Source organism: Phoenix dactylifera, unplaced genomic scaffold, assembly GCF_009389715.1.
Source record: "Phoenix dactylifera cultivar Barhee BC4 unplaced genomic scaffold, palm_55x_up_171113_PBpolish2nd_filt_p 000311F, whole genome shotgun sequence".
Taxonomy (NCBI): domain Eukaryota; kingdom Viridiplantae; phylum Streptophyta; class Magnoliopsida; order Arecales; family Arecaceae; genus Phoenix; species Phoenix dactylifera.
In genome coordinates, this window is record NW_024067782.1 from 20,044 (window position 1) to 164,222 (window position 144,179).

General features: G+C 39.2%; 9 protein-coding genes and 1 long non-coding RNA gene across 17 annotated transcripts; 5 read left to right on the forward strand and 5 right to left on the reverse strand.

Moving 5' to 3' along the window:
- Positions 1-1,442: 1,442 nt before the first annotated feature.
- On the reverse strand, positions 1,443-4,576 carry LOC120105562 (probable E3 ubiquitin-protein ligase BAH1-like 1). 2 transcript variants are annotated; one of them, XM_039118132.1, is made up of 7 exons: positions 3,990-4,576; positions 2,984-3,228; positions 2,811-2,856; positions 2,602-2,711; positions 2,098-2,235; positions 1,906-1,964; positions 1,443-1,830 (listed from the first exon to the last, which is right to left on the reverse strand). In XM_039118132.1, the coding sequence occupies exons 1-7, from the start codon at positions 4,213-4,215 to the stop codon at positions 1,725-1,727; spliced, it is 930 nt and encodes a 309-aa protein (XP_038974060.1). In that variant the 5' UTR covers positions 4,216-4,576; the 3' UTR covers positions 1,443-1,724. The 2 variants fall into 2 exon arrangements, with proteins under 2 accessions (XP_038974060.1, XP_038974059.1); XM_039118131.1 differs by having other exon boundaries at positions 2,602-2,856.
- An 11,269-nt stretch (positions 4,577-15,845) lies between these two features.
- On the reverse strand, positions 15,846-20,484 carry LOC120103743 (translationally-controlled tumor protein homolog). 4 transcript variants are annotated; one of them, XM_039118136.1, is made up of 5 exons: positions 20,328-20,484; positions 17,552-17,625; positions 17,179-17,274; positions 16,881-17,038; positions 15,846-16,292 (listed from the first exon to the last, which is right to left on the reverse strand). In XM_039118136.1, exons 1-5 carry the CDS (start codon positions 20,353-20,355, stop codon positions 16,175-16,177), a joined length of 474 nt encoding a protein of 157 aa, XP_038974064.1. In that variant the 5' UTR covers positions 20,356-20,484; the 3' UTR covers positions 15,846-16,174. The 4 variants fall into 4 exon arrangements, with proteins under 4 accessions (XP_038974064.1, XP_038974063.1, XP_038974062.1 ...); XM_039118135.1 differs by having other exon boundaries at positions 17,146-17,274; XM_039118134.1 differs by having other exon boundaries at positions 17,179-17,294; positions 17,509-17,625.
- Positions 20,485-35,013: 14,529 nt separating this feature from the next.
- LOC103719725 (auxilin-related protein 2-like) lies at positions 35,014-53,059 on the forward strand. The gene is made up of 8 exons (XM_008809102.3): positions 35,014-35,850; positions 39,279-40,794; positions 40,872-41,010; positions 41,120-41,217; positions 41,352-41,417; positions 41,588-41,677; positions 49,754-49,930; positions 52,696-53,059. Exons 1-8 carry the CDS (start codon positions 35,183-35,185, stop codon positions 52,732-52,734), a joined length of 2,793 nt encoding a protein of 930 aa, XP_008807324.2. The 5' UTR covers positions 35,014-35,182; the 3' UTR covers positions 52,735-53,059.
- LOC113463571 lies at positions 43,416-48,960 on the reverse strand. The gene is made up of 2 exons (XM_039118137.1): positions 43,569-48,960; positions 43,416-43,533 (listed from the first exon to the last, which is right to left on the reverse strand). Exon 1 carries the CDS (start codon positions 48,735-48,737, stop codon positions 47,274-47,276), a length of 1,464 nt encoding a protein of 487 aa, XP_038974065.1. The 5' UTR covers positions 48,738-48,960; the 3' UTR covers positions 43,416-43,533; positions 43,569-47,273.
- A 1,352-nt stretch (positions 53,060-54,411) lies between the features above and the next one.
- LOC120105563 (E3 ubiquitin-protein ligase RFI2-like) lies at positions 54,412-75,324 on the forward strand. 2 transcript variants are annotated; one of them, XM_039118139.1, is made up of 7 exons: positions 54,412-54,790; positions 69,631-69,800; positions 71,500-71,558; positions 73,349-73,377; positions 73,467-73,869; positions 74,425-74,657; positions 74,758-75,317. In XM_039118139.1, exons 1-7 carry the CDS (start codon positions 54,649-54,651, stop codon positions 74,838-74,840), a joined length of 1,119 nt encoding a protein of 372 aa, XP_038974067.1. In that variant the 5' UTR covers positions 54,412-54,648; the 3' UTR covers positions 74,841-75,317. The 2 variants fall into 2 exon arrangements, with proteins under 2 accessions (XP_038974067.1, XP_038974066.1); XM_039118138.1 differs by having other exon boundaries at positions 74,425-75,324.
- A 7,308-nt stretch (positions 75,325-82,632) lies between these two features.
- LOC103719722 (serine/arginine-rich splicing factor SR30-like) lies at positions 82,633-99,178 on the reverse strand. Of its 3 annotated transcripts, XM_008809096.3 has the most exons (15): positions 99,032-99,178; positions 98,282-98,373; positions 95,229-95,294; positions 94,931-95,005; positions 94,748-94,844; positions 94,601-94,647; positions 94,455-94,512; positions 88,972-89,021; positions 88,803-88,859; positions 88,601-88,716; positions 88,419-88,523; positions 83,381-83,414; positions 83,223-83,303; positions 83,056-83,127; positions 82,633-82,953 (listed from the first exon to the last, which is right to left on the reverse strand). In XM_008809096.3, the coding sequence occupies exons 2-14, from the start codon at positions 98,366-98,368 to the stop codon at positions 83,086-83,088; spliced, it is 915 nt and encodes a 304-aa protein (XP_008807318.1). In that variant the 5' UTR covers positions 98,369-98,373; positions 99,032-99,178; the 3' UTR covers positions 82,633-82,953; positions 83,056-83,085. The 3 variants fall into 3 exon arrangements, 1 of the variants encoding a protein (XP_008807318.1); XR_005507931.1 differs by having other exon boundaries at positions 82,633-83,127; positions 83,381-84,082; XR_005507932.1 differs by lacking the exons at positions 82,633-82,953; positions 83,056-83,127 and adding an exon at positions 83,751-84,082 and having other exon boundaries at positions 83,217-83,303.
- A 4,860-nt stretch (positions 99,179-104,038) lies between these two features.
- LOC113463570 lies at positions 104,039-111,805 on the forward strand. The gene is made up of 2 exons (XR_005507933.1): positions 104,039-107,104; positions 107,633-111,805. It is a non-coding gene; the product is annotated as an uncharacterized LOC113463570 (long non-coding RNA).
- Positions 111,806-112,554: 749 nt separating this feature from the next.
- Positions 112,555-118,822, reverse strand: LOC103719723 (NADH dehydrogenase [ubiquinone] iron-sulfur protein 5-B). The gene is made up of 2 exons (XM_008809099.3): positions 118,598-118,822; positions 112,555-113,003 (listed from the first exon to the last, which is right to left on the reverse strand). Exons 1-2 carry the CDS (start codon positions 118,745-118,747, stop codon positions 112,896-112,898), a joined length of 258 nt encoding a protein of 85 aa, XP_008807321.1. The 5' UTR covers positions 118,748-118,822; the 3' UTR covers positions 112,555-112,895.
- Positions 118,823-121,752: 2,930 nt separating this feature from the next.
- On the forward strand, positions 121,753-128,516 carry LOC103719721. The gene is made up of 3 exons (XM_008809095.3): positions 121,753-121,924; positions 122,058-122,148; positions 128,059-128,516. The coding sequence occupies exons 1-3, from the start codon at positions 121,855-121,857 to the stop codon at positions 128,186-128,188; spliced, it is 291 nt and encodes a 96-aa protein (XP_008807317.1). The 5' UTR covers positions 121,753-121,854; the 3' UTR covers positions 128,189-128,516.
- Positions 128,517-131,478: 2,962 nt separating this feature from the next.
- On the forward strand, positions 131,479-133,867 carry LOC103719720 (60S ribosomal protein L22-2-like). The gene is made up of 2 exons (XM_008809094.3): positions 131,479-131,849; positions 133,492-133,867. The coding sequence occupies exons 1-2, from the start codon at positions 131,611-131,613 to the stop codon at positions 133,634-133,636; spliced, it is 384 nt and encodes a 127-aa protein (XP_008807316.1). The 5' UTR covers positions 131,479-131,610; the 3' UTR covers positions 133,637-133,867.
- The last annotated feature ends 10,312 nt before the right edge of the window (positions 133,868-144,179 follow it).

Below are 144,179 nucleotides of genomic sequence, written 5' to 3' on the forward strand. Positions count from 1 at the left end.
ATGCTTTGGGAGTCCAATCAAAGCTTCCTCAATAAAAGGAGGTTGCAGATCCCTGTTAGCTCTTGTCCTTTCACCATAATATGATCCCAAATGATAGAGTAATAAACCTTTATTCACTGGAAACTTATTAGTCTTACTGCACCTTCATTATTATTTTCCACTCGAATCATTCTTTTTGTTCTGTCTTATGGATTCAATGAGCTGCTGTAGTCTCTCCCAGATAAAAATGTAATGTAGAACATTTCAGAATAGTTCCTTCTTGTAGTCTTCTATGACTCACATTTCATGATCTGTTCCCATCTTTTTCTCAAAAAGAAGAAGAAGAAGAAGAAGAAGAAGAAGTATGCATGAAATAAAAGCTGTGGACAGCAAAGCATTCATTTCATTAAATTTAGAAGGGCTAGTAATGGTTTAAGTACATGCCATACCACCATCTTTGCAGAACCTGTCTCTTGGGTGTTTCTATTTACTCAAAAGAACTGTTTCTGGTAGCCTTTGATCTCATTCATCAACACCTTTATTGATCACTTATTAATCTTTATGTGATAGAGATTCTAGGGAGGATTTTCAGCTATCATAAGATCAAATATATGAAAAATTTTCCTTCCTCTCCTAATTCCTTTTAGGTTTTATTCTCTTTCAGGAATGGCCTAATGATCAATTAACTTTGTGATAGAGGCTGCAGGGAAGATTTTGGATCATCATATGATCAAAATATTTTTTCTTATTATAATAGTTTTTATTTAAGAAGGGGAGACTTTGAATGAGGAAATGTCTCTAATTGAGAACTCTTAGATTTTAATTTGTTCAAATCTTTTTTTCTTTTTAATTTAAGGAATCCTTTTTTTTCCTTCTCATTTTACTTAAGTTTTAAAAAAGAGGGGGAACAAGACCCAACAAGCCACACAAAATTCATTATGTTTTAGTTTCCTAAAAGGTGAACACAATAATCCTGACATTTTTTTTATATAATTCTTCTCAGAAAAACAAATTTTCACAATTTTATCCCAAAAAATGGGGATTCATGGATTGGATAGCAAAGTTTACACCAAGATCCAGGCATGCATCTGTCCTGTTGGGCAGTTTAGTTCAAAGAAAATTTTGGACTCCAGTTCATTTCCAAGAGATCTTAATCATAGATTAGTTGGTGAGGCACGCCAATAGAACCACTAACACACATCAATCAAGTACTTAGTGCAGAAAGGTTTCAACAATAAATTATCAGGCTAGTGAGTCACAGTTTGAATGCAAAGCATGAAAACCAATGTAAATGATGTTCAGTAATAGATCAAGTTGGGGGCAAGTTATATAGCATGATAGTTTGCAAATTGGCAACAAAGAATGATTGTTTAAAATATTATGACCACCTGTTCATTGTTTATGAATGATTCAATGAAAGAGTATCTAACGCAAACCTGAAATGAATGCGAAACATACCAAAATACACCACAACAAAGAGATTGTTTCCATTTCCAGTTCAGAGAAGCAATTTGGAGTTTACAAATATGCAATTTGCAACCTCTATAAAGAAGAAGGATTGGCATATTTCGCACCTCTGAAAGAACTTCAAATACTCATGGAATCATGGGATGCCACCTGGTAATTATGCAATTCAATATGACAATTCCTTCATTCACAACAAAGTGCATAGCATGACATGTCACAACATACAGAAGAGCAAGAGCTCAAGTAGAATGAAATACAAACATCGAGCTGACTTCCACTCAGACTCCCATGAATGCCCGGCACTGGGACTCCCAATGCTCCTTGGCCTGCCGAACGCGCTCCACTCTTTCAGTTTGAAGCCTCTGCGCCCAGTAGCCGGGGCAGCTGTGAAAAAACCAATTAGCAGCAGTTCTTCTAACTAAGAAAATCTAATGCAATGCAGAGTAAATAGAAATATACCTACGGCTTAACAAAATTTTCAGCTCATCCAAGTGCACTGCACCCTCATATACTCCTTCCTGGAATGACATGTCAAGATTACATTGCGTCTTAAAGGAAAAATATCATTTTGTTACAGCAACTGTAAAATGATATTATGGGAAGTGAACATAGATAAGCACAACAGGAGGTTGTGGGGTTGAGAGAGAGTACCCTCCGACACAATGGGCATTTTGCTTTTGAATCTGCACTCTTTAGCCCATCGACTATGGTAACAGATGCAGCAGAGCAGCAACACATATAGCAGAAGATGTGGCCACATGTAAGAGAAACAGGATCAAACACAGTTTCCTAGAGCATGCCAATTGAAACAGCAATTAGAAGGAGAACTGACTTCCAAAACATCTGATATATTCACTTCCCAAGAATAACTTTAGAAGCAAGTCGAGAAGTTTTAGCTCTACCTAAAATTCTAGGCCGAGTAGTGTTACTAAAAAGCAACCAAGCTTGCAACCATACTCTAGATACCAATTACAATATACTTGGACAAAAAACCATGAGTGAGCCAAGGGGGCTTGGCAGCAATTTTCAATAAAATTACTTTGTGTTTGGAGCACTGGATATGAAATTCTAGGAATTGAAAACTCTTTTTTTTGCTTGCAACTAGAATTGAAAATTCTGTAACCAAAAAAAAAAAGACTAGAAATGTAAACTCACCAAGCAAATAGAACAAGTCAGGTCAATGTCAAGATTCACTGAATCGAAAAGGCCACAAGAAAGCATGGGTTTGCCATTTTCAAATGTGAGAGAGAAATCACCAAACAGCCCTGGCATCACGTTCTCGTCAGGTTTATTTTCTTTCAAGTTAATGTAAAATGCCATTAGCTCGCAGAGCCATGGAGACTGAAGGATATCAATATGCATACTTCGAGCATTTGATCTAAAAGTCCGACCTTGCTTAGAGTCATGGATCTGTACCAGAAAATTCCATGATATCAGATGTTAGACGTTATTGCATCAAGCCATAATTGTTGACCATTTGAGATTGAACCCATTAAACATTAGCCAAGAAGTGAGATCATAGAGTCAAGTTGTATACCTTATCATATTTCTTCAAAATTTTTCTCATGGCGATGGAGTTAATGATAGCATAGGAAACAAGATCTTTGCCCTCTTGTATTAATGCTTCATGATTACTACTCACCTTGCTTCCAAGCCATATAACAAACTTCCGAAAGCCTGATGCTAAATGCAACTCAAGCAATTGCTGAGCTCGTTGATTAAAACAACCAACAACTTCTGACATCTCCTCAAGAAGGGAGGGGAAGAAAGTCCCATCGCATACTACAATTGACTCATCAAAAGAAGTCAACAAAAACACTAGAAATAGGGCATTATTTTATGAACCAATGCATTGACTAAAATCAATTTGTATATAGATAACAGAACTAAGTAAATTATATTAGAGAAAAAGAACTCAAGATAAGATGAAGAAGAAGAATTCGAGATTTTTACTCTAATTAAGAAAAGGGGAAAGGAAGAATAAAGAGGTCAGCTTTCCATTCCAAAGGCTCATAAAAAGACCTAGAACACAACAAACCATCCCAGTAACTTACAAAGAAATGCATAATTTTCCAACGGTTTTCGTGTTTAATTCCCAGATGCAGCATACCTGGGCATGTGAATGTATCATAAGAAAAACAAGAAAAAAAGGAGGCAATTTTCTGTATCAAAAAAAAAAAAAAAAACAAGCATACCTGGGTGATCAATGGTAAGAATATCATGTACACTTTATAGCACAAACTGTTAAAATTTACACTTGTAATCCCAAAAAAGGTGAAAAATAAGCCAAATGAGGCAACTTTCTTAATTCCAGCAGGAAAAGCTAAAAAGCCTAGAAGAAAACTCAAAGCAAAGCAAACAATCCATGCGCCGAGAAACGGATAAAAAGAGTTTTTAGCTGGTGGTGTGAAGTTCCAAAAGGAAAAAAAAAAAAGGGAACAATATAAAGAAAGGAGACAGCTTTTTCTTCATCCATTCACCTATAAACAGATAATTTTTTTTTTTTCAGGTAGTGGCATGCGATTCGATTCCCACTTGCATACCTGTGCAATGGTCAGGGCATTGATGAAGCGAAGAATTCTCACCCCCGAACCAAACTGGCTTCTCATTCTCTTCTTCTCCTCCTTCCTTCTTTTGGTGCTGGTATTGAGAACGGAATTCCCTTGGGCACCTCTTCAGTATCTTCTTAAACCTCTTCAATCCAACTTTTTTCAGCCCATTCTTCTCCCTCCCCCTCATATACTCCTCATACTCCTTAGTAAACTTCATCTCCAATTCTCCACCCACAAGAGAAGATCAAATCCAGACAAGCACAAATAAAAATCTAACCAAACCGAAGAATTTATAACAAACATGAAGGTAATTTCGAGAAGAGGAGGAAGAGAGCTTTGTTGATACCGTCGGCAACATAGAAACGAAATCTATGAGAGAATATACTCCTAATCCTGCTTTTTAGCAGACGAATCTCTCCAAATTCGATTTTTTCTTGAATATTCCATTGGGTTGACAGTGATTCTAACACCCTCAGGGGAAGAAAGAGGATGGGAGCCGGGAGATGAATCCGAGATCCCGGAGCAGAGCCTCTCAGGGCATATCACCATTAATTTATTTGAGAGCTCGAGTAGAAACCAATGGAGAGCAGGCCCATTTGCCACTTTGAAAAGCATTAATTTCCGCACCCAGTCATCATTCTGACATAGGTCCCACCTTCGCTTACCATGCAATCTGATTAATAAAGTGGTAAATATAGTGCTGGTTTGAGTTCTTTTTTTTTTTCCCCGTTAGGCTCTGCTTAGTTATTTAGAAAGCTTGAAAAAGTAATTTTATTTCTAATAAAAACAAAGAAGGATAACAGAGAAAATGAGGATTCTTATTGCTTGATTGTATCAAAAAACTGAAGGAAGAGATCTCAGAGAGAATTTTATTGTTTATTTTTAAATTTTTCAGATCTTCATAGAAAAATGTTATCATTATACTTCTTTTAATTCTGCTTTTTAGCAAGGAAAATCTTAGACCGGTAGGTATGTATATACATACTTATATACATACACATGTATTTTTTTTGGTAAACTGGATTCATCAAATCATTCTGGAATAAATATATATGCATAGATATAGACACATCATTTTTCTCTTTAATTTTTTTCATTTTTAGACAATCTGAAACTTTTTTCATTTCTAAACATTGAAAAAAGGTGATTTTTATTTAACAAACTTTTTTCTTTCTTAACTTTCTTAAGTATAATTATCTTACAAATGTATTAGGAGTAGAGATGTGCAGAGTTCAGACTGGTTAAATTTCTGGACCAACAAGTTTGCGTTATCAAATAACAAACAAAATATACCTTCCACTCGTTATTTCGATTAAGTTTAATGCGAGTCATCCATCTTTTATTCACTCTATATGAAGGTCTATACTCTAAGTGGATGAGGAAAAACTGAATGGTAAATAGGTGGCTCTAAATAGGAGCCAGGTTAAAGAAGAAACCTCTCTTTAACTTAGAGGGTCAGTTTGTCCCATGCTCAGCAATATTCTGAAAATTATGGAAAGCTATGCTAGTCTCAGAATCCATTGTATATTATAGAGATCTTTATCAGATTCTTGAACAGGATTATTATCCCAGCCAAGATCTCAACTTATATCAGCATCAAGCCACCCCAACACAATATATATAAATCTTGATCTTATTATCTTGACTGATATAAACTGATAATGTCACGCCCCCGCTTCTGCGGAGCACGTGAGGCACCCAGTGCCCACGTGGGGGCCACATGAGGGGGGACTGCAGGGCTCCCCTGCCAGATATTGTCTGGTTCTGGGGCTTCATGCAAGCATCCTTCACCTCTCCCCGGTTTTGTTTTCCACCCAAAACGCGTCTGCAGGATTAGGAGACACCCGCCTCATATGCCCAGGCTCTGGAACGAGTCTTTCCGATGTGGGACTATTGGGCCTCACACCCTTCCCACCATCAGACAAGAGCCGTCCTCGGCTCTGATACCAAATGTCACGCCCCCGCCTTTGCGAAGCACGTGAGGCACCCAGTGCCCACGTGGGGGCCACATGAGGAGGGACCGCGGGGCTCCCCTGCCAGATATTGTCTGGTTCTGGGGCTTCATGCAAGCATCCTTCACCCCTCCCCGGTTTTGTTTTCCACCCAAAACGCGTCTGCAGGATTAGGAGACACCCGCCTCATATGCCCAGGCTCTGGAATGAGTCTTTCCGATGTGGGACTATTGGGCCTCACACCCTTCCCACCATCAGACAAGAGCCGTCCTCGGCTCTGATACCAAATGTCATGCCCCCGCCTGTGCGAAGCACGTGAGGCACCCAGTGCCCACGTGGGGGCCACATGAGGGGGGACCACGGGGCTCCCCTGGGGTGAAGGACGCTTGCGTGAAGCCTCAGAACCGGACAATATCTGGCAGGGGAGCCCCGTGTTCCCCCCTCACGTGGCCTTCACGTGGGCACTCGGTGCCTCACGTGCCTCGTAGAGGCGGGGGCGTGACATTTGGTATCAGAGCCGAGGACGGCTCTTGTCTGATGGTGGGAAGGGTGTGAGGCCCAATAGTCCCACATCGGAAAGACTCGTTCCAGAGCCTGGGCATATGAGGCGGGTGTCTCCTAATCCTGCAGACGCGTTTTGGGTGGAAAACAAAACCGGGGAGGAGTGAAGGATGCTTGCATGAAGCCCCAGAACCGGACAATATCTGGCAGGGGAGCCCCGTGGTCCCCCCTCATGTGGCCCCCACGTGGGCACTGGGTGCCTCACGTGCTTCGCAAAGGCGGGGGCGTGACATTTGGTATCAGAGCCGAGGACGGCTCTTGTCTGTGGTGGGAAGGGTGTGAGGCCCAATAGTCCCACATCGGAAAGACTCGTTCCAAAGCCTGGGCATATGAGGCGGGTGTCTCCTAATCCTGCAGACGCGTTTTGGGTGGAAAATAAAACCGGGGAGGGGTGAAGGACGCTTGCGTGAAGCCCCGGAACCGGACAATATCTGGCAGGGGAGCCCCGTGGTCCCCCATCATGTGGCCCCCACGTGGGCACTGGGTGCCTCACGTGCTTCGCAAAGGCGGGGGCGTGACAGATAAAATGTGAGATAGCAGCTGCTACAACATATTCATATTGATTAATATTTATTCACTTACTTAAATAAACATTTATAACTAAGTAATATTAAAAACAATGTTTAAAAATAATTTTTAGTTCATCTTATCTGTTGAGATTTCAATATTGCAATCTGGTAGAGATCTTGGAAGATCTCAGTTCATTCCAAATTTTTCCAACATGCCATCGAGATAAACCAAGATGTTGGTTTATCTTAGTCTTGGTCGCTTACCGAGATAACTGATAATTCTAGATTTGAAAATCTTTCAACCCTAAAGTTTCGCTTCACAGTAGATCAAAACTACATTTGCCTGATGAGAACATGTTCGAAGGCTTCAACAAATTTGAGAATGGGGGAATATGAACTGAAAAGGTCCCTTACAAACATAACATACAACCTAGAGTGGCTTGTTTTGTATCATCATCAACGTCTCGAGGCTCATATGTCAGTGAAATTAGGTGACAATGAATGTTCTCAGAGATCAATGGGTTATCTTTCTTAGAACAAGGGACTGGTGCATCAGCTAAGCTGGTTAATAAGACAACATATACAGGTGTGCCCTTTCTTTTACCGACAGAGGTTGGCACCACAACTCTCATGTATCAAGAAGGTTGGGAATTGAAATCCTTACAGATATAAGTGGATAAGCTTTGCTCAAAACCAGGGTCCTCAAATCCCCCATGGTTTAAGTACCAACCAGAGTTCTTAAACAATGATGTACTTGTACAAAAGCCTACCTTTTAGATAAGTAGGATAGCCTAATTGCAAATCATCATTTGTATATCTGTCAAAGGGCACAGCCACATTGTTTATCAATGGATGTGGACTCATTCAATTGTTTTCTCTTCCACCGCAGGTTAAATGTCAAGAAGGGCCCTGTTCTTTCTTTCTGAATCTGTAATGCACACAACCATACGAAGGAATCTTTCTTTAATCAACATGTACAGATTGATTGCTGCTATCCAACAAATAGTTCAAGAAAAATGCTTTGGTGTGCTCATCATGTGCACATGAAAAATTCTCTAGAACTAATAAAACCACAATGGCAACATACTACGCAACTATATCCCATTTATTGCACCAGTTTATAGAGTTAAACAAATGGCATCCTACCACATGTTAGAGAAAACTTCTCGACTGCACATAGTGAGAGCAGCATGACATTAGCCATGGTATGTTCTATTGTCTATGATTCAAATCCATACCTATTTTAACTACAAAAGATAATCCTACTGATGAGAAAAGGAAAGAAAGAAAGAAAAGGAAGACAAGAATGACACCTCAGAACACTTGTTATTGACTTGGTCCTTGTAGGCTTTGTCTAGGCATTCATAAATTGATAATTACAAACAAGAACTTCCACAAAATGGCTAATATACAATATTATACTAGTGGAGAAATAGCCCCTTCATTATTTTAAAAGTCCTATCTAACTGTACTCTTAGGATTTAACCTCTTCATTATTTGTAGACAGACCTACCTTATGGTCCTTTTCATGCTGTCAATGACAAGCCATTTGACATTTTGATGGGAGGAATTTTTCCTGTTGAAACAATTTTCTATGTGCCCAAAATTTGGTGGGTAGTTCCTGATGGCTTCTTTCTTCTTCCTTTTTTTTTTTTTTTTGCTTTCCTCATGATGGGAGAGGTATAATCTTTAACTCTCCACTCTTGTTTGCCGGCCAACTCCCATCATGTCATCAATTACCAATCCACAACATTTGCCGGCTCTGTGACCTATTGTAAGAATGAGGAGAGAATTAAACTATGCTTCAGTATTTAGCCTGCTTATAATAGTGTAATGATGTACTCTTGTTTTGTGCTACATGCTGTGGAATTTGAGGCCACTGTAAAAACTAGACCTACTCAAATTTCAAAACCAGGAGGCAAACTGAGTCACATCCAATGGCATTGTGCTTTCACTTTCCAATGCAGTTCCTGTTGTGCATGCACCCAAATAGAAATGCGGATGAGGAAAGTTTTTCCCTTTTGACAATTGTTAGACATTTCTCAAGTTCAATGAATCACATGGAAAAACTGCTAGTGCTAGACAAGTCATCACAATTATTATCTTTCAAATGAGGCCATCATATGATGTCAGGCTTTCTTGCTCTGTTGGGATCCTAGTAAGGAAATTTCTTGATTTAATTTCAAAGAAATTTATCTTTTTTTTAAAAAAAAGAAGCATTCATCTGGCAAAATTACTCGAATCGGAATTAGATATTAACTATTTTTCATTAAATATGTTTTCTGAGAGAATGAGCTGAGATCTGAAAGGGTTGATAAGAAAAAGAAAGATATATCATGCATCCTCTCAAAAGAGAGATCTCGTAGGATTTGTTTAAATATAAGTAAAAATATGATTTTTCCAAAAAATGTTATCATTCTATCTGTTCCTATTATAATTTGAAATCGATATGACTGAAGGTGTTTGCACCGTAGTTTTAAGCAATATTACACGTTCAAGTCGTTGTGGCATCAATATTCTGCAAGTATATATATTCAGAAAGTGACTTGGTATCTTCCACCATCTTAATAAAATGGAGTTCGTTTATGTTTTTAATGAGTCTGTAGGAGTCAAGCCATGCACATTATACTCCTGAAAGGATGGTCTTTGGGATTAAGACTTAAACGAAAAGGCATATGATAGCAAGAACAAGGACATGCTCATGAGAGCTATCCTACCAGCTTTGTGTTGGGAAAAACTTAAATGCGCACACGGCCAAATCTCGGGCTGCATACGCGTTTGAGAAAATGGAAACGCCCAACGGGCGTTACACATTTTTGGTATTGAGCCAGCACCCGCGTGCGCTTAATTACCGCGTGAAGAACGCGGACGCGGATGCGGAATGCGCCTGCATGTCCGCAAAAGACCATTTTGCCCCTATAATAACCCCTATAAATACCCCTCTATTTCAACCTATTAAAACACGAAAAATTACAGAAAAATAGTAGAAAAACTCTGAAGAAATTCTTCCTCCTCTTAGCCACTTTTGATTTTTATTTTTATATATTTATTCAGTTTATTTTATTCTTTTTATTCCGCTTTTTGCTGGATCTGCAAGTCCGATCGGGCTCGTTTTGACTTCTTCCGAGACGTGCCGAAAAAGAAGTTGTAGGGTCGTCGTATCTCAAAGGAGAATTGCCGGGAGACCCGTACGTGGGGGCAAATACTTCTTTGGGACAACGTCTACGCGCTTCGACCTGCCTTCAATCAGGCTACTTTCTTCTACTTTTATTTTTAATTTAATATTAGTAGATTTGTAGGATTTGAAATTGTATGATATAAATTTATTAAATGCATAGATTTATTTTGTGCTAGAGTAGATTTATTTTGCATTAAAATAGAATTATTTGGATGCCGAATAATATACATGTATATTATTCTTTTTAAGATTTTTTATTAATTGAATTTATAGATTTATTTGTTTATTTAGATGATATATTGCTAACAATCCAAAGAAGTATTTAATTATTTTTTGTTAGTAATATATAATTCATTAAATTCTTTATTGCAATTGTGGCATATTAGATTTTAATTGCAATAATCATTTTTGCTAGTACATAATTAATAATAAATTATTCTGAAAAGGTAATAATTTGTTTAACCTCCAAGAGGTTTATTATATCTCTATTTGGACTCCTCAAGGAGTAATTTTCAGATCCCATTCAAACGGAAAATTTGAAAATTGGTTAATACGTAATAATTAACTTATTGAATTGACTTATTAGATCTCAATCAATTATTCTAATAAAGGAATAAATCTTATAATTCATTGAATTGACTTATTAGATCTCAATCAATTATTCTAATAAAGAAATAAATCTTTTAATTCATTGAATTGATATTTTAGATCTTAATTATAATAATTGATTTGCTACAAAATTAGTGATCAATTATTCTAATAAGAAAATAAATCAATTCTAATATATATAATTCATTGAATTGATAAATTAGATTTCAATTACAATAATTATTTTGCTAGCATTAAATTTAGTAATCAATTGTTACTAATTCGGAAAAGTCAAACGGAAAATTCAAAAGTTAGTTAATCCATAATAACAAATTTAAGTTTGCACTTAGATTATTCTAAAAATTGAATTTGTGTGATTTTTAGTGACTATATCTACTAACTAATAGTATCTAAGAAAAGCTTGTCAAAAAGGCATACGTGCCTAAGAAAGGCTGGTACTTAAGTGAGCCTAGTGCTCCACCACCGATCTAGAGCTGATCTGGCTATTAGTTTTTTAGATATATCAATTAGACATCCAAAGTTCAATATAAATATTAGTGTAATCTTTTGACATAGATTTTTTGCCTTCATTCAGGTTTCTGTCTCTATTCTGTAACCCTGATCCTATGGCCTCAAACACTAGTGACCACCTTAGTGCCAAACCTGAAAAATTTGATGGTCATAACTTTAGGAGGTGGCAGAACCAAATGCGGTTATGGCTTACCATATTAGGATTAATCTTAGCCATAGGTGAAAGCATTACTGAAGTTGATAACGGGTCCAACCCAACTACTTCACGATATGCTCAACCTCCTCCAACACTGAACCTTTTTGCCTCCACTAACACACCCTCTAGAACACCTGATGAGATAGACTATCATTGTATTCATAGAATCTTAGGTGTCCTTTCTGAGAGGCTGTATGATATCTATTACACAGCCAAGAGTGCCAAAAAACTCTGGGACACCCTAGAAAGCAAATATAGTCTAAATGATGCTAGGGTGAAGATGTTCAAGGCCTCTGACTTCAACGACTTTAGGATGGTGGACTCAAAGCCCATGAATGACCAAATCCATGATTTTGAAATTCTGATCCACCAGCTTAGGGCTAATGGAACCAATTTGGTTGAACCATTCCAAGTAGCCTGTCTGATAGATAAACTACCTAACTCCTGGTCTGATTTTACTAAGACTCTGAGCCATACCTAAAGAGGTCTGACCTTCATCCAAGTTTTGAACTTCTTGCTTGTAAGCTCAGGAGTACCAGAAAATTTGTGGAGGGAAACTCTAGTTTCAACCTGTTATATCCTCAATAGGATTTCCTCTAAAAATAATGATCTAACCCCATATGAAGATTAGAAACATAGAAAACCTAATCTTAGCTATTTGAAAGTGTGGGGGTGCCTGGCAAAAGTAAAAATACCTTATTTTAAGAGAGAAACTAGGGCCTAAAATAGTGGATGCTATATTCATAGGATATGCAGCCGATAGAAATACCAATGTAAAAATGAACAGGCACTTAAAAGTGCATCATAAATCATTAAGATATAAATTGAAAAATAATGTTATTGCCTTGAATTTTGTAAAATCAGAAAACAACTTGGCTGATCAGCTTACAAAAAGCTTGTCTAGAACAGTAGTTCTAGAGTCGTCGAGGGGGATAGGGCTTAGCCCATAAAAATAGATCACCACGGTGGGAACCCAACCTGAAAAGGTTTAATGGGTAGAAACAAACCAGAGTGTGACTAAGAGGAGCACTATTTCATGTTTTCTTCATCCCTATGGCGCTAGTGCTCATAAAAGCAAGCAGTAGGATAAGTTCGTTTGTATAACTCTTAATAAGTCCGAGACCCAAGAGGCAGGAGCTTCTTTGCTAGCTTCCTTATTAGGACTCACCTATATGTGCAGTCGTGAAGCCACGATTATAGAAAATGGGCGATTCCCTAAAAAGCACATTATAGATACCTGCGCATGGCCATAATAGCGCAACCTGCTTAGAACCCAGATCGGGCTATATTATGTATGCTGTTGATTTAATTTGAGCCATGGACCGAGGTTTAAGGTTAAGACCACCTTGGCTCCACATATGTAATCAATTGTCACTAAGTGAAGGTTCAAACCGAAAGGTACCTACACTTATTACATAATATAAGATATCCAGCATTTTATTTTGATTTTAAAATTATTTAAGTTTTTATGGGGGATTGTTGGGAAAAACTTAAATGCGCACGCGGCCAAATCTCGGGCCGCGTGCGCGTTTGAGAAAATGGAAACGCCCAACGGGCGTTACGCATTTTTGGTATTGAGCCAACGCCTGCATGCGCTTAATTACCGTGTGAAGAACATGGACGCGGACGCGGAATGCGCCTGCGTGTCCGCAAAAGACTATTTTGCCCCTATAATAACCCCTATAAATACCCCTCTATTTCAGCCTATTAAAACACGAAAAATTACAGAAAAATAGTAGAAAACTCTGAAGAAATTCTTCCTCCTTTTAGCCACTTTTGATTTTTATTTTTATATATTTATTCAGATTATTTTATTCTTTTCATTCCGCTCTTTGCTGGATCTGCAAGTCCGATCGGTTCGCTTTGACTTCTTCCGAGACGTGCCGAAGAAGAAGTTGTAGAGTCGTCGTATCTCAGAGGAGGATTGTCAGGAGACCCGTACGTGAGGACAAATACTTCTTTGGGACAGCGTCTACGCGCTTCAACCTGCCTTCAATCAGGCTACTTTCTTCTACTTTTATTTTTAATTTAATATTAGTAGATTTGTAGGATTTGAAATTCTATGATATAAATTTATTAAATGCATAGATTTATTTTGTGCTAGAGTAGATTTATTTTGTATTAAAATAGAATTATTTGGATGCCGAATAATATATATGTATATTATTCTCTTTAAGATTTTCCATTAATTGAATTTATAGATTTATTTGTTGATTTAGATGATATATTGCTAACACTTTGTACATGAGAGAAAAGCTGGCCAGCTACCGGGTTGAGCTTGGAGATGGTTCAGCATGGCCTTGTTGAAATCTATCGACTTGCCTAAAGTAATAGTTCGGTCTTTCCTTTCTTTCAACTCTCCAAGAAATCATCTTCAGAAGTTTTTCTTAAAAACATCGGTGCTGATTTAAAAGTTCAATTCGATGGTTTTATGCCTGATGTAAACAAATATTGATAACATCCAAGTGGAACAAGCACGAAGCATGGCTTATGGTACACCACACTGCAATCATCTACAAGTTAGGTACAAGAATCCCCAGGTTAAGAAGGTGATCTTTGAGCATAGAGACATGCTACTACAAGTGACTAAAAGTATACCTTACAAGAATGAGGTGATGAAAGGTGAGAGGAGAACACTCTGTCTCAACCCACGGATTATGGTAAACCATTGACCTTGTTGCATTATTCTATCCGTATTGAACACCATGACTTTGTCTTTCTATGTGGACCCTGGATTTAGATGAGGGATTTGGACTTTAGACAGCCTGTACTTGTCAAGGCTGCATTTTTTTGGTTTTGCCTCTGTTAAGATTTGTGTTGAACCTGTTTTACTGTGATAGTTCAATTTCTTTTGCTCTAAATGTTAAATCTTAATTTACACGCCGCAATGTAAAAATTTTTGACTTTTTGTTGTGCGATACATGTTTGGATTTGCATTTGTTGGACCAGTTCCCCACTACTGGTAAGTTTCCTTAGATGGTGATATTTGCATAGATTTTTTACATTCCAGAGTGGTTTATATTGTATCTTTGTGGCTTGAATGGGGAATTTTTCTGATAGAAGTTGTCACTGAAATTCCTAAGCTGAATGCAGCTTTGTTTTTTTTTTTCACAATTTCTCAGCCTATTAATTTTTCAGGAACTGTTTTCTGGTTTCTGCATAATTTTTTGGAATAATAATAATAATAAATAACATGTTTTGGAATATACTAGCAATGACAGGACCTATTCTTTTCAATTCTTCAATGTTTTTTTATGTATTGGTTAGAATAAATATAAGCAAATTCTCCTAATTACCAAATGTCTGCTACTAATAAGCAAATCATAATGCGGACTCCTTGATGGAAAGCCTTCACCCTCCAATTTTCAATTAATTAATCCAATAATTTGATGATGTTTCCATGCAAGTCGAGAAGCAAATGTATATTACAAAACTGAGTATGCATCAGCTCAAGCTGGTCGGAAAGCATGAAGCTAAGATTTGCCGTCTTGATATTGGTGTACCGATGCTACTCTATTATTATATCAGTGCGCTCGGTATGGGCACCGCAATATTGGTACAATCTATATACTACGTAGCAATACCGTATAAGTATGGTATAGTATGGCGTACTATAAGTGAAGTGAGGTTAAGAAGCACACCCTTCACCATGCACCTCTGATCCCATCATAAAAATAAAAACAAAAAGTTTGTTAGCTGAATATGAGCTATATTTTCTTGTAAGGTTCTTTCTTAAGTTTCCTTCTTTGAATATAAGTTTTACACGGCTAAAACTAGTTCTAACAAAAATAATCTAGTTAATATATGTGAAGTCGCAACATATATACACATCCCCATGAAAAAGAATTAAAAAATATTTACCACCTCTATGCTTGATTTATTATTATTTTTTTGAAAAAAATATACAGACAATGAGTGGATAAAGATATTCTTTTCTCTCTTTTTATTGAACGTTTTAAGAAGATTGAGAATAGAGAAGATGTTCACTAGGAATTTAATGTTTATATAAAGCTATAAAAAAATTTGTAGTTCTTATAACATTTTCTATTACTCACATTGTATAATTTTTTATCAACCTCTTTGAATTTTGAAGTAAAGCCTACCCCCTTTCCTTGCACCATGAAAATCCATCATCTCTGGAAAGCCAGATTTTAAGCAACATCTAACAAACGTAGCACCTGTATTGATCTTACATTGCAAAGAGAACTGCAAACTTATCCAAACTCCTTCAGTCTTCTTTTAAATATCTCCATATATTTTAGGTAGCATTTACCATGATAGCTAGTTTTCATTTTGTTTAAAAAAAAAATTGAAACTACCAAAAACTTGTTGTTTGATGGTGAAAATGATGATTGTTTGATGGCTAAGCGGTGGCCAACAATGGTGGCGGGCGGCGATGATGGCCAACAGCAGGTGCTTGCCAGTGGCAATGGCTGCCAGCGACAGTTTATTCCTCAATAACCCAGTACTTAATATCTCATTACAAACTCATTAAAACACACTTAAGCAAAGCTCGAACAAGTATTTACTTAACTGGTTAAATTAAAAGACAAAAAAGAACAATTAACCCAGCGTAACATAATAGGACTTCTAGCAGAAAGATAAAGGCAGTACTATTTGACTGAACTACAGCATCCCCTTTGCGAGCGGCATCATCATCCTTAGCACTTGACCTCCTTCAATCCATAAGCAAAGTACAGAAATGTTGGATCAGTGGCACCCTCCTTGTAGTATGCAAAGACCATGCTGCTATCATCATGCATGCTCTCGCCCACGAAACTGCCAAAGAACATCAGATTGTTTGAGTCTCAAAAGTTTGAAAACGAATAAATCTTGCATCCAACAGTTTGGCAGGATAAAATCCTAGAAGAGAAATGGTTTTGCCTTTCACAACTGAAAAGATCAAAGTTAACAAAAGCATGAGACATGCCTTCAGGCTGGTCCTTCATTTACCAGGAGGTCAGTACCTCGCCCTTAAAAAGGCTAGCATGTTTAATGATTTAGATGACTGTTTATAGCATACTCATTACAGAAATATGCATGCATAAATTTCTAATTGCAGCAAACATAGCTCGTTCCATACATCTGATAAAAATTCACATGCTCATGGCTTTGAAGATTCAAAGTGTGCTAGGGACTTGGCCGTGAGATGTACAAGAGGGGTCTAGGCAATTGATAAATCTTATGGAAATATATAAAAAGAGGCACAAAGTTTTGGGTTTGTAATTACTGTTCTCTATTTTGTCCATTTAAGCCAGAAAAGTAGTTGTCTTCACCATAGGATTTGGCAACATTGTCATCCATACAAGAGATGATATAGAATTACAAACTACATCAAACATAGATAAATGGAAACTTGAGACTTACAATTGTAGGTCACTGAGCTTCGAGAGTAAGTACTTGGTAGCTCCCTCAATGTGCTTCTTGAAGAGCTCTTGCTTCTCGGCATCCAGCTTGGGTGTCAATTGCTTGATATAACGCTTCATAAAGGTCACAAATTGCTTCTTGTCGAAGGCAGGTTGTTCCTGTTAATAATTGATATTACAAGGTAAACCAAAAACCCTTCTTTAGAGCTTTGACCTATAGATTCCAGAATAAAGCTAAATGAATGATATTGACCAAAGGCAATAACCTGAAGGCGGAAGGTGTCGACAATATCAACCACCTTCTCAGCCCGATCATCAAGCCCTTCATCTTCTTCACCACCTTCAGCAGAAGGGTTTGCGCCAATGTCTACATTTACAGCTCCTTTAACAACCCACTGTTCATCAATCAATAATACTATATATTTAAGCTTGTAGGGATATTTCATATCCCACCAATAACAGTATCGAAGTTCAGAATTTCATCCAGCTATCGAATACCAAAAGTTCATAATCAAACAATCTAGGCATGACATGCTTATCCAAATGTATCACAAAAGTGCAAAAAAACCTACAGAAGAAGAACAGAGGCTATTCCACAAACAAACAAGAATGTGTATAAATGGACATACAGACACTTAAAAGGGGTAATTGAGAGGAGCTGGAAAAATTGACCTTCCCCTCAACTTCCCACAGCATTCCATTTTCGATTTCTTTGTAGGGGAATGAGTCTGAGAGGAGCTCGTCACCTAAAAAAAAAACATTAAATTGATCAATTATTTGTTGGCATCAAATCATTAAAAATATCAGTTCAGGAAAGCATATGTTAAGTGCTAATATCATGGACATGGTAAAGAATAAAAGCCATGTAATTGATAAATGCAATGTTTAAAGGACTGCATCAATAAAGAATCAACAGAGAGAGTCAAAATTTGGACCTACTATCATAATTTTTTTTAAATAATAACATAGTTGACAGCATACATGGACCTCAACATCAGTACCAATGCCAATTGCAAGCCCAGATGAAAAAAGTAGAAAGGTCGACATTTGGTTGACAGGCAGTCATAAAAAGCATGTCAAACTATGAAATTGATCCAAATTGGATATATTCATAAATGCTAGGTTGCAATGAACAACTTATTGATATCCCAAAATAGTTGGTAGAAGGCTTAATAAATATGGTTATGGGACAGCAAATCAAGAACTTGTTCATCCTTTAAACATGCTGAAGAGCCAAATGGGCAGATCTGAACTCCAAGTCAAGTTTTCTTACTCATATAATCGAAACCAAACTTACACTAAGAACTTGTGCAGAAAAGGTGTGTCATGGACATTGAATACTGACAAAAAAGAAATAGATTTCTACCGTCTGCATTCTTTATACAGATTACTAGTTCAAGAGAGAAGAACATATAAACAAACAAGGTTCACACGACCGATACACGAGACAATGTTCAACCACTACACCATTCTGACACATCTTCTCCTTCAAAGACAAAGACAATGCAATAAATGTATACCAGGAAGTCCTAATGGTTTCTTTAGAACAAAGTAAACTTATAGCTGACAAGGGAAACGATTGCAGAGTGACTAAATTAAACTGGATCATATATATAAAGATAAAATATCCTCATGACTCATTAGAGCATTTACATCCACCTGTAATCCTGTACAAAAAACAGAGATGAATTTTTGCATTTTAAATTCCAGTTAATCGCATGGTTGTTAAAAGCATCACATTATAATGCAAAATGGATCAGGTTCAAGATAGCTTATCCCACCTACTTAAAGGCCTAAGTAGTGCTACATCAGAGCCAAGACAGCCAAAATATAAAATATCTACCTTCATTCATATTTCTGGTTTTCTCTGCTAACATGCTATCCTTTAATAGGCATTTACATCCACCTGTAATCCTGTCCAAGTCGACTCACTAACAAACCCTGTAACGCTGACTAGAAACACAAGCTCAACCATTTTTGTCACCTTCTCTAACATAATGTTCAGCCATCTCATCGATGCCTGCTTCTCCAAAACACACAATGGCTTTATCTTAGATGACCTTCATGTTTCAAACCTATACTGACTATAGTCAAAGATTGCTTGCAATGCCATATAATTGACTAGATTTTCTTTGCTAGGGATATTATCAGTCACCACCAAAGATTGTAAATTCTTTTAATCACTTTACAGGCAAAACTTGCCCACATATGATGCCATCTGCACTTCCATGCTAATATTCTGATTAAATATAAAATCTAAAATTATTTTACATGTTGAGGCTCGCTTTTACGTACTCAAGTCCTTGAATTTCAGATTTATATATAACACATAATTTGGGTGATTGAACACATAGAAAAACAATTTATGGCCTTGACGTAATCCAATTTTCAACCACTCTAGAAGCCCAAGTTTGCATGAGGCCACCTGATCAGGTTTTGTTACCGTCTATTTTAAGTATAAAGCATCAGGTTGTGGCACAATTTTATATTTTCCTAACACCATTTTCCAGCCCAAAACACATGAAGGTGTCTAAGCGCAGCAGTGGATACAAGGGCTCATAATCATTCAGATATCAGGCACAAGAATGCCATGCATGCTTCAAGAGCAAGGCAAGGAGGGGAAAAAGGAATAATAACATATCCGCTTTAGACCCCAAGAATTCTTACTCTATTTTGAGAATCACAACTGTGAACAAACACGATCTCACATAGTTCACTTCCTAAGAATTAGCCAAGTGATGGTGCAGCACTAACCCTACGCAGTCTAGTCTAATTCAGACCTGTCTTAATCATTTTAATAATACATTTCTCTGTGGACCTGTATCTTATACATGCTGACACCCGTCCCTAGTTCTGTGCACCGACCAATAATTCTTTTTCAAGGGCTTAATGCCTTTTATCTATTTAATTATTATCATATTCAATTGAAAACAATGATCTTATGAATCATGCAAATGCACAATAATGATTTTATGCACACAAACCCGTTCTCAACAACAAAAGATGAAATCAAATTAAATAACAAACTAAAATTATCAATCCCAAGAAAGCAAGACACGGGAAACATCGCACCAATAACAAGCAACATAAAGTCACGAACTATCTCACTAGGTTATTTTCAGGAATAAATCAAATAAATATAATCATAAAATCATAATCTTCAACTCTCCATTAACTCCAATACTTCATCTCAGAAGGTGAATTCCATGACAATTACCACCAACCAAACAAAAAAAAGTAAAAAATTCCAACAATCGCAGCTTAAAAACCACAGAAATTAATCAAACGAGACAACTAAACAGCAGAATTGCACATCACCCGACCAATAACTACAAAAAAAAGGGGAAAAAACTAACTCTCGTGCTCTGCCTCCAAGATCCGAACTTTCCTAAGCAATCCAAAACCAAAATTTGAGCGGAAAGACAATATAAGAAGATGGCTGCTATACCTGTGAGCAGATCCTGGTAGACGATCATGGTTCCTTCCTCCCCAAAAAGATTCGAGCGACAAATCCTAACCCCGGAGCAGCGAACGAGAAGCGGAGACAGAGGCGAGAGCGACACGGGCTATTTATAGGCGAGGATCGGGCATCCTTGGCGGTGTAGGATTTCCCCGGCTAATGATAGCCGGAATTGAATTAGATTCCGTTTCGAACTAATATTGAATATTCACCGTCCGATTGGTGTTTTTACGGTTATTCACCAGATGGACGGCTGTCCGTGGTTTCCGTGGAGACGAGGTCTTCTGGGTCCAGGAGTAATAGCGGACCGGTATGATAACTCGGGGCGGAGTTTTAGCGGAGGCGAGCAGGTATTACGTGAAAGATCCGACGGTTGCAATGTCTAAATGTTTCAAACAAGAATCTTCGGATTTTAGATCTCGTGTTCCGCGTGAACAAATTTATAATCTTGTATTGTTGGATCTTGGAGGGTAGACTTGGATTTGGAGCAAGACTAGACTATAGTACAATCTTACTTGATGTGTTGGTTACTGAGTTTGAGTCCGAGTTTGGGTTAGACCAGGTTTAGTTGAATTGGAATGAGTTTTTCATAATTCTAGCCAAGTTAGCATTGTGATCTTATGGTTTTGGATTTCCACTGATCCAATAAATCCAAGGCTTGATCAAGTGATTTGTTCAAATCAATCTTGCTATTAGGTTGTCTCAAAGTATATGTCAAGGCTCGATTGGTAAATGAACCAAGCTTGAATAATGATTGGGTTGATAAATAAATTGAAACTTGGGTTAAACTTGTTGATATCTTCATTTAAGCGGCTCATGAGTGGAGCTTGATCAAAGTTTGGACATGTTGGACCGGAACGGTCCAAAATAATATAGGATATTGTCTTACAATTTTATGCTAGAATCGGCTAAACTTGGGATTGGACATGTGTGGTTTAATATTCAAAGTAAATGGTGCAGGACCAGTTCCGGAAGGTATACTTCAGTGGGATTTAAATCTGAAACAGAAGAAGAGGGAGAAGAGAAGGGAGAAGAGGAGGAGAAGGAGAAGAGAAGAAGAAAGGAGGAGAATATGTGGGGGAAATTTCTTAAACTTTCATTAAACCCTAATCATGAAAATAGTTCCCTATATATAGGGCCAAAATACACAATTTGCATAAATCCCCTTACACAGAAATAAATCCTAATAAACCCACAAATACCACAAATAAGCCCTAAAATGCAAACAAGCCCAAAAATAAAAATAAAATAAATATGCAAATAAATGAGTCTGGCTCAATCCGGAGGCTCAGGATCATCTGGATGAAGGGCTCTGATGTCCCCATCAACTCCTCCCGGGTGAGAAAAACTCGACCCCGTCGAGTACAAGTCTGGCCGGCTGTCGTACTGCTCCAGAAGATCGGGGTCAAGGCGCTGCAACTGTGCTCTGGAAATCCACGTCACATCAGACTTTGGTCGACCTTTCCACCGAACAAGGTAACGTTGGTAACCACCATTCCTGGTTGAAATAACCTGCTCATCCAATATATGTTCTATTTGTTCTCTGTGTGCATGAGATTTGGGAGGTGGTGGCTCAACAGCAGGTAAGAGGTCAGGGTGTCCAACATGGATAGGTATATCAATAAAGGGGTCAGAAGGCATGAATATTAACTTTTTGTATGGGACTAAATCTTCAATATTAAATGTCGCACTAATCCCATAGTCATCAGGAAGATCCACAACATATGCATTCGAACTGGTTTTCTTTAAGATTTTGAACGGTTCTGCACTACAAGTTTGTAATTTCTTAAACGTATTTGAAGAAAATCGTTCAAGCCTAATTCTTATCATGAAGTAATCTTTTTCACTTAACTCTTTATAACGTCTGTGTAAATCAGCAAGGGATTTATATTTTAAGTTATTAAAGTGACTAAAATTGCTGATTTCTTGATGCAATGAATGTGGATGTGATGCAATTGATTGTGCAGACTCAAAGACTCTATACTGATGAGATATGAAAAACAGGTCTATGGGTTGCCTAGGTTTGTAATCATGCACCACTTCAAACGGATTTATGCCTATGGACTTATGAACCGAACTATTATATGCAAACTCAACTGTCGGTAATATTAAATCCCAGGGCCTAGCATATGCATTTGGGTTGAGCCTATGATATGAAAGGTTGGGCAGAAATACTCCGGGAACTAGATCAATTGCATGTTGGATATCACGCATCGGAGAAAGTGCATCCAGAATATCATCAGGGACTACATCATTAAACTCCTCTAGAAGGGAAACTACTATAGGGGAATGTTCAAGATTGGACTCCACATGGGTATCTTTAGCTATAAGTGCCAATTCAGGTGACTGGCTCTCAATATCTGTCACTACCTCTTCCACAGTAGTGATGTGAAGTGGCTTGGTTGTACTTAGATCAATAGTCTCCCTTTGGGAATCATTTTGAATAAAATCTAATTCTATAGGTTTGTCTTCAAAGTCTTCTTCATAGTCTTCTATATTTGGTTCATAGACTTCTTCGACATATTCGACCTCTTGGCTCCTAGCTTCTGGTTCAGTAATCAGGTAGGTCCTAATGGAACATTGGGATGCTATATGGTCGAATTGTTGACATCTTGAGCATTAGGTTTGGTGCCCAAGAAAATGGGGAAGGATTACAGGTGGTGCAACCAAACCGATTTTAGGTTGGGCTGCAACAGGGGTTGGCGGTGTAGGGGTCCTAGAATTTTGCATGAGCTCATGGATCTCTTGTGTGAATTCCTTGTATCCAGCCCGCATGGCAACAATCCGTTCCTTGATAGACCTCAAAATGTCGGAATTCATGGTAGCTACAGGGGTTTTAGGTTGACTGAAATAGTACTCCATATCACTACAGGTTGGCATGCAATGATGACACTGGGTGATGATGTGAAATGCAGTGTCACTAATGAAACCCTAATAACTATAATGTAGGACCAAATTTGATGCAGGACAACCTACTAATGCAATCTATTATGATTTCAGAAATCAGCAAGTCTGCACAATAATAACTTAAAATTTAAATGTTGCTGATTTTTACTTCGGTTATTCAGAATTAAGGATTAAGATTATTCAATTTAAGAAGTTAGATTGCAATCAAGTAGTACAGTTGTTCTGATCCTAAATCAATCTGATCGAAGAATGTTGAGAAGCATACAGTTGTTAGGGTGTGCTAATTTAATATCTAGATTTTAAAAGGGCAAATAGGATGGGTTTGAAAGTAGGGGTTCTACGTTCTGAATTTTGACAACAATATAAATTTTCAAGTATATGGCTATCATGCAAGAGAACTAGAACATAATTAAATGAACAAGCCCAAGAAAGTAGAAACCTTATTATCTGCCGTGACGTAGGCGACCAGGATGTGTGCTTGTGGGCTGGGCGACGATCGGTGCGCGGTTGTAGCTGATGGACCTTTTCAATTGGCTTCTATTGATCTGATCACAGCACCTTGGCTAGTTTGCTGGGCTTGTAAAATGGAGGAGAGTGGACCTGCTGAGTTCGTGAGATGGGATCAGGCCTCAGTAGTGAGGGCCTGCTGGCTTGGGCCTGTGAGGAGGCAGTGGGTGGCCCGGCCCAAAAGGGGCCTGTCTGGGGTCGATGGAGAGGTGCTCGGGTGAGTTGCAATGGGCGAAGAAGAAAGGGATGAGGGGAAAGGGAGGGCGGCAAGCTGTGGGTGAGGAAGTGGTGGTGAGTGGTGGAGGGGTGCGGCAGCGGTGCAAAAGATGGGGAGAGGAACACGGCGGGGCAGTCGGACTATGAGGAGGAGAGGGCGGCGGAAGGAGGGTGGCGTGCGGCCTGTGGAGTCGGCCGGTGGTGAGGAAAATGGGAGGGGATGTACGATGAGGCCGTCGGCGTCAGCTCGGGCCCCGGCGGGATGGTGGCGTCGGCTCGGGCCCCGGCGGGATGGTGGCGTCGGCTCGGGCACCGGCGGCTCGGGCGGTGGACGACGGAGGAGAAGGAGGGGCTCGGAGGCGACGGCGCTCAGCGACGGGGAAGCACCGGGAGGGAGCGGCGGCACCTCGGCGGTTCGGCGAAGACGGAGGCGGAGGAGCCACGACGACGGCAGCGGCGGCGGGGCGACGACAACAGCGGCGGGCAGACGATCGGGGAAGATGAACAGGTACCCCTTTTTTTTTCTTTTTTTTCTTTTTTTTCTCTTTTTCGTTTTCTCTTTTTTTTTCTTTTTTTTTTTTTTGGCACGCACGTGCGGTCACGTGCGGAGCTGTTTTTGGGGACCCGGGTTACCGGATTCGGGTTAACGGGTTTTGTGACTTACCCGTTAATCCTTTCTTCAACTTCCCGATGGTTTCGGGAGAGGGCTCCGATCTTCACGGCGATGGCGGTGGCCGGGGCTCTAGGATCTACGGCGATGGGCGGTGGCCGATCACGGGATCCGGCCGGTGGCGCCTTTTTGTGGCGCGATGCAGCGGCGGTGAAGCGTGGGAGTGGTGGCCGCAGGCTTGGCGGCTGGCGGGACGGGGTGGAGGTCGCGGCTGCGGCGGCGGAGCTTGCGGTGGCAAGATGCGGCTGACCACGGCAGCCACGGGCGGCGTCAACAGGCACGGGAACCCGAGCGGCGACGTTTCCGTGGGGAAATGGCTCCTCCGACGGCAGGCTCGGGCCTTCACTGGGCAGCGGCGGCGGCGAGAACGTCCGACGGTGGCTCGGCGCTGCTGGCGGCGACTGGTGGCGGCGGTGGGCGCGGGTGTGACGACGGGTGGGGTGGACCTGGCAACGGGATCTTCCCCTGTTCCTTGTGTGAGAACCGAGAGAGGGAAGAAAGGATTTCTTTTTCTCTCTTTTTTTTTTTTTTTTTGGCTCTCGGTTCGGAAGAAGTAGCCGGGAGAGAGAAGCTAGACCTCAAGGCTTTGGCAGATAACCTAGGTCGTGGCTTTGGCAGCAGGGGCAAAGCCGACGGCTCTGATACCAAGTTGGTGCAGGACCAGTTCCGGAAGGTATACTTCAGTGGGATTTAAATCTGAAACAAAAGAAGAGGGAGAAGAGAAGGGAGAAGAGGAGGAGAAGGAGAAGAGAAGAAGAAAGGAGGAGAATACGTTGGGGAAATTTCTTAAACTTTCATTAAACCCTAATCATGAAAATAGTTCCCTATATATAGGGCCAAAATACACAATTTGCATAAATCCCCCAGAAATAAATCCTAATAAACCCACAAATACCACAAATAAGCCCTAAAATGGAAACAAGCCCAAAAATAAAAATAAAATAAATATGCAAATAAATGAGTCTGGCTCAATCCGGAGGCTCAGGATCATCTGGATGAAGGGCTCTGATGTCCCCATCAGTAAATTAATATTAGGAATAAATTACATTCACATCTAATAATTTGAAAAATCTATAATTACCCTTCTCGAGGTTTATTTTTATTCATCATTTTCACCCATAACTTAACATGATATCGGTCAAAGCACTAACCTAAAATAGGACTCAAACACCATATCAAAAAAAAATAAAAATAAAAATAAACAAAATAACCTTAAGTAACATAACAACCATCCAAGGACAAAAAAAAAATGTATGCATCCTTCTCTCCATCCAAAGACAATTTTGACTTTTCACATGAGGTAAACAATTTCACTAATATTATTAATTTAATTGGATGTAAGTATGGGTTTTACGAACTATTGGATGTAAGTATAATAAATATAAAACTTAAAAAAATTATAATTTACTCTAATATTTAATTAAACCAAGATTAATCTTCAAATGGAAAGTAAAGTAGCCTATGGTTGATATTATATATTTGGGTGGAACGGAGAGAAGCGGTCAAAGGATGCCACGGCCTGAAAGAAAATTATATCTCCTCTTCAAAAGTTGTATGGGTGGAGAAGAACAAACTGGAGGCTATGGGCAAAATCAAAACATTGTGTGGCGGAAGTTCCCTACTTGATCTGCATGGTTTTTTAGAGACGGATAAAAAATGGCTGTGAGTGGACTCCAATGTCTCTGTGATCCTGGATTGTAGAGGAATCAAGCTAGATCTGAATGTTTAGTATCTCAAACCTAGCGAGGAACTATCTTCTTGTCTAGGATGTTGATTCAACCCAATTTGTGCACACAATATATTGTTAGCAATATAATATCTAAATAAACAAATGAATCTAAAATTACAATTAATAAAAAAATTTTATAGAGAATTACATATATATATATATATATATATATATATATATATATATATATATATTATTCGACATCAAAATAATTCTATTTTAACACAAAAGAAATCTATTCTAGCACAAAATAAATCTATTCATTTAATAAAATTTAATCACAAAATTGCAAGTCCTACAGATCTACTAATATTAAATTAAAAATATAAATTAGAGAAAATAGCCTAATGAAGGCAGGTCGAAGCACGTGACGTTGTCCCAAAGAAATGTTTGCCCCTATGTACGGGTCTTTTGATAATCCTTCTTTAAGATACGATGACCCTACAACTTTTTCTTCGGTACGTCTCGAAAGAAGTCAAAACGAACCTGATCGGACTTGCAGATCCAGCGAAGAACAAAATAAATAAAATATAATATAATATAAAAGAGCAAAAATAAACATCATAAGTGGCTAAGAAAAGGAAGAACTTTTCTGTAAAATTTTTTCAGTATTTTTTTCTATTTTTTTCGTGTCCCGAATAGGATGAAATCAAGGGGTATTTATAGAAGTTTTAAGTAGAGGCAATTTGGTCTTTTAGCGGATCCGTCCGCGCCTTCCGTGGATTTCGCAAACGCCCCCTTTTATTCCCAAAGCGAACGTCCCAACGAACGTTTCGCGATTAGCCCACATCATTCCCAGCAAAATGCCCAATGGGTTTTCCAATTTCAAACGCGCACGCGGCCAAGTCTCGGGTCGCGTGCACATTTAAATTTTTTCATCAATCCTCTGCAAAAATTTAAATAATTTTAAAATCAAAATAAAATACTGAATATCTTATATTATGTAATAGGTGTAGGTATCTTTCGATTTAAACCTTCACTTAGTAACAATTGACTGCATCTATGGAGCCAAGGTGGTCTTAACCTTTAACCTCGGTCCATGGCTTAGAATAAATTAACATTACACATAATATAGCTCGATTTGGATTCTAAACGGGTTGCGCTAATATGGCCATACGCAGGTATCTATCATATGCTTTTTAGGAAATCGCTCATTTTTCATAATTGCGGCCTCACGACTGCACATATAGGTGAGTCCTAATAAGAAAATTAGAAAGGAAGCTCCTGCCTCTTGAGTCTCTAATTCATTAAGAGTTATAAAAACAAACTCATCCTACCACTTGCTTTTATGAGCACTACTGCCATAGGAATGAGAAAAAACATAAAACAGTGCTCCTTTTAGTCACACTCCGATTTGTTTCTACCCATTGAACCTTTTAAGGTTGGGTTCCCACCGTGGTGATCTATCTTTATAGGCTAAGCCCAATCCCCTCGACGACTCTATAACTACTGTTCTAGATAAACCTTTTGTAAGCTGATCAGCCAAATAATTTTTTAGATTTTACAAAATTCAAAGCAATAACATTATTTTTCAATTTATATCTTAATTTATGACGCACTTTTAAGTATCTGTTCATTTTTACATGGGCATTTTCTTAGTTGCACTTATGTATTGCAGATTTACAATCATAATGTAAGGAGATAGGTGGTAAAGGTGACTCATCTATAGGAAGGTCTATAGGTAGATCTTTAAGCCACTCAGCCTCAGTGCTAGTGGTGTCTAAAGCTATCAGTTCAGACTCCATGGTACTCCTAGATATCAAGGTTTGTTTGGTGGATTTTCAAGACACAACAGTACCTCCTAGGATAAAGACATATCCTGTGGTAGATTTAACATCTAAGGTATCACTGATCTAGTTGGCATCACTATAGCAGGAAACCCACTAAAGTGCAAGCAATAGGACTTGGTACCCTTAAGATACCTATGGATCCTCTCTAATACTGTCCAGTGATCTTTATTTGGATTAACAGTATATCTACTAAGTCTATTTACAGCATATAATATATCTGACCTGGTGTAGTTTGCTAGGAATCCTAGTGAGCCTATAATTTGAGCATATAGGCTTTGAAAGATAGGAATTCCTAAGTTCTTCTTAAAGTGTGTAGAAGGATCAAAGGGATCAGTAAAGACAGGCTGACAATCAGAATAATTAAATTTATTGAGTATCTTGTCAACATAATTACTTTGGGATAACTCAATTCTATTTGCACTTCTAATTATTTTGGTATTTAAAATTAAGTCAGCTTGTCCCAAGTCTTTCATATCAAACTTATGACTTAAGAATTGTTTTACTTCATCAACTATCTAAAGATCTGTCCCAAAGATCAGTACATCATCTACATAGAGATACAAGATCACAAATTTGTATCCAACTCTCTTATGATATATACATTCGTCTGTGCTATTGATTTCAAATTCAAATGTTATTATGGTTTCATTAAATTTTAAGTGTCATTGCTTGGGTGCTTGTTTAAGACCATAAAGAGATCTACTAGTCTGCAAACTTTATTTTCTTGGCTTGGGATTACAAATTTCTCTGACTGGTCCATATAGATTTCTTCATTTAAGTCTCCATTTAGAAAAGATGTCTTGATATCCATCTGATGAATCCTTATAAACAGATTTAAAAGGCTTCTTAGGGAGTTTGGCTTCTACACAAATTTGACATTTCTAATGGTTCTTAAGATCACTTTTTGGTATTAGATTTAGGTTCATAAGTTGCTTAATTGAATTATAATTTACATGACCTAATCTATCATGCCAAATAGAAGGAGGTTCTATATTCATAATTAAAAGATTTTCATTCATTGAATGAGCTATTACATTCAACTTAAACAATTCTTCACCTAGAAACCCTTTTTCTACAAACATTACACCATAAGAAATTACAACTTTATTGTACTCAAAAATAAGACGATAGCCTTGCTGGATAAGCAAGGAACGACTATTGAGGTTTCTCCTAACAATTGGAACATATTGGACGCCGTGTAGGGACAGAACTTTTTCAGAGGCGAGCTTTAAGTTCACTCGTCCCACTCATAGCATACGCACCTCCGAGCTGTTTGCCATGATCACAGCTCCTCCACTTAAGACCTGATAAGAAGAAAATCAGGAGCGATCCGAACAAATATGAGTACCAGCTCCGGTATCAATCCACCAATCAAGTGCTTGTAAAGTCATGTTAACTTCAGGAGTGAAGGAAACAAACTTGAAAGCTGTCTCAAAAGAGCCAGTGCCAGAAGTCACCATGTTGACTTGAGCACTGATTGTGTGTGGACCATTTTTCTTGGATTGAAGAGGTGCAGTCTTCTTATAGAAGCACCGGGGAGATAAATGGTTGGTCCGACCACACACATAACAGAAACGGACACGATCATCCTCTTTCTTCTTCTTCTGCTCCTGTGATTGGATAGGTTTTCCATTATGGTGGTTAGGGTTTCTAGGGTTGTAAGGTTTCTTTTTGTAATGCTTATTTTTGAAGGGTCGGTTTTGATTTTTTCTAGGTGGGACCTCTATATTATAAGCATTATTCTTGTGTCTAGTAGAGGTTTTACTCTTGAGCCTATGCTGCTCTTCTATTCTAATGGAGTTCAAAACTTGGGTTAGGTGAGACCTCCTTGGGTATGGCTCAGAGTCTTAGCAAAATCAGACTAGAAATTAGGTAGTTTATCTATCAGACAGGCTACCTGAAATGATTCATCCAAATTGGTTCCATTAGCACTAAGCTGGCAGATCAGGATTTCAAAATCATAGATTTGGTCATTCATAAGCTTTGAGTCCACCACCCTAAAGTTATTGAAGTCGGAGGCCTTGAACCTCTTCACCCCAGCATCGTCAAGACCATATTTGCTTTCTAGGATTTTCCGGAGTTCTTTGGTACTCTTGGCTGTGTAATAGATATCATACAGCCTCTCAGAAAGGACACCTAGAATTTTATGGATGCAATAATAGTCTATCTCATCAGGTGTCCTAGAGGGTGTGCTGGTGGAGGCAGAAGGTTCAGTGTTGGAGAAGGTTGAGTTCCAGTTTGAGTTTTGGCGAGTAGCATATCGTGAAGTAGTTGGGTTGGACCCATTATCAACTTCAATGGTGCTCTCACGTATGGCTGAGATTAACCCTAATGTGGTAAGCCAGAACCGCATTTGGTTCTGCCATCTCCTAAAGTTATGGCCAACAAATTTTTCAGATTTGGCACTAAGGTGGTCACTAGTATTTGAGGCCATAGGTTCAACATTATAGAGAAATGACAGAAACCTGAATAAAGGCAAAAAGTCTATGTCAAAAGATTGCATTAAAATTTGTATTGAATTTTGAATGTCTAGTTGATATATCCAAAAAATAATAGCCAAATCAGCTCCAGATCGGTGGTAGAGCACTAGACTCACTTAAGTATCAGCCTTTCTTAGGCACGTATGCCTTTTTGACAAGCTTTTCTTTGACACTATTAGTTAGTGGATATAATCACTAGAAATCACACAAATTCAATTTTTACAAAAGTCTAAGTGCAAACTTAAATTTGTTGTTACGAATTAACCAATTTTCAAAATTTTCATTTGAATTTTTCGAATTAGTAATAATTGATTACTAATTTTGTGCCAGCAAATCAAATATTATAATTGAGATCTAAAATGTCAATTCAATAAATTATAAGATTTATTATCTTATTAGAATAATTGATTACTAATTTTATTCTAGCAAATCATTATTGTAATTGAGATCTAAAATGTCAATTCAATGAATTATAAGATTTATTACCTTATTAGAATAATTGATTCTAATTTTGTGCTAGCAAATCAATTATTGTAATTGAGATTTAAAATGTCAATTCAATGAATTATAAGATTTATTACCTTATTAGAATAATCGATTAAGATCTAATAAGTCAATTCAATGAATTAATTATTATGTATTAAATAATTTTCAAATTTTTTATTTGAATAGGATCTGGAAATTACTCCTTGAGGAGTCCAAATGGAGATATGATAAACCTCCTGGAGGTTAAACAAATTATTACCTTTTTAAAATGATTTACTGGATTATATATTACTAACAAAAAAATAAACAAACACTTCTTTGGATTGTTAGCAATATAATATCTAAATAAATAAATGAATCTAAAATTACAATTAATGGAAAGTCTTTATAGGGAATAATATATATATATATATATTATATTCGACATCAAAATAATTCTATTTTAATACAAAAGAAATATATTCTAGTACAAAATAAATCTATTCATTTAATAAAATTAAATCACAAAATTGCAAATCCTATAGATCTACTAATATTAAATTAAAAATATAAGTTAGAGAAAATAGCCTAATTGAAGGCATGTCGAAGTGCGTAGACGCTGTCCCAAATAAGTATTTACCCCCACGTACGGATCTTCACAATCCTCTTCTGAGATACGACAATTCTACAACTTCTTCTTCGGTACGTCTCGGAAGAAGTCAAAACGAACCCGATCGGACTTGCAGATCCAGCGAAGAACAAAATAAAAGAAATAAAATAAAATATAAAAGAGCAAAAATAAAAAATCACAAGTGACTAAGAGGAGGAAAAATTTTTCTCCATAATTTTTTTCAGTATTTTTCTCTATTTTTTTCGTAGGATGAAATTAAGGGGTATTTATAGGAGTTTTGAGCAGGAGCAATTTGGTCTTTTAGTGGATGCGTCCACGCCATCCGCGGATGTACCCACGATGATTTCGCAAACGCCTGCTTTTATTCCCAAAGCGAACATCCCAGCGGAGATGTCGCGATTGACCCACGTCATTCCCAGCAAAAACGCCCAACGGGCATTTCCAATTTCAAATGCGCACCGACCAAGTCTCGGGCCACGTGTGCATTTAAATTTTTCCATCATATATTTGACTTGAAGTTTTGATTGATGTCTAAATTTTATGGCCTTGTGATTGTAAGCTACTACTCTTGTTGAAATTAATTTTGCTAAACTCTTTAGGTATTGAGTCCCTTTTTGAGATGGTCAACATTTGCGGGTAGGGATTTAATACTACAAAATAGATTAAGCAAGGAATTTCTATCATATTTGGATGCATTTTCTTTTCTTTTGTTTTTTTGACAACACCAATTGCATAAACAATTACTATTGCTTATATCTAAATGGTAGTTTCTATTCGCATATTAGTGCAATTTGAAACTCCAAGTCTGTCTCATAATATTATAGTTGTGATTATGTAATATAAACAACACTACAGCCAAAGTCCACATGCTTGCTGCTTTTCTCTCTATCCATAAATTTGAGATGTTTGCAGTCATCTCATTGGGTAGCTATATCTTTATCTTCCATATTAGTCTCCTAAAAATGTGCATATTGCACTTACTCTTCGACCGACAAATTGAGCCAAGTGTTATATCCTTGGAAGATAAAACCTCAGCACACAAAATAGATATTATGATTTTAATGCTGAATATTGATATGCAATTTTATTTGAACCTCATGTTGCTTAACCTTGCCGATAGTTTTTTTTTTTTTTTTTATGTGCCTTCTATCATCTATTATTGCACTAGGTTTCTAGATGATTTTGTCTTATTAAACTATTGGCCTCTAAAGACTCATTTGGTTCGTGGCTGAAATCGAGATCGGAATAAGAATCAGGATGGTCATATCCTCATTGTGGGTTCGTCATCAGAATCAAAATCAGAATTGGAATGGAATTTGAATACTATAAGAGAATAGGGATTGGATCTTAGAGAATTGATGCATTCCATCCCTCCTTAGAATTAGAATGGGAATGGGACTCCCCCATCTAAATAGCTGGAATGGGAGCCACTCATTTTCATTCCAGAGTCTAACTCTCTCCAACTTAGCATACTCTAAAGTTAATGGGTTTACAGTTTCTTCAGCCGTGGCCTTCTACAGAGATAATAAATAAGTCGGGGATTAGAAAATATGGCCACTTTAAAACAAGCAAACCATCTACTTGATGACAAATATACCCCTCTTTTTTTCCTCTGATGGACACCCCTCTCCCTTCATTCTATGTTTGAAAATTGAAAGTTTTGCGTACATTCTATATAAAATGCCAAATTATGTGCTTACCCCTATGAAGTTGCAATTTGCATATTAACTTTTGGATTGAGTTGTTTTACATCTTGGCCCCTACCACCCCTCTACATTAGATGACACCATTAAAATGCCATAAAAATATTATTAAATTTATAAAATAATATTTTATCCTCATAGAAACAGATCTAAAAATAAAACTAAAATATTATTGAAAGCTAAATTAAATCCTAACCATCAAATAAAACAAAAACATCTCAACCACTAAGTCAATATTTGAAGATGGCTTAGAATGATGATTTATTTTACTTATATTCATTGAATCGAGTTATTGCAACTAACTTATAATATTTGAAATATTTTTTCCCCTTTGAAACAAATGATAAATATATATATATATATATATATATTCTATTTATTCTTTTGCATATTTTCAAATTTTACAATCTAGAGTAATTAAAAGACATTTAATTCTGTTAGTTCTATATATTTCTCTACATTATACATTAATTTTTCATTAAAATTTGACAAGCAATGTAGAATGTAGATTCATGTGATTTAATGACAATAATTAGAATAAAAACTTATCAATTGCTATGCATATTCCTTTTTATTTGATAAAAAATAAATATACTTCATTTTATTTTTTGATACTTTTAAAATTTAATACTTAGAAAAACTAAAGGATATAAATTTTATTTCAAAATAAATAAAATATATCAATTTAACTTTTAAATAATAAATTTCAAATTTTTAAAAGAATGAAATACAATATACTTTATTTTTGTCTTTCCATCAAAGAAAAAAGATTATGCATAGCTATCGACAAATTTTTATTTTAGATCACATGGATCAACGTTCTACCTTACTTTTTAGTAGTAGAATAAATACAGAATGATCATAAATCATATAATCTTCTAGAAAATATTTAATAAAAAATAATATATGATGCATAAAATATGTGGAACTATTCAAACTAATTAACATATGTTATTTATCTTAAATAGTAACATTATGAAAATATCCAAAATAGTAAAATGAAGTACATATTTTATTAATTTTTCTACCCCCCCCCCCCCCCCAAAAAAAAAAAAATAATTCAATTAGATTAGATATGCAGTCCCTTGGTAGCTAGTTGATATAGACGCACAGAAGGATCACATTACAACAAAAAATGTAATATCAAAAATTTAATGGTGAATGTAAGAAGGGGTAAAATTGAAAAGTCTACGTATATAGGTACATACATACCTATATATATACACATATTTTTTGAGAAAGAACTTTTTTTCCTTTAAGAATCATAAAAGTAAATTCTTTTTTTTTTTAAAGCAACACCAAGTACACACAAAGTCATTTCTATATCTTAATTAGACTAGTCAATTAATCATCCTCCTATGCCATGTTGCCATGGTAAGATCCCAAATGCATTACATTAATCAAGCACTCAGCAGTGCTCTCCCCTAATCAAAAAAAAAATTTCAGCACGCAACTCCACACAGCAAACTTCTTACTCCACGAATCACAACAGTCCATCTCCAGGCAGGCGCGTCCTCCTCTCTCTCGACCGGGGCCCACTGCGGGAGCCAAAAGTTTAATCCCCGATCTCACCTCACCAAACCTCGGTCTCTCGGGCTTGCACTCTCTCTGCCCCCCAACCTCCGAGGCGTCCGCCCCCTCGCCGCCGATCACCGGAGCTTCGCCGAGATCGAAGCCCCCCGCCGAGATATCCGACCGACCAGCTCGATCTCCGCCCCGATCCGCCGTCGCCTCCCCCACAGACCATGGACGAGTTCCCTGGCCTCCTGGCCCGGGACTTCGGCTTCCGGCCCCAGGGCAAGAACGCCCCCATGGCCGCCTCCAAGGCCGCTTCCGTCGGAGGCGTCAATCTTGGGACTGGATCCGCCCGATCCTCCCCCGCCTCCACCTCCTGGAACAAGTCAAGATCCGGCTGGAATTCCACCGGCGATTCCCTCCTTGGGGATCACGGCGTCGAAATCTCGGAGAACCGGAGCTCTCCGGCCTACGACGACGTCTTCGGTGGCCCCCCCAGTCAGTCGAACTCCACCTCCCATGGCCGCTCGGGCTCCGCTACCTCCCCTCCTTCTTTTGACTCCATTTTCGAGGGTTTCAAGGATTCCGGGGCGAAGCCGGTGACGTCGTCGTCCTTGCCCGTATATGATAAGCCCGTCTATGATGATGATATTTTTGATGGGGTTCCGGGCATAAAGAGCTCGTCGATCAAGTATGATGATGTCTTCACCTCGATGTCGGCCGGATCCAATCACGTCTCCTCACCTCCGTATGATGATCTTCTTGAGAATCTCGGGAAGGCAATGCCGGAGTCAAAGGGTGCGGGTGATAAGAGACCCGGGGAGCAGAAGGACCAGGACTTCTCTGGATTTGAGGAGCTGATACCTGGATTCGGTGGGAGCAGTCCTCCGCATAAAAGGTACAATCTTGGCTCCATCAATGATCTCTCTTGGTGATCTTATTCTGCTGTAAATGTTGAAATTCTTGGTGCTCTTGTCTTAGTATCTTTTGCCTTCCCTTCAATGTTGTACCCCTGGACCAATGTTGGATGCTAATTATCCTTATTGAACTTACATTCTTCTAATGAAAATTTGATATTAGAATTTTTGTCTCGTGAGCATTATCTCAATCGAATCTCAGAGAATCTGTTTAAATATGGTTCCAATTAGTCTTTATAGTCGCTTGTTTTTCTCCTTAAATATTTGTTCCTAAATACTGGTTCGAAGTAATAGATGTGAGGATTTAGGCTTGTTGTTATTAATTTTCTGTTTTTTCTTTCATTCCCTTATTTTCTGAGTGTTTTTTAGGAACTAAAAAGTTGCATCAGAGAAACGGTGTTTTCTTAAAGAAAGAAAGTCAAGCCGATGACATATTGAAAACATGACCCACTAATTCATATTGTCAAGCCCGTTGCTAGCCGCAAGTTCACTCTGTTTTTCTTAAAGAAGGAAGGAGAAGCTGATGGCATATTGAAGAGTGAAAACATAATCCATTAATTCATGTTGTCAAGCCCATTGCTAGCTGCAAGTTCACTCTGTTTCCTTCTTTCATTCTGTGGGCTATTTTGAGCTAAGAGCAGCAGTAAATGTATTAGTTGTCAATCAAATGCCATCCCAATTTTGCTAACTTACTATCTCTTTGCTTCTAAAGGTATTGGAATGTTTAAAAGTTAGAGAAAAGTTTTCAGGTTAGCTCTACCTTTTCAAATCTTCTACATTATTGCTTTTCTTTTATTTTGTTCTTTTTAAAGACACGGTACAAATATACTGATATGTGAAATGTATCATACACCATGTATCATTTCGAGTCCTAACGAACATTATATGCATCCTTTTGGATCTTAAGGTGTATGCATCAACATACCATGTAAATCAATATTGGTATACCCATGAATCTAGCAACCAGTATGCTGTATAACAAAGTGACAAAGAGTAAAGTGTGTATATAACCAATGCTTACACACACACACACACATATATTCAATTTTCCGTTGGTGTTTATTTTTGTTGGAGTTATTAAAAAGTGCAGTTTCCATATTTGTGTAGTTTTTGGAGTCTTTAATGTGATTGTTAGTATCAAATATTTATTCTACAGGTTGAGGATATGTCTATGTATTTTGTAAGGCTACTCAGAAACTGTAATTAAAAGGTGTTTATGTTCACGTATATATAGAATATACATCAGGGCGGCTCATGTATTTTTCCTGTGTCATTGCAGGCAAAGTTCGAGCATTGTAAGTTGTAGTACACATACTATGTCAAATCTTGAACCATACCACCAAGAAAAGAAGACCTGAAAAATTCTGTTTATCTTTTTCTCAGTCTGTTACACTATCTCCTGGTTGCACAAAATTGACACTGTTGGATCCAATGTTTCTGTCATATGTATTTTTTTTAGAGTCACACTGCCAACTCTTAAAGTTTCTACAAAACTCCAAACATTCATGTTTGATCTTGGTGAACTAGGTAGTGCCCCCTCCTCTCCTTCGAGAATGTTCTGTGTTCAATCCTTGTGTGGTCGCCAAATACATGGACTTTGTAATTTTTCTTGGGTGGGTATTCCCTCCCATTCTTCCCTCACCCCTCAAAACGAAAAAAAAGAAACAAAAGAAAACAAAAAACATTACTACATTCGATGATAATTAGCGACCTTTATTTTCAAAAAATGGATAAAAAAATGGCATAAATTGCCAATATGAACGGAGACCCTGAAATGATGCTAAAACATCAGTATAATGAACAAAAAGATCGTTCATAACCAATTTCAGTCTATTTTGGTAGAAACTAGACAAAACCACTGAACAATGGACTCAATCCAGTTAGTTTCAAAACTGGCCATGGCTCTGGTTTTAGCCAAAACTGATCCATTTTATTCAAAACTTCAAACCTTAGTTTACATGTGAAAGGTTCTCAAGATTGTTTCTTGGCTACAATTTATGATTTGTGTTGTCATTGCCATCTTTCTTTGAACTACGCATTTTTATTCTACTTTCATTATTTCTTATATGTGTTGGGATAATCTACAAATCATCTTATATGTATCATGATTGGTGATACCACTTTCTTTGAATGAAGAAAGACGGTTCCAAGGTATTGTCCCTAGATAGCTGTTATTAGGCTTTGTTGATTATATTTTGGTCATGACTCATCTATATCAAATAACCGGGCTTATACATTTAGTTGGCTTATGGATTATGGCTCATTATTAGAGGGTTCAACTGCATTTTTTTCTCCACTTGTTTTAAATATTACTTGTAAAAAGGATTAAGGATTAAATCAATAATTGGGAGAGTCTTTTATGAATTATCTATTATTATTATTTTCAACCATACATGAAATACTGCATCAATTCGATGAAAAAAGTTCACCATGTCAAAGTCTTGTCAACTTCTCTCTTTGTCTATAATTTTTATAATTTGATGAGGATATTAGAGGTCTGCTTCTAAGTAACATGAGTTTAAACTACAATCATAATTTTAGTTCTTTCAACAGCCAATTGCCAACTGGCTTTATAGCTTCCATGGTTTTTCTCTCCCAACCTGGACTTGACACCAGTACTTAGACGATCGATGGCGAGTTGTGAGTTGCTAGTAAGGATTTGCTTATTCCTTCAGTGGAGTCTTGTTGACTTTGAGTTGCACTCTGTAGCTGACTGGATTCAGAGCTATGCTCTGTAACTGACCCATTTTGAGGAAAAAAGGCATGGATGATGATGATCATTTATTTACCTGTCCTTATATTTCATTGCTTTTCTCTAGCCATCTTATATAATCCACAATCGATATTTTTTAATTAGTGTTTACTCTCAACTTTTCAGAGCACTTCCAAGTTAATTTATCCTCAACTAGGAAAGCATCATTGTTTGTTGGCACAGGCTAGTGGTCAACTATGTTGCCTAACTTGTTGCACTTATACTGACAGCGGCATGGATATTGATATGTTGTACAACATGGGTGCTTAACAGAATTTGTTTTAATAGTTAAGATGCTTATTTAAAGTAACCATTTTTCCTTTTTTATATCCCGATATATCTTCATCTATTTGTGACTGTATGAAGATGTCATATACTTTATCTTTACATTTCACATTTTCATCTGATATGCATGAATTGTCTTGGTTCTGTGTTAGTTCTTTCCCTCCTCCCAAGCTTGTTGGCCAGCCATGTGGAAAATATACTCCGAAAATGCTGTTTATTTGGTAGAACTCGTCATTTAATGCATCCTCAGTTTTTTTTTTTAATTTTTTATTTTTGTGAGTGTGTTTAGGTGGGGGTGCAGTGTTCTAGTTATTTAAACGATTCATATTGGCCATTCATATTCTTGCCTTAAATGTTACTATTTGTTTGCAGGGAGATTCCAGTGACTAACCAACAAAAAGCTAAACCAACTGCCAGTACTTCAGAAGATCCTTTTGTTGTTTTGGAAACGACATCAACCTCAGCATATTCATCATCTGGGTTGTTCAATGACCCTTTGGAACATATTAGTAGGACTACCAATTCTGGAAGCACAAAAACTGGATCTTCTTCTGTTAGAGGGTCGATATTCGATGATGCTAATGTGTTTAATGGCTTCTCAAATTCAGTGCCTTCATATACAAGTGAGATGAATGACAACCAGGATGAGAACCCCCAAAATAACGTCCAGGGTACGAGCCCTGGGCATCATTTTGGAAAAGAACCACCTCAACGATCTTCAATGGAGGCTTCTGAAAATATCACTCCTAAAATGCAACCAAGTAAATCAGATACATATGGAAGAAATGCCATGGCAGATCAATCTCCAAAATCTCATGACCATTTGGAGAGAACAGGTGACCAATGGCTTACTGTTAATGAAATTCCTCTCTCTACACAACCTACAACTGCTCCGCCACCTTTGAGACCTCCTCCTCCACTTGTCATCAAACAAGCGCCCTTTGAAGCAAATACCAAAAGAAGGGAAAATGAACCTTTTTCACAGCCTAGTCAAAACTATTCTTATCCTAAAGATTCAGTGAAGAAATCTAGTGTATCTCCAATAGATGAATTAGAAGATTTTGCCATGGGAAAGCCTCAAACATATGCTTATGATCATGAAGAAGTATTCACCAATGAAGGGGAAATTGAGACGAATTCAGCTGCAGCAGCATCTGCAGCTGCTATGAAGGAGGCTATGGATAGAGCTGAGGCGAAGATTAAACATGCTAGGGAGGTAAGGGGGAGAGAACGAGCACAGCAAGAAAGAGATGGAAAAGCCAAGTCAGATGCTCAGGATATAGAAGATAAAGAGAAACAAGAAAGACTAGATCGTGAAAGGGAACAGAAGGAAAGGGACGAGAAGGAGAAGGAGCAAAAGAGACTTGAAAGGGAGAGAGAACTAGAACTTGAGAGGGAAAGGGAAAGAGCAAGGCAAGCTGTGGGAAGGGCTACAAGAGAAGCACGGGAAAGAGCAGCTGCTGAAGCCCGTGCGAAAGCTGAGAGGGCCGCTTATGAGAAGGCAGCAGCTGAAGCACGTCAGCGTGCTGAGAGAGCTGCAGTACAGAGGGCAGCGGCTGAAGCACGTGAAAGAGCTGCAGCAGAGGCAAGGCAAAGAGCTGAGAGGGCAGCTGCAGAAGCCAGGGAAAAGGCTGCTACAGCAAAGGAGAGGGGTGCTGCAGAATCTAGAGAGAAGGCTGCAGCTGAAAGGGCTGCTGTGGAGAGAGCTGCAGCAGAAGCACGGATGAGAGCTGAAAGAGTAGCAGTAGATAGAGCTAATGCTGAAGCTCGTGAAAGGGCTGCTGCTGCTGCCAGAGGAAAGCAGAACAAGACCGAAAATGATCTTGAGTCATTCTTTAGTATGGGTGCTCGAGCAAATAGTGCACCAAAACAAAGGGCTACTTCCGCGGTGAGAACCCATGTTCAATTTGTCAGCATATCCATTGTGATTTAAGCAGGTTATCACTTGCTGCGTGGATGTTTCAGGCGACTATGTTTGACACTCAAGCTCAAGGCAGGGGCAGTTCTGATGCATCTTGGAGGACATCTTCTGGTTCTTCATCCACCATGAAAAAGGCATCATCTACAACAAATATTGCAGATGACTTGAGTTCCATTTTTGGAGGTAGTATTCTTTGGGTGCAACTAGCATTAATTTATGCCATCATGTGAGTTCTTTTTTACTTAATAATTGCTATTCGACTAACATATTATTATTGCTAATTTTTTTGAAGCTCCTTCATCATCTGGAGAATTTCAAGATATTGAGGGAGAGAGCGAAGAAAGAAGAAAAGCTAGATTTGAAAGACATCAAAGAACACTTGAGCGTGCGGTAATGGCGTTTTTGTCTATATTGTACTGCTTCAAACTGAGGATAGGCACTTGCACTCATCACTGATGGTTAAACAAGAAACTCTATACTCTTTAGATGTTATAATTCTGGCTTGACTAAGTATGTTTGTCCAGGCAAAAGCTCTGGCCGAGAAGAACGAGCGTGATTTGCAAACTCAGAGGGATCAGGCAGAGAGACATGTAAGCCCTCTATACCTGAATGAAGCAGTTAATATTCACATTTATTTACATTCAAACTAAACATACAAAAGGATCACTTCAGTTACAATTACATTTGATATAGGTTCTTGTTCTGAAGACCTTCCATGTAAGTTGCTATTTCCTCTAATGCTGCTCTATGCTGTTTTCAGAGGATCGCTGAAACACTGGATGCTGAGATAAAACGGTGGGCAGCAGGGAAAGAAGCCAACTTACGTGCCTTACTATCCACATTGCAATATGTGAGCCTGTTTTCTTTCTTTTTATAAACTTGGTTGACTTTGTTGCTGATGTTTCTTGATTGTCATTTTGTGTTGCTAAACTTACCCACCCCCTACTCCCCCCACCCCCAAAAAAAATGTTTTTTGGCATCCCCAGATTCTGATGCTTGCACTCTTAATTGGCTGTGACCTGTTCTTTTCTGTTTGGTGTTTTACAACCTAGATATTGACTTTGTTTGGATGGAATTGCATGCTAGACTGTAATAGCAGTGCTTACCATCTTTGGTGAAGTCACGAGGATGATCTTTTGACGATGGCATGTGACTATTGCAGTTACTGCTGATTCACTAATTTCAGAATTTTAGTTACTTTTTCAAACTTCTGCAATCTGAAATTCACTTATATAGGATGATACCTTCAGCAGAAAGGTTACCATGATTCTACAAACTGCTACCAGTAATTTGGGATGCCTAATTGACTAGTTTGTTTGATGCACTCTTTCTTTTTGTCTCATGTTCATTATTTACTGCTTAAATGGTCTCTGAATGTCCTCTGATTTTCGTTTGCCTTTGAAGTTGTTCCTGTTTATGATATTCATGCTTTGCATTTGTAGTCCATGAACTGCAGACTATTAATTTCAAAAAATTGAGTTTGTAATGTCAAAACCAAAATAGAGCAGCAAGACCTTTATGTATAACAATTGTACAAAAATAACAAGCCTTAATCCGTCCGTCTTTTTGTGTGCCCTACTTCCCTGGTGCTTCTTTCATAAGGTCGAGTTACGTAAAAAAAAACCATCTTCTGGTCAATTTTCAATGGTTCATCCAATTTGTCGTGACTCTACACCTTTTTTTTCAAATCACCAAGATTAGAGGCCTACCTCATCCTTGCGCATGCTGCAGATAGACATGTTATTTCAGATTGTTACTCCAGTGGGCGCAACTCCTAAATGTCCTTTATGTTCTCATTGCAGCTCTGTCTATCAAGTTCTCACACATTGACCTCAACATCCTTTAAAATCTTAGAGCCTAGAAATGAGCTAAATATGCCATGAAGTCTCATTGTAAAGGCCCATTACTGTTATTGGTTCAACTTTGGGAGTCCCAACACTCAGCATACTGCACATTTCCACACCATTAAATATATATTGATGCACGCTTCAAAGGTTTTCCCCCTTCCTCATCACCCACCAATTTATCTTTCTGTAACTCGCAGATGCCTTTCTGAATCAATAAAAGCCGCATGTCAATTATTCCTCATTTATTTCTTTTTTTAATCATTACTTGAACGTTAATTACTTCTGAAAAATTGGTCTTCCATGTATCACATGAAGCCCTTCTTAATTGCCTAGATTAAGAATTTGCCAACATTTGTATAGGAATGTTATTAGGTTGAGAATTGGTAGCATAATTGTAATTTTTTAAAAAGATCAAACTTTGCCTTATCAAAATAACACCAATCTAAACGGATAAGGTGTAGTTTAAGGTGAAAGATAAGATACATTTGTATAGGAATGTTATTAGGTTGAGAATTGCTGCTAAATATTAATAATGATAGGTTCAACCGGTAAGGCGCTGCTGAATATTAAATTTTTAATAATAGGGGATGCATTTAACCTACGCTGCAATGTTCAAATGTATTCCGGCGCACACCCAAAACATCCATAAATGTACGTATGTGTATTTGCCTTCATCCTTAATGATCTCATATTGTCTATTCCTTGCACCCCCCCCCCCCCCCCCCCCCCCACAAAAAAAAAAAAAAACAAAAACAAAAAAAAACATTTTTAATAAATTAATGAATATATTATTTTTGGGCTACCTGCCAAGCACGTAGATGCTAGTTGGTCCCCTAGCTGCAGTTTTTCTATTCTAGACCTTTCACTCCGATGGCTTATTTTTCTATTCTAGACCTTTCACTCCGATGGCCAACCTTTCATATTGCATTCATATTTTCTTGTTAGCTACCTTTGATGTCAGTTCAAGCTTTTCCCTATCCTGTCTTATTCCATCCATGTAACCTTGTGCCTTTTTCTACATCAAAGTTCTTACTGAAGCCCCTCAATTTCTTTGTTGCACATGCCTATACCATTTCAATCATTTCTGCATCACTATGTCCTTGATTCATGCAATTACTACATCCCTTCTAATATTGTCATTCTCACTCTATGCTTGTTTACTACACATGCACCTCAACATTCTTGGCTCAGCAACTCTAAACTTATTTTTTCTTTGGTCCTACTTTTGGGGGCATACAACATTGCGAGATCTATTTTCATTCTAGAAAAATTTCCTTTAGTTCACCCAGATATTTCATCACGTGCCGTAGAAGCACGTTAGCTAGCTCTAATTCTATCACACACACCCATATATTCATTGGTCTCTTCATTATTTGTATATTGGATCCTATATAATAAAAACAGTCACTTTGTGGTATCTTATAATCAATCAACCTTAATAGGAGCCTTATCTTTGTTTGTATTCTCACTAACATTGCATTTCGTACATTTCTATTTTTGTTTTGTGGACTTTTAATCTCTTTCAAGCTTTCTTCTATAAATACAGTAGTTTTTAGTCTTCTCTCTCTCCCCCTCATTTTGCTCCCCAAGCAATGCAATATCACCTGCAGAAGACACACCATGGTACATCTACCTAACTACTAGCAGTTAGTAGTGACTATCTATAATTAAGATACTGAATATTGTTTAAGACTACCATGGGTCATTAAGCTCAAAGGTTTTTTTTAAAACTAGTTTAAACCAAATCCCCACTCCTATAACCTTGAGATGGCTAAAACAACATTCTTCCTGTTATTATTTTGGATAAGTTCCCAAATTGAAATTGAAGTTCATAAACTTTAACCATCAAGAAACAACTTTGTGAGGAGGGTGATCTCAAGAAAACTTCCCTCAAAAAGAGTATTTCAGTCTTTGCGAGATTCTAACACAATACTATGGAGAAATTACTGAACTAGAGAAGTTCGGCATTTCAGAAATGCAATTTTGGAAGAAGAAAAGAACTCGACATCTATCAATATAATTCTAAATATGCTGACTACAAGAAGAATGGTCAATATAAATTCTAAATATGCTGCTTACAAGAAGAATGGTCATCCTTTTATAGGTTAAGCTTCATTGATACTCTTGGTTTAGTTTGAAAATAAATCAAGTAGCACTTTGCAAGCTAGTCTCTTAAAATATTGCAAACTATAGCTGAACAAAGGGAAGATAAAAGTAATTCTTCATTACTTATAATGATGGGAGTGTGTATTTACTATGGTGCCTATTGGGGCACTAATGACAGGTGCCCCTTTATTTTCATCCCTTCTTATGCAAGCTGAATGAAAAAAACCCTATAAGGGTCTCACTGTGAAGGAAGACTTATCCTTCCACAGAAGTGTGCTAGAGCTCTTTCACTTATCTCTTTCTTGAACAATGGAAAGGTATTTCTTTCACACTTTCGTTTAAATAATAAAAAGAGAATTCTTTTGGAGTTTTTTTTTTTTGTGCTAAAAACGGGCATTTCATACTACACGGGTACGAATACATCCAGCGGAATCTGCAAACAAAAGGTCCCGGAATGCACCGGGCAAGTCATCCTTACCAACCCATAGGGTGCCTCTTGAGTGGCTCGCAACATACTCCACCACCCAGTCCGCCGCCCCGTTTGCCTTGCGATAACATGCATAGCCTGAAAAGTAAGCCCCTCCCTCACCATCAACCATATATCACGGAGCAAAGAATGAACTCCTCCATCGCTGTGAGAGCCCTTCTGGACCCAGCTGATCACTGTGGCCGAATCATCCTCTAGGAGGATGGAACTCGCCTGAAGTACATGTCGTGCATACCGTAATCCTATCCAAGCCGTCCGCAGCTCTGCTCCTGGGACCGAGGTATCGAAGATTTGACAACCCCCTGTTGCCACCATGCTGGAGCTCGGACCCCTAATAACAAAACCTGCTCCTCCCCTCCTGTCTCCGTCCAGGACTGAGCCATCAAAATTGACCTTGAGGAAGCTTAGGGGTGGGGGCTTTCAGGTGAAAAACACCGTATGAGAAGCTGCTGAAGCAGTATGAGAGCCCCAGGTGTCTCAAGCTGTCAAAGGTTTATGATCCAGACCTGCATGAAGGAACTCTGCTGCCTGTGCCCGAGCCCGCTCCATCACGAACCGTGGGGACAGGCTAGGCTCGCCAAAAACTCGGGCATTCCTGGCCATCCATACCTGGTAAGCTATGCAGGACGCCCTAATAGCCACAGAACTCATCTGGGGGGAACTGGACCAATGCCGGACCTCCTCCAGAAAATAATCCCTCCGGCTCCAAGCTACCACCAGAATCCCGGACAACCTCCAAGCCCCCCTCGCCCATACACACTGGAATAGTGCATGATCCACTGACTCGTCTACCTCACAATACTGGCATAAAGGAGGAATGCTAACACCATGTCGGCTCAGCGCCAAGCTTGTCGGCAGACAGTCCCAGGCTATCTTCTAGAGGAATAATGCAACCCTCTGGTGTAGCCTAAACTTACATACCCAGCCACAGTCCCTACCTAGCTCCGACTCCTGCTGAAGAACCCGAGAAACATCACCAACCCTGAGTCTGGCCCTACAAGTGGTGCTCCATACCCTAACATCTGGACCTGCTGATCTCGGGATGGGGAGAGCCTGTACCCGCTCTGCTAAGTGCTCTCCAAATAACTGGCCCAACCTGTCATCATCCCACTCTGCCTCCCTAGGCATGAGGAGTTCGTGCACTCGGAGCCCCGCAGTCCCCTTACCGCTGATCATCGTCCGCCATAGCCTCAACGGAAGTGCATCCACCTAAGGGTCCTCCATCACGTCAATGCTCCGTTCGTCGCCAATCAACCACTTAGTATGTGCTAGAGCCATAGGCATATACCTCCCAACCTCCCGCCACATGAAAGATGTCCTCCGGCCGCCCACCACCTGGCCAGCTGAGCTTGCATTTTCCATATCTCGCTATCATGACCTGACTCCAAAGTCCATGTGGCTCCAGAACAATTTGCACTGCTCGTCGCGCCAGGAGTGCCTCACATCTCGCCTCGCCAGTAGTAAAATTTACGTGTTTGGATTCCAATAACAGCCAACTTCCCCTTTAAATCCCTCCTTGGTGCATGTATGGAAGAGAAACCATCTAGAGGTTTTACCCCCTTACTTTTTGAGTAGTGATAGACAACTTCCACACATCCTTCCCACCTTAATCATGCTTGTGAGAGAATGCTCCCCGGAAGCCAAACTTGTGAGAAGGATTAACATCAGTTACCAAGGCCACCTCTCCTCATCCTTTTAAATTTTACTAGTTAAGGAGCCTGACATATGGCTGGTCACCAGTATGATTTTGAATATAGATCCATCTATAGGAGCATTTGCTAGCTCTCCTTTTCTACTGCCTGATATATGTCTAGATCGATAAACAACTACCACACATCCTTCATGCCTTGACAATGCATTTAGAAAAGGCTATTAGGAAGCCAAACTTGTGTGTGACATTAACAGCAGATACCTAGGCCACCTCTCCTCATCTTTCCTTTATAAATTTTTTGTTTACTTCTTTTTTTTTTTTTTTTTTTTTTTTTTTTTTTGCTAAGGCGGGCAATTCATACATAGCGGGTACGAATACACCCAATAGAGTCTGAATACAAAAGGTCCCGGAGTGCTCCGGGCATCTCTCTCTCCCCGGCCCATAAGGTACCTCCTGAGTGGCACGCTACATACGCAGCCACCCAGTCGGCCGCCCCATTGGCCTCCCGATACACATGCCTAGCCTGTAATGTGACACCCACCCTCGCCATCATCCAAATGTCGCGAAGTAAGGGGTGGGCACCGCCATGACTGCTCAGACCCCTACGGATCCAACTGATCACCGTAGCTGAATCACCCTCGAGAAGAATCGAGCTCGCATGGAGCACCCGCCGCACGTAGGACAGACCCATCCAGGCCGCTCGCAGCTCTGCCCCTGGAACCGAAATGTCAAAAATCTGATGGCCCCCTGCTGCCAACACATCAGAACCTGGGCCCCTGACAATAAATCCGGCCCCTCCCCTCCTGCCACCGTCCAAGACAGAGCCATCAAAATTGACCTTGAGGAAACTCGGGGGTGGGGGCTCCCAGGTAAAGAATACCCTGTGCGGAGCTGCCGAAGCAATGTGGGAGCCCCAGGTGTCCCGAGCTATCAAAGGTCTATGAGCAGACTCGACCTGGATAATCTCATCCGCTTGGGCATAGGCCCGCTCCATCACAAAACGCTGGGATAGCCGCCGCTCCCCAAACACCCGGGCGTTCCTGGCCAGCCATATCTGATATGCTGTACAGGACGCCCTGATGGCCAATCTCCGCATCTGGGGAACACCGGCCCACTGCCGAACTACCTCCAGGAAGATAACCCTCCCACTCCAGGTGTCCTCCAGGATCTCAGTCATACTCCAGACACCTCTCGCCCTCACACAGTGAAATAGTACATGATCCACCGACTCGGCCACCCCACACTCCAGACATAAGGGGGACAGGCTCATACCACGTCTACTCAAAACTGAGCATGTCGGCAATCGCTCCCAGGCCACCTTCCAGAGGAAGAGAGCAACCCTCTGGTGTAGTCCAAACCTCCACACCCAACCACAGTCTAGGCCCGGCTGTAAACCCAACTGAAGAACTCGGGAAACCTCGCCAATCCCAACACTGGCTCGACAGGTAGTGCTCCAAACTCTGACATCTGGGCCTGCGAATCCCGGAAGGGGGATCGCCCGTACCCGCTCCGCCAGATGCTCCCCAAACAACTGGCCCAGCCTATCGCCATCCCACACCGCCTCCCCCGGCCTGAGCAAATCGGAAACCCGAAGTCCTGCCCCGGCCTCAACACTGATCGTCGTCGGCCATAGTCTGAAAGGCAGTGCATCCACCCATGGGTCCGCCAACACGTCGATGCTCTGTCCGTCACCGATCAGCCACCTCGTATGCGCCAGAGCCATAGGCACATACCTCCCAATCTCTCGCCACATGAAGGATCTCCTCCGAGGAGCTATCACCAGCCCCTCGGGTCCCGCTCGGCCATACCTGGCAATCATGACCTGGCTCCAATGACCGTGCGGCTCCAAAACTGTTTACTTCTTTTTAAGGAGCTTGATATATGGCTTGTCACCAGTATGGTTTTTAAGAAATATCCATCTATAGGAACATTTTGCTACCTTCTCCTTTTACTGCTTGGCCATCATGTCTAGGAGGAAATGATTATGGAGCTTGCCTGATGGGCGGAAAATGATTTGGCTGCTATTGCTGTTGATTTTTCATTTGGAGTTTTTTTCTTTTCTTTTCTTTTTTTTTGGGGGGGGTGGGGGGTGGGGGTGGGATGGATGGATCAGGAGCAATGCTTGACAAGCAAGGGGATGATCGTGGATGCATTAAAAAGATGACATTGAAGTTTCCTCTTTTGACTATTCTCCTTCTCCATCCTTTAAGCTGCTGTGACCTGCTGAGCAATGGAACATTGAAGAGGAAAAGGAGCCAAAAAATGTTAACTGTCATAATTCTACCATATGCAAGACAAACAATTTAGTCTTTCCCCCTGATTCTTTCTGGTTTTCAATATGGAACATATGAGAAAGATGCTTTAGGCATGTATCTGGCAATATGGACATGATTATCTGAGTTAGACTTTAAGTGTATCTCTGATTGGAGTCTCAGAAATGAAAATACATTTAAGCATATTTCTATCATTGTTCAAATTTGATGAAATGTATGGCTTGTTATTTGTGCCACTCTGCAAATGTACCGCATTTACTAGGTGCCTGCAAGATATATTGCTTAAATTGATAAAAATTTGGAACAGAGGAGGTATCATGCAATATATGTCATTCCATATAGGAAGGGATTAAGTTTTTTCTAACACTAAAGGACTAGGTAGTTTATGAATTGAAATTTATAAGGATTCATTTCAAGTTCCTTCTGTTTTCTCCTATTGGAAATTGTTTTTACAAAAGGAGAAAGCTAGACTTTAATTTTGCTTGAGCATGAGAAGTTAAACTGTTTCCCTGTCAGTTATCATTCACTAAGTTTTCTTGTTTGTGTTGCAAACTGCGAGCAGGTGCTTTGGCCTGAATGTGGCTGGCAGCCTGTATCTCTGACTGATTTAATTACTGCTGCTGCGGTGAAAAAGGTTTATAGGAAAGCAACCTTATGCATACATCCTGATAAGGTGCAGCAAAAGGGTGCAAATCTTCAACAAAAGTATATTGCTGAGAAGGTTTTTGATCTCCTAAAGGTATCTATTTAATTATGGTTTGATTTTCCTACAGGTTAGATGATTTAAATTTTTTCTTGGCAGTCATCAAGAAACTATGTTGTTCGAGTTGTTATTGTTTTTAATACTGCTTACTACTTAATGAATATGCAAATTATGGGGTGTTGAAGGAATCCATGAGAACCTATCATTGTTGTTACATACATGGTGTGTAATGCCAGACTATAGTAGTCCATACCAGGCATACTTGTAGTAAACTGATACTCAGTATGCCCCTCATACTGAGTATCGACACCAAGAACTGATTTGTACCAACATTGTACCGGTTGGGTACCAGTAATGGTACTAAAATCAATACTGTGTACATTGTTTACATTATCAGAAAAGAGTAATTTTATTTCTAATTCATTGTGATGGACCTATACATATAGTAAATTGATACTCGGTTACGAAGTGTAGATTGCAAGATGGGAGCATACTAAGACTATACCAGTACTGGGTACCTTTCTAATATATATATATATATATCAGAAAAGAGTAATTGTGTCTCTAATTCATTGTGATGGACCTATACATGGAAATGAACTAACCTTGAATGGGCCTCTGTGATTGAAGTAAATCAAGTGTACAGCATATTATCTAGAAGAATTTTCCTAACACTATACATGCATATTCAAGCAGGCTGTGTGTCTGTGGCATCGTCTGAGTCAAAATCTGAAACTTGTTTTATATGGCCGATGAGGCAGAAATCTTAATGACTGAAAAGACTTTTGTTCCTAGTAACACGACAAGTAGAGGTTAGGTCCCAGTCCCAAGGAAGTTTTCCCTTTAAAAGAAGTTTCGGTACTCTTTGAGTGAAACAATTTGCCTGATGTTCTTGAAAAAAATCTTGGAAAGCTGATTGGGCTTGGAAACTCATTAATCCTTTTTTGTCAAACATTACTTCCATATTATCTGAATAAACTAAATTAAATATCATGTTCAGATCATCTGTAAATGTATTTTGGTGCATGGGATAGCCACATGAGGTACATCCAAATTCTTGTTCCAGACTTGTCTCCATGAAGGCCCCCCTCTGTCTCATTAGAACCTTTCCAAGAACGGACTTCAACATAATTATCATGTTTCTACTTGTATCTGTCAACATGCTTAAATGAAAAAAACCTGGGTTTCTACCACTATATTTCAAGTTTTCAATCACTTGGAACCCTGGTTTTGGCTCCACTAAATGTCCTCTTATTGAAGAATCCATGCCATTTTCTTTGTACCAGCAAAGCTCAACTTACACTGGGACAACAAATTGATTTTCTTCCGTAAATCTTAAACTCAACTGGTATCCAGATTTCTCCATGAAGACATAAACAATTTCTTGATCCATTTTAAGTATGTTGTTTTGAGCTTTTTTCTAAAGAGAGTCCCTTATAATTACCCTAATAATGCTTCCTTGCAATCTGTTTCTTTCACCCAATACTTTGCTAGATTTCCCAAATCTTGCAATGATAGTGAATTGATCTGATTACTGTTTATACAAGTTGGACCAATAAAATTCTATTGGAACCGGCTTCAGCTGGAGCAGCATGTATTCAAATTACATAAATGGGTGACATCATGTCTAGCTCATGTCCCATGGAGGTCAGTTCTAACTCATGCCAGACAAAGACCCCTCTTGACCTATCCACACTTATTTTTCTATCTAGTATGTTTGTCACACCATCTATCTATTGGTGCTTCTATGGAGTTCTCTTGCAACATATGTTTACCATTAAGTGAAACATGAGAAGTGCTTCTGTTGGAGGAACTTTTGTGCAAGTTTCTATAATGTGCTTTCAGAAAAACAGAAGGCAGTGCTGGACATTTCCCAAGTATTTACTCCTAACTTGAGTGTGAGTTCAATTTCCAGAACTGCTTGCTAAAAGATGACAGCCATCATATTTTTGCAGGTGTACGTGCATCACTGAGTTAAATGCATGTCTACTAATTCAGTAGACTGGATATAGAAGTTAATGTATTTTCACCTAAATAAGACCTTTGGTTTTCTCAAACAATCCACTAATTTCATTTTACCGTGACACCGAATTGCAACCTGAAGAGATGAAAAATGTAGTCTCAGTGCTTTGGCCAAATGAAGGCACTACCATGGAGTTTCTGTCATGAATACTCGACTTATTTTTATGAAGCCACGGGTTATAATTTTGGTTAAAACATTTTGGCTTTTTAATAGTCTGAAAAAGAGTTGCAGCGACACATTTTATTGCGCTTCTAAAATGCCTTATTTATTTCATCGTCAGCATAATAATTAGGCTGTGATCTGAAATAGGAAGTGTTTCAGCTAAATCTAGTTGAACTGAAACTGAAATGATACTGCTGAAACTACTAAAATGAACCAACTGATCAGCTACATATTTGAATGAGATTTGACCAAAACATCTTGTTTCTGGGTAAATGCTTCAGGGTATAAGCTAGCAAAATGGTCATGGGACCTGGGAAATAAACTTTGATAAAACAATGAGCTGGCTGACTGCAATCCAGCTGAAAACTTTTGCTGCTGCAGCAATCATGCTGTAGCCATGTAATCTTTGTAACTTGGTCCATGTGCTTGAGTATAGTTTGTCTCATTTTGGCCTTTATTTTTTGTGATTGTTACACCATTTAATGATTCTGAAAGTGGGCAAGTGAGCAAAGGTAATCTTAACGGTTGTGATGAACTTGAGAAAGTGTTCATTTTGTGCTGAATATTATACAAGCTCTTCATTTCTGATGTATATCATCATCATGGTATTAAACAGGAAGCTTGGAACAAATTCAACTCTGAAGAGCTCTTTTAAGATTCTTATGGGACGGCTTTGTTTTCTTGCACGAGCTATCGGGGAGGGTCTGCGAGTACTCAGCTTCAGAAAAGCTTTGTTATGTCTATTATTTTTTATTTTTTTTGTTTCCATATGTGTTGATCATTCAATGTTGCTTCTTGACTACATGCTGCCTTAAGAAAAGGGATTGTTTCTTTATGACTGCTGGAAATATATCTTGCTTTGATCCAGTGTCAAGAGTATCTGAGGCGACTTCTTTGTGCTTTTTTACCTTCTCTGTAATCATAGACTTGTTGAGCACCCCGGCACTCTCTATCTGTTATCTGATGTCATGGATTTGCAATTGAGGTACTCTGCAAGATTGAATACAGACTAATTATTCCTTCATAGTTAGATCAGGATTAAACACGTCAAAATGATGAACCAAGTGCACGCCTTGTTTAGCACATTCCTTGGTATGCGGGATATATGTTCTTTTGCACCTCTGTCTTCTTGGCTTGATTGGCCACCATTTATCTTACTAGCATCAGTTCTTACAATGCATCCCTTAATTTTCCATAGTTATTTTTCAATTCTGCATGAACAGAGCTTTACGCCGACATCAACGGACATTTTACATAGATAAGGAAATGAACAATGACATAAAAATTCTAGAAGGGAAGCTAGGCAAGGGGGATTTCAGACGAAAATTACTTGTCGTTATCCATGAAGAAGCTTCCATCAGACATGTATGGCTTTCTTGACTTGATAAATGACCTAAAGCTGGGGCCAGCATCAAAGAGAGAGAGAAGGGCAAACCCTAATTACTTACATTCCAAGGTTGTTGTTTGCAAGTCGTCTCATAGGCTGGACTATAAAGATCTGCATGCTGTTCTCCATTCATCATGAGGCATATAATATTCCAATGGATATAATCATCATGGGAGGGGTCTCACCTTCTGGTCTCTTCCATGAGTGTTTGTTGCTCGTTATGCAGCTTGCTGGATGCGAGATTATGTTACTTTCGAGGTTTTGATAATGCTGTGTTCATCAAAAAATGATCTCATACCAGAACTTTTATGTACAAGGGCTCTACTAACCATCAAGCCAAGCTATTGATTGGTGTTTTTTATTTTCTTTCTTAAGAAAGCAAAACACCCATTGCAACAGCAATTATTAGCAATTTAACAAATAATAATTGCTTTGTTAAATAAACTATTGTTTTTAAGCAGACATGGAGATTTTGATCCAAAAATTGTATAATACTTGGGTGAATGGTGGAAAGATCAAATCAACAAGAATTTTGTTAATATATTTCATAAGTTAACTCCACATATAACATCATAATGATTATTAGTTTGAATCAACCTGTGGATTCGGGTCAAAACAAATGAGCTCTAGTTTGGAGGTGGTCGCCAACCAAAACCATTTAATAACGGGAAAACGCCGTCCACCGCATCCGTCTCATCTTTTACTGCATCCGACTCGGTCTCACTCGCCGGCCCGTCCACGATCCCCACCAATTTAACCACCCCATCCAAGTGCCCCCACAATTTATTCATTGCGAACGTGAAGATCCACCGTCCATATTGTAATGATCGAGCATCTTCTACCGTCTGTAGGGTTCTTGATAGCGATGTTCAGTCGGTGATGAAGTCGGTGGGAAAATGAACGACAGATTTTATTTCTCATATAAAATGTTATGCGGAGAATTGGATGGGATGACACCTCCGGAGCCCCATATTCGAAAACACGCGATAGAAGGCCGAAGCTTCGGAGGCCCCGAGTAAGAGCGAGAGAGAGATTTTGCGCAAAGCAAGGTGGAGACGAGGCAGAGATTCTCTGGTCAGAGTTCTAGGGTTTGTAAAGGCGTTGGATTGGATCGAATCGAGGGAGGAATTCTCTACGTTCGCGGTCGGATTTGGGGGTTTCTGAGGGCTAGGGCATGAGAGGATGGGCCTCGGGGAATCGGAAAAAGGGGACGGGGGCAAGGAAGGAGCGATAATGGTCGCCTGCTCGATCTGCCTCGAGACCGTGATGAGTGAGGGTGATCGGTCCACTGCCAGGCTGCAATGCGGACACCAATTCCACCTAGGTCCGTACCAGAGAACAATTGCCCTTATTTTATTTCTTGTTTCTCATTGAATATTTGGTTTTTTAGCCGGCAGGTTCTATATTTGGTAAAAATTTGTCATTTTTCTAGAATATGTGATATAAAGATTAGATTTTTGTCTGATTGCACTCCTTATAACTCTGGTCGAGAGCTGATAAATTTATACTAGTAGAAGTCTTTTGCAATATTTATCTCACATTAGGGCAACGTAAAATATCATGGATTTAAGGACTTTACGGACACATGAGTTGCCATGCATTAGCTCATGTTTCTGCACCTCTTTCTGTAATGGGAAGTCATGCTTCTTATTTTGATGAAGCTTTGAGTGGGAAACCTTTTGTGAGGTTTCAGGAATTTATTGAGGGTGTTTGCAGTGAAATCGTTGATAGTTGTCAAAGCATGTGCCTATTTTTTTTTTTTTTTTTTTGGAAGATGCTGACAATGATCAGACTGCTATAGGCTATATGATCAGGATCCGCAAATAAGATGCTTGCAGCAGTTGTCAAATCATGCTTCCTCTGCTACTGTTGTTTCTATAAAGCACCAACAAGGGTCAGATAATTATAGTCTCTATTTTTGAGACTGATATATTAGCAAATTTGTTAGCTGTTGTGGATATGCGGCTGCATTTAAATTTTAATCCGAAATTGTAGAACCAAAACTTTAATGCCAGTGGGTGAAAAATACACAAGAAACATCCCATGTACATTAATTATTATGGATTGACCAATAAATTTCTAGCATTTGAATTTTTTTAATTCTAATTGTAATATATGATAAGAAAAGCATACTGTCAGAAAAGGCTAGATCATACTCCAATATAATATCTGTACCAGTAAATTTCTAACAGATTTGGGAATTGCCTTTCTTTTTACACATCAAAGAGGTCTGCTTCTGATGGTTTTGCTATACTATCTATTAGATACTGGCATGTGCAATGTGCATTGCTTTATTTAATTAGGAACATTTGATGGATGGTGGAAATCTCATAATTACTACTTTCATTTATATCATTTCTTAGAAAATAGTATATGTGGTGGTATTTTTGCTAGAAGAAGAATGACTTAAAAGGGATTTGAGGAAATAACAAGCCTTGCTGTGGGATTCAAGAAGATCTTAGGCCTTACGGTGATTGTATGTGTTTTTCTTTTTAAAATTAGCTTCTCTGTTTAAATATAGATCCTGGCTAACCTTGCAAGGTTCCTCTCGCATGCAGTTATGTGTTGTACATTGAATTCCCAGTATGGACTATGGTAGACAATGCCCATAGATTTTTCTCTATATGATGGTATAGCTCATTCTCTGAGAATAATACCTGGAAGATATTGGCAAAGGAGCTTTTTTTTTTTTAATTTTTTAGGGGATGAAGCACAAAGGAGCAAGAATTTTGTAATGAAATTAGCATTGCATGAGAAAGCACAACTTTGTGAAGGGAAAGTTGCTGATTTAGAGAAAGCAGGTTTGGATAAGTTTGTAGACTTCAATCTTCTTCTTACTTCGGTTTCAGTACTCAGGTCCAACAAAATATGAAAAGAGTGCCTTTATTGGAATTTGTGCGAAAGGTGCTTAGTTGCCAAAATCATGAAGGTGTGAAAGTATGGGCATGTAGCTATTTTAGAAGCACTTTTAACAAGGAAATGCTTAGGAAGTCATGTTCAAGATTCCAAGGAGATTCTTAAGTGGATGTGTTACTCTGGGTAGAAGATTCTGACTACCAAGGAATGGTGAGAGGCTAAAGTTGGAAGGTGTTCCCGGATTGCAAGGTCAAAAATACTTTTTTAAATGTGCATGCTTGTGACCTAATATTAGAATGTTTGACCAAAAACTTGTGGAGCAAAGCTTTGGATGAGAAAGTTGCCCAACGTTGTCTCTTGTCAAATGCATAGCAACCTATCTTTTTGTTTATTTCATCTCTTTTTAAAGCCTTTTTATTGTGGCTAAGCTCAACACTTTGAGTAGACAAAGCAAGTTATTCTAGCTGGAAGAGGTGTGGGGCGTTAAGTATTGAGATCCACCCTGTCAAATCAGCCAAAGTTCCCCTCAAGCTTATTATGAGGGGTATGGATTGGTTAAATCAGGTATTCTTTGCACAAGTAATTTGGTAGATGGAATGCCTTGAATGGAAGTATATAAGGAAAAAGAAACATAGTAGAAGTCAGAGTCTATCTGTGAAAGATTAGAACCAAACTGATATTGTGGACTTATAAAATAGTCTTGGAGGGTGTATTTCAAAATGGGGTTCAATCATATTTCTAGAGGGCACAGAAATGTTTGATGGGGTAGTATTTTTGCTGTCCAGATCGTGAACTTTTGGCTATCCAACCTAACGTTTGTTATAGTAGCTGAATCTACCTACTGCTTACAATAATTTTCTTATAATACACCATGTTAATATTGAAGAGAGCTTACTCTCACTGACACTTAAGTATAAGAATGAACATCCAAAAAATCCAGAGCCATTTTGGAGTCGCCACTGCTCACTGGTAGTGTTGCAAATTGGTTGGCTAGACTGTTGACCCATACTGCCCCCAACCTGGTCATGCTCAGTTTGATTACTTGTTTTGAACCTGTGGGCTGGGCTTGGGTCTAAAATATGACTGATCTGAATAACCAGGTCCTTCCTAATTCTAAGACACAGACTAACCACATTTAAAATTGGTCAAATATTATTTAGCGAAAACTGGCCTGGCTCAGCAAGATGTAATGACAATAATAGATCTTGCATAGAAAAGAATAACTAATTTGATCATGGGAGGGTAATATCTTTATGTGTGCTTTAAGTTATGTTTTTGCATACAAACTCACCAATTCTTTAATCTATTTTACTTCCATCTTGAGAAAAGAAAAAAGTTTGACCACAATAAAAAAAGGTCACCTAGAATAGGATGTCAAAATTTTCTCCTGAGGTTGAGTATTAAGTGTTTCTTGCCTACATAGGTTGCTTTGGTATACCATCTAACGGAGTTGGTTTGCAGGCTTTGAAAAGAACTGAAATGAAAGTAGAGTACTTGATCTGTGGAGGTGACTTTGTGTGGAGATGTACCCATTTTAGTTTTGTCATCGATTTGCGTTACATGGGGTGGATGTTATTCCTTCTTATTAAAAGTCTGATGAGCTGATAAATCTTGTTCACAATTATTATATTCACAACTTATTTGGAACATGGTGGATTACCTTCTTTTCTTCTCGACCTTATTCTTTTTATCCCTAGGCAACCACCTCTTTTTTAATTTTGCCTTTCTTTAGCCATCCATTTCTATATATACAATGGGAGCTTTTGGGGGCAATTCCATGCATTGGGCCATTCATTCCTATATAATCATTATAATGTCATCCAACAATTAGCGCATTTGTCCCTGATAAAGAGGGAGACAAGGAACCAAAGTCTAAGTCATTTCCTCCCCTAAGTCAAAAAACTGCCTTCGAGATCATTCTATCCCTTTCTCTATTATATAGATATCTCACTTTAATAAGTGCATCTTTCTTGGTTCTAGTGCTGCTCTCTCTCTATGTTATCCAGCAAAAGCGGAATATTATTTACCATTCTACATTAATGAGGAAAAAAAAATCAAATCGGGCCACAACCATCCATCTCAAAGATTGATGAGTTTACAATCATTTATCTAATAATCCTTTAATCCTGCCTCTCAGATGAATCGTGTGCTCATACATGCTGAATGCTAATAAGCGTAGCTACAAAAGAATAAGTTCCTATTATCCAAGGCTTGTCTTGATGATACCTTTCTATAAGGTGCTATGTTGGGTATCAATACAAACTTTTCCAAATTCTTATTCACAAATTCCTTTTTGTATATATAGGACTTCTCTTCATTTCATTGTCTTGAACACATGTATAAGCCCTTGTCCTAGTAGGGCTTCTTAATTCTTTGTTATGCCATCTCTTTATAACTTCATCTTTATTTGGTGGGATGTTTCTTATTCCTTGATCTAACCTTAAGCCTACGGCCCATTCACTTCGTCATAGTCATCCTGGGTTCTTAGATTCTCTTTATCCTAGCATTATGGAGCCACTCAAGTCTCAGAAAACATGCCTTGACTATGCCTCACCCCAGATGTACCTCCTGACTTCATACATTTGGCTCCACGTCTTTGAGATATATCTCCGCCCATCTCTATTTTTGCTAGATAAAAAAGAGAAGTAATTTGAACATTGTTTTTGGATGAAAAGCACATGAGTAATCATATCCAAAGTTGATTAGGTATGTTATAAATTGATTTTTTGATTGACTATGATGGGAGTGCATGGCCTGGTAGTTGACTTGTTAATTCTGCAAGTTGAGTTTGGTCACTTTGGTGTGGTTTTACCTATGGGGGGACCTTTACTCGACATAATGTATTGTTGGTTGTTCACTCCAAATTGAGGTGGAATCAATTATGATTTTTATTATTCATGAATATGAAGAAATTATGGTCATGTATATAGGCTTGGTTATTTAGCTGTTGAGATGAGACATTGGGAGTGGTATATTGCTTCTAGATGTTTCATAATAAGGAAAAAGTTGGTATCCATGGATTCTTATATAACTAAAGTTCAGTATATTGCGGAGATGCTTTAAGGAGTGAGCTATCATGAATCCATGACAGTGATAACTATTTAACACCATAGGAACTGAAATTTTGTGTTTTTTATTTGTGTGGGTAACTGGAGGTTAGCTGAGATCATGAAGAGATTAGCTTGTGATAATGCTCCAAGAAGGTCTGATGGGGACATCAGAGCTGATCATCCGTCCATCTAGTCCACCATTTTTATTTTGATTCTATTTTTTTGTTTTATTTTTGGACTTGTTTACATTTTCATTGTTGTAGGGCTTTATTTGTGTTATTTGCGCTTTATTGGAATTATTTTTGTGTAAGGGGTTCTGTGTTTATTTTTTTGTTTGGGCCCTATATATAGGGGACCCTTATTGTGATTAGGATTTAATGAAAGTGAATTAAGATTTCTTCCCCCAAATTCCTCTCTCCTCTCTCTTCCCTCTCCTCTTCTCCTTTCTTCTTCCTGCGTCTCTATAACCTCTACTTCCTTCCCCTTCCCTTCTTCTTCCTCCTCCTCTTCCCCTGCAGTTGTCCGTCATCAGCTTGGTATCAGAGTAGACCGCCTTTGCCCCTGCTGCCAAAGCCACGATCCAGATTCTCTTCTCTTCCTCGGTTCCCACCAACAACCAGAACAACCCTCCTTCTCTCTATCAGTTCTGTTCATCAGAAGAAAGAAAGGGTCCCACTTTTTCTCTCTCGGTTCTCACTAGGAGAAGGCGACAAAACCCCCTTTGCTGGTTCCTCCCGGTTCCCGTGGTCACTCGTCACTGCGCTCGCAGCCTCGCTCGCCTCCACCTTGCAGCGCCGCCTCGCCGTCGGCCCGCCAACCGAAGACGCTGCAACCCCACGAGAGCCCGCCGCCCTGGTGTCAACTGCACGACACTCGGTATGACGGGAAAGCCATCGGCCGCACCTCTATGACCATTGCCGGTGGCCGGATCCGAAGGAGCAACGCCACCGCTCCTTCCCATCGCCGCCCTGCCACCTCTTCAACTGCTGCAGCCCTCTCGTGCAACCGTCGGCCCCGGTCCTAGATCCCCGGCCGCTGTCAGCGTCATGAAGTTCGGAGCGCTCTTCCGAAACTATCGGGGGGTTGGAGAAAACCAGCCTAACGGGTAAGCCCCAGACCCGTTAACACGAGTCCCTCAGCCCGGATCCGTTTCAAAAAAAAAGGCGCACGTGATTTACACGTGACAAACCCGTAACGGGTATCAGATCGGGTCAAACCCGATAATCCGGATCCTAACAGATCCGAGTTAAAAAAAAAGAAAAAAAAGAAAAAAAAGAAAAGAAAAAAAAAGAGAGAAAAAACAAAGTACCTGTCATCGTCTTCTCCAGTCGCCGTAGCGCCCTCGCCCTGCCGTCCTCGCCGTGCCGCGGTGCTCACCGTCTTCCTCGAGATCTCCACCACCTCCGCGTTTTCGCCTCGCCGCTTCACCACCTCCACCGTTCGCAAATCCGTTCCGCCCCTCTACGATCACCCGTCGTCGCCGCTTTTCACCTTCCCCTCGCTCGCCGCCCGAAATCTTTCGCCGCACCCCGCTTGTCTTCCCCGGTCACCCCCCCCCCCCCCCCCCCCCCGCCGTAATTCCCTTCCCTCCCATTTGACCACCCCAAGGGTTTCGGTTTCGGTTGAAACATTTGGCTCCAGATCCCGGCCCTACAACTCCCTCCCTCTTTCTTTCACGGACCGCCTCTGTCATCAGGGCCAAGCCCACTTTCAGCCCCACTCCTCTTCAAAGGCCCAATCATCCGATTCCACACCACACCAGGCCGCCCTATATTCTCATCCGTGGGCCCATCAGGCCCAGACCGCCACTTTCCTACCCTTCGGCTCATTGGCCCAAGTCACTCATCCCTTCTTCAGGCCTACAGCCCGCTGCCCCTCTTTTTTCTGCAAACAGGCCACTGTCATCAGGCTCGTCACATCTTTTCAGAGTTACAGAGATCAGACCTACCGAGTTACTGTGTTGAGAACCAATTGGAGCCATTTCGAGAGTTCATCTGCCGCAGCCGTGCCCTTGATCGTCGCCCCAGCCTCCGAGTAATTCTGGTCGTCCGCTTCACGACAAGTGATAGGTTTTCACTTTTCTTGGGCTTGTTCATTTAATTATGTTCTAGTTCTCTTGCATGATAGCCATATTCTTGAAACTTACTTTTGCTATCAAAATTCAGAACATAGAACTCCTACTCTCAAACCCATCTTATTCGCCATTTTAAAATCTAGACATTAAATTAGCACACCCTAGCAACTGAATGTTCCTCAACATTCTTCGATCATATTGATTTAGGATCAGAGCATCTGTACTATTTGATTGCAATCTACTTGATTGCAGCCCAACCTATCGGTTTGGCCGCACCACCTATAGTCCTTCCCCATTCTCCTAGGAACCAAATCCAATACTCTAGGTGTCAATAATTCGGCCACATAGCATCTCAATATTCCATTAAGACCTACCTGATTACTGAACCAGAAGCTGGAAACCAAGAGGCCGAATATGTCGAAGAAGTCTGTGAACCAAATATAGAAGATTATGTAGAAGACTTTGGAGACGAACACACCGGATTGGAATTTGTCCAGAATGATCCTCAAAAGAAAACTGTTGACCTAAGTACAAACATACTTCACATTACTACTTCGAAAGAGGTAGTAAAAGATATTGAGGGTCAGTCTCCTGTGTTGGCACATGTGGCTAAAGCTATTAATGAAGGAACCCATCCTTGACCATTCTCCTATGATAGCTCCCCTTCTAGAGGAGTTTCATTCTGTAATCCCTGATGATCTTTCGGATGCACTTCCTCCGATGTGTTATATCCATCACGCAATTGAGTTAGTCCTTCGAGCACCTCTGCCTACCCTTCCTTATTATGGGCTCAATCCAAATGCATGCGCTGAGTTGAAACATCAAGTTGATGAACTATTCACAAGAGGGTATGATTGTGAGAGCCTAAGCCCCTATACTGTGTCTACACTCCTCAACCCCACAAAAGATAGTTTTTGAAGGATGTGCGTTGATAGCTGTGCCATCAACAAACTCACGGTTAAGTAGCGCTTTTCCATTCCTAGGCTAAACGACCTTTTAGATTCTGTCTGGTGCCACGATCTTTTCTAAGATTTATTTGAAGATTTGGTACCACAAGATTTGGATTCGTCCCGAATGCCCATGGCCAGATGTCATTATGGATTTCGTGTTTGGACTTCCATATACTTCTACGAATCACGATTTCATTTTTGTGGTTGTGAACTGATTTTCAAAGATGGCTCACTTTTTTTCTGTTCTAAGACTTCTGATGCTTCTAGAATTGCCAAACTTTCGATGAAGTCGTTAGATTCCCTGTGCCTCCAAAATCTTTTATGTCTGAAGGGATGCTGATAGGTACCAAACTATAATTTTCTTTTGCCTATCATCCTCAAACCGGCAGCCAGATTGAAGTTGTCAACCGTAGCCTTAGAAGCCTGTTAAAATGTCTGGTAAGTGAACATGCTAGGATCTGGGATTTAGTGTTACCGACCATTGAGTTTGCATATAATAGTTCGGTCAATAAGTCCATAAGCATGAGTCCATTTGATGTGGTGCATGGTTGCAAACCTAGGCAGCCCATAGACTTGATCCCCATGTCTCATCAGTATAGTGTCTGAGTCTGCACAGTTATACGCATTGCACCGACATTCATTGCATCAAGAAATCAGCAAATGCATTCACTTCAATATCTTAAAATATAAATTTCTTGCTGATTTACGCGAATGTTATAAAGAGCTAAGTGAAAGAGGTTACGTCATGATAAGAATTAGGCTTGAACGACTTTTTTCGAAAATGTTCAAGAAATTGCAAGCTTGTAGTGCGGAACCGTTCAAAGTCCTATAGAAAATTAATTCGATTACATATGCTGTGGATCTTCCTGATGACTATGGAATTAGTGCGACATTTAATATTAAAAATTTAATTCCTTATAAAAAGACAACAATTATTCATTTTGACCCCTTTGTTGACACACTTGCCCTTGTTGATCACCCTGACCCATTACCTGCTGTTGAGCCACCACCTTACAAATTTCATGCACGCAGAGAATAAATAGAACATATATTAGATGAGCAGGTTATGTCAACCAGGAACGGTGGTTACCAACGTTATCTTGTTCGGTGGAAGGGCCGACCAAAGTCTGATGTGACGTAGATCTCCAGAGCTGAGTTGCAGCACCTTGATCCCGATCTTCTGGAGCAGTACAACAGCCGACCCAATCTGCACTCGACGAGGTCGAGTTTTTTTCCATTCGGAAGGAGTTGATGGGGACATCGGAGCTGATCATCCGTCCGTCAGTCCATTTTTATTTTGATTCTATTTTTTGTTTTATTTTTGGGCTTGTTTACATTTTTATTGTTGTAGGGCTTTATTTGTGTTATTTTGGGCTTTATTGAGGATTATTTTTATGTAAGGGGTTCTATGTTAATTTTCTTGTTTGGGCCCTATATATAGGAGACCATCATTGTGATTAGGGTTTAATGAAAGTGAATTAAGATTTCTTCCCCCACGTTCTTTCTTTCCTCAAACCTCCCTCTTCTCTTCTCCTCTCTTCTTTCTGCGTCTCTATAACCTCTTCTTCCTCCTCTTTCCCTCCAGTTGTCTGTCATCAACTTGGTATCAGAGTAGGCCGACTTTGCCCCTGCTGCCAAAGCCACGATCCAGATTCTCTTCTCTCCCTCGGCTCCCACCAACAACCAGAACCGCCCCCCTCTCTCTGTCAATTCTGTTGATCAGAAGAAAGAAAGGGTCCCACTTTTTCTCTCTCGGTTCTCACCAGGAGAAGGGGACAAAACCCCCTTTGCTGGTTCCTTCCGGTTCCCATGGTCACCTGTCACTGTGCCCGTAGCCTCGCTCGCCTCCACCTCGCAGCGCCGCCTCGTCGTCGGCCCACCAACTGAAGACGCTGCAACCCCACGAGAGCCCGCCGCCCTGGTGTCAACTACACGACACTCAGTCTCATGGGAAAGCCACCGGCCGCACCTCTGTGACCACCGCCCGTGGTCAGATCGGAAGGAGCAACGCCATCGCTTCTTCCCGTCGCTGCCTCGCCACCTCTTCAGCCGCCACAACCCTCTCGTGCAGCCGTCGCCCCCAGTCCTAGATCCCCGGCCGCCATCAGCGTCATGAAGTTCGGAGCGCTCTTCCGAAACTATCAGGGGGTTGGAGAAAACCAGCCTAACGGGTAAGCCCCAGACTCGTTAACCCGAGTCCCTCGGCTCGGATCCGTTTCAAAAAAAAAGCGCAGGTGATTTACACGTGACAAACCTGTAACGGGTATCGGGTCGTGTCAAACCCGATAATCCGGATCCTAACGGATCCGAGTTAAAAAAAAAAAAGAAAAAAAAAGAAAAGAAAAAAAAGAGAAAAAACAAAGTACTTGTCATCGTCTTCTCCAGTCGCCGCAGCGCCCTCGCCCCGCCGTCCTCGCCGTGCCGCCTTGCTCACCGTCTTCCTCGAGATCTCCACCACCTCCGCGTTTTCGCCTCACCGCTTCACCGCCTTCGTCGTTCGCAGCGCCATTCCGCCCCTCTGCAACCACCCGCCGTCGCCGCTTCCCACCTTCCCCTCGCTTGCCGCCCGAAATCTTTCGCCGCACCCCGCCCGAAATCTTTCGCCGCACCCCGCCCGTCCCCCACTCTGCCGCACCACGCCGCCTCTATCACTGCTTCTGCCTTCCCCAGCGCCGCATCCCCCCTTCCTCCTTCATCTTCTCTGGTCACCCCCCCCCCCCTCAAGTCCCTTCCCTCCCATTTGACCACCCCAAGGGTTTCGGTTGAAACCCTTGGCTCCAGATCCCGACCCCACAACTCCCCCCCTCTTTCTTTCACGGACCGCCTCTGTCATCAGGGTCGAGCCCGCTTTCACCCCCACTCCTCTTCAAAGGCCCAATCGTCCGATTCCACACCACACCAGGCCGCCCCATATTCTCATCCGTGGGCCCATCAGGCCCACACCGCCAGTTCCTACCCTTCGGCCCACTGGCCCAAGTCACCCATCCTTTCATCAGGCCCACAGCCCGCTGCCCCTTTTTTTCTGCAAACGGGCCACTGTCATCAAGCCCGTCACATCTTTTCTGAGTTACCGAGATCAGACCTGCCGAGTTGCTGTGTTAAGAACCAATTGGAGCCATTTTGAGAGTTCATCAGCCGCAGCCGTGTCCCTGATCGTCGCCCCAGCCTCCGAGTAATTCTGGTCGTCCGCTTCACGACAAGTGATAGGTTTCCACTTTTCTTGGGCTTGTTCATTTAATTATGTTCTAGTTCTCTTGCATGATAGCCATATTCTTGAAACTTACTTTTGCTATCAAAATTCAGAACATAGAACCCCTACTCTCAAACCCATCCTATTCGCCATTTTAAAATCTAGATATTAAATTAGCACACCCTAGCAACTGAATGTTCCTCAACATTCTTCGATCATATTGATTTAGGATCAGAGTAACTGTACTACTTGATTGCAATCTAATTTCGTAAATTGAATAATCTTAATCCTTAATTCCGAATAACCGAGGTAAAAATCAGCAACATTTAAAGTTTAAGTTATTCTAATGAAAACTTGCTGATCTCTGAAATCATAGTAGATTGTATTAGTAGGTTGTCCTACATCAAATTTGGTTCTGCATCATATTTTTTAGGGTTTCATTAGTAACATTGCATTTTACATCATCATACATAGTGTTATCATTACATATCAACACATGGTGATAAGGAGTACCAAGCCGACCAACCTAAAGTCTCCTTAGCTACCATGGATTTTGAAGTCCTGAAATTTCTCATGGACCAGTTCGCTGCCATACAAGCTCGAAGGAAAGAAATCAAACAAGAGGTCCGTGAGCTCATGCGAAATGTTAGGACCCTTAAACCGCCAACCCCCGTTGCAGCCCAACCTAAAATCAGTTTGGCCGCTCCACCTATAGTTCGTCCTCATTCCTCTAGGAACCAAACCCAATGCTCTAGGTGTCAATAATTCGGCCGCATAGCGTCTCAATGTTCCATTAAGACCTACCTGTCTACTGAACCAGAAGCTGGAAACCAAGAGACCGAATATGTCGAAAAAGTCTATGAACCAATCATAGAAGATTATGTAGAAGACTTTGAAGACGAATCCACCGGATTTGAATTTGTCCAGAATGATCTTCAAAAGAAAACTGTTGACCTAAGTACAAACATACCATTTCACATTACTACTTCGAAAGAGGTAGTAAAAGATTTCGAGGGTCAGTCTCCTGTGTTGGCACATGTGGCTAAAGCTATCAATGAGGAATCCAACCTTGACCATTCTCATGCGATGGCTCCCATTCTAGAGGGGTTTCATTCTGTAATATCTGATGATTTCCCGGATGCACTTCCTCCGATGTGTTATATCCGTCACGCAATTGAGTTAGTCCTCTGAGCACCTTTGCCTACCCTTCCTTATCATAGGCTCAGCCTAAATGCATGCGCTAAGTTGAAACATCAACTTGACGAACTCTTCGCAAGAGGGTATGATTGTGAGAGCCTAAGCCCCTATACTGTGTTTGCACTCCTCAACCCCACAAAAGATAGTTCTTGAAGGATGTGCATTGATAGCCATGCCATCAACAAACTCACAGTTAAGTATCGCTTTTCCATTTCTAGGCTAAACAACCTTTTAGATTCTGTTTGGTGCCACGATCTTTTCTAAGATTGATTTGAAGAGTTGGTACCACCACAAAAGATAGTTCTTTAAGGATGTGCGTTGATAGCCGTGCCATCAACAAACTCACGGTTAAGTATCGCTTTTCCATTCCTAGGCTAAACGACCTTTTAGATTCTATTTGGTGCCACGATCTTTTCTAAGATTGATTTGAAGAGTTGGTACCACCACAAAAGATAGTTCTTGAAGAATGTGCGTTGATAGCCGTGCCATCAACAAACTCATGGTTAAGTATCGCTTTTCCATTCCTAGGCTAAACGATCTTTTAGATTCTGTCGGGTGCCACGATCTTTTCTAAGATTGATTTGAAGAGTTGGTGCTATCATATTCGGATTTGTTCCGAATGCCCATGGCTAGATGTCATTATGGATTTCGTGTTAGGGCTTCCACATACTTCTACTAAGCACGATTTTATTTTTGTGGTTGTGAACCGATTTTTAAAGATGGCTCATTTTGTTTCTTGTTCTAAGACTTCTGATGTTTCTAGAATTGCCAAACTTTATTTCGATGAAGTCGTTAGACCCCCTGACCCTCCAAAATCTATTGTCTAATAGGGATGCTGATAGGCACCAAACTAAAATTTTCTTCTGCTTATCATCCTCAAACCGGCAGCCAGATTGAAGTTGTCAACCGTAGCCTTAGAAGCCTGTTAAAATGTCTGGTAAGTGAACATGCTAGGACCTGGAGTTTAGTGTTACCGACCACTGAGTTTGCATATAATAGTTCGCTCAATAAGTCCATAGGCATGAGTCCATTCGATGTGGTGCATGGTTGCAAACCTAGGCAGTCCATAGACCTGATTCCCATATCTCATTAGTATAGAGTGTCTGAGTCTGCACAGTTATTCGCATTGCGCCCACATTCATTGCATCAAGAAATTAGCAAATGCATTCACTTTAATAACTTAAAATATAAATTTCTTGTTGATTTACGCGAACGTTATAAAGAGCTAAGTGAAAGAGGTTACGTCATGATAAGAATTAGGCTTGAACAACTTTCTTCGGAAACGTTCAAGAAATTGCAAGCTTGTAGCGCGGAACCGTTCAAAGTCCTATGGAAAATTATTTCGAATGCATATGCTGTGGATCTTCCTGATGACTATGGAATTAGTGTGATATTTAATATTAAAGATTTAATCTCCTACAAAAAGACAACAATTATTCATTCTGACCCCTTTGTTGACACATCTGCCCTTTTTGATCACCCTGACCCATTACCTGCTCTTGAGCCACCACTTTCCAAATTTTATGCACTCAAAGAATAAATATAATATATATTAGATGAGCAGGTTATGTTAACCAGGAACGGTGGTTACCAACGTTACCTTGTTCGGTGGAAAGGCCGACCAAAGTCTGACGTGACGTGGATCTCCAGAGCTGAGTTGCAGCGCCTTGATCCCGATCTCTTGGAGCAATACGACAACCAGCCCGATTTGTACTCGACGAGGTCGAGTTTTTTCCATCCGGAAGGAGTTGATGGGGACATCAGAGCTGATCATCCGCCCGTCTAATCCAACATTTTTATTTTGATTATATTTTTTTGTTTTATTTTTGGGCTTGTTTATATTTTTATTGTTGTAGGGCTTTATTTGTGTTATTTTGGGCTTTATTGGAAATTATTTTTGTGTAAGGGGTTCTGTGTTAATTTTCTTGTTTGGGCCCTATATATATGGGATCCTCATTGTGATTAGGGTTTAATGAAAGTGAATTAAGATTTCTTCCCCCACGTTCCTTCTATCCTCTCTCTTCCCTCTCCTCTTCTCCTCTCCTCCTCTCTTCTTTCTGCGTCTCTATAACCTCTTCTTTCTTCCCCTTCCCTTCTTCTTCCTCCTCCTCTTCCCCTGCAGTTGTCCGTCATCAAGGTCTAGGGCAAAACTTAGACTTTGTGGTTAATGTATAACATGCTTAAAGCATGCTCCATGAAACATGTTAAAGGATGATCTTAGATGAATTGATGAAGATTGTGAAGGATCGATGACAGTGATAGGTGGAATTTGGATATGACTATCAGCACTAAAAATATATCTTTGATGAATTATGAATGTCGGGACAGGCATGAAACCATCCCCAAGTTCCTAGTTACATTGCTATTTTTTCCCTTGAATTTGATTAAGTCCTCGCAAGCAGAGAAAACAGAAGAAATTTTATTAAAGGTTCCAATTTAGATTTGACTTAATGTCTCAAAGATATCAACTATATCCCAAATGTTTTTTATGGAATAATTATAATTTTGTTCTGGTCCAATGTGTATTCACCTAATGTAAAATTTTCTGTACACATTATTTTTCAATAATAAAGTAGTTCAGTACACAATATCAATCACAAGGTTTGAAAGTTTACATTATGTTCGAATAGTACAATAAGTTGGACTCCTTTGACTTGTCATTTGTCATGGGTTTTAAAACTGGCTATCATGTTCACCTGTTGGCTGCTATTCCTCTTTCATGTATATATTGCATGAACTTGTGTGCAGTTAATGTAATGTTAAAAAATATTTACATAATTTAGAAACACTTCCAACAATGTACAATTATCTGATTACTCATTGCTGTTTCTTTAACAAATTGTTCAGATTGCATTGGCTCTGCATTTAATGCCAAAGGGGTTATGCAATGCCCAAATTGTCGAAAAGTCGAGAATGGCAATTGGCTATATGCAAGCAGTTCACGCCCATTGCCAGAGCTGAGCATGGATGACTGGGCACATGATGAAGACCTCTATGAACTTAGTTATTCAGAAATGGTACAGTGACGGATCGATTTATTTGTTTTCTATGATTATATAGTGTAGTCATGTACTTATTTATATATGTTGCTTTTCTTTCCAAAGCATTAAAGATGTTTCTTTTTTCTGTTCTGTTCTTTGACCGTCACAGAGTTTTCTTATTCATTAGATTTGGTGCCCATTAATTGCTTACTTGTTCTATTTATTTATTTTTATTGTTTGCCCATTGGTGCACAGTCTGTGAAAACTTCAGAGTTCAGAGATTTCAACTAAATGCAATAACTAACTTTTAAGATACTTATAGTTGTCCAAACACTCATCATTAAAAGTATTAGGTTTTATTTTTCCATTTCTCTTTCCTGTCGTTCTGCTATAACTGTGTTTTGATAGTATCAAAATTTTCTTCCTGCTTTAATTATTCTCATTTTGACGATTTCCTAATGATTAAGGGAAAATGTTGTTTGGTCTGCTCGGACATGTCTGATGATTTCCTAATGATAAATGAGGTTGATTTTGAGTACAAGGGTATACAGAGGGCTAAGTCAAAGAAATCTTGCTTAGGAGTTGCAAGATTGGCAACCAGATTTTTCAGCTCAATTTGCTGCTTCATCCCAAATTCACACTCTCATTCCTGCACCCACTTCATGACACTTCCCTTCTTTCTTAAATTATCTTCTGTTACTTCATCTGTTCTATTAGATCAGCCTTTTTTGATGATAAACTTTTGTCTGACCAATTCTTTTTGATTGCCTGAGTCATGTGTTTCTTTAAAATGTGAAAATGAGTAGATTCTTTTAGTTTATTGCAATTAATATTATTATGCTTTCTGGACACTTAATTTTTTATGTGAGGTTCTCTTCCTCATGTTGCTTTCTCACCCTCTCCCTAATCTACTAACTAAAGTCATGAGTTTTGATTTGATAAGGACTCATGACACTCAAATCAGATGGACTACAGCTATATTCTTACCCTCTTCTGGGTGCTTTATGATTTGAACAGCATGTTATATGCTGCTTAAAGCTTTCTCAATAGTTTTGTTTCTTTCAGGATACACCATGCTGTGCATGTACTGTTAGTATTGTCTGCTGCTGTTTACTTTCTTTAGGACTGCAGTTTGATTCTCTATTTTTATCTTTGCTTTGTTGTTTAAATGCAATGTTTGAGCATGACTCTCTAGACAACGTTTTGCAGATGGCTCTTTCTGTGTTATTGTCATTGATATAAATATCATAACATAAATTGATGTCCCTGGTGCATATTTGAAGTGCTTCTAACTAGCAATTCCTTCCACGTATATGTATTCCCAACATTGCAGTATTCCCATTATATCTTGCATTCATTACTTGGCCTGCGAGTATGCTGACAAGCATGCTGTCTGTTGCTTTCTTTTTATCTTTGTAGGACAGTTGTATGTTACTCAAATCAAAGGTCTCTATTATCATATAGTTGAAGAAACAATGCTGTTTTAGTCATCTTTCATGTTAGTAACTATATCAGGAAAAGTGCATGCAGCTAAGCTTCAATTTTTCCAACTAATTTGTTAAGTATCATGTTCGGGCTTTTTTCTAAAAATCTCTTCCATTCTTGGAAAAATGTTCTTAAGTGTTTATAAGGGTTCTTACTGACAGTTGTATCCTTGGGATAATCCCCAAATATAGCAGAATCTTGTAACATTTGATTTCTTAATTTGATTTCTTCTTTTAATCTGTTTATGCAGCCATTTGGAGTTCATTGGTGCCCATTTAGCAGATTAGCGCAGGCTGCATCATCATTTGAGTAAGTGTAATATATTTCTGTACAAGGATTAGTTCGGTTCCTTCCCCTTACCTTTCTGGAAACATAAATATTTTTTGATGGAATCACTTCTCTGCTTTTATGGAGGCATTGCTGCTAGCTGAAAACATATGAAATATAGTTGGATCTGGTATGTATAAATATCTGAAAGATTATGAAATGTAAGCATGCTTCTGTTGAAGCTTTAAGATATGCTTCTCTGGCAATTATTCTTAAGGACGACATGGTTATCTATTGTAAAGGTTGCCCCTAGGAAACTTCTTGTTAGCTATGTACATATATCAGCTCGAGGAACTAGATTTTGCTTTGCTGGTGTATCAATTGTTTTCAATCTTGTGTTAATGCATTCTTTCCTTCCCGTGTCTTCTTGAATACTCCTGGCAAAGCAGACTTTTTATGTCCAGTGAAGATGATGCTACTTTTTGTTTGTTGTCCGGTTACTAAATCAATGGTTTTGTTGTTTATGCACCTGGTGATGTCGATTAAAATAATTATGTTACTTGATGTCTTAATTTGAAAATTAATTGTGACAAAGGATAATTGGTCTTGAGACTTCAGAATGTTCCTTAAACATCAATTTCCATGCATGCATAATTAAGAACTCTGTTTGTTTTTCATTATTACATTGTGATATCTAACGCCTTGCTAATAACTTTTAATCAACTATAAATCTTCTGCTAGTACATACACTGAAAAACCTCCTCTCTGACTTGAACAATTAATGCATCTAAAACCAATATAGAGAGAATGGCTCAAAGCTGTGGTGCCAGCCTATTGCCATTGAGATATGTCCTGATGATGCTTAGATGCTAGCTAAAAGAATAAGACTCAATTGTACAACTAATCGATATTCGATTAATATAGAATCAAAAAATCCAGGATATCAAAAATATGTCTTTTGGTAGTTGGTTAGTGCTAAGATTCTCTTTCTTGGTCCAATCTTCCCATTTGTTGGTTGGTGCTAAGATTTTGGTAGTTGGTTAGTTCCAGTCCTTCTCAAATCCCTATTTATTCTATTTACTTGCATGCGTAGATGGTACAGTAGCTAGACCTTTATTGTCATAATAGCTAAGCATCAAGATGTCCTGAAATGCCTGACACTAGTTTTTTTTTTTTAAAAAAAAAAAAGAGCATGAGAATGTGTTTGTATAGAGCAAGGAAATCCATAAGTACATACACACACATTGATATGAAGTAAAATTTCAGGCAGGATAACACCAAGTAAATATTTTGGCACTTCACTTGGAGTGTGTTGATGCATTAAAACAATCATGTGTGGCACCTCCAAATGTGGAGAACTAAAATGCCTTTCAGTAGGGAGTTACATCTCAATACATTATATCAAGCTTCAACACCTCAGGTTGCCTTAAGTAGAACAATGCATTTAAAAAATGGCAAGGGGATGTCTTGCTATGCTGTGTCCAAAAGTATTGGCACTCCTAAATCTCTAAACAATAAGTTTTCCTGGTTGTGTAGCGCATGCCAACACGTACAAGTCAAATACTTACCATGTCAATAAACAAAATGAGAGAGCCTTGCTTCTTTTACTGGATCTTCATTTTCAAATAAATTTGTAACGCTTCATGACAATTCTGAGATATGAATATAATTTAATTGGTATTTATGGTGCTGAGGTTTATAGGTGTTGTGAGATTGAAATCTTTCACCTTGATATACGTCTTCTTGCTTGGTCTTAATAATTGATATTGACTATAGGATGATATGTTTTTTCTTGGCATTGTTTCCCACTCCATTGACTTTTTCCTTTTCAGGGAAGGGGAATCTTCTCCACATATTTCTTGTAAGTTTATACTTTTTCTGAAAATGATTAATTGTGTATGATTGTGGAGTATAGGAGTAAGTATCATATCAAAATATTCTGCTTTGCAGTCCAGGATCTTTTGGGACATCAAGCCATCTTTACAGAGCATCCAGCTGCTTCATCAGCAGCTCATCCATGCCCATATGTGGCTTACTTGCAGCCACTCCAACCTTCATCTTCCTCAAGTTCCCATGTTTCATCTGAAAGTCCTATTGATGGTCCTGGATATCACCATCACTGGAGTCACATTCCTAGGCCGACAGATGTCCAGATTGTTCACACACTACCTCCCATTGATCTCCAGTATCATAGTTGGGAACAGCATTCTCAGTCATATTCCCCACCTAACAGCCATATCAGTGGTGCTGATCAGGCTTCAGCTTCTTCTCCAACAATGAGAGCTGCAAGGCTTGATTCTGATGGTCTACCGAGGGCAGGGCCTTTTGTCCATCCCTTTATTCTTGGCCACGGGTAAGTGATCTCGAGTTCAAATAATGGAATATTATCCTAATTATATTTTGTTTTCTATTACAGCAATGTCCATAGATTTTTGTAATCTCCAGTGATGCACAATAATAACGTTAGTTCTCAAAATGCAATTCCTTGACAAAGGTTTTAAGCCATCCCACTTTCTGTTCTATTTGCAGCTTATGTTGGCCAATCATTCTGCTTTTTGATCACCTTCTTTTCCTGTATCCATCACATTTATGTTTGAGAATTGGCTCCTAAGGTTTCGCATCCATTGATTTTCCTCTGAGCATTCTAAATTCAGTGAACTTATCAGCTCTGTATAATTTCATACCTCTTAAAGAGCAGCATCCCACCAATGCTGATTCTGCTTGTAGTCTCTTAGTACTAGAATGTCACTTCTTGCTTTGCATCGCTATCTAATGTCTTGGTTGGCATTATCCCTGCTTCTATGAGATTCAGCAACATAACATGAAAACAGAAGTGTCCTTTTTTTGTGTGTAAGATATCCTGGTCTCTGATGATGCTGACTGATATTTGCCTCAATTTTTACCCCAGATCTGGTTCTAGGGGTAGATCCCCCAGTTCTTTTGTTCCCTCGCCAGTTCCACCATATCTCAGAGCTCGTGGCGCTGTTCATGATCATCAAAATTCCCAAAGCATACATGGAACCATCTTCACAGGCATACAGCGATCGGGAGGTTCGAGGGGTTTGGCTACCTTAGCTCCAACACCGGTCTCTCTGACGGATCAGGCTGGCTTTTACCTGCTCCCTTCTGCAGGTCAATCAGGTCACAATCTAATAGATGCTGAGAACACTGCAGGGCACCACTTATATACTTCATGGGAAAGGGACCGATTTGTTCCATATCAATTATTTCCTGTGGACAGGGAATCAGGATGGTGGGGACCTTATATGCAATCTACTGGTGCATCAGATTCCAGTCACAGGGCAGGTCTGTGGCCCCGGGTAGGCTCTGAGAGGTCATCATCCCGAGGCTGGTCGTAGAGCTCGTCTTATCAGCCTATGCATGTCACTCGAATGCAGTCCTTCATATGATGGCGAAGTTCATGACATGCTGCAGAAGCAGTGCTTTAAACTGAAAATGACTTTTTTATAAGGCTGGGTTGCCTCTTAGAACTGAGACTCCAAACGATCTTTTGGAAGTAATTCAGCTGAAAACCTGTTTATAACTCTGTAGGGGCTATGACATTATTTATGCTTGGAGATTGCTGGGATGATTTTGGGAGAGGTGGGCAGGTTTTAATTACTTCTGTTGAATCTGTCCCAGTGATAAAAATCAGGAATGTCATCCTAAAATCCCTTGTCTAAAAAAAAGAAGGGAATCATACTGCTCTTTGAAATCTTTTTAAAAAACGCTTAGCTCCTGTCAGTTCATATTTGGCTGAGTTTTTGCCTTATTCAAAGGATGGACTGATTGATTGTTTTAGTTTCAATCTGTAGCTACTTTTTTGAATTGGTATTGTCTCCCAATGAGGTTACCTACTTCAAGCTGGAAAGTCTTATATTAGAGAGATCTGACCAACACCTTCTGGCAACCTATAGGTTGACAGGGATGCCTCATGTTTGCTTAGGCTGCTCAGAAATTAAAAGTCTGCAATTGCATTAATACTTCTTCAGCATGCTTGACAAGAGTTCGATGGACAATGGGGTTCGAATATCTCTAATCCTCCAAACTTCGATGATTGCAAGATTTGAACATATACGTTGTATATAACCATCACATTACTAATGCAGTATGCAACATTTCACGCCATACTCATAAAAAGAACCACTTCAGTTTGGTATTCATTGCAAAGACTTGGTGAAAATCCGGCAAGCCACACTTCTGATAACCGAGCAGGTCAATACTATAGCTGATGGAAACTTGATTACTTAGGTTGGGTTATTGAAACACTATATATAATTACTTAGGTTACACCTGACCATGTAGAATAGAATTGTCCAGCATCTAACTTGTTCTCTATACTTATCAAAATTTTATGTTCTACAGAAGACCGATAATTTCTCTTATGTCAACCCTACAAAGTTGATGCTCAACTTGTGAATTTATTGGTAAACAATTAAAAATCTCAGATCAGAGGTTATCTCTACTGTTGCAACAAGGACTTTTGCAACTTTTGTCATACTATTGCTTTGTAACTGAACTTTTTAATGACTAGATCATCCTTTATAAAGTTTTTCTACAATCAAAAAGTCTTTGATAAGCATACAAAGTGTGATGGAATTAAATGCCACCTTCGTCAATATTTAAGAACCATTGTGACCTTTAAAAAAAAAATGGAAAATATCTTAAACTGCATTTGGTTACTGGTTCAATAGTAGATAACTTGAATTTTTTTGATTAGCCAACTGAATACCACCCAAACAGTGGTGGACAAATGCATTTGTTCAACGAGGGTGAAATAATATCAGCAATTAAGAGCACTAACAAAAGGAGAATAGAAAACAACTAGTTTGCTCCGACGAAAGCTTTGAGAATCATGCGTGATTGGCGATGGCATAGAAGGCCAAGGCGAGCAAGACGGTGGGCAGCGCTGCAGCAGGTGGGAGCCGGGATCCACCGATGAGGGGGGAGGAGATGAGTGGTAGGGCGATTTCGGAGGCAGAGGTGGAGAAGCTCTGGTGTATCTTCTTGCCAGTCCTCGAGCAACCAGAGGAGCCGATCGAGGCTTTGCAAAGAGAGTGGGAGGATCGGGTAGTGGTGGTCTACAACTTAGGATGCCGAGTGCCGGAGAAGTGGGTGGCCTGGGATGTTGCCCTCTTGGGGAAGACGAAGGCCGAGGTGGAAGCAATTTTCCTCGCCAACGGCTTCCTTGTCCTCTGCTTTAAATCGACGGCTGACCGAGACGAGTTTTGACCGGCGGGACATGGGTGGTGGCGGGCCAATTGCCGGTCATGGAGTCGTGTGCTCCTAATTCCATGCCGGGACTGGACGCCATGAAAAGACGGTGGTCTAGATCCACTTGTCTCAGCTCCCAGTGCAGTATTGGTCTAGCAAGACGATCCTTCGAATCGCAACGGTGGTGGATCAACCGCTCATCATTGACAGGATCACGGACCAGCAGAAAGTCATGAGATTTGCCATGGTGAAGGTGGCCATCGATCCACCGTGCCGTTGCTTCCCGGCATCCAAATTAGAGGGAAGGCGAGAATGCTCTGGTAGCCCTTCGTCTACGAAAACATGCCTGATTTCTGCTACGGCTGCGGGTGGATAGGGCATGCGGAGGCGTCCTGCAGGCTTCCGACGCCAGCGTTGGAGGGGTTGGAGCAGATACCTATGGTGGTGGAGATCGGCAATGACCTATGGAAGCCGGACTCCAGCTCAGGCGAGGAGACCCGACGACTGATCTTCGGCCCGTGGTTAGCATCCATGCGGATCCGACCGCCACGAGCTACGAAGGGTCCGCCGCAACCGAGAAAGACGACTTAGTTTATGCCTGAGTCGTCTTCTTCGAGGCTACAGTCTCCGCCCATCCGCCTGAGCTCCCTTAGCTCGTCGCCGAACTCGGACGATTGGCAGAAATCGATGAAGGTGGCTCGGCGTCGTTCCCCGCCCAAGGACCAGCCGACAGGTGAGGGTGGTGACTTAGGCTTCGATTTCGGATCGACACTAGGTGGTGGCCGAGTCGGGTCAGGCTTTGATCCATTGTTGGACCTGGGAGGCTTGGCAAGCGATGCAGATGGCAATGGTCGGTTGGGGTGCGGCCGGCCCAGAGGTCCACATGTCGAAAGTGGGCCAAGGTCCGTCTAACAAACGACCCAAAGCTCGACGTCCGATTCCATCGGGTGGAGGAGAGCACGATCAGATGAGTTATGGTTGACTTGTTCAGGTCTTGGTTGACAGAGGACAATGACTCAAATGTGACTGCCTATCTTCTGCAGTCGGATTTCGAAGTTGGGGCAGCAGAGAATGCAGCCTTAATTAGAGCTATGTCAGAGTTGAAGATGTGAAAGGCTGTTTGGGCTCGGGCGGAGGACAAAACCTTAGGGTCGGACGGTTTTCCCCTCTTCTTTTTGAGGAGGTACTGGTGCATTATTGAGAGGGTAGTGGTGGAGGCAGTTTAGTTGTTTTTCAATTGGCGTTAATGGCTGGCGACTGGAATGACAACCTTCGTCACCCTAATCCCGAAGCGCCTAGATGAGGCGGAGCCCAGCCACTATAAGCCCATCAGTCTTTGCACTACCCTTTACAAGGTGGTGATCAAGATTCTAGTGGACAGAATGAAGCCCTTGCTATACGGTCTCATCTATCAGGAGCAAAGGCTTAAGGCTTTTGTGAGAGGGCAGAGCATCACCGACAATGTCCTGATTGCCCAGAAAATGATATGGGACCTACAGCGGGCCCCAAGGCAGCAGTGTTATATGGCGGTCAAGCTAGATATGAAGAGGGCCTACGATAGAGTCTGCTGATGCTTTCTTGATGAGAGCACAAAAGTGCGATCTAACTACCAATTAACTTAGCCTAATACTAGCAAAATAATGATAAATAATAGGTGTTAACATTTGCATGATTAAATATTTTATCCTTAGCATTTATTATAATTTTTATCATTATTTTATATAAATTCATCTAAAAAGAATGCAATCTTTCCGGCTGCAGAATAGAGTCCATGACTCTTCTTCCGCTTCCCAGCCTGCCAGTCACCCAGCTCCATAGGTGTCCGGATCAGCTTCTCTTCCGCATCCAACCCAGCTTCTTCACAGCCATCACTGCATCCCAGTCGTCTACGAATCGGCCGCCACCAACATCTCGCAGCCGTGTCCGCCTATTCCCCTGTTTCTTCCCAAAACAGAGCATCTGAGTTGCAACGCCCCCCCACATCCGCGGATCAGATCGAGCGCCTTCCGCGTGTGGATTAGCTTTCGATCTTTTCTCCCATTGATTTAGCAGCCGGCAGTTTCCTCCGAGAGTCCTCCCAACGTCCTCCAGAGTCCGTTGCATTTCAGCTTCAACTACCATCTTCCGGCAATCCAGCAGTTCGGGTCCACATTCCGCATCCAAGCATCCATTGGCGATCGAGAGAGTCCAAGTTCACCGTGTGCATCCTCCGCTTAATCTTCCCAGCGTCCACGTCATCCTGTGATTTGTTAGGAAATTTGTTAGATAAAGTTGGAGGGGATAGAGTCGAGAAACAACCAGGGCTGTCGAGTCGAATGGAAATAGGGTGCCGAACAGCCTATTGCTCTCATTCGAGAGGAGCTCTCTTTTTTGGTAATTTCTTCCACCGGGAAAAAAAAAAAATAAAGTGAGAAAGAGAGAGGAAGATGATCGGCTAAAGTCCTAGGTGATGCATGAAGGAAGATCCTTTTCATGATGTAAATTCTACTCCTTTGCTTTATACGATTTATCTTTTTGATTATGCCATGATTCTTATATGTTGAAAATTCTTTTATGATTTATGCTTATTGATACATGTCTTCCTCGATTATTTGATTCATCGTTGACGTTATAAGGTACGTTGAATACTTAGAAAGAGAATTCGTGTTATCAAGAACATACTCCATAATTAAATTTTATCTGCTTATAATTTAAAAAAAATAAAAAAATCATAGAATTTATCACATGAATTTGATATTATCAAAAGAGATTCTAGATCCCTACACCATCTTAATCTATCCAAACTTCAATTCTCTATTTACTGATTTATTTTATGTTTGCAAAAACATCATCTTAATCCACAAATTTATTGAATTAATTAACCTAAATTATACTAAATAATCTCATATATATTTCGTTCCACGTAGGGCTGTTAATGAGCCGAGCTGCTCGGGCTCGGCTCGGGCTCGGCTCGTTAGTCAAACGAGCCCGAGCCCGAGCCCAATATCAGGCTCGTTTACATCCGAGCCCGAGCCCGAGCTCGAGCCCGAGCAGCTCACGAGCCCAAACAAGCTTGGACCATTCGCTAAACAAGGAAACAGCTCCCATTCTCTCATGACCCACGGCCCACGGGCCCACCCAGCCAGCCCCCCTTTCGAGTGTGACTCCCGAAGTCCCGAGTCCCGACTCCCAATCCCATGGCCAAATCCCATTTTCCCCAGCCCCCAGGCCCCCCACCGTCGAAAAGAGTGCTCATGCCCTAATCTCCCTCAGACCTCAGTCCCTCTCGAGTCTCGGCCTCTCCCACTCCCAGGCTCCCAGCCCTCCCCGACTTGCTACGGCTGCCCTAGTTCCTGGATCCGGCGTCCGGCGATCCCCTTCCGGCCTTCCCCGACTTCCTGAAGCCCCAGCTCCGCCGCGCTCCGCCTTCCTTTGCCCGCACGCCGCGCCGCCGGCCGTGAATCCCGACTCCACAGACAGCAGTCACAGGCTCACAGACCCCCGACCGGCAACCGGCCGACCCCGACTTGCTGGTGAGTTTCCTCTTCTTTCCTCACGGTCCGTCCATCATCTCTTTGCTCGGTTGCTCCTCAGTTCTCAGTCCGCGGCCGAGCCTCCGGCGCCCGCAGCGCCTGCGGTCGACCCGCGGCCGAGCCTCCGGCGCCCGCAGCGCCTGCGGTCGACCCGCGGCCGACGTCCGTGCCGGTGGTGCTCGCGGCCGCCCCCTTCTTTCTTCTCTTCTTTCTTTTTTTCTTTATTTCCTTCGTTCTCTCCTCCCGTCCTCCGACGAATGATAGGGATGGGGATGGGGCGCCGGCCGCCGGGGCAGGCTCGGGCTCGGGCAAACGAGCCTCACGAGCTCGAGCCCGAGCCGGAGCTGTGCCAGGCGAGCCCGAGCCCGAGCCCAGCACAGGGCTCGGTACCGAGCCCGAGCCCGAGCCCGAGCCCAGACTTTTATAGAACGAGCCGAGCCGAGCCTGCTGTGGCTCGGGCTCGGCTCGGCTCGTTGACAGCCCTAGTTCCACGAGGATTCGACCTCGGACTCCCGAGAATTTACTACTTGTACGATTCTCCTATACTTGGGAGATTAGTTTCGCGAAAGCATTTTTGCGAACGCGTCATTCCTCACGCGTGCATTAGAGAGCTTTGGTTTCCATGAGACCTAAATTGCCTGAGTTCTAGGCTGTATGGAGGAGCCGTCCTCCATCCAGGTCAATAGGACATTGCCACCTTTCTTTCGTTCCACTATCGGGCTTTACCAGGGTTGTCCTTTGTCTCCTTATTTATTCATTATCTATGCTGATGTGCTTTCTCGCGCCCTGCGAACTGCTTGTCGGGAGCAGGAGTTGGACGCTTATGTTCCAACCCCCAATGCCCAACCGATCTCTCACCTCCTTTTTACAAACGACTGCCTCCTCCTGGTCAGGACGAGAACGATGGATGCATTGGCCCTCAGAGAGGTATTGGAGGACTACTATGAGGCATCAAGATATAGAGTGAATATTCACAAGTCTACTATTGTGTTAGTCCGAAGATGGAGTTGTGGGTGAGGCAGAAGATCAGAGGGTTTCTTGGCATAAAGAAGCACGATGGACCTTGGAGCTACTTGGGCGCCCCCAACACAGGGAGAAGGCTGCGGGTGACAAAATGCTTCAGCTTGTTACAGCATATCCAAAAGCGGTCGGAGGGTTAGAGGGGCGGCCTCGTTATCCATGATAAGCAAATTGACACCGATCAGGTCAGTCCTGAACTCCATGTCTGCATACCTCATATCCAACACTAAAGTTCCAAAGACTATGCTGATAAGAATTGAGCGGCTTCTTCGAAATTTTCTCTGGGGATCCTATAGTGGCAGTCACGATATGCATCTGCTAGCTTAGAAAACAACCTGTCAACTAACCTGCGAGAAAAGTCTAAAGGTAGAGAGTCTTCTAATGAGGTAAGAGATGTGATTGCTCGACATGCGGTAAAATTTGTTCGAGCTACAGTATTTTTAGAGTCAGGCGATGACAACCCAATACGGCCTGGCACAAATTGATGGGGCATTTCAGAGTAGCCAGAGATATTCTTATCTTTGACAAGAGATCTGCATATATGTGCCCACTGCCTTCGCTAACTCCAAGTGACTGATCGGTAATGAACGAAATATAGATGTGGTGAAAAACCCTTAGGTGGACTCACTCTCGATGAGCCTCATATCGACTATGAACAATGACAAAGCCATGAACGGCCTTTGGGTTTACGATCTTCTCTTCCCGAAGGGAGAAAGGTTAGATACCAACCGAATCAGTCAGCTGTTTGAGGGAGCATCTTGTAGAGGGTTTTGGATTCTACTCAAACCACAAATCTTCTAGTAAAGGTAGAATCTTGAAGTTCATGCCAAAATCTCCTGATATTCTCTCTCTCTCCATCCATGGGGATTGGAGAACCTAAAAAATCTGGATTGGCTTCGAGATTTTAGGCAAAGCTTACGGCAGACCAATGCCATCGCGCCTCAGGAAGTTGCCGGCCATCCATACGCCAAAGGCAGTCTGAGGTTCCGCGCCCCTCGGAGTCTCGCGCAATTTGTAAAGGAAGTCAAATTTCCTTTTGCTGAATTCAAACCTCATTTACACAAACTTCAGGATTATACACGTGGATTCTAAGTTGCAAGCATGTCAAACAATATGCATTAGTTACCCACCTTACTAATTAATAAAAGGCAGCTTCAAGAGTAAACTTACTGCAATGTATAAGGATGATAAGATCCTACCAACTACAGCATCAATACCCGGAATATCAACCGGTAAACAGAAAAGATGCATTTTTAGCACACAAACAGCATCATGTCCTGCAATTCAACTCTACAAATAGTTTACAACATTTAAGATCATTTCTAAAAGCAATAACCAAATGTCTTTTGAGTATTTCAGAGTATCAACCGGTAAACAGAAAAGATGTATTTTTGGCGCACAAACAGCATCATGTCCTGCAATCAACTCTACAAATAGTTTACAACATTTAAGATCATTTCTAACAGCAATAACCAAATGTCTTGAGTATTTTGAGTATCAACCGATAAACAGATAAACAGAAAATATGCATTTTTAGCACACAAACAGCATCATGTCCTGCAATCAACTCCACAAATAGTTCACAACATTTAAGATCATTTCTAACAGCAGTAACCAAATGTCTTGAGTATTTTGAGTATCAACCGGTAAACAGAAAAGAAGCATTTTTAGCACACAAACAGCATCATGTCCTGCAATCAACTCCACAAATAATTTACAACATTTAAGATCATTTCTAACAGCAATAACCAAATGTCTTATGAGTATTTCGAGTATTCTGTAAATTTTTGCACCTATTCAGCTCAGGCAGTTACTTTTCCTCCTTAAAGGTCTCGAGAATCAACAGACCAGCTACGATCAGACATCTGCTCCCCGAAAAAAACAAAACAAAACAAAACAAATCAAGATCACAATGTTGTATATGACCAAGGAACAAATGAGCAGGTGAGTAGGCTCATACAGCAGGAGATATAGAACGCGATAAGCTCCAGCTCGGGCTCTGCCTCCTTGGCCTTTTGCTCACTCGTTTGTCCCGCGGGGGCTGCACATTACATTCCAGTGGATCAACAAGGAGGAAGAGGAGGAAACAATGGAATGCTAATGTAGGATAAAACTTACTGAAGCAATTGGTGATCTGGATCTTGATTGTGATCTGCAAAAGTTTCAGAAACAACTGAATTCAAAATCCACAATATCCATTAAGTTGCTTTTTCAACTTGATCCAAAAGCCTCAACACCTCTTCCACGTCACAGTACCATATTCACAGAAGAGATACTCAAATAACTTTAGCAGCACAGGAAAATAGACCATTCTCTTCATTCTTCAAATCATTGTAAATGGAGAAACTACACTGGATGGATGTCGAAGACAGCAGCCGTAATCAAGGAAGACTATAACTGCCAGCTACCAGACAGCAAAAACCTATGGAGAAAATAAAAGAATCTACTATAACATACAAGAAGTGAAGAAATACTTTTCTATCCGTACCACCAAAATCCATATCCAGGCTCCTGAGCGCAACTCCTACAAGTGAGGTGAACTTGGAGAAGAAATGATGAATCTTTCTACCACTGTTTGGCAAGTCCCATTTCCACTTAGTTCTGAGTAATCCAGCTCTAAATTGCAACCCATCCATTCAGTCCCACTCAACTCCAATGGGTACTAGCCAAATGCCATATAACATGTGGTATTTAAAAAAGTCAGGTTTCCAAGACTTTTCTCAATTTATAGAACAGCATACATCACCAAAAGACTAGGCACTTGCAGTATCCCATCAAGTCCCTACTATGCAATCCCCAGATCGCCGCATAAGCCCGTATCTAGAAAACAAACAAGGGAGCTTTCAAAAACGGTATTAGGAAGCTTGGAATGTTCTTTATCATGGATAGACACTCTAACCCCCCCCCCCCCCCCGGGGGGGGGGGGGGGGTGTGTGCAAACTCAACCAGAAACATATAGTTAAGAATGCAGAGTGAAAACACAGAGAGAACAGAGGACATGCATAAGTCTGAAAGCAAGAAATCTAGAAAAAATGAGACGCAAACAATTCATGAGTGCAAAGCTAGAATCTTGCCTAAGATAGTTGAGAGAATTATATTTTCCTGTAAAATTGGAAGCATGGGGGCGCATAACAGTCACATGATACTCATAAATAACCATCAAGAGTTACATTCCACCAAAAAAATATTGAAATAGTTGACCCTGTACACCAAAGTATCAATGACAATTCATGCATAATTTCAATGCAAAATGTTACGGCATTATACATTTGAAGAAAATGAGGAAAGAAGGCAAGAAAAGTGTAGAAAATCAGGGATCGAACTACCAAAACCCTTTCATATTTATTGATAAATGAGACACAAATAGTGGCTACATGTGGGTTATGCAAAAATCATCCATATCCTTAATAGCACTGCTCAATGAAGCAAACCAAAATTTTCATGCATCATTTGAGTAACATAGAGCCAAGGTGGTCGAAAGCAAAAGGTGCCAATAAGACTAGAGAAAACTTATATCACCCAAGGTATTGGGCAACAAAAAGGCACTTGCCTCATAAAAGCAAGGCACTAATTCAAAAAAGTTCAAAAAATGTATTAGAAATAAATATTATATGTATCTGAAAATAATTCAAGCATCAAGTTTCAATATCAAAAATTAAACTGTCTTGTACATTAGATATCGTGTTTCGCATCTTTTAAAAATCACATCTAAATGTCACTTCCTATATCATCTTTTCAAATAATTAAAGTTGGCAAAAATAAACCACTAGACAGCCTTTAATAACTTCAAAATTCAAATATGATAGCAAATACCACTTTCCCAAACATGGTTGATGTTTCTAAAACATATACCAAAAAGTAAATAACTGAATTTCTTAAGACATTGGAGAGGCGCTTGCCAAACTCCTCACTTTGTCTGGGGGGGGCTTGCTAGGCATCATCTTGGCAAACTCACCTCACCTCGCCTGGGGACTATTGAGGTGCTCAGGGGCTTCCTCGCCACAGAGCAAGCCCCTGAGCACTTCAATATTGCACATAATCAAGCACATAAACAAGCACACAGAGCGGCCTTTACGACATTGGACAGAGACATGACAAGAAGTGTGGACTTTTGACGTATAACAATCCAAATTCACAAGTATATCATCATTCATTTGTCTTGATATCTCAATATGATTACCAGCTGATGTGCCAAAGCGAACAACTGCTAAACTACTACTTGGACCAACATCAAAAAGAAAATCCCAAAAACTAGGCAATATGTCATTTTTCGACTAGCTATCCTTGCAAATAAGATACATGAAATTCGGAGGTTATTTCCACCATCTGTTGTCTGATGTATCAAGTAGAGAGTGGGTGGCATCATGTAGAGTGCGCAGCTCTACATGCATGAAAGCCTCAAGAGGTAAATGTCTCAAGTCATTTTGAATCAACAACACGATCATCGTCCAAGTGCAGAAAAGCAAGCCCCTAGAGCAGTATCCAGCCAAATTAACGAGTTCAGTCACATTATGAAGTGTGGAACTGATAATTTGGGTCAGATCCCACTAATATTGCCCAAGATTATAAGGTCTAGCCTGCATCAATGTTGACATAAACTAACAGTAGCCAGTCAGTCTTACTCATTTTCCCTGATTGTCCTTCTCAATTCCTCTTTCTAGGGCTAGAAAGAAACCTCCTTTTCCCTCTCCAAAGGCACAACGTATTGGAAGGTAGAAGGAAGCTACCAGCAAAAGGGATGCAAAAGCAGCAAGCAATAGCAGCAGTAGCATGGCCAAAGGTGTGGGCAAAGTTGGTAGAGAGCTACGGTGGCTGCAGAAGGACATCTCTCTCCATATTCAGAGGCTGAACAGTGCCAACCAACTTGAACTCCGGATTAATCCAAAGGCGCTCAAGCAGGCCTTTCGCCAGCTTGACTTGATTAGTGTCAACTTGGTTCATCTAAGGTTTACAACACTATTCGTAGGGTATTTTTTTCTAACCATCCACATGCTCCCCTCTTAAATAAGAATAGGCATCCTGATGTATATAACATCTATACAACCCCATATATAAATAATTGCATTAGAAAAATACCAACAATTAATCTTGCTAGTTGTTCGCTTACTCTACCAACCCCAACCACAACAATCCCTCGAAATACATTCGATCAGGTTCAGCCAAACCAGGCCTCAACAAACAGGGAAGATAGGATGCCAAAGCCACCTCCAAACAGGCTGCATCTAAAGAACAAAATGAAGAACATCCTTCAAAAATGTGGAACGTTTATCATATGCTCTCATCAGTCAAATTGAGTTGCCCATCTCCATGTATTCTAGCATCAAAATCAACAACACCTTTCACATCACATTTTTGACTATCCCACATCATGATCCCATGTCTTCATCTGTGTCTTGTGCATCAATTTATCTTCTTCCCCCTCCAAACAAAGGCATTGATAGCACTTGGAACAGTAATTTGGTCTCATCTTCTTCCCCCTCCATAACCAGAGTTGCAAAATGAATGTTTCAAAATATTGTTTGGTCAAGAAAAGGTAATAATAGGCTAAGCAAGTAGCATTTCCCGAACTAATAATAGAAACAGAAGCCAAGTGGTAATACAATAACCCTATAAACTCTCCTTGCAAGAGATAGCTTGATAGTTGTCCGTCTTGGGTTGATGTGGACAAATCATAAGTACATTTCAAGGGGTTCTTATTATTCCCCTTTACAGCATACTAAAATAAATAAATAACCTACCACTCCATTTTATATTGTAAGATATCAGCATTATGAATTGCTGAAAAAAAATGACACCAACATTGTTCCTCAAAACTTAACTGAGTGAACTGTAGCTTTGTACTTATCTTGGCAAACCATTGAAGAGGAGATTCAAAAATTCTACAAAGTTAGAACTATCCAAAATTTATTTAATGAATCCTTTCCAAGCATAATATAGAATTTATTATCAACTTGAGGTTCATTCAAAATACTTCAGAGTTACACACAATACAACAGGGCTATCAACTATCTTATGCCATCTCATCTTCTCTCAGCCCATAAAAAAACAACCTCCAAAGGATCCTCACATCTCACTGAAAATGTCGCATTCAATAGAAAAGACAGTCATCTCACTAAACTTATTTAAACAAGAAAAAGGAAAATCTAGCTTTGTTAGGTTCTAGCCAGTGACTAAGCTCCTTCTTAGCAAGGTTTGGAAAAATAAAATGGAAGGACTACTGTAATATTATGTTCTGCTGCGAAGATTTCATAAGACATAAATTATATGGAAGTGTCAAAGGTTCAAAATTGGGGCAACCATTTGATATTGTAAGAACATAACACTCGATCAAGCTTTGACAAGTGCTTATCCATTACCTTTATGCAGGTTCTGTTCTGAAGAAAGTTATCATCCTTACCCAAAGGAATGAAGCATGTAACTCCTATACAGTTAACACAAAACCTAATATCTAAGTCGAATGTAAGTTCTAGGGAAGAAGTAATGTAGAACTCCTCATCCTTCACAAATCACACGTGCAGGACGTGAATCAGAATCAAGGTAATAACTTAAGGTTCTCCATCTGCACAATAAATACTTTTAAAGTTATCCTATGATTGGCTAACTAACTAGCTTAAAGCATTGCAAACTTGATCAACGCATAACAATAACCATTGAGGACTCCTCCAACCATTTGGGCTCAGCATTATGAACCCTTACTTGCCATAAATATTCCTTCTAAGAGCCACCTTCAATGTTCTTGCACCAAGCTTTCATCCCAACAAATATTTTAATTGTTCTCCCGAAATGCACTCTGAACAATGCTTAGAAACAAGATAACAGAGACATGAGAATAGCAGTACACCAACATTTTGGACCATAACTTCTGATAACTCACTGTTTATCATTAAGGAAAGAATGAAATAACATTTAAGACGAAAAAAAAAGATAAACTATAAGGTCTGAAAACTCATTGTTTGTAATCAAGAAAAGCCAAAAATAGCAAGCAGGACAAAATAGATAAATTTGCATATCAACAAGGTAAAATAACAAGCACAGAGAAAGGGATGGCCAATCCAGAATTTAGAGATTCCGTGCTTCAATAACCAATTTTTTAAAATGTCTCAAACCCACATCCACAGAGGCATGAATAGACAGTACGGACTAAACAAAGGCATACCCTGACAGAGAGCGCCCCCTCGATCCTGAATCAGAGCAAGATGAAACAGATCTTGATTGAGATCTAGAAAACGAGCGATATGCTGGCCTTCCTCTCGAAGTCTTGCTGCACAATAAATTCACTCAAACTTAAGGATTATCCATTTACACAAAGTATCTATGACAAGAAAATCTGCACCATACCTTCGGCTGTGGCTCCAGCTTTGGCTATAATTGCGACTCCAGCTAGGGCTTCTGCTTCTGGAGTAGGAACGGCTGCGGCTCCTAGATAGGCTTCGCCTCCGATCATATTCCCTGACCTATATCACCAGAACAGTATTGCATGAGAAAAGGCCATCTGATGAGAAGGAAAAAGGGCTACAAAGGGTATGTGCGTGTGTGATACCCTTATATATGCCCGAGAAAATGCATTCCGGAATTCAGAGTCATCAAGTTTCCTGATCTGCATGGAGGTTAAAGACAAACAAAATTTTAGATGTTCAGGTTCTTATGTTACCTAACAAACAATATAAATTTAAATGAAATTTTCAAGATATAACTGATTAGAAACATACTGCATATTTCATGTCATCATAGTTTGTATAGTCTACAATGCCTGTAGTGCCTGCAAACACACATTGGAGCAATTACTATATATTCATTTCAATACAATTATTAGTTCCGAAGGTAAAGACCTCAGGCATTTCCCTTACAGCAGGTAAAATAAGAGAGGAGAAAGGAAAGGGGAAAGGGATAGTAAGGATTCTTCGGTCATTTGGTCTATAGCAGCATATCAATTTGATGTACAATTAAGGAATCAATAAATTTAAATTTGAATCCAGACAGATTAGCATAAGACAAGCACATTTATATCCACAGAACTCAAATCATAGCAAAGTTTGCAAGCGTAGTTAAAACTCAAATTTTAATTTTGCAACTCAAAATTTGAATTTTCATTATTCAAGAACATAAAGAATCCTTAATTAATTACCAAACAGAATCCACATCTTGATGAGGCTATGGCTTACTCTGTGCCACATAGTACACTAATACATATTGAAGCACAAAAAAGGGCCATTGCACATTTATGATTCCGATAATCTAAGGTCCTGCAATGTAGGGGTGTGTAAAAAACCAGCCGAACCACGAACCCAACCCGAACTGGTCTCTTCGGTTTAGTTTACATCATTTTTTTTTAAATTCAGTTTGGTTTCAGTTTTAAAGTCTTGAACCTACAAAATTCAGTTCAGTTTCAGTTTGAGTTTTTAGAAAACCAATTCCAACCGATCTGACTCGACCCGACCCATATGTGTCTATATATATATATATATATATATATATATATATATATATATATATATATATATATAATTTTATTTTTTAGAATTTTTATTTTTAGACTAAGCCTAGCCCATTTAGTCCAGTCCGTTGCATAACCACCCTATATAAAAAAATTTTATGTTTAGACTTAGCCCAGCCCAGTGAATATCAACCCAATAAACTGAACAGAACCAAATTTTTTGGGTCAATTTCAAATGGTTGGCTCGGGTTCGATTTCAGTTTTAGGAAAACGGTTTAAATCGGTTAGTTTCGGGTTTAGCTCCAAACCGACCCGACCTAACTCGTGCACATCCCTACTACGAGGGGCAAACCAAGAACAAACCTAATCTTTGACATTTTTCTTGCACAATATTGTTGCCTTGGGATTAGAACCCATGCAATTGTGCTTGTAAGCCCAAGCCATTTACCATTGCAACAAGCAATGATCATATTTCAGCGAAGCAATAAAAAAAATATATAAATAAGTCACTTAATAGTAAAAGATGGAAAACAATGCATAACACTAATTGTTGAATAGAAATAAAGGAAATCTCAAAAACTAGAAGTGTCAATAATTTCTTTCTATTTGGACACAAAAATAAGCTTAGATTCTTTCCTTCTCTCTCTTGCAAGTCATGGTTCAATAATAGATGTATTAAGGGAATTCTTTAAGATTTGTACTGAAGGATATATAAAATAACCAAGGTTTGAAAATCAGTTTTGGCTTCAGCTGGCCAAATGAATTCAAATTTTTGCAGTTCCAATGGTTGCAGATTTAGTTTTGATAATCTTCATTTGCAACTACATAACAGTAAATTATCCTCAACTGAATTTTAAAATATGGAAAATAAACCAAGTCCAGAAGAAATTACATGACCTTTTGAAGGAAATTCACATTCTTCCGAACCTTTAGATGTATTGCTTCACTAGTTTCATATTATGACAGTTAGAATTTTAAATATACACACACACACACAAACATATATATGTGATGTTAAATATATAATATATCATTTTATTGCTTAATGACAATTTAACAAAAGACAATAAAAATGCCCCGATGTTCAAGTCTTAAAATAGGTAAGCCTACACCAGAAACTTTGTTCTCCTTTATTTTTTGTGAGGAAGGTATTGCTGCAAAGAGAACAAAACAAAATGAATGATAAAATGAGAAAAAAGGCTAGCATAGGTAGCTAAGAAATATATTGAGTGAGCCCCACATCTTAGTTTTCATTGAAATTAGCCTCAAACTCATTGGGTCAAAAACAAATCATTTAGGCTGTGTATGGATGCCAAATGGCGAATCACCCCGTAGTAGATTTAACCATGTTTATTCACCCACTAACTAGCAAATAAAGTTATTCACTGTTTGGTTGATGCCCCTATTGTTTATAGGATAAAGTTACCCTGGTTAAGTACCCTTTTGAGCCTTTGACTACCACTTTTTGAGTATTGTTGGGTGTTGTTGGCTGGTTAAACAGATAATTTCCTATTTACCCAAAAAAATAGATAACTTCCTAGTACCCACCACTTGACCAACATCTAGACATAGCCTTAGGTTTCAGTTTCCAAATTTAACGTGAAACTTCAAAGCACATATAGTCTGAATGCAACATTCAGTTATGAATGCAACATCCACTTTGACTAGTACATAAAATCAGACTTCTTTCAATTATGAATACAGCATTCAGTTTTTTGACTTCTTTCATTCACATATCAAATATCTCTATGGGGTAGTCTCCTCTTAAGAGGAGAGCGTATCTAATCCTCTGAGGTCCAATATCAGTAATCAAGCACACAAATCAAAAGTCTGCACCGTTGAGCATGATCTATATGACTAAAATGCCTAGAAACAAAAAATCATGTGTTTTGCGGTCCCTAACCTACATATTAAGCAGACATAAAATTGATGGTTTTCATTGTCATAGCATGCTGAAAAACAAGATACAGCATTTATATTGAGAATCCACCTTATTCATATGCTAAAACATGTATATATTAAAAAATATTAGAGTTTGATGTTTCGATCATAGCAACACATCGTCTAATATCATTTTAACCATACATTTTTGCACCCACTTGATGCATAGGTTAGAGTCTGTCAGAACACGTGATTTTTGGTTTCTAGGCATTTCTAGGAGTATAGATAATGATCAATGGAGTGGATCTTCAATTTAAATTCTTGATTATTGATTTTCAACCTGAAAGGTGTACACACCCTCTCCTCTTCGGAGAAGCCTAATCCATCCCTATAAATGAACATATATGGATACATGAATAACATATAGTTAGATAGATAGATTGATAGATAGATAGAGAGAGAGAGAGAGAGATACCACAGATATATGTATATATATATGTATACGTAGATACACATGCTATGTATATACACATAATATAAATATTATATTATAACACATAAATGTATATATATACATAAATGTCCCATATATCTATATATAAATATATTTTATATGTAACATATATTTATATATGTGCAGATCATATATATGTAAAAGACAGTGTCAACTGGGCAAGTTAGTGAAATATAGACACACTAGATGCACACACACTATGTATATATACACAAAATATAAATATTTATATTATAATGCATAAATGTATATAACATGTCTATATATAAATATATATAGATATAACATATATTTATATATGCATGTAACATATATATGTAAAAGATGGTGCCAAATGGACAGGTTAGTGAAATATCTTGTGTTGATACAAGAAACCTGCTTCAAGTTCCAACCAAATATGGGGATTTTGCGCCTCCTCTCAAGAAAAAGCATAATTGTTCGCTTTTATAGAATATTTAAATTATTTATTAGGATGTCTCTCATCATCCTCAACCAAAAAAAAAATTATAGTTCTCCACTACGCCATATTCAGGTTTTTAAGTGCCAAAGTACCCAGTAAATTGCACACAATGCCAACCTAGTATAGTATGTGGGACTTAGTATTCCCCCACTCCAACAGATGGAATAGGTGTTTGTGTCGACTCCAACAGCTTACCATGTATTGGTACAAGGATTACTGTACTGCACCGACCAGTATTGATAAAGTACCCATCTACGACTGAGAAAAACATTGACCTCATCCAGATTCAGGTGGCTAAGGCGCACAGCATAAAGTCTTACTGTAAGCAAATAGGCTTCTAAGACAAGTCTGAAGTCTAGTCATGACTGGTAGACAATGCCAACACCAATCAATATACTGTAAATCAGTTGATAACATACATGCAATTTATAAAATCAAACAAATATTAGTAAAGACAGCAAAAGAAAATAAATAAAATTGCATGGAATGTACACAACCTTATTGCAGTGATTACTTTGAGATACTTATGGACTAGCAAATTGAGCTCATCAAGATATCAGGCAACAATTAGTATAGCATTGGTATTTTCTGCATGCACATTATCTATATATTTATTTCTTTCCTTGTTTAAAGACCTTCCTTCATCTGTTCTCCTCTCCCTCATATCATCCCCCCCCCCCTCTTCTCTCTTCTTATTAGGATGTTAAAATGATAGAAAAACTTTACATGCTGATGTAGATGTCAATATAGCAAGCCAAAAATATATCTCATGACTCAAATGAGGCACTCAAATGATATCTCTGATTAGTTTGTATTTGCTCAAACCGACCTATATAAGTACCAACAGTTAAAAAGGCCAAATCAGCCAGATAGATCAATCATCTTCATGAAATGGGAAATATAGGATCACTAAAAGGTAGTCAGTATGATTATGGTCACTATGCAGACATACTGATAAAAACCACTGTCTGATGACATTCATTCAAGTCATCTCAACAAGCCAAAAAAAAAATGTTGACAGATGTAACATCATTAATTTGTAACATAATATTAACCAGCAAGCTAATATATGAGGTTCATTGTGTTCTAAATCCAGTAACTTCATGCAACCATCCAACAAGAAACATTGAATTCCAGAGGATTAATTTCAATGTTAAAGTTTGCATATTTAAGCTAGTAAGCTACTCGCATACATGAAAATGCCTTCCAGCTATAGACAAGGGAAAAAGTCAAGTATTGTAAGACTGCACTCATATGGCTTGATATTTTTTTCTGAAAAAGTAGCTGGCAGAAATATAAAGATGCAAAACTAGCAAGCACCAATTTGAGTAAAATTCAGAAGAAATGATAAAAAATCCATAGGAACATAAAAGTTCATTTGAGTTTTATCAGTTACTCTCATGTTAATTAATTTCATACCTTAAAAACTAATCAAATGATTATCAAGACTGCAAAGTGAATTTTTCTGGATTTTATTAAATATTCCAGGTTGTAAACAAGAATCCAAGAATGCTACAGGGCAAGTCCTTAAAAAATATCACACATTTCACCAACTTCCTTTAGAAACAAAATATCGAAAAATATAATATTATGATCACAATGTGAGCTGACTGTCCTGCCTGGAAATTAGACCACATTCCCTAGATCATAAGTCATCCCACTCTGGTGTCAGCTATCATATATCAAGAAGAAAGGAAGCCAATAATTTTATAGTATATCTATATTTAGTGAAAGATGACTGCATGCATGTATCAGTATTCAAATGTAAATAGCAAGCATCATATGCAGTCAGAGAACCTAATACTATGCCAATTCAGAAAACATCACCCTAACAAATGTAGCATGTAACAATTAGAATAAGAAACAGACCCAGGGCAAAAGTAAAGGAGAATCAGCAGCTTACCTCCACCATCACGAAACACTTCGGAGAAACAGACATCACCAGCACGACGCATGTGGTCCTAGTCAATGGGTAAAAACTTAAAGTAAGCATATTCAAGATGAGAGATGAAAAATAAGGTGAAATTGCACATGCCATTTGAAATCTACCTTCAGGTCTTGCCATGAGGCAGAAGAAGGTAAACCAGTAACCAGCACTGCATGGTTATATATATATTAGAAAGTTTAAAAAAATGCATGTATCATCCAAGAAATGCTAAAAAAGGAGCAAATAACACTACATATTTAACCACATACCGCAGTATGCGGACCGCCTCGAGACTCCGCCACGACTATAACTGCTGTAACGGTCCACAGAAAAAGAATAGCCTCTTCCACCGTGTGGAAATTCCACCTGCATTAAAGACGAAACAAGGTGAAGGAAATCTTAGCCACAGAAAAGTCTGTTAATAACATATCAGTATTTGCCAAATATGATACCCGTAATCTGTGACCATCAAAATTGTAACCATCACGACCACGAATAGCATGTTCAGCATCACGAGCATCTTCAAACTGCAAGAAATGAAAGTGTCATGTAGTATAAGCCTTGAAACATACTAAGTTCCCATGACAAAAACCAACTTATACATAGTAAATACATCATTCTGACAACAGCCCAATTATTTTTTGTTATCTGGATGTGCGAACAGAAAAGGCTGCAACTACACAACACAACACGCCCATATTCTTAACATTGCACATTTTAACAATGTATTTCAAAATGAGATAGCATTACCTCAATGAATGCATAACCCGGAGGCCTTGGAGGATTCTTCAGATCAATATCAACAATGGGTCCATACTGCAACAACAGAGCATATCAAATAATCAACAAATCTGAAACCATAATGAAATAACAGTTAAAAGAAATTATTCACCTATTTACTTTGGTATCCATTTCTAAATGAACATCGTTGATCGTTAGGTCAGCTTTTTAAATCCCTTCATTAATGGCAATAACAAGTCACCAACAGATTCTGCAAAGAGATTTTCAAAGCTATGTACACTTAAACCTAAGAAAATCGAAGTTCATCGAGACTCTAATCTGAGGATCTATGTTAGCACTCCTGAATAATGACATCATTTATCAGAGCAAGTAAATACTTAATACATTCCATATTTTCTAATTTATTTAATAATTAGATAAAAGGTCGGTGCAAATATATGAATATAACGTGAAAGCTTCTGAGTCTAGCTTCATGTGGCATCCAACTTTGTCTCATTTTACTTCTGGCAACATAAGAATCTCATCTTTGAGTGACGGAAGACCACACATTCCCAGCTCCCCAGCTCAAAGCTACTCACACCTTTGAGAAGTGCACTCAATGTATATGGGAAAAGAAACACAACAGCCAGTAATCCTTTTGTGGAGATGATAGAGACCCAGGCAGAATGAAGAACAGATTGGACAATGAGAAGCAAATCTGAGAACATGGCACAATGAATAAAAGGTTGTGGTAGGCTATGGTCCTGTCCATAACAGTTACTTCTTTTGGAGTCTTATCTCTTAAGTCGCTTCAACTCTTCCCAGTACTAAGACCTTCCTAGAAAAGGCTTGTCTTTAGGCACCAAATGGTTCCTTCAAAAAGGCAAGAAGGAATCGCCCATCAATCTACTCAAGCAGTCACCCTTTCAAGCATTTTCTTATTCATTAAATTGCATATTCACTACTATATGTGAGTAATTAGATTTTAACCACCAATTACTACTATATTCACATAAGAACAAAAGGTGGAAGAAATGCATGCAACTAATCTTTGATTTTAAGAATTTAACAAAAAAAAAAATAACAGCACAAACTAAGGTCTTACCCAGACAGATCATAAAATACTCGAACTTCAAGAAGTTCTAAAACTATATGATTCTGAGGACTAATAAAGTAATTGATTATGTCCTCTGTTATTTTGTTTATTTTCCCATCGAAGTGGTCAATCTGGCATGGCATAAGAAGACTCTGCATCAATGGTTGCTTTAAGCTTAACAAAGAGCAAGGAGGCTTTTAAATTTTAAAAGGACCAAAAATCAAGTTCGATGTCTTTCTCCATGCTGGTTCCTAGACACCCTCAAGAAATATTTTCATTTGGAGAATGTTGAAGCTTTGAATAAAAATTGTACCATTTTCACACTAGATGTAATTCATCCTTGTGATAGAACTTTACTCCCCAATTTTACAGCTCTACTTTTCATCCGATTATTCCATCCAAACTCTATCCATTTTTTAAGGAAAATTCACATGGGATCACATTGACTTTGAGGTGAACCAGAGGATTTAGATTAACATACTATCTCATGTCTAATAGCTCGTTGTTTTGAAATTTATTCTCAACTGAGATTTTCTCTTGCAGCAGTAGTTATATAACTAGAGATGTTTCACCAAAAATACAAGCTCTAGGTGCTTATACAACTTTCCATGCATTCAACTTTTCTCTCTCCTTTTTTCGCGGGGGGGAGGGGGGGGGGGGACTTCATCACGTAATTTTAGATGTAAAATACTCTGGATATTTTTAACTTAAATAATTATCATTCATCAAGTTATCGCACAATAAACATGTGCACATGTGTATGCATCAATAACTTATATTGTACTTTCCAAGACATCAATGAATACAATAATTTGAAACCCTGTCAAACCTTGATGATCTTACCCAAACTTTCTTTTTGACAAAATTGTAATCAACTTTAGCAGAATTGCCTTTATCACATATAACCACAGACATAATCCTTGCAGGAATTACAGTAAATTGCAAACTCGATACATAATGTGTCTGGTATAAATGTAATCATCTGAACTTGGTAATGGCATATAATAATGCACACAAATCATTACCCAATAGCTACTTTTTAAGAATGCAATTTACATCTCAAAGCTAATTATATATGGGTTTACTGGCGTGTCTCTTCACTGTCCTATAATGCATTGATAAGGGTACAAATACGGGGGGTTTGGATGCTTTGAAATACATTTTAGCAGAACAATCCAAAAGGCCATGGCAAAGTGCTGACACTTCTTGATGAAATCATGACATCACACAATCCAAGTGACCCAGAATATTATTGTGTGGTGCCTAGGTATCCAAAAGTCTTAAGTCACAAGCATCAAAGATCAAGCACTGATGCAATATCGACATGAATTTTCGTTAGTGAAGGTAGCATCAGGTTAATCTTAAAAATCTTGATCCTGTCTGAAGTGGAGGTTAAGAAGGTGATTTCAGACTAAAATAAAAATTTCAAACTTATGCTACTCATTTAGTGGCATTAATTGACATTCCTGATCTATGTTTATGAATGTATTTTCATGAGAAATCCTAAATAATATAACAGTGTGTAAAGATAACTGGTTTTCCAAGACATGGACTTTAAATTGCCTCCTTTTTTCAAAGATTCCCAGCATTCAAACAGAATGCAAGTGTATCAGATCCCAAAAACGGTTTATCACATAAATCCATGGAAAGTGAATGAGAAAAACGGCATGGATAACATAGATCATTTTCAAAAAAGATAATTTCAACTAGTCAAACCCAACAAATGAATCTCATGAAATCATTATATTTTACATAACAAATTGCCTAATTTAAAGACATTATTTATCAAATTCTCCTAATTCATCTCTAATTGCACCTTACAGGATCTATCAGATAACTCTATGGAGAGCAAGTGAGAAAAATGGCGTGAATAACATAGATCCCTCTTCAGAAAACCTAATCTCAGCCTTGCAAACCTAATTTATGGATCTCATAACGTTATCAGATTTTACAGAACAAGTAACCATGAGCAGTGAAAATCTCAGACCTTGTAAAACAGATCCTCGACCTCTCTCTCTCGAATATCTCCTGGCAGGTTTCCCACATAGACGGTTCGGCTGGCTCGTCTGCTCATATTTCCTGCAACCAGAAAAAATTAAAAGAAAATAAGAAAACAAAGATAGGAGGAAACAATACAGAAAACTCAAAGGATATCTTGACAAGAAAACCTCAGGTTATCTACTCATCTCAACATAGGATTCGTCAAGATAACAGCATGTCATCGTAGCATGCAAAACTCATACTCTAAAACCCTAGATGCTCATGAAAGAACAAATTACTCGAAAATAGAGAACATAAATGACAGAATATTAGGTTCTTTACTCGTAAAACCTGAGAAGATCTTGAGAAAGCGTTTAAATTGGAAGCATTTAAATAATAATAATAAAGACAGCAAACACAGAAGGAAAAATAACCCATCAAGAATGCCAAGACGAAAATCCTCATATCAAATCTCATCTTTACATTGTATTCGAAAAAACAAGAACCTACCAAGCATTAGTCTAAAACCCTACCCTAAAATCAGGAAAAAAAACAAAGAATAAAACGAATATTTACAGGAAAACCCCAAGAAGATAGGGAAAGAGAGTCAAAATAAGGACTGAACATCACAAAACCACGTAAAAAAATCGAAGCCTAAGGCACCCTAAAAATCGAGCGCAAAACCCAGGAAGATCAAAAAAGGAAGCCAATCTGTGCCGGAACCGGAGAAAGATTATAGAGAAAAAGGAAACGGTACCCTAGGGCTTCGGTCTGAAGTGATCGAAGGGGCTTAGGGTAAAAGCTCACGTCGGCGTCGGAGACGAAGGAGAGAGCGGAAGGCCTGCTAGGGATCGAGCGCGGAGGTCGAAGGTGAGCGAGCGTCTGGTTTACAGGAGGTGGTCTTGTGGCGGTGGACCCTTTTCCCGAGCGCGGACGCGTGGCGCCGCCTAGGGAGTTATCCTGATCGTCGATCAGCCTGGAGATGTGCATCACTTCCATTCCGACCGTTTGATTTGGACGGGAACTTATATAAAAGTATTCTCACTAAATTTGTCGCAGGTTGCCCGGAAATCTTTCTTATTCAGGCTTGGATGGTAGCGATCCTGCCAAGCATGCCCACGTATCACGTTGGTTGCCGGAAGGATTTTTCTTGACTCAAATATTTTTTCTATCTAAATATATGATTGCTAAAAAAAAAAATTTATATATTTAATTAATCATAAAAATAGTATATTTTAGAAAAACTTATATTTGATTGGTCATTTATTTTTAATATATATATAAAATATACTCTTATAAAATAAAGAAATTTTATTTTTGTGAAAATGTTAGTTTTTTATTTCTCTTCTTTGAAAACTCATTTATGTCATAAAATAGCATGCTTGATTGTTGGTTATTTGTATTGGGTAGATCGTCAATGTAATCTTGTTATGGAACACAAAATAGAATGATTGAAATGTATTAGTGGCTTATATCCTGGCTTTACGATTATGTAGTATTTAATTTTATTTCTATTTGGTGAAGATGGTTTTAGAAATGATATTAAATATAAAAGTTATTCACATAGATGTTCAACCATAAGGCAGCATGTTATCATGAGAAAACCTTATGCTTACGGGCTGCAGCAAAGAGTAAATGGAGAAAAAACATTGATAAAAGGAGGAAGATTGTTCTAATTATATAAGTTGATGCTTTTTCATGCATTCGAGGGTTTTTTTTTTTCTGAAGAGGAAGAAGGTTGTTGACGGGCTTGATCGTACGAACATATAGAAGTATTTTTTTTTCCATGATATGTTTTATTGTGAACTTGAAATTATCATCACTAAAGTATTCTACTTATTTTGTATATATAGAAAAACCTTGCTTATCAACATCTTCTGTGTCAAAATATTACATAAATGTACAAATCTCGAAAATTGAAGAGTACTAAAGCAAATAATGACACTGAACTTTATGATCCTATATTCTGATACATATCAATTATTAGACATTACGGTCTAAATATGCTCATAAATTCATTTACAAGATCAAAATAACAATTCCTCCAATTATGTTTATAGGACTGACATAAAAAACTTTGTTAACCCTTAGCAAGAAGTGTTTGCCAGCTGAAAAACAATCAAAGAATTACTAGAATTAGATCCGCATGACTCTCAAGTATAATATGAAAATTAAGTATGCTCGATCATGTATTTATACAAATTTTTTAAATTATTTTATTTCTTTTCCTTTTGGAGGATAAAATTTATATATAAAACGAATCTAAGATCGATTGACACGTTCTATGGCTGGTGGTACAGATCATGTTACAATTGCAGATCCGTGGTAAAGATTTTCGGCGACACTTATTAGTACAATTAATGTGGTAATGATCAATCTTTAGTGCCATCATAAAATCATGATTTATTTTTATTATATCATTTGATTTACTGAAAACAAATAAAGTCATTTTTATTAAATAATAGTATTTGTTATATTTTCAACGTTGGAAGATGTAAATTAAATGCAACTTGAAGATGAAACTGGCATTTACAAAATTTTTCATATTTGAAAAGTTGGCTCGGCAGTTAGTTAGTGTTCAAATACATAATCTTGCAATAGACGCAAAATTCAACAAATTTTCTCTTCTATCTATTATTGAAAAGATACTCAATGGCACCTACACTTTCCAAATATATTTGTTTCACAAAACTTCAATAATAATATTTACAATTTCAAAGTAACCAACATCTTTCAGGAAGGTAGAACTCAACCAAAAAATTTATATCAAAGTTCCAGTGCTAAATCTTCATCCCAAATTTGAGAAAAAGCTGTAATTTCGACTCTCGAAAACAAACTCGTTCATAAATTTTTCGGAAAACACTCCTGCAAAACTCTCACCAAGCACAGCTTGGTAATGTATTTTTACTATTCACTTTTTTCCAATTATTTGCTGCAAGAAAAAAACTGATATAATTCTACCTAACAATGACAGAGAGTTGCTAACAATATTGGTTGCATAAAAACCAAGTACCTGGTAATTTAACAATAACGGTTGCCTCTCCTTCTATTCCATTTATTATCTCTATTTTATTACCAGATAGTAATAATAGTATAATACTCTAATCCAACATTTGCTTCTTTTTTTTTTTTTTTTTTTGCTTAAAGCGGGTGCTTCATACAGTGCGTGTATGAATACACCCAATAAGGTTAAAATACAACAACTCGCGGAGTGTCAATGGCAGCTCCCCTTTCCCCGACCAAAAGAAGTACTCTGAGTGGGGGCCGCGTAGGCAGCCACCCACTCGGCCGCCTCCATTGGCCTTTCTAAATACATGCTTGGCCTGGATGGCCCTTCCATCTCTCATCATCATCACTATGTCGCGGATCAAGGGGTGGTCTGTGCTCTCACCCCTCGACCCCCTCTGAATCCACCCGAGAACCGTGGCCGAGTCGCCCTCCAGAATAATCGAGCTGGCTTGCAACACCACCCGCGCATGTCGAAGACCTGCCCAGGCTGCTCGCAGCTCTGCTCCCGGAACCGATGTGTCAGCCACCGGCGGCCACCGGCGGCCACTACCCTGAAGTGCGGGCCCCGTATGATAAAGCCTGCACTGCCCCCACGTACCGCCATCCAGCACCGACCCATCGAAATTGACCTTGAGGAAGCTCGGGGGGTGGGGGCTCCCAGGTGAAAAACACTGTCTGAGGAGCTGCCGGAGCAGGGGGAACCCCAGGTGTCCCGAGCTGTCAAATGTCTATCTGAATAAAGGATGGGCTTGATCTCTATGACCTGTGCTTGAGCAAGCTCTGCAACAAACCTCGGTGACACCTTGCGCTACGAACATTCCTTACCAGCCAGATCTGATGTGCTGTGCAAGTCACTCTGATGCCTTCCTCACAAGTCTGCGAACTAGCTAGCCACTGCCGTATCACCCTAAGGAACTGTAGCCGCGCACTCCAAGCCCCCTACGGGATTCCTGTCCATTGCCAGATCGACCTCACCCATGTACACTGGAAAAGCACGTGGTCCACCGACTTCTCAGCTCCACACGTCCCGCACTTTGCAGGGATCCCCCAGCCACGCCTGCTCAGCACTGATCTCGTCGGAAGGCGGTCTCAGAACACCTTCCATAAGAAGAGGGCTACCCTCGAGTGGAGTTCGGACCTCCAGATTCAAGTGCAATCCGGCCCCGGCTCGTGCTCCGACTGAATAACATAGGAGAGATCTCCCATTTTAACAGTGGCCCAACTCGAGGTGCCCCACATCCTGACATCTGGCCCCCCACATTCTGGTAACGCAAGGGACCGAATCCTCACAGCTAAGTGTACCCCAAACAAAAGCCGGAGTCTGTCCTCGTCCCACTTTGCTCCTCCTGATGCTAGGAGGTCGCACACTCGTAACCCCTCTACTGTCTTTGTATCAACCATGGACGGCCAGCACCTCAGGGGAAGGGTATCCACCTACGGATCGTTGGTCACGTCAATATTCCGGCCATCGCCAATCAAACACCTGGTGTGTGCTGGCACTATCGGCAGGTACCTCCCGATCTCGTGCCACATGAAAGAGACTCGACGACCCCTCCGTGCCACCTCTGAAACCCCTCGACCATATCTGACTGCCATCACCTGACTCCAGAGGCCATGTGGCTTTAACATAAATCGAGCTACGTGCCGAGCAATGAATGTCTCGCGCCTCTCTATGAGGGACTGCACCCCTAGACCACCCTCACTAGTAGGAAGGCAAATCTGCTTCCAAGCCATCAGATGCACTCCATATCCCAAAAAGGGACGTCTATTCATTGGTGTAAAAAAAAAAATCCACCGAAAAAGGAAACCTTTTATTTTGAAAGCTATTTTAAATAATTTTTTGCTGTTACAATCAAACCTGCCACGCAACAGGAGTCCCATAATAGTTTATACGCGGTGGGACCAATAACCGTATACAATTATTTTTTAAAAAAGGACACCTATTCTTATGAATTTGTTTGGTTCGTGTTAAAAACAAAAAATCAACGGAAAAAAAATGCAGTAGGCTTTGCTGTTACAATCAAACCTGCCACGCAACACGAGTCCCATAATGGTTTATCCGCGGTGGGACCAATAACTGCCTACAAAATTTAAAAAAAACGACACCTGTTTTTATGAATTTGTTTGGTTCGTGTAAAAAAAAAAAATGCAGTAAACTTTTTATTTGAATGGAGTTTTTTTTTAAAAAAATTCCATTGGAAAAAAAACAGCTATGAAAAAACTATTTTTCTACCTTTGAAAATTGAAATTTTTTTAAAACTATCCTTACTTTATAAAAAATTATGAATAAATTTTTTTATTTTATTTAAAATATAATAAATATTTTACATAACCTCTTTTGAATTAGATGGTTAACCAAATATAAGCTAGTTTGAAATATAACATTTTTTCATAATAAATCAAATATGTCAAAATTATTTTTTTTCGGACACTATATTCTCAAAGATCAATTTTTTAAAAAATATTTCAATATTTTTTCTTTCAAACCAAATGAGTTTTAAATAATTTTTCAAAATTAAGCAGCCGCAATAAGGAAAAAAAGATTGCAACAAAAAGGACTACTATTTTTCAGTTAAAAATAAAGAGCAGCGAGGGATTCTACCTGGGGTACTCTTGTTCAACGGTCCAGATTAAAAGCTGCGGTCGCCGGATCGCGTAAGTCGCAAGCAGCGAGGTATGCGTAACGGCCGCATGATGGAACTCCGTATAAGAGCAGCCGCGCGCAACTCTCCTTCTTCTCGGGATGGTTCATCGAGTTCGGTCCGGTTCGTTGGCAACGAAGGCCTCCTTCCTGCTTTTCTATGTTTCTCCTCCTCCTCAAACAAACCCCCATCTTTACTCTGGAAGGTCTGTTGTTGAACAACCCTTCTGCAGCCATTGTTAGACGAAGACGTCGCCGGAGGAGAACTCGAGGGGTTCGGGGATCTTACTACGCTAAGGATTTCTTTTAATCATCTGGTGCCTTTCTCCTTCTTTCTTTCCTTGTTCTTGTTCCTCTTCTTCCAGGTGGGTAATTCGGTGTTCTTCTTCTCTTTCTTCTCTCTCGATTTTGTTCTTTTTCCTTTCGAAGTGGGAAGGAGCGTTGCTTTAAGGTTTATATGAAGAGGCTGGGATGATTCTTGGACCAGGGTTTGCTGCATTGTGAAGCAAAGATCGGCTATTTCTGACGGCCACCTGATCTTGGACGGTCTGCTTCCGTTCTGCAGGCAACCGATTGCAGCCCTTTGATTTGGCTGCAGAGAATCAGTAGGCTGGAAGCACAATGCTTGCTGTATTAAATGGTGAATCTGAGCCGCCTCATCCTCTTCCCTTCTTCACTTTTCTAATTTCTTTGTTCCTGATTTTATCTTCAAGGTTTCTTCAATTTCTTTTCTGATCAGTTCTTCCCATGGCTCCGCGAATTATTCATAGAATTATCAATAGCAGCTAGGTAGGGTTTTGGGAACCCTAATTCTCAATTTTTCTAGTTTGTTGTTGAAAATTAGGGATTGTTTGCTTCTTTTTTTTTCTTTTTTTATTTGCTATAGTGGGCGCATCATACTATGTAAATACGGATAAACACCTAATAAAATCTGAAAACAAAACATCACGAAGTGCTTTAAGCAGCTCTCTCTCTCTCTCGGGTCCATAGAGTACCGCCCGAATGGCAAACCACATAAGCTGCCACCAATCCGCAGCCCCATTGGCCTCCTTAAATAGATGTCGGGCCTGGAAGGCCTCCCCATCCCTCTCCATTGCTCAGATATTTCAAATCAGAAGGTGGTCCCCCCATCCCGCCCGGGCCTTCCTATATCCAACCTATCACAGTGGCCAAGTCATCCTCCAAAATGATAGAGCTGGCGTGCAGGATGCGTCGCACATATCGAAGATCTGCCCATGCAGCTCGCAACTCAGCATCAGGAACCGAGGTATCAGCTGTCTGACAACCACCCGCTGCCACCACCCTCGAACTTGGGTCCTTGATGACAAATTCCGTGCATCCTCGATGCCCTCCATCCACTACTGACCCATCGAGATTGACCTTAAGAAAACTTGAGGGTGGGGGCTCCCAAGTAAAGAACACAGTACGAGGTGCTACTTGAGTTGAAAAGGAGCCTCATATGTCCTGAGCTGTCAAACGCCCACCTGGATAGGTACCATCACTAAACTCCGTTGCCTGTATTTGTGCCCGCTCCGCTACAAACCTCGGAGACAAGTTGCATTCACTAAAGGTCCGAGCGTTCCTGGCCGGCCAGATCTGTTAAGTAATACAAGTAGCTCCAATGGCCACGGGGCGCTGCTGAGGGCTACTCGACCAGTGCCGGATAACCTGTAAAAACTGGTCCCGCATACCTCAGGCATCCTGTGGAAACCCTGAAAGATGCCAGGACCTCCTCGCCCACGCACACTGAAACAACACATGGTCAACTATCTCGTCGTCCCCACACAACGTACACTGGGGAGGTATCCTCGCCCCATGTCTGCTCAACAGCAATTTTGTAGGAAGGCGGTCCCAGACTACCTTTCATAGAAACAATGCCAGTCTTGGGTGTAGACCTAACTGCCAGACCCAAGCACAATCAGGGCCTGCCTCGTGATCGTGCTGCTGTAGGGCCAGAGCGACAGCCCCCACCCTGACTCTGGTCCTACAGGATGATCGCCACACCCGGACATCCAATCCCCCACACCTTGGCACTGGGAGAAACTGCATGCGCTCGGCAAGGGGGTCTCCAAATACCTGCCACAGCTTGTCCCCATCCCACTCCCCTCCTCTTGGGACGAGAAGGTCTCATATTCGCAGTCCGTCATCCTCCTCTATCTATGCTAACCATAGTCGGCCATAAACTCAGGGGTAGGGCATCCACCCACGGGTCCCTCACCATATCGATACTCCTTCCATCACCAATCACCCATCTGGTATTTGCCCAAATAGATGGCAGATACCACCCAATCTCACGCCATTTAAAGGAGACAGTCCGTCTGCGCCGGGTCACCTCTGTTGGCCCCACACAACCATATCTCACCGCCATGACCTGACTCCATAACCCCTGAGGCTCCAGGACGAACCGCACCACGTGTCGGGCAATGATCGCCTCTCGCCTTACTCGAAGAGACTGCACTTCAAGGCCACCCTTCCGGAGAGGCCGGCAAATGCTCTCCTAGGCTACCAAATGCACCCCACGACCCCCTCCATACGAACCTTATAGAAAACTCAGAAAAAGCCTCTCGATCTTGGTCAACACTGTCTGCGGTACCACCGTGTTGGCCATAAGGTATACGGGCATCGAGCTCAACACTGACCCAACCAACGTCAGTCTGCCCATTATGGAGAGAGACGACTCCCGCCAACCCTCCAGCCTGCCCTGAATCCGCTGCACCAAGCCGGAGCATTCCGAGACCCGCAGCCTCCTGCTAGGATTGTTTGCTTGGGATTAGGGTTTATAACATTTTTTTAAAGGTTTGAATTTATTTCCTTCCAACATGTTCTCGGTTTCTTTGATTCGTCTCTCTTATTTTCTTTTTACTTCATTTTTTTCCCAAGTAATGAAAGTGTTGGTCTTGCATGAATTCCTCTTTTCTTCATTATTCTTTGTTGTTTCACTTCTTTTTTCACAAGAGCATGATTGGCTACAGCTTGAAAAATCCCCATTGTTACTCTGCAAATGGAAGTCCTTCTTCTTGCCACAACCTGGTTCTGGAAGCTGGTTTCTGTAATGCTGTTCCCCTTGCTTAGAGGCTGATCAGTGTTTATGTTTTGTTATCATTATTTATCTAAGTCTCCTTTTTTTCAGGAGTTGTAGGAGCTTCCCTAGAAATTTCTCTTGTGCTCGTACTAAACAAGGTTAGCCACTTCGACTTTCCCTTGACGGTGTCCTTTATCCCGTCTATAGCTAATACAACCCTTTGATTATGATGTTGCTGCCTGTTGCATCTATTTTTCTTAATCTTTCTAGTTATCTCAGTAGAGTAGCGGTAATTTGCTCTATTTTGTGCTTTTATTCTTCAAGCATGTTGATCATATTATCGATTATCGATTGCTAGCAAGTGGTGGTGTCAAGGGCTACTGCATAAATTTCCACACAATCTGTTTGAATTTGATTTGCCCTCTGTCCACTAGACCCATCCATGAAATAATCATTTTTTTAACATACCAGTATCATTTGTGTACAGGAATTAATTTTTTGACCACATATTCTTCATAGCAATTCCAAACAAAAGTGCAAACTTTTTCTATTCTTGTAAAATTAAATTTGGGAATTTTGTAGCTATCCTTGTCTATCATAAAAACTTATTTGATGATTAGATGGAAGCGGAAATAAAATGTTAAAAAGCATGTCCTCTGTAATCTAGAAGGTTTGTTGTTATGCAGGCTACTGCAGCCTCTGGAGATCGCATAAGCTTTCGAGTAACTGGTACCAAATAAGCCTTTGCTCATATTCAAGCTCCAGATGCCATTTCTTTTTCTGTTTTCCTAGTTTATTTTGTTTGTTAAATATTATAAATTATTCTTTTATCAACAACTTATGAATTTTAATGTCAAGGGCATTTTTTCGGAAACTTCTAGAAGTATCTGTTTTTTGACGTTCATCATGGTAATCATGTGAAAGTCTGCCCCCTCCTAAAACAGTGATTCTCTTATTACTACATATGGCTTCTTCTTGGTGGTTGAGTTGGAGGTGGTATCTATATCCTAATTTTCTTTTCTTATTTCTAATCAAAAATCAGGGAGGACTTACCCAGGAGGGGTTAGTCTTCTGGTGGTTCTGTTATGATCTGTGATGCGTAATCAGATCTGTTATCATTCTTTCCCTCATATTGCAATTACTTTCATCATCACCAAAACTTAAGCACTAAGATTAGAGGTGTCGAGCTGGTGAGGAAGGTTCAGAGTTTGGAGAGCAGTGAGTGTTTCGAAATCCTTCTTTTTTTGTTGGATAGTGCATTGGAGTATTACAGGTGCAGATCTCTGCTTTCTTGGACAAGGTATTATCAAAATTTCTTCTTTTTTTTTGTTGCTATTTCCAAATTTGACAAATTTTCCTAGATTTGTATTTGAATTTCTAGTATTGGTTGAATAATGACTTATTCCAGTGGATTTTTTCCTGGTTATTTCCAAGCACTGATAAGTTTCTCTAGATATGCTAATTTATTAACTAGTCTTGGCACGTATCATTTTTAGTTAATTTATTTTTTATTTAGTTTGCTGAATGAATGCTTGAATCCTAATAAGCTGTAAATGCAATTGCAAAATATTCAGATCTATGACTGGACCAAGGGGTTTATATAATATATATGGATCTTATAACGCATGAACAAACATTATGTCGGTTCACTATTGTACGCCATGAAATTACCTGTTTTGATATGCCATTCTGAAATTCAACTTGAATTGCAAAAGTTATTTAAGAACTGCATGAATACCATTGATATGTTTGTATATTAGGAATTAGACTTACTTTATTATGCAATTCTGGTTTCAGTTCTCATGTAGACTCTTCATAATGAAAAGCTTAGTAGCATAATTGTCATCCAGGTCTTTTTTACATCAAATGAGTGGTCAGATAGAGAAGAACTTTAAGTTGAAAACTTAGTACAGGAATCAGTGTTCAGCTTAGTGAAATCATTTTTCCAAAGTGTAAATTCAGGACACCTTAAATCTGATTTTCCTTTTTCTTCATGTGGAACTCAATTTGATATTCACTGCACTGCCTTGGGCTGATACTTTAAATCAAAAATTGTAAAAATTTCCTCCAAGTGGCAAAAGAAACGAGAAATCTATCTATCAATATCTATCTAATTATCTATCTATCTATATATATATATATATAAATATAATCAACCTTTTTTAACCTTTTGTTACTGCTTTCGTCGTCTTAGGTTAGGATTTAACCTCCTGCAACTACCTGCAGAATCACTGTTATAGACAATCCTGATTTATTGACCTTTTGTTCTTCTGATTCTTTTCTAATGTACCATGGGGAAAAATGTCTGCATAAAAATACTAAAACAAGTTATTTTGGTTATTTTGTTATAGTAAGACAATTTTATATGACTATACTAGAATGATCTATATTCTTGTATTCTTCAATATCCCTATGTTTTTATTATTACTTGAGAAAGAATAATTTAACTAACAGAGCAAAATATTAAAGAGAGCAGCGATGCATTGAGATGTAGAACAAATGAAGCTTCCTATTTTGGCAGCAAGCCTTCCAAATCTTTTCAGCAATTTTATGATCTCAAATGCTGTCTACATATTTTTTAAGTTATGCCAGAAGTGATGAGTAGTTTTGGATGAATCCACCAATTCTCATCTGACTTATCAATATCTCTCCCGGCACTGTGTGATTAGATTGCTTATGCAATAAAATGAGGGTAAAATGAACGCTGCATAGGTGTTGCTAGGACTTAATGGGGTGATTTATTTAGCAAGAGCTTGGACCTTTTGGCATTCTGAGCTCTGGAATGGAGACATCCTGATCTAACAACAAACAGGGGTAGTGCTGGTCTACTGCCTTCCAAAAGCTTTTATGTCGAACATTGTACATTCCTATGATGCGTAGCTGCGCATAGTATACCTTCAAAGTTCAAAGTTGAAATACAGAGTAAGTGCTGCATGTACTCTGTATGGTTCTTTTTAATCATGGTCATATGCAAGGATACAAGATTAGCTTGCCTTGGCAAATTTTATAATTTTGCATAAACTTGGGAAATCATTTAAGATCAGAAATTTAGGGAGAGAAAAATGGGCTGTGATTATTGCTAATGGGCAACTTGAATTTATAATAAGTTTTTTTTTTTTTTTTTGAGAGGGAAGTCATAAAAAATTAAGAATTGTATATGGAAAATCAGGAAGTATTTGTTTCCATATTATCTTGAAAGAAGTATATGTTTTAAGTGAAGCTGGAATTAAATAGATGGATAAATGAAAGAATCTCTAATTGAACAATGATCATGCATTTTCTAATAATATGGATAATTTTTTTATTGTGGCTGTAGTATGGTGGGGGGTTGAGGTAGGTTTTTTACTAGCTACTTTGCTGTATTTCTTCCTCCTATATCAATGCATTGTGGTGGTCGCAGGTAAGAAATGGTTTCGGGCAAACTTAGTTATTTACGCTGAAAAAATGTAGCACAAAGCTTTGCTGGTGCCAGATAAAATGGGGGGAAGTGTTATACTTTATGCTGGCATCTTGGCAGCTCACAGGTACTCCTCCAAGGTGGTATTGGCTCCAAAATAGCATTTCAGTTTTCAAACATGCCTACCTTGTTCGTACTATTCCTCATGCTGCACATTCTAACAACTCAGGCTTCTTACTTGAAGCAGCTTATCTCCTTCTTCTGCTTCCTACCTTTTTCCCCCTTTGTGGGCAGCTGCAGGGTCAAACCCTATTTTGAGGGGATGCTCCAGGAAACAGCAACCTGTGCTTAACTGACTTGCCGTGGCCCAATACCTCTGATTCATGGGCTCATGGCTTATAGGGGGCATGACAGGTTTTGTGAGGCAATCCATCTTTTATCCATTACAGGTTCGTTGGATGCCCTGTGATATAGTGGAGATCAACTTTGATGACTCACATAAGGTTGGCCAAGCTGGTATTGGTTTTACCATTAGGGATCGCCTTGAGCGTCTCATTTATGCTGGATCTAGAATTTTACATGGTACTTATTTCCTTGGTTGAACTGAGAGCAGCTTGGGAAGCAATTAATGTGGCTATTTGAATAGATTATGGTTGGAGGGTGACTCCAATAGGGTGATAAAATGGATCAGTGCCCCTCATGATTGCTCAGCTTCTCACCATCCTTTGTTGCTAGACATTATTCCTTTCAAGGATCAGCTTCTGTATTCCAAAGTATCTCACTCCCATCTTTTGTGAAGCTAATCAACCAGCAGATTGGCTAGCAGGAAAATATTCGATTTCGAGTTTCCTACTGACCCCTTACCTTCGCCGCCCCCAACCTATGGCAGATTTCTCCAAATATATTTTTCGAATATTTGAATCTCTTGAGACCTTAGTTTCCCACTGACAAAAAGAGGGAAAAAAAGAGAAAGAGGTTCATGATGAGAACATGTTCCCCTGTATTTAAGCTGTTTCCTTTGCACCCTTCAGATGACAAAGCCATGGAGGGTTTCTACCAAAGAAACTTCGCTATTCCATGGAATTACCATGGTTGGTTTGTGATGTGGAAGGTGGTGGACAGAGATTTCAGGTTTAAAAGGAGTTGATGCTCTTAGTGTGTACAGTTCCTCCTTCTCAGTTCACGAGCGACCAATCATCAGCTCATCCATATGATGCTTGGCAGGTAATTTAGAAATGATACACTAGCAGTGAAGGCAAGCTGTGTTTTTTTTTTTAATATAGATTTTGGAAAAACTGAGAGGAAAATATTTGGCCGCTAAGTAACATAAAGAATATATCTACACACATTTCTCTCTCTGTATAATATATATATGTATACACGCACATATATGTGTGTGTGCACACACAATAATGTACTTATGTAGAGTTTTCTCTCTCTATATAAATCTAATTTTCTGGGATATCTCAGTACCAACTGCTTTAAGGAGTTGGTTTTCTTTGACGCTGGAATCAAATTCGATCGAACAGAGTTTGCTGGACTGTCATGGCAAGCATCTGAAAGCTATGCATGGATCACAATGAGAAACCAGCTATGATCACATGATGTTGAATAAAAGAGTTCTTGTGAGAACCGCCGTTGTGCTTCGTACCCCACACCACAAACGGTTCGCCCGTTGGGAAGCTGTCATACTTGGGAGCGAAGAGCTTAACACCAACCATTTGGGCTTTAATTGGAGTTTGTACTGTTTTTTTTTGGCATTGGTACTGTGTCATGCAGCCACTTATATTTTCACAGATTATCGCGATCAATATGACACGCATACAAAGTCAAGCATTAAAGAGCTTGCAGGAGTCAATTACCGAAAAAAAGAGCTTTGCAGGAGTGTGCCAGGGGAGCTCAGGAATCATTATGTGACATGCTAACAATGACAGCATAATAATATTCGGGTTGCCGTGATTAGGTTACCAAAGCCAGCATAAAATATTAATTGACCTAATAACCAAATTAACAATTGCGCAAAAACATGTTATGAAGTAATGGAAGTGATGAAAACAAATTAACAAAACATGTTTCTTTGTCCTCAGAGTAAATCATGGAGCTTTGGGACCACTCTTAACATAATTCAACCAATGCCTCCTTGAAAGGTTCCCATTATCCATAAGAAGAATTCGGATCAAGCAGTGAAATAGAAAGTATTATACATGAAAAGGCATAAAATCAATTATCCTGTTATTCATCGATATATACCTCACAAATCTAGAAACCTGGCAACACACGCAACCATTATCATTCTGATGTTCAGCATGTCAAATATGATGAGCCAAAAGAAAATGAGCAATCAAACGAAATATTTTTCTTAATCCTCACTGAAAATCAGACCAAATTTTAAACAAAATGGTAGCCTTGTTCAGGTTATTATGGTTCTTAGCTTGGCCTTGGAATCGGCCAAGCATATGACACGAACACTGAATTAAAAACAGTCAATGTGAAACACAAGCATCCGCTCAACAATTAGTCCTCAGCATGGTAATAGATACTTGTGATGACTGCTAATGATGAGTGTTCGTACCACGCTCTTCAGCTTCCTCCTCAGCCTTCCTTGCAGCTGCTCTGATTTGACGTTGCTCCTCTTTATAAATTCTGTTTCTTCGTTGGAACTGCAACAAATTTCACTTAGTTAAGGCAGGAATTGTATCTAGAACTTTTATTATCTTCATAATATCGTCCATAAGTAAAAGACATGCAGCTTCATGCTTGTATTTCATCAAGGATCTTTACAGTATATCGGAGCTGATATTATTACCCCTAGAAACACAGATAGGTGCAAGCTTCTAATGTCTAAGACCCTAATCCCCTCCTGTCAGTTTTAACCATGCTGAAAATTGAAAGGTAGAGCAGTGAGTTCTAACATTACAACTGTCAGATAATTAGCACCTGGTTTTCAGATGTGGACATGACTATTCATCGAAAATGTTATTAACAAAAAAACATTTTTTTCAATACTCGTGCAATTTTTTTAATCATGAAATGTAATTTATTTGGTAGCTCCATCATGTCAAGTTTCCCAGCATTTACCAACTGATGTCATTAAACTTGTCTTGGGTTTTACGTACGCATATTAAATGACTCAGAGAGTTTCCAGTACCATATTGTTCCAAGGAAGACCATAGATAAGACATTATGGAAATAGACATGCAATCAGAATTCTCATTTCAGGCAATTATTATTTGAAAAATCAGACTCTTTAACAGAAAGGTACATAAACTATCAAACACATTCAAAGCTCTCAAAATTTCTCATCCCACTCAAAGATTTTACAGAGATGACATCTGCATGTTTTGACATCTATGCCTTCTAGTTCTTGTTTGTAATTTAAATATCAATAGTAAAAAGAAAAAGATGCGGCTAAGCAAGCAGCTCATGTGAATGTTACTTTGCAGGTAGTACTGAGAGCCACAGGAAGCCTCTTTTTATGCAATTGGGATCTTGGATCCACTTGTAGCTAAATGATTTCTATGTTGCATAGAGCCACAGACATACAGTCATACAGACATGCTTGCTTAGCCATAGACATATACATGTGCCTACTTTACTAATTTCAGTTCTTATACATCTCTTCGTCATACATGTTTCTCTTTATATATGAAGACATGTGCTTATTTCTTATACCGACCCACCATGCAAGCTGATTCAGGAATTGCAGTTAAATGAAAGCCCCATAACGTAGAAGGGATTAGCATGGTTTGACAACTTTGTCAATCCATCATGAACCAACTAGTAGTTTTAATCAAATGATGCAGAACACAAAGTTTAATGTGCTAGTAAGTCTACTCAGATGACCATCGATATCCATGCATGGGGCTCTTACTAAAATGCCTATTTTCTGTACTTCCATGCCTCAATTGAAATTTCCATCATTCATTGCTTGTTCCTTATAAAAAAACATAACTTTAGGTGAGTGGAATATATTATGGCATAGCAACCTTTCAAATGAAACAATACGCTGTCATTGGATCATACACTCTCACTGGATCATGTTTAATTAACTCCTCTTCAATTAGGTGGTAGTAGTCGAAGACTGTAAATTTAAGTTGTTTGTTACCCCAGATCAAGATCTGATCTTAAGGAAGAGCTTGGAGGGGAACCGCAACATGTAGCTTTATGCTGCTACAACTGCATTGTCCTCTTCAATTGAAAAGCTAAACATTCAGAAATCTGTTGACTGATACATCAGGAGAAAAAAAGCGCATTTTGAAATCTTGCACTAATGAAGTTGTATACGAGGGTCAAAGAAAAAAATGGATAACACAAAATAATACAATCAAGATTGGAGATCATGTGTTAATGGTGAGACAAAACAGAAATTTGGGAACAAAAAGGATTACATCATTAAATCAATTTGCTGCAATTTTAATTTATTTTGCTCTCTTTTTCAGTTATTGCAGGTCTTCAATCTGATCAAGGTAAGAAAATTGTCTCCATTTTGGTCAAGCTTGTCAAGTTTCAACTTGCATTCAGAGTTGCAGTCAAAATTAAGAAATATGATGAATTAGGTTAGAAAAAATAAGAGAAAAACAAAATAAGCGAAGGAAACATATATTAAAACATATTGTATCGTTTGCAATAATACTAATTCTTGGATACTTGATAGTCTAAATATCTATAGCGGTAAAATATACTAACATAGAACTACATATGAATATGAAACTTGATATAATCATTACCATTGTTTAAGCAGCAAGTCTCAACATAAAAATTATAGTATACTAAGTATGAAAAAGACCATGATTAGATGTACCTCATTTAAATGTCTTGAGGATTTAAGCTAAGATTAACAAATCCAAGCTCAAATCTTTGCATAGACTCCTTTTCTCCTGCTTCTTTTTGAAGATACGCTTATGAATCCAAAATTATTCTCTATGTCTGGAAAAAGCAACCTTTTACTTAAACTTCTTGAAGTCAAACACTCAAATGTTTATAATCTTTAAAATCCCACAAAATATATGGTCAATATCAAGAAAGTACTTATTTTAGATAGGTTAGATTTATCATTAATAAGTATTTTCCCTTTAACTAAAAACCCAAAGTTGATGCCATTAAGTCAATTTTACTTATAGAAATGGAGAAATGGCAAAAAAATGTAAAAACAATTCCAAAAATGATATTAGATACCCATATTATGAATAAAAGCAGCAATATATAATCAGTTTCAGCCTGAAAATAGCAAAAACCACCAAAAGAGGATCAAACTTGGTCAATCTTGCTGAATTAAATCTAAACCAGCTCAGTTTGCTCAGTTTTGAATTGTTTCGAGCTGAAACCGGCCTGTTTTTGGCTGAAACATATCAGTTTCAGCCAAAATTTCAATCCTTGGATCTAATTTTATGTGTCTAGGCACATCATTTACATATTTTAGGCATCTACTTTTTTGAATAACAGAGATTATATCACACCCTAGTCATTTTTAAGCTTTTATTTGTTTTTGTTTTACCAGGCAGCACCAGCTTACCTAAGACATCAGTAAAAGGGAAGCAAGGTGTATTGGGGCCCACATCCCTTTAGGAGAGATGATAGAAGAACATCTACCCATTCTCTTCTCATGTAATAAAAGGAGCATCCATTTCTCCTTGCTCCTTGGGCACCTAAACAGTAGAAGAGACTCAAAGAATTGAAGAGAATCACGTGTGCGTGCAAACAAAAAAAAAGAAAAGAAAGAAAAGTAAAGGAACAGAGGTAATTGTCCTCCCAAGCCTGTCATCCACTTGTCTCACATCAGGATATCAAAGAAGATTTAAGGCAGACAGCCCTCCCAAGTCCCAACTCCCAAATCATCTGTCCACTCCTACCATATCCAGGTATGCAAGAAATTTTCTTATTCCTCTAAGCTCCACTGTAGGATTTTTGCAGAATCCTATTATCCTTAGGATTAGTTCTCCTCGATCCTTTTTCCTTCAACTTCTGGCTGATTATCGTCAGCCCAAGGTTTGTCCGCTGCCTTTGGAGGGCCTCCACATTCCTCACATGCAGATCTTCTTCACTTTGTCCAGAAATTTTCAGTTCTCAAGTCTAAAGTCAGGTCTCGACTCAGCCCAAGGCTTGTCCTCTGCCTTTGGAGGGTCTCCACGTTCCTCACTTGCAGAACTTCTGAACTCTGTCCACAAAGTATTGGTGTTCTCAAGTCTAACATTCAAGTCTTATAAACATTGTAAATCGGCCATCAGAGAACTAGTCTAGACCACAAAAAGAAACACATACGGACAAGAATTTAAACACGGCATCCTTCATATTCTTATTAATAATTAAAAAGAAAACTGAAGGGAATGGATTATATAGCTGGAACAAATTTATCCCCTCGCCCCTTCATCTATGGATAGTTTTTGGGGATTGCCCCTTGGTCGTATGAGCTTAATATCTTTAAGCAATAAAGTAGATCTTCCTACAAGCAACTAGCCATATAGGTTTCATGGCAGGCCCCCATCTTGCCTAAACCTGGTTTCTGCATCAATTTCTAGAGGGCTAACATCATGTTGACAACTGGTTCTAAAATCTTCTCAATTCTTAGTGGAGTCTTCTCAACTATGAGTTCTGCTGCCATATTTTACAAGGACAAGGGCTCAGTGATGATGATGGTTACTAGCTAGAATAAAGATATTTCAAAGGAAAAGACATTGTAAAAATGCTTTAACTTCTGTTGTTGCACACTTCTAAGAGAAAAATATACAGACAATTAGAATTTGTTCGGCCCCAGTATACATATAATGCCCATAGCTACCATAACAACCATTGTTGATACATTTTCTTCATAATAGGTTAGAATTTCTTTTAAAAAAGGAATAGTGTAATGCAGGCAAAAAGTTTATGATTTCTAGCAAAGTGATTAAACCAAATTGGAATAAACTGAAGGAAGAAGCTGACATATCCCATAGGTAAGAGAAGCAGAATAAATAAGAGCAGCCATGTCATTTTAAAAGATTATTAACAAGATATATTCTTACTAAACCATAACCATAGCCATCTAGCCTTTTCCCACCTATCTAGGGCGAGCTTTATGGATCCTCATTTGCCAATCATTCATCAAGAAATATTCTCACTATCAACATCTAACAGCCAATATATAGAACAAACCAAGTACCCATTATCATTTTATAACAATAACATTACCAACATAGGTAACATCAGAATTGACATAATCATAACCATTCCTTATTATCCGCATAAGCTCAGAATACATATCTAAAGAAAAAAGATATAAGATTAAAATGTATCATTCATATACAACAACAATCCATATTAATTTGCTCAAATCTCAACCACACATCTGTCAAATCAAAAGGGAATATTCCATAGTCAACAGTTAGTCTTCCTTTTCAATTGTCATTTGTAGTTCATGTTTGTGTGCAATAAAAATCCTTCTCCTGGCAACATTCCTACAAAGGAAGTCATGTCTTCATAAGGATCCATGTCAACTTTAACCCGTCATTTTCTCTCAACCAATTCTCTCATTTTTGTTTGATTTAACAGAAAAAGAATGAAACAGTTGTCATTTTTTGTTCCCTAAGAGTATTCCCCTACCTCAAGCAATAGTGCCTGCGATCACCAATGATGTCAAGAGATAAGATATCTATGTATCCATATACACCTAGGAACATATAACTATCAACATATACATGTGGAGAGAGAGAGAGAGAGATGGAGCCAGTTCGAGCTCTTTAAACTAACCCTCAGTATCTACTTTAACTTCAGAAACTAAAGGGACAGCAACAAATTCTCTTTTTTATTTCTTTTTGCCTGTTGTGGAAAAATGGAGAGAGAAACTCTCTTTCTCTCTCTAGTTAGGTTTTCTCTGAATCTTTCGCTAAATAATACAGATTGATAGGAGAACTACCTTGTTCCAGTTTTTACCCACTGCAACATCTATGTTAGTCTTGATTGACCAAAATCTCATCAATTACACTACCTATCACATCTCAGGAAGCGGCTTCCAGAAATAATGTTTCAGATCCTTCTCTATTCGAAGAAATGGGGTCCCAATAGTACCTTGCATCAGATTTTCGTGAAATCAATACGAATGGAACAATTAAACAAATCTCCTAGCTAATAGCCAAAACCTTTTCAACACCAGCATCCAAAAATTAAGCCATGATTTGTCGATGGATGATATGATCAAGCGACATATGAAGAATTTGTTGAAATTAAAAGTAGATGAGGAATAAAATTTATTTATTTTTTTTGTTTTCGGATTAGAAAAGACCTCTTTGGCGTGGTGGATGCACTCGAGGTAGTCCTCGCGGAGGAGGGCGCAGTCCCTGGGCTCGCGGCAGCCGGATATGCACTCGCTGAAGTCCGCCCAGAAGTCGTAGCACCGCCCCTTGTTCCCCGTTATCCCCCACCCCGACGCCATCCCTCTCTCTCTCGTTCCGGCCCTCTACGGATCCAGTGGAGCGAGGAAGACTAAATGATGGGAAGCAAGCAATCTAAACCGTTGCTATGTGCCTGATATCTCGGCAAGCAATCTAAACCGTTGCTATGTGCCGATATCTCGGCCTTTTTTTTTTCTTTCTTTTTTTTCTTTTTTGCATGAGCGTACTCGCAGCTGAAAGCGTAAAATAATCAAAGTATAAAATATGTTCTAGTACCACCAGCACATACTCCAAAAACCCCATAAGACGGCTCTAAAATAATATGCAGCAAAAAAAGCGATCCAGTCTGCCGCACTGTTCGTCTCCATTCATTGCCATCTGATCTGGTGAACCAATATTAACTTGGCTAAGACACTATAAATTAGAATAAATTATTAAAAAATTCAAAATTTATATTTATTATACTTATACTGATAATTTATAAAATCTACGCTTACATTCAATTAAATTAACAGCAACAACGGTAATCTCATATAAAAAAACAAAATTATTTCTGAATGAGAAAGAGGATATATACATTTTCTTATAATCTTAGGTGGTTGGTATATCATGTAAGGTTATTTTGATCAATTTTAATTTTTTTACATAATATTTGAATTTTATTTAAAATTAATAGTTTGACTAACGTATTACTAAGTCATACATTAAAGTATTGGATATAAATAAATCTCAAAAGAATGGATATAGATTTTTCATATTATTGAATATAAGTATAATTTATTTTTAATTTAAAAAAATATAATTTATTTTATGATTTATAGTTTATTTTTTATTTTATATACAAATTTATTTGAATTACAAAATTAATTTATAATAATGTGGTTTTGAGCTGGGTGGTGTGAAAACTACTGATGGAATGCGAAAGATCTAAGGGCTCGTTTGGTTTGCGGGAAGCTTTTCCCTTCCTAGGAATATGATATCTGGAAAACAAATTTCTAGGAAGAGGATGCCTAGGAAAGTACTTTTGGCATGTTTGGTTGACCATGGGAAAATGACAAATTTCCAAAATGCTTATGTTTGGTTGGCCATCCACTTTCCTAAGAAAGTTATGTATAATTATTATGCCCTTAATAAAAATTAGGTCTTTAATGTCTCTTTAATGCTTCTTTAATGTTAAAGGGCCTTATTGGGAAAAAATAAAAATAAAGTGATTTCCGCCTCATGGGAAAGTAACTTTCCCATGTTTCTCATGGGAAAGACTTTTTCATGAAATGTGGGAATCATATTCCCATGGGAATACAACTTTTCCATCTCTCTCCTTTAAAAACTCCAACCAAACAAGAGGCATCTCATTATTTTTCCGTTGACCACATTTTTTCTCCTTCTTTTCTCGCAAACCAAACGAGCCCTAAGTTGTTGTTCATCTGATAGGACAAGCTCCTGTAGGCATTTTATGTGGCTGGCCATTTTTTTGTGATAAATCTGATGGCCCGAGTGAGATTGCATGATTAGCCAGCTCACGTGGAGGACTAGCATGAGGCATGTGTGGGAGAAGAATTGAGAGACTGTGGACGTATGAGAGGAATTGACTACTATCTGATGATCGTGACTTCCATTCTTAATTGAGAGACTAGGTGGCTGTGTACCCCTTCTAAGGTGGGTCATGCGTGGACATCTCTGAGCAAGTTCTTTAACATGGGGACCAAGCACTGAATCATGGACTAAATTCTTGTTGGATTTTGGACTCTCTTTTTAGTGCTTTGGGCTGGCTGTGATGTTCTCGAGTATCTCCTCCTCCGTTGTAACATGAATTCACAATCCAATTGATCTGAATAGAAGGCCACTTATTGCTTTATTCATGTGTAAGCGTGGGATGGGGGTGGTATCTTTGGCATGAAAGAAGAATTTTTTTTTTCTCACGAATTTATCATTGAATCACGAAGCAGTCACTTCGATATCTACTTAGATAGATACGGAGTTTGGAGTGCTTCGAGATACGTAGCCTTCCTTTTTTTTTTTTTGCTTGTTAGGGCTATCTATGTTGTGAGCACTATCACAATGTAGCTCCATGGTTATATATATATATTCTTTTCTTTTAGCGGCTAGAATATCATAAATTCTGTCCAAAATTAGGGTGAGGGAGGGATGTTGAATCAACATCTTGACACCAATGCAACCATACTAGTTTACATCTTGTATTCCGATTTCTTCCTATTAGAAACATGAAGGGGAACAAGAGATGATAACAATGACGACCTATGATGCATGTTTTGCATCGCAAAAAAGCTCTCCAACTTTTAATAGCCACCATATCATCCAATCATGAGGAAGGGCAACTGTTAAACAATCAAATATAGTAAGCCATATATTGTATATGTTGCTTTTTTTTTTTTTTGTGCTGAAGCGGATGATTCATATAATTCGAGTATGGATACATCCAATAAAATCAGAAAATAACAAAACTCGGAGTGTCCTAGTCAGTTTCCCTTTTTCTATCCATAGAATATCTCTAAAATGACTGGCCAAATAAGAGGCCACCTAATTTGCAACTTCGTTAGCTTTTCTAATAACACACCATCACTTAGCATAGTCTAAATATTTTGAAGTAGGGATGCCCTCGACCGCCGCTGCCAGAGCCACCTGCATCCAAAACTACGTGCTGGAAATAGAAAATTGAATTATCAGCAGACCGCCCCGTGCCCGTCGCAAAGGCAAGCATGCGAACGCCAGACGCGACTTCTGTGGATGGATGTTGATGGGGCCGACGGATACGCTGCATTACCAACCATACGGATTGTCCACAACTAGACCACTCACTACAGCCCACGTGTCTCTCTCTTATTTACACGGAACCGTGTCATCTAGGCACTGGAATTCTAAGTCCAAAGCCGAGCCCTTCCAATGTTCTACCCGCCCACGTTTTTCTTTTTTTTTGAAACACGCCGTCGGTCCAGGTTAACCGCATCACCACCGTCAAATCCACGCGGTTGGGAGACGCGCACGTTAGCCACCATCGCTCCAAACTATAAATAGCTCGCCGAGCTTTCTTTTCCCTTGCCGTATCTCTCTCTCTCTCTCTCTCTCTTCTTTTCGTGTTTGGGCGAAAAAACAGAAAAGAAAAGGGAAACGACGCGAACCGGAACCAGCAATGGCGGAGAGTCCGAGCACGTTGGAGTCCATGAGGAAGTGGGTCGTGGAGCACAAGCTGCGCACTGTAGGTAATTCTTCGGATCTCTCCCTTCCCCTTTTTCGGATTTCTTTTCGTTTAGTTTTTCGGAATTTGGTTGATCAGGGTTTCTGATTTGATTTCCTTTCTTTGGTGTTATGTGGGTCTTGTTTTGGGGGAAAAAGGATGCCTTTGGCTCAGCGGAATCGGGAGTTCGATCGCCTACAACTGGTCTCAACCTAACATGAAAACCAGCGTCAAGATCATCCACGCGAGGTTCGTCTTGGAAAAAAAACCCTTTTCCCCAAGGGAAACTATTTGTTATTCAATTTTTTAAAAATTTGTCCTGCTATGATCTAATGGCGATTATATTGTTGTTTTCTAGCGTGAAATATACGAAAAATTGTTGGGTTTCTGATGTCGAGGTCTGACGGGATCGCTAGATGCATTTCTCATTTGTTTTTCTAGGATTATTTTTATTAAGAAAATGGTTTTTGTTTTTTTTTTTGTGTGTGTGTGTGTGTGGTTCGAAGGTGGAGTTTTTTTTTGGGTCAGGGGTGGGGTGACGAGATCAGATTTTTGAGTATTGATCGAATGATTAAATTTCAGAGTTATGTAGATGGTAGTTCAGCGCTTAGGTTAGTTCTTCTAAGATTAGATTATAATTTCCTTCGTGAAGCTTTCTAGTTAGAAGCAGTTTTCATACTTTGATGTTTAAGGGTTCCGGGATTAGTAACTCTTGGTTGCATCATTATAATTTAGCACAGGAAGGAGTTTTTAGTTATGGAGGATGATGTAAAATACCTGCAGTCATGTTATGATGTGATGCTTGCAGTGAACTTGCAAGAAAAATAAGAAATTGATCACTACAAATAGAATTCTGTGCTTCAATTGACATTCTTAATTATAAAGGAAAAGAATTGATTCTAGGAGAACCGATGCTCTTTGGTTGTTACTTTTTTTAATAACATTTTTATGTTCTTCTCCAGTGCACTAACATTTGTTAGTGATAGTATTTGTAACTTTGGTCCATTTAGTCTTACAAGTCATTTGAACAATAGGGGTATCTTGGAGATACAAATAGCCCAATTATTATTCAGTTTCATTACTGTGTTGCATGCTGCGTGTGTCTGTCCATCTTTTTAGTTGGTACCTTCATCCTTTGCACTGTGGGAAATCATCTGAACGATGGGGCATAACTCATGTTTGTCTTCCTACTTCTTTTCTGTGTTAATTACCACTTTAATAAGCAACAATATTAATTTTATCATTCCTTACTTTTTTTGCATGTGTCCTCTATCATTCCTTACTATGGTGCACGTGTCCTCTATCATTCCTTACTTTTTTTTTGCATTGGTGCCTCTCCTTTAAATATTGGTATAGGTTATAGCATTATGTTTCTAATTTGAACCTAAAAGCAACTAAATGCTAGATCAAAAGGATGCTATTATGGATGTAGCATCATTTACCACCAATGGATCTGCTAAACTTTTCTAAACCATGCCTTTGGTAATCTGAGCTATATCATAGCAATGCAAATGAGGAAGTTATCACTTGTTTTAACACTTCTAATATGATGGTAAAACCTTCCTTTCCTGTTGTGCATGAGTCCAATCAATGTTTTAGGATTAATAATGCCCATGCTGTATGCCAAAGTATGAAGATTTAGGAATGCAAATGTTAAATGGTCATATGAAATTAAAGCACTGGGTATCGAGTGCAAAGTCTTGCATATGTGGAAAAGTAGTGAAATCCTACAATCATTTGTCACGAGATATCCCCTATTATGATTGAATATGCTTTTACTATAGGATCATGTATGTGACAAAATGATTTGGCCAAAAAGAATCTGTGAGGATATTACTGCATATTTTGAGATGAAAACAGAGTTAGAGGTTTTTTTCATAGGGTTCATGAGCAACCACTTTGCCTCGGTTTGCAAGTGTATCTGAAAAGAGTAGACTATGTAGGTGTACATGAAATAATGCTATAGTGATTATTTAAGTTGTCTAAAAACAGTCCATTTTGAGTGGAATGGATCAAAATTAACCAGTATCTAATATTGACCACAGTTTCAAAGTTTCTTCATTTTCAGCTAATATTTGCCATTTTGGGTGAAATGGAACAACTTTATCCCAAAAGCAATTCAAACTGTCCATAGTTCAGGAATTTCATCAGTTGTTTTGAACCATGTTTCTGATGTTAAAATCATATTCTAATATATCTAAAAGCACTTTAATGTTGGGATTCCAGGCATTTAAGAAACACATAGATCTATGGAGAAATTGCTATCAGTATTGCAACTGTATGGAAGCTAAGAAAGATGTTGTAGACCTTAGAATTTGTGCAAGATCCCTTCAATATGTAAGGAATATATTTTGTAACAAGTAGGATGCTTTTGCTATTATTTGTTAAGATTCTCATCAAAGAATGATCATCTTTATTTTTTCTGTTTTTCTAATCATTTTGCATTTTTATTTTTGAAACCATTTTGATAAGTTGACTGGTAATGACCACCAAAATTATGTGACACACCCAAAAGTTCCATGCAATTCTATGTATTCTAAAATAATGTTATATATGTTTTCTCTTGAATTATTCTTTTTTTTTAATGAAACTATTGAGACTAGAATTGAAAATGCTGTAGTTAAATGTCTGAGATGAAACCTCATGCAGACGTTTGGAACTTTGCATATGAGTTGTGAGGTTAGACTGCTGGAGTTTTACCAAATGTTTGCACCAAGATAATAAATTAGAGAACAATCCTGTACCAAAATCAACAAGGAAAGGCCCAGTCATGCACTTTTAATCTGTGTATGTACCATGAAAGCGCAAGCACAGCTAAAGTTTTGTTGCAGATATTCCTTAGTCCTTACTACAAGTGCTGATTTTTCAATTTTTACCTGTTTCATAGCAAGCAAAGATGCTTAAAGGGAGGAAGATAAATTAAAGCTAACTTGTTTTGATGTGAGGAATTCGTGTTATTATATGGCTGATTAGGGCTATAGATGAGATCATTGAGGAAGAGAACAACTAAGAAGTCCAAGAAATAAAACATGGATGGAAGGAATTATTAGATGCAGAAGCATTATTCATTTGACTTGTTATGAAAGGAGAGCAAGCACAGTAGAGGCTGGGAGTGTAATTTGAACTAGGTTTTATTGAGTGGCAGACTTTACGCATTGGTGATATAATGTAGTATTGAAAACCTTGTCCCTGTGGAGCTAGTTGAGAAGGCAAATTGAACATGATGAAAAGAGAGCATTTTGTGTTCTAAAGGATTTTCATTTTCAGTTTGCTGCTTGTTTTCAAGAAGATGTGTCAGTTTTTACGTTTATGCTTTACAGTGGATTCATAACAATGGGTACAGCTATATTGTTTCTTTGTATTGCCTAGTTTCATAATTTGGTACTAGAAAAGAAAAAGATCTTTCATTGTAGGTTTTCTACTAAATTTAATCTTCCATTCATGGCCATGTGTTTTTGCTTTGAAGCTAAAGTCTGCACTTGTGCCTGCCTGCCCTTCAGACTAAGCAGGTTGAGCAAAGTTGGCTGTGCAAGCATGTTAGATCTAGGTCTAAGCTAGGCCTACCATCGGACTATCTGTTTTCTTCTTTACCTTTCCATCCTATGGTATGAAATGTATCGCTCACACAGATTTGCTTCTCATTGGAAGCTAGATAGGAACCTTATGGCCTTTTGTATTAGTTGGTGTGTCTATGCACCTTTCTGTCTTCTAGAAAAAAATCCATTTAGGGGAACTATTTCTCGAAATCACCTATCTATACATCCAAGAGCACCCAAGAAGCCCATAATCATGCAACTAATTTCCTATTTAGTTTTTTAAATTTTTATTGAAAAACACAAAACAATCTTAACACTTTGTCTTTTATTTTTTCCTATTAATCCTTATAGGGCTACAAAGATGACCATTATTTTCGGCCTTTATACCATTTACCATTGCATCATTGATCTCATGCTGAAATGGGCCAGGGTTGGCTTGGCTTTGGTCAAACCTTGGGCCGGTTTCAAGACTATTCTGGTCGGGCTTGAGCCTAAAAATAGCCCTTGGATAAATTTTGAGCCGGGCTCAGGTTAATGCTTGGCCCAACCTGAGTACGGAACTGGGCCGAGCCTGACCCAAATTCATTATTAGGATCTTTTTCCAATAGTCAGTTGGGTCAGGCCTAGGCATGTTGGACTAATCAAGCCAAAAATTTCGGGTCAATTAGGCTAATTCGGATTGGGCCTAGCCTTTCGGCCCAAATAGACCTATTTGAGCTGAGCCTGACTGGGCTTCATGTTGGGTTTGCTCTTGGGCCGGTATTTAAAAAAAAAATTAGGACTAAGCCCAGCACGGAGCTTGAAAAATTTTTCAGGGCAGCTCAGGCAGGTGTGTGGCCTAGCCTGGCTTGGCTCAATTCCAATCCTAGTCAAATTTAGAGAGGCAATTTCGATTAGGCATGTGAGTGGACTACACAATTTCTAGGCTAGCAAATATCCTTTCGGTCTTTTTTAGTTTTTTTGTTTAATTGTCTGATGGAATTAATCTATACAAAATTTGGTTTGAATCTTCTAGGCCAGATTCATTGACAAATAAGGTGACAAACTGAGTTCAATTAGATTGGTTATACAGGTCATTGATGCATGATACAAAAGTCAGTGGGTTTATCTATACATGAAGCTCTGTGATATGTTTTCCACTGTATATAGTTTATTTTCTTTCAAGACGTCTCTGGCTTTGTGATGGGGTTATGGTTTGCAAACTCCAACCAATACTTAAAATCTTTTGTGGACATAGACTTTGAAGCTAATATCATGACCTATGGACCTGATGAGATGACAATGGTAGTTACATTGCTTTTAGGATGTGCAAGAATTACATTAATGCATAGTTTGGCATCCAGGAAAGATATCATGGGCCATATTCTGGTCTATTTGAGGCAAGAAGAATATTGTCATACTTGAATTCCAGTTCTGCACAATATGCTTGATGCATCTAAATGCCTATGGTTCTGTTTTCAGATTAACGTTTTGGACTGGGCCTTGTGGAGAGTGAAACAGCTCAACTGTCCAGCATATAAGTTTGTTCTTTGGTATTATCACAGGCATGATATTTTAAGGGTTCCTCCCATTATTCCTTGCTTTGACATAGAAATCTCATGGGGAGGATCAAGGTCATATGATTAGTTATGATCCCTAAACAGTTTCGAGTGAGTGATAGCTGGATTTGAGCAATAGATTTTTTGGTCTCTTTTTTCTTTTTTCGCATTTAATAAAAGTGATAAGGGGATTCCAATACTCAAATGAGTTCATCAACCTCCCGTGGGCTGCTAAGTCATGGAGGCTGATTTTATTTGGAGAAATGAAACATATAGTCAGCATCCTAAGGCTGTAAATTTGGCCACAAACACCCTATATTTGCTATTGCAACGGAAGCCCATCTTTATATGCGCCTTTTAATCTCATATTAAGAAAATAAATTATTATGCAAATGATTGAATGATTATAGCGTCTTCAACACATGATACATGTTATTCATTGAGCATTATCATTTGTTCAGCAAAGCTTTCTAAGATACAAGCTATGCATCAGAGCCAATTCATTTCATTCAATTGTTGAGTCTGTGTACACCCACTGCTTTATAGCTGATTTCTATCGGCACTTGGGACTTACGGCTATTTAAGGTTCTTGATATCAATGGGAATGGAATGGTACAAGAAGATTTATGGTGCTCAAAGTTCAGTTTGTTCACATTGTTACTTGTAACCTTCAGCCCATGGGATTCATGATTCATCCCATTAAAAGTATGATAAGTACTTGATTTTATTTTTCACCGAGTAAATTAGTATTCTCCCAGATGCGGCCTTCAGATGACATCACACGTTGGTTTCTTAAGGGGCCAGTGACATTTTGATCTGATTTCTCTTTCTGTGATTATTTTACTCTCTCTCTCTCTAACTGTAGCAAGTATGGAAGCTATGCTATTCTAAACTGAACATGTAATTATAAAGCTTGAAAGCTGCATGATAAATTCTCAATTCTCAATTCTCAAATTAGGTAAAATATTCTGTCTGTTGAATCATATAAATTCTATTAAGATCTTGTCAAGGTCTTCTAGCATGTGTACCAATAATAAACTTTGGCCTCAACGTTCAGACTTACACCTGATAAATTTGTCTTGCAGGCTGCATGCTCAGGCTCTTACCCTGGCTGCCTTGGCTGGAGCTGCAGTGGTTGAGTACTATGACCATTCAAAAGAATCGAAGGTGGATAAATATGCAAATCAATTCTTAGCACACCCGCAAAAAGATTGAAGATACTTGGCTGCCACTTTCTTCCTTGCTTCATGCATTGAATCTACCATCCAATTTCATGGGACATGGACACCATTGATGTAGTTTTTTCAGTTAGAATGAGCAGGCCTGCCATGAGTGACTTGTGTCGTGGATATCCTTAGACTAATGACTATGGCTTTAAAATCATTTAGTATTCAATGCATAAATATAATTTTTGTCAAAATCAAAAAGTGCGATTATGTGGGATGCACTAAACACAAGGGATATATTGTTTGTTGATGGAAACAATTGATAATTATTATATGTTGAATTATGAACATGGTGCTATCTTTACCCTGATGGCTAAGAGATGGATTTGTATGAATTTTCTTTTTTGCTTTTGAGTGGATTGCAGAACCGCTTGTGCTTTAATGAAGTGCTTACATAGATACACATGCTGTGTGGGTAACTGTTGGAGATTAAAGGCAACATTATTCACAGAATGGATGTAAGAAGGACAACAAAGACATGGAGATTAAGCCATCTAGATTTTGCAAATCTTACTCAAGCTACTGACAACTAATCAGAAAACCTTTTGCAATCTAGTTTGTTTCTTTGAGGCCTGCTCCAATAGGCTAGCCAATGCAGTGATATTTTAGCTTGCAGCATATTAGAAACTTAATGGTGTACTGGAGCCGAATGTTATACCACAAGATGAACCCTTTATACTTGCAATAACTCATCCTGCAAGCCATGTCTTCTAATTTGTTGTGTTTTTTTTTTTTTTCTGAGAGCTCGACAACATAGAAGGCGCTCCCTCCACCAGATCATACAAGCATGGGCAAATCTATCGGCTCCACAGCTTTGCTGGACTCCCTTGTTCCATTGGTATGACATAGAAGATACCTCTCCTTGTCTACCGACGAAATTTTTTTGTATGGGGTACGAACTTGGATCCTCTCTCCAAACTTGGAAGCTTCGGCCAATCTATCTTAGATGCTTAAAGCCCACAGAAACTTGGTCATGCCATAGTCTTCATCTCAAATTCCTTTTCCTATTGTATTGAAGGAAAGATTTTTTATTCATTTCAACATGTCAGGAATTTTTCATTTAACATGTGGAGGGGGAACCATTGGTGATGCTTCCTACTGAATGTACACTTCTATTTGTAGATTCCCACTAGTAAACTAAAGCATCTGGTAAGTCCCAAAGATGAAGTTTCCTAAGATGCAAAAGCGTGCAGAAAAAAAAAAACAGAAATGTAGCATACCTGGAACTTGAGCGTCGGGCCATCTAGATACTGAACCTGAATCAAATTAGCTCCTAATCTAAGATTCAGACTTAAATCTGACTTATCCTCTTGGTGGATTTGAAAATTTGGATTAAGTCCAGATTTAAGGGGGTAAGTTTTGCATTGTCTTCAGACTAATTGTTGCAGGTAATGAATAGATCAGCTGAAGTCTGATAAAATGGATGCATTCTTGCAAAATTCGATCTTAACTCGATTGGAGTTCAGGCTTCAAAACATACTCCTTGCAGAATAGTTGGAGAGAAACAGAAACACGGGATTTTTGCTTGGAAGCACTCATCCCACAAGCAAATCCTCAAAATCTTCTTCCTAGTACAGACTGCATCAATCAGACTCAACCTTCTCCTCTTGCCTTCAAACATGGGATATTATCAAGTTGGCGACACTTCTGTTCTTCTCTCTCCAACAATCTTATTCTTATAACTCACCTCTTTTGTTTGTTTTTTTTTTTTTTTAAATTTTTACATCCGTATGATGTAAATATGTTTTCTCTTCATGAATCGATAATTATTTTTGGGTTGGAGGAACCTTTCTTCCTTGTGTGTGTGCAGTGTGCGCGTGTGAGATAGAGAGAGAACAGAATGTAGCATTTAAGACTTAGATAAAACATGGGCCAAGTCAAATTAATGTGATTATAGATCTTATCATCTTTGGGATTGTTTCTTAGCCTTGCTGTGCTAAGGCAGTATATCATTTCTTGACAAGGTTTATCTCTTTCATATCAAAACAAGTTTCTTCTCTTTGAATCGTCATTCTTTCTTTTTCCTCTTTTTATTTTGTGTGTGTGTGTGTGTTGTTATAATTGAGCCATGAAATCTGAACAAAGAACATCCATATGCAGAGTAGAAGGCTTGATTCGAACTTGGGATAACACAGAGGATGGCACTTTTATACTCTTAGTTAAGGCACAACAAAGCTGTTTTGATTTTTGTTCAAAAATATTGGTCTTTTCCTCCTTTAATTCAAACGTCAGAAAGTAAATGTTCTTTTCCTCATTTCTTTTCGCCTTGTGTCTTGGTCAACCTTCAAATGTTGTTCTGATTGCATGAATCGCTTCTCTAATAGATTGAGTTCCTTTTGTGGCTGAAAAGATCTTCTAGTAAAAATCAATACTGGTTTATAAAAAATCTGATGGCAAGTTAGGCCTGCTCTAACTCTGCTCTCAATACTTTGTAAATGATACATTATTTTTGCAAAAGGCCAAGATCTTGTGAAGTTCTTGTGATTTGGGGTTGCAAACCATGGGCTCAAGCCCATGATTACTAGTCTGCTGCTTATTGGTTGGCTAAATCATAAATAAGTTGCATAATGATATATAGTTGAATACATTCTCAACGCAATTTATTCGAGAACTAAAAATAAGCAAACTAGAGATGTCGTACCGATGAATATCTAATTAATCTCGACATGCGCTCAATCTCTTTTCTTCACCTTTTGCACCTTTTAAGATGGGTATCTTGATGTGAACAAAGACTTACCCTTGCGGATTTATTTTTCACTCATGCCAGAGATTCTGGGTTCAATTTTTTAAAAATGTATTCCTAATTATTCTAGATAAAATTGTGTGAATATTCAAGGCATGTTTGAATATTCTTATAGGTAGACTAAAAATTCTATAGAAATCGAATATGTTGATTCATCTACCTTGCATTTTCTAAGAACTGTCTGAACGCAACCTAGATTTTAGCTTTTGGGCTGCAGAAAGGAAAAAAAAAGACCTATTTTTTCTTCTTCCTACGAGATTTAGGCTGAATGGAGTTTGGTTGATACGCTTAAATGGATAGCTCAATCTATAAATTCGATAGAATTTTCAGCTTAATTATGTAGAAATTGCCAAATAGATCCTAAATAGTATTGCAATTACTAGGAGAAAAATAACTTATGAGTTGCAAATCCAAATGGCAGGCAAATTAGGCCTGCTCAACCTCCACTTGATGTATGAAACCCAACGAGTTAGGCTAGACCGGTCCAAAGGGAGTTGGACGGAGCATAAACGCATCTGATCTCCCAGTTCCTGCGGGACATCCTATCATTCTATGGTTTAAATAGGAGCCGCCACTGGGATTCCGTTTTCTTTTCTGAAAACCCTAGCCCTAACCCTTACTCTGAACGTAGCGCCGCCGAGGTCCGGAGAGGAAGAGAAGGGGAGAAGATGAGTCGCGGGGCGAGCGGGGCGGCGGCGAAGGGAGGGAAGAAGAAGGGGTCGACGTTCACGATTGACTGCTCGAAGCCGGTGGAGGACAAGATCATGGATATCGCCTCCCTCGAGAAGTTCCTTCAGGAGCGCATCAAGGTTGCCGGAGGCAAGGCCGGCGTCCTAGGAGACCAGGTCACCGTTACCGGCGACAAATCCAAGATCACCGTTACCTCCGAGGGCCCCTTCTCCAAGCGGTAATCCCCCCCTTCAAATGTCTCCTCTCCCTCTCGATCTCGATCTCGATCTCGATCTCGATCTCGATCGCGCTCTCTTTTCTAGAACATCTTTTTGTTTTGGATCGGTTTAACTTAGTGTAAAGCTTATCGGCTTTAGGGTTTACCTTAGATTCGTTCTTTCTACGTAAATATTAATGTTTTAACCTTTTGGTGGATCTACCTTTGTTTGACAGGATTGATATTTGTTTCTGATTTGGGTTATTTTGGGGTGATTTGCAAGTGCTTATAGAGATCCCAAAATCCTACTTTGTTTCTGTTATTATTATTGTTGTTGTTATTCTCTAAATTGGCCACAGTATTGTTCTAACTCTCTGTTGTTTGAGGGTTTTTTTTGTTTTGCATGAATTACATTCCACTGGAAGTTACGAATTTCAGCACGCTTTGCTGAATAAACCTGTTGACACGGGTAATTTCAATCATGAAAGTGATGGATATATGTAATTGGAAATTATGAGCTGAAAATTTTCGGTCGCATAACGACAGTATAATTAAAAATTCTGTCATTGTGTTATTGGTCATCATGTGTAGCTAATATGATCTAAGCTTGTGTTTTTGTATTTTTAAAGTTTTTGGTTGGAACCTACTTCCTAATAGGATGGCAGTTGATATGGTTGAGAAATTCTGAAGGAGCAGGTTCTTTCGGGTTGAGGTTGTCCTGTTAATTAGATAAAATCTTACATGAATTGGATGGAAAAGGTTTGGATCATTTCTATCTGATTCCTTTGGAATCATGTGATTTTTTTTGGTATTTCTGAGACTGATGATATGGCACATTGATCTGTGAGTGGGCTGCATGAATAAATGAATACTTTATTCATGTATTTTTTCCTTGTTCTTAGAGAGGCCATGTCTAACTATGAGTTATATAGCTTTATATTCATCTTTCTAGCCTGCTATTGTAAGAAAAGGAGGTTGAGGAAGATATCGTCATCATCATATGAAATTATCAATATTCTGTGATAAAATGATATGCAGCTAATGCGGAGAGAGTGTCAGAATCCAGAGTCCTTGTTTCAAAAGTAGATCAGATTTTGCATAAGGGGAGAGTTGAGACTGGGACTTTGGGCAAAATGATGTATCGGAGAAAAGAGTGGGTTTCTGTGCTTCGAGGTTGAACTTAAATCAGTTTTCATTCTTCAAGGTTGAACTTAAACCAGTTTTCATCCTTCAAGGTTGAACTTAAACCAGTTTTCAGCCTTCAAGGTTGAACTTGTAATAGTTGAGTTGGCAAATTTGACACTAAAGTATCCAAAGACATAATCTACTCGAGAATTGAAGGTGATGCTAAATCCTCCTAAAGGCTTGAAGCTTTCAGGTATTGCTACAGAATGGTAACAAACTACCATTTCTTTTTAGACCCATAACATACTATTTTGCCTTTATTAATATATTTTGAAGGAGAATAGACATATTTAAGTCAAGAATTACTGTTAGTTATCCCTTGTTTTTGAAAATCTTGTATAATTTCGTTTATCTGCTATAGTACTTTGCTCAGTACTTTTCCAAAGTTTCATTTTGTTTTAGTAAACTAGAATTTATCAATAAAGTTCTCGAGTCTTCATAATCCTTGTGTCTGATTCAGCATTTTTTCTCCACAAAGGTATTTGAAGTACTTGACGAAGAAATACCTGAAGAAGCACAATGTGCGGGATTGGCTTCGAGTGATTGCATCCAACAAGGATCGCAATATTTATGAACTGCGATACTTCAATATCGCGGAGAATGAGGGGGAGGAGGAAGATTAATTGTTCTTAGCAGATCTATATTCTATGCTTGTTTTAGTTAAATTTTGAGGTTTTAGAAGGTTTCTTTTTTATCTGAGGCTGCCATATTTGGACTCTATATTCCTGTCTTTGCATTTATAAGAGGACTAGAATTTGTAAACTTCTAATTACCAGGTATCAAATTGTGTTGGTATTGCCTTTATATGTTTGATCTGTATTTTCATTTATGCATGAAAGAATGTTTGAGGTTCATTTCTTTTCCAATAGCAAGTTCGTTGTGGATGTCTTTTTTGATTTCAAATCAGTTGGCTGCTGACTGGAAGGAGACCCCAAATCTCTTGATAGCTGGAGTGGCCTCTTGGTGTGTGTGTTCTGGTATGCTTCAAATCCAAATCTGTTCGTTTTTGTATTTCTATATATTGATCCAAGCAGTGAATCCTTGTTGATAGATTTAATCTTGGTTTAAGTACTGGTTTTAAGCAGTATATTATATTGTCTGGTATGATGCACTTAAAATATGTTAGCTATTATTATCTCAATCAAGGCATTTACAGTGGCGTAGTTTTGTTTTTGTTTTTTTGAGAAAACAGAGAGCAGATCTATTATTTGTTCATGATTGTGGGATGCATTGTCCAAAAATCTAATTCAGAACCGCCAGTTACTAAATAGATGGATGCGACTGGAGTATTCTTAATTTTTTCTTTTATTATCTTAAAAGCAATTCTTTAATTATTAAGTATAAAATCAATAGCTAAATTGATGCTTAATCTTGTTTCCGCTACGTTGGTCCTTTTTTTGGTAAGAGAGGAGTTTTACAAAAACTCTATCAAACACACGGCCACCCCCCTTAGCGAAAAAAAAAAAGAGAAAAACCACGGCCACCCTTATCTGCCTATACCAACAACATAAAGGGGGTCAGAAAGGAAGATCATGCGTCCAGGAAAGAGAAAAAGAGGCAAAATGACCAGATATCCATGAGAAAGAAGTGGGTTATGCGTGTGTACGAAGAGCTGCAGGTATCCAAGAAACTAAGGTAGAAAGAGTGCCTACTTGTATAGGAGGTCTGTAACTCATCAAGAACTTAGCACAAGTCTACTTATTGTCATAGTCCGGCAATCCAAAAACTTAAGCTCTTGAAAACAGTAGGATTCATATAAACTTATGTGACATTTTTTTTATTAGTCAATGTGAGGTTATGACAATTTTAAAGTCCTCCTCATGGTTGACTTCTACTTGAGAGAGAAGAGACATTCATGGCCTAGATCTTAGGCAACCTACTGGATCCTCCACGACCTCGGTAACTCAGTGAGGGACTTCTATGACTACTAAACATTGTGACGGCTCTGATACTATTTACCATGGATTCAACAATACAAAAACTTAAGCTATTGGAAGAAGGGATGGCTCGGGCTAATAAACCTATGTGGTACCTTTTTTTATTCGTCAATGTGAGACTATGAGACTATGCTGTCTAACTCGGTCTCTAACACTGCAGTGATATAGAACAGTCATATGTCCAGCAAAAGAGTCTACTACTTATTTGCTCAAAACTTTAGGATCCAAGCCAAATCCACCAGAATAAAAAAATGTCTCGTGTAACAGTGACTTTATCAGTCACTCTTTAAGTCATAAAGGGGATGATAAAGGAAGAAAAAGGAAACGGGCAACAACCCCACATAAATTTAGATACACTTCATACATAAAGCACACTCAAGGCAAGAAGACAAACACACACCTCCATTTGTACTCACCACAGATCACCTCAGATAGACCTTTTCTCACGGACACACGGAACAAGACCACCTTAGAGCAGCTCAACTTATTCCACACGCATTATTACATGTCACTTGGTGCATGATAAAACCTGGACAAGCTTAGCTGCTGTGCTAAATTACAGAGACAAAATACTCGTCTGAAATTTGTGCTCGGAGGGACCCTTAGCTCCTTCTGCCTCTGGCTTCTCGCCAGCCGAACTCTCCTCTTCTGGTGTCTGAGTTTTTGGTGGAGCCGCGACCTCCTCCACTTTGTTCTTCACGTCACCGGCCTCTTGGTTTGCAAGGTTGGTGGGCTTGGTTTGCCCTTCAGCCATGGAAGAGGTTGAACTAAATATAATGCTTACTGCTAATGATTATGGTGTGAAGAAGTCTCGTTGATTTCTCGGCAAATCAATGGCTATTTATGGGCATTATCCCAAACAAAATAATTGAGTGCAGAGTTGATATCCTGGTCCCTTCCTCAGCTGTCCCATTATGCAAGAGAAGGAAGACTCAAAAGTGGAATATATTTCGGAATATAACCCATTATTCGAGAAATGCTATGAGGCCGAATAGCATGGTCCCGAAAAGCTCCATGCCATATGGCATGACCAAGTTGGTGTAATTCATGTGGTAGGTAATGCACATTGATTGGTGGCCACGCATGACATGTAGATGTTACATGGCCACGTCTATGTATAAGATGCATGATTGTGGTGCCATCTGATAAAGTTTTCCTTAGAAAAAAAATACCCCAACCAATAGTTGCATTCTTACTATGGAGCTTCTTGCGGACTCTATTATTGGTAGTTACGGAGTGAAGTTTGCACTGTAATTATCACTACTAGGTAGTTTAATCCATATGTGAGCTCGTAATTAGTTACTGTCTGTGATCCCATCTTTTTAAATATATTAAGAGTCTGTTTAGATAATTAGACAGTACTGTCTGTGGATTGAGACAGTAAAATCAGCAAAATCGCAAAATTATACAATGTGTTAGGTATATATTTATAAAATATCTAGGAATAACTTTGGAGTGGGTTAAGCCCGAATTCTGTGCAGATAAAATAAAATAAAGACTTGTTGAGTTTAGAAGGAAAATCCAAACAGGCTCTAAATGATTCAGAAGGAGGAAAATCATTGGCTGCCGATTTTTTTTTTGAATAGAAAAAGACAGGGAAACCCACTAATTTTATTGAGGATATTTGTTGTTGAGAGTACTAAGAATTCAATCGGCCATAAACATTTGTTAACAAGTGTTCAATTAATGTTTTGGTTAAAGAATTGCATCTCTCCATTGTCCTTTTAGTTTTACGACAATTAGGTTAGAATGCTATGCCGAAATAACACTGGCTTCCTGGCCTTCAATTTATCTTCTAATTCCAGTAATTAATTCTAAAGACTACTACTCCATGTGCATGGGCAATGCTTCCTTATTTAGAAAACAGAAGAAAGGCTTAGTTTTGGCATGGCTATACCTGGCTCCCTTGAGGGAGACTATAGGGAGAATGCAATCAAATTATTTATACTTGGACAAAAACAGGCATGGTGGGCCACCCATCCCAAGTTGGCTGCATGCATGCAAGGGCCCAACCCCAAGTATGGACCAACGCAGGGACGTCGGCCAAGGTGTATAATTTTTCTTGGATCTTGCATACCGATGGCATTCGGGTGCAAAAGAAGACACAGAAACCATCAATGACCGCCCGAACAATTGGCAGCGTGATAGTAGAGAGAGAGAGAGAGAGAGAGAGAGAGAGAGAGAGAGAGAGAGAGAGAGAGATGATGTCTTATTTGAAACATAATTTTATTAGAAAAGATGCATTTTGACACTAGAAGTGATCAAGTGGGTTCGGGTCGGAGATGTGCTACTAGTGGAAGGCTACTGCTCCACGATATCTGTAGACTTCTGAAAGAGTGTGGCTCCTATCAGATCACACATGTCTACAGAGAGGTGAATAGTGTTGTTGATTAGTTGTCCTCTTTGCGGTTCATCACTTCAGCAGCTTTATTTGGGTTGCATGTGAGCCGCTGTTGTACCAAAAAAAAAAAAAATCATGCTGTCCCCTGGCTACCAGGCATTTCCAAAAGCGTCGTCTACATCTATGAGCTAATACAGGGGTGGAGAAAATGCAGACTTTTCGCTAGATGATTAGATAAATAAAGCACCCCAACCACTTCTAATCTCACGTACGTGTCTCCTCCAAGACCATTCCTATATATGATCCCTATATATTATACTCATAAATAACTCCAATTAATTCTGTAGTTCTTGAACAATTGTATCGCATGAGTCAAAATGATGGATTGTCTATACTTCATTTGTGGGACATGAGATATGGGCTCTTGGACTGCCAAATACCAGATATAATATCCATCTGACAGAAGTGGTAAGAGCCTGCGGATGAGGAGCTTGTGTCCAATAAACTATGGTAGAATATATAGTTTTTCTCTCAAAAATTTACCGTCTTGGTATCGGACTTAGCCGTACCCTACACTAGTACAATATCGATATGATATAGTACATAAATTTTTTACGTACCGAATGACGGTATGCCATCCATATCAAATACTAGTATCGAATCAATATGGTATGATACGGCTTGTCGTCTGGTTTGGGATAGTATGGTGTACCATAGTAGCATGAGCCCGCCTATTTGGCTATCAAATCGGCCTCCAATACTGCAGGACGTGGTAAAGCTTTAGCTGCCACTACGTAGGCTTCATACTCCTCATTTATCTTCATGGGCACCACCGGGAGGGATTGAGGCATCCAGTTTTTTTTTTTTTTTTTTGTATATCCATAAAACATGTTTCTCTAGAATACATTTAAAAAATAAAAATAAAATAAACTCTTTTTTAAAAGAACTTATTCTTTATATTTTACGAAATATAAACATCAGTTAGATAATTATTTTTCATGTGAAACTCATTTATCTTGAGGAGTTTTTTTTTTCTTTTTCGTATATATATTTTAGTAAACTTATCTCTGTTGTTTTAAAAGTCTTCTAGCCTCAAAGATTATGTCAAGATCCGAATTTTGCGGCTGACACTAACACAAACTCCAGTGGCCATATCTAACACTTCTACCTTCCACTAAAGATAAACAAGGCAATGTTCTGTTTTTTTTTTTTTAAGGAAACATGCCAATGTTCACTTATCAAGTTTTATAACCAATGGAAAGAAGAATCTCTGGCTAAATGGTACATTACAATCTTCCATGCATGCTTCCTTTCATGCGTACTAAAAAAAAGCCTGCCAAACAGTAGCTCAACCCAAATTCTTGTGCAACTTTCACACATATTTTTATCATGGGTAGTTCTATATACACCCCCCCTAGGACACCCCCCAAAAACCAAAAAAAAAAATACCCAAACTAACCTTTAGTGTAATTACCATATTGCCCTTGAAATTTTCTCATACACCCCCCCCCCTCCTCCTCCTCCGTTTCGTTTTGAAAAGAAAAAAAAAAACCCCCCCTCAAACCCCCCTTAAACCCCTCGATCCATTTACATCGTTTAGGCGATCTTTGAAGGAGATTTAAGCCCCATTCGAAGCATGGACAAGCAACTAGTGATTTGGAACGAAGAATCGGCCGCAAAGGTACGTGTTCCACCTTGTTTCGAAATTTTTTTTTTTCACGGTTCATGCTCCGTTCGGCACTGGATCGCCGAACAAAAGGCTTCTGTTCGGCTGAACAGTGCCGAACAGAAGCCTTCTGTTCGGCTGAACAGTGCCGAACAGAAGCCTTCTGTTCGGCAACCCTCAACCGAACAGATCTGTTCGGCTGCACAGTGCCGAACAGAAGGCTTCTGTCCGGCACTGTTCAGCCGAACAGAAGCCTTTTGTTCGGCGATCCAGTGCCGAACGGAGCACGAACCGTGAAAAAAAAAAATTTCGGGAGAAGCCGGCGAGGTGGTTCCGGGAGAAGCCGGCGAGGTGGTCGGAGATCGGGAGAATGCCGGCGACGAGAGGGAGAAGGGGGAACGGGGGGGTTTTGGGCGTTGGCGAGGTGTTTTGGAGGGGAAGAGCGGGGTGGGGGGGGGTTTGGGGGGTGTAGAGAGCAATTTAGGTGAGGGGGTGGGGAGGGTGGGGGGTAATTTAGGAATTTTTAATTTTTTAGGGGTGTCCTTAGCAAATGGGGGGGTGTAGAGAGTATTTAATTTTTTTTTAATTTTTGGGGGGTGTCCTGAGCAATAGGGGGGGTGTATATAGAACCACCTTTTATCATAAGTTCTCCGAAGGTAGTTCTTTTGGAAAATTACTTTTCCATCCCTCTAAAGACTCCACTATAACAAAAGTCCCGTTGATAAAAAAAAAACTTCCGATCCACCGCTGCATGGATCTTTAATTTCTGGTCCCTAAGTTACTGTTTCCTTTAGTCCGCTAAGCAATTTCCCCTAGTTCTTTTGGGCATTTCTCTTTGCCTACTTGCAAGTATAGTGTGTTCAAAATCTTATGATCGTCAAAATCTTATGATTGTAGACAGCAAACGGTAGTCACCTGATCAGCGAGAGAGTTTTACTATTTTGCCTAAAACTTTAGGAACCAAGCCAAACCACCAGAATAATATCACTGCGAGTCGTGTAACAGCGACTCTGTCTCTCACTTTTTTAAGTCACAAAGGGGAGGATAAATTAAGAAAGAAAAAGGAACCTAGAGACAACCCAAGATGAATTTATACTCACGTAGTCACAAAAACAAAATTAGATATACTTCATACATAAAAAGCACACTCGAGTCAAGAAGACAAGCACACCTCCATCTGGACTCACCACAGATCACCTTAGATAGACCTTTCTCACAGACACAGAACAAGACCACCTTAAAGCAGCTCAACTTATTCCACACACATTATTATATATATATATATATCACTTGGTGCATCATAAGAAAGTGGCAGGCTTAGCTGCTAGGCTAGATTACACAGACACACTGGTCGCCTGAAATGTCTGCTTGGAGGTAGCCTTTGCTTCTGCAGCCTCCTGTTCCTCGCCAGTGGAACTCTTCTCTTCTTCTTCCTGAGTTTTTGTTGGAGCAGCAACCTCCTCCACTTCGTTCTTCACCTCACTGGTCTCTTGGTTGGCAAGGTTGGTGGTCTTGGTTTGCTCTTCAGCCATGGGAGAGGTTGAACCAAATGCTAACTGCTGCTGATATGTTCTGAAGAAGTCCTGGGCATTTCTCGGCAAATCAATGGCCATTTATAGAGCTAGGGGTGGTGTGAGGGGAAACGAAAATGATTGTAGGCCGGGGAAAAAAGTTGACAGAACCAAAATTATTGCAGATTTCATATCGTGGTCCCTTCCCCAGCTGCCACACAATCAAAACAACGAGACAAATACGATTTTTTCTTTTTTTTTTTTGCAAAAAAAAAAATTTCTCACATGCAACGTATGTGAAATTATTCAGCAGATACTGAATGAGTGGTTGACGGCAAGCAGCGTCGAAAGATCAGGGTTTTTCTTCTTTATCTTCTCTTTTTCTTTCTGAAAAATACTGTCTTAACTTTTGGAAATGATTTGTTCAGAAGGCAATTTGATTGTGAACGATAATGCAAGTGCAGCCAGACGAAATATATTTTGGCATATAACCGATTATTCTAACCGGAGCAATCCTATCCATGAGCAAGCTGGTGTATAGTAGGCCATGCATATTGATTTGTGGCCATGCATGACATGTGGATGTTACATATGGCCACGTGTATGTATAGGATGCATGATTGTGATGTCACTGACAATGCCTTCTTTAGAAAAATTACACCAATCAATAGTTGCATTCTTACTGTCACTACAAAAGAAGGAATAACTCCCGGCAGTTTTTTTTGTCTCTACCGACGCTTATAAGCGTCGGCGAATTCCCAGCCCACGCTTCACAAAGCGTGGGTTAGACGTCGGGCAGGTGGGCGTGGGTCGGGTTTAACCCGACGCGTCAAAAAAGCGTCGTCGGTCTATGCCGACGCTTTTAAGCATCGTTCCTTTTATAATACTCCGACGCTTAAAAGCGTCGGCGTACCTTAATCGACGCTTCACACCGTAGTTTCCGTTGGGCTATGCCGACGCTTAAAAGCGTCGGCCTAATCTGCTTTACCGACGCAATAAAGCGTCGCTAATGGCGTTTCACATTCCGCGCCAGTTCGTATTTCCGACGCTAAATAGCGTCGGCAATGGCATTTTTTTAAAAAAAAAAAATTTGTAAATGCAATTTTTAATTCTCTGTATACATTAATTTCTAACAAAACACATATACTAAATCACATAGATAACAAAATACACAACACAGACAAAAACTTTTCATTCAAAATCTCAATATTATCACATTTGATTACATTGTACTTCAAAAAACATCCATCTCAAATTCCTAAGTACACAATCTACGATGTGTCAAGAGTCGACGGCATCATCTCTACGAGTAGATGAAGTATCAGCAACCTACAAGAAAAAAATACTTTATAAACTAAAAATACGAAAGTCATCACGCTAATACAAGAATACATTATAATTATATAAAATATTCAAATATATTTAGTTATGTACCGGAGGAGCAAATCTCTGCAAAAAAGATAAAATATGGTCAAGCTGATCCTGCAAAGATTGTATCTTCAACTCTTGGCTCTGCTTCAACTCCGCCATATCAGTCATATGACTCTGCCTCATCTCCTCTATCCTTGTCTCATATGACTGCTTTATCTGTGCCATCTCTATCTTCAAACTACAAACCTCTGCAGTGCTAGTACCTTGTCTGGCATCTTGGGTATATCGGCTCACTGCAGACAGCTGAGTGGGGGTAACTCCGATACCATAACCCCTCACGCGACCATAACGTTCTGGGCCCATCAATTCGGCATAGACCTGAGCCTCGACGCGACTGGCCGCGTCGGATGATGATGACTCCCCGACGCGCTCTGAAATAAGATTTGTAGCTCTTTCCTATATCTCTCTCAAAAAAACAAACAGTCACATTAATAATTTAAAAGAAGTAAAATTAATTAAAAAATTATGATAAAATAAAAAATGAATACATACAACTATATCTCTCGACTCGTCCCGGACAAAGCTGCCATCTCGGTGAGTGTGGGTCATCTTATAAAACTCTACCTCACCAGGCTCCCTTCCATGCTCTACTATCTACACATACGAAAAGTATATGGGCAAACTATATATCATGATACGTGCTATATGTTAGTAGAGTTTCAAATAGTTTCAAAAGAACTTACGAATTCATTTCTACGTCTCGCATAACTCTTCGAGCCTGAAGTATGAGGAACTGCTTGAGATGCTCGTGCAGCTCTACCAATATTAGAATATTTCTGCCAAAATAAAAGCACACAGTATAATATGATTCAATGTATATATTTGCAATCTATATTAATAATAAAGATAATAGAAGATATTGAAATAATATACGCGACCTGTCCTCTTTCAGAAAACCAGTAATGAACAAGCTCCCTCCACTGCTGAGGGTATACATCAGGAGGAGTCACACGAGCAACCTCCTCCTCTGTCATACCCTCGCGCTTGAAGTCCGTCTTCAATTTTGCTTTATATTCTTTCCATTTGCGATTGAGGGACTTTAGCACCCAATCATGGCTCTCTGGAGGGAGTACAAACTTACCCTACAACAAGATTCAGAATGTTATAATAATATTAAACATCTAAAATAAAATTATGATACTAAGCAAATTAATATACAGGAGGTGTCGAATTAAAAAGAATAAATTCAATTCATTACCTGTATAAGTCTAAGAAGCTCAACCTTATACGAAGGAAGCATGTCATTCCACTTCGTATAGTTGAGTGGACACAGCTGACCCTTGCGTGCAACCGATCCTAAAAAGCTTGATAGTAGACTTCCAGCTCTATTGATGGGCTGCCCCAATTCGTTGCATCGGATGATGATCTTCTCACCCGGAGGAAGCTTCCACACATCCTTTGCTTGAGTGGGTCCCCGTCTCGTCCTCACTGTCCCTTGTCCATCTATTCAAATTAAATAAAATGTCTTAAAAAGTTGAAGACAAATATGAACATAAAATATGAACTTTAAATCGAATTACCCTGGATCCGGAGCTCATCCTCCGAACAATTAGCATGAGGCTCGCGCTGAGATCCTGACTCGTGCTGCTGGTGATCACATGGCTGCTGGGACTGCAGGGACTGCTCAGAAGTAGATCCCACCTGAGAATGCTGGAACTCCACATCTCTAAATCGTCTCCCTCGGGGCATATTGTTACCTGGTGTGCACAAAAAAGAATCAATATTTGGTTAAATGATAAATTTATACTAAATAAAGGGCTTATAAAAGAGAAGATCAATTTTTTCTCTAGAAGATCGCCAGAGATATCTTTCTTAGGACAATATGACACCAACCAGCCATATCAAGCTGATCATCACAATCATTCTGATTTTTAAGGTATTTAGAACATGGATCATCATACAACCATATCATCTTCAAACTTCATATGCATATCAGTCTACATGTTCAAACTTCAAAGTATATGCATATCAGTCTACATGTTCAAACTTCAAAGTATATTCATATCAGTCTACATGTTCAAACTTCAAAGACTACTAAATCAGAAATTAGAAGTTTTAAGAGACAAGACAATAGATGTTCTTAAAGTACCAGCTTACTAAGTATGATTTGTGTTCCTATTTCTGAACCATTTTATATGCAAAGATCAGCATGATCAGGGAACCAGCATGTTAAATTATTCGAGATTTATAAAAAAATTCTGGTATTTGTGATTCTGCAGAGACTCTATATGACATTATGATCAAAAGCTTTCAAAACCAGGTTGTGTTCCAAATCAGGTT

Coding starts and splice junctions, on each gene's coding strand:
- LOC103719722 (XM_008809096.3), bottom strand. CDS start 98,368: ATGAGCAGACGAGCCAGCCGAACCGTCTATGTGGGAAACCTGCCAGGA. Junction 88,717..88,802: donor TTTCTCGGGCATATATAAGG/GTATCACACACG, acceptor CTGGTGATATAG/GTCAGGGAATATGATCGGAG. Junction 83,304..83,380: donor CCAGATCACCAATTGCTTCA/GTAAGTTTTATC, acceptor TGTAATGTGCAG/CCCCCGCGGGACAAACGAGT.
- LOC103719721 (XM_008809095.3), top strand. CDS start 121,855: ATGGCGGAGAGTCCGAGCACGTTGGAGTCCATGAGGAAGTGGGTCGTG. Junction 121,925..122,057: donor GCACAAGCTGCGCACTGTAG/GTAATTCTTCGG, acceptor TGGGGGAAAAAG/GATGCCTTTGGCTCAGCGGA. Junction 122,149..128,058: donor GTCAAGATCATCCACGCGAG/GTTCGTCTTGGA, acceptor TTTGTCTTGCAG/GCTGCATGCTCAGGCTCTTA.
- LOC103719725 (XM_008809102.3), top strand. CDS start 35,183: ATGGACGAGTTCCCTGGCCTCCTGGCCCGGGACTTCGGCTTCCGGCCC. Junction 41,011..41,119: donor CTTGAGTTCCATTTTTGGAG/GTAGTATTCTTT, acceptor ATTTTTTTGAAG/CTCCTTCATCATCTGGAGAA. Junction 41,418..41,587: donor GGGATCAGGCAGAGAGACAT/GTAAGCCCTCTA, acceptor TGCTGTTTTCAG/AGGATCGCTGAAACACTGGA.
- LOC103719720 (XM_008809094.3), top strand. CDS start 131,611: ATGAGTCGCGGGGCGAGCGGGGCGGCGGCGAAGGGAGGGAAGAAGAAG. Junction 131,850..133,491: donor GAGGGCCCCTTCTCCAAGCG/GTAATCCCCCCC, acceptor TTCTCCACAAAG/GTATTTGAAGTACTTGACGA.
- LOC120105562 (XM_039118131.1), bottom strand. CDS start 4,215: ATGAAGTTTACTAAGGAGTATGAGGAGTATATGAGGGGGAGGGAGAAG. Junction 1,965..2,097: donor AATGCCCATTGTGTCGGAGG/GTACTCTCTCTC, acceptor ATGTCATTCCAG/GAAGGAGTATATGAGGGTGC. Junction 1,831..1,905: donor AAAATTTTGTTAAGCCGTAG/GTATATTTCTAT, acceptor GTTTTTTCACAG/CTGCCCCGGCTACTGGGCGC.
- LOC103719723 (XM_008809099.3), bottom strand. CDS start 118,747: ATGGCGTCGGGGTGGGGGATAACGGGGAACAAGGGGCGGTGCTACGAC. Junction 113,004..118,597: donor GCATCCACCACGCCAAAGAG/GTCTTTTCTAAT, acceptor AATTTGTTGCAG/TTCCAACGAAGAAACAGAAT.
- LOC113463571 (XM_039118137.1), bottom strand. CDS start 48,737: ATGATTGCCAGGTATGGCCGAGCGGGACCCGAGGGGCTGGTGATAGCT.
- LOC120105563 (XM_039118138.1), top strand. CDS start 54,649: ATGGGCCTCGGGGAATCGGAAAAAGGGGACGGGGGCAAGGAAGGAGCG. Junction 54,791..69,630: donor CGGACACCAATTCCACCTAG/GTCCGTACCAGA, acceptor CAAATTGTTCAG/ATTGCATTGGCTCTGCATTT. Junction 69,801..71,499: donor AACTTAGTTATTCAGAAATG/GTACAGTGACGG, acceptor CTGTTTATGCAG/CCATTTGGAGTTCATTGGTG.
- LOC120103743 (XM_039118133.1), bottom strand. CDS start 20,355: ATGATCGTCTACCAGGATCTGCTCACAG. Junction 17,295..17,508: donor ATTACCCCTTTTAAGTGTCT/GTATGTCCATTT, acceptor TTAAATATATAG/TATTATTGATTGATGAACAG. Junction 17,039..17,145: donor TCGACACCTTCCGCCTTCAG/GTTATTGCCTTT, acceptor AATTATTAACAG/GAACAACCTGCCTTCGACAA.